General features: G+C 41.5%; 1 protein-coding gene across 7 annotated transcripts; it reads left to right on the forward strand.

The window, feature by feature from the left end:
• The first annotated feature begins 6,803 nt into the window (after positions 1-6,803).
• On the forward strand, positions 6,804-105,349 carry ADD3 (adducin 3). Of its 7 annotated transcripts, none has more exons than XM_030452981.1 (16): positions 6,804-7,018; positions 41,190-41,235; positions 78,184-78,407; positions 90,885-91,023; positions 92,493-92,644; positions 92,767-92,847; positions 93,924-94,073; positions 94,831-94,974; positions 95,063-95,161; positions 96,155-96,337; positions 97,159-97,416; positions 98,488-98,607; positions 99,894-99,983; positions 101,165-101,288; positions 102,219-102,314; positions 102,961-103,618. In XM_030452981.1, the coding sequence occupies exons 3-16, from the start codon at positions 78,213-78,215 to the stop codon at positions 103,257-103,259; spliced, it is 2,130 nt and encodes a 709-aa protein (XP_030308841.1). In that variant the 5' UTR covers positions 6,804-7,018; positions 41,190-41,235; positions 78,184-78,212; the 3' UTR covers positions 103,260-103,618. The 7 variants fall into 7 exon arrangements, with proteins under 7 accessions (XP_030308841.1, XP_030308844.1, XP_030308840.1 ...); XM_030452980.1 differs by lacking the exon at positions 6,804-7,018 and adding an exon at positions 7,286-7,395 and having other exon boundaries at positions 102,961-105,349; XM_030452982.1 differs by lacking the exon at positions 6,804-7,018 and adding an exon at positions 23,383-23,404.
• Positions 105,350-126,351: the final 21,002 nt, after the last annotated feature.

Here is a 126,351-nt window from a genome sequence, read left to right on the forward strand (position 1 = left end):
CCAGGCAGGATGTTGGATCCATAGCTGCAGTTTGGTTTGACAGAGGGCCAACTGCAACACCATCTCATCTGCTTTAATGTTGGATGAGCATTTCTGTGCCATTTTCCCAATCTATCCCGAAGAATAAAGTCCCCCCAGGTTTCTGCAGAGTGGTGGCATAAATTGCTGTCTCAATCAGTGCCATTTGCTTTCACCCAATTAATATTTTTGACATGGGATCAAAATCAGGACCCCAGTTCAGCAGCTCCACAAGTACATGGCCCAATCCAGCCTCCCTCAGGCTGTGCTTATCCTTAGCTAGGCAGATGTTGAAATAAATCACTACAGCCATGCTTAAGTCTTGAGAAGAAATATCTCAGCAGAAGGGCTGGCTCAACCAACCATACACAATGAGAAGTGTTGGAGCCAGCTAATGCGTAATCCTGTGTGTGTGTACCACAGATCTCCAACATAACTCACAGTCCTGCTTGTCAGAAGAGTGTTATTGGGACTACTGTATAGAGTATTCTCTTGGGAGACTAGCATTAGTGATCAAAGATTAGCCTTGTAGAATAAATAATCAAACCTAACTAATGTGTGAGTATGTGTGTATATATGTACATATATATTCCACATGGATTTATACAACAGGTTGCATATGCTAATGTCAGTCCATCTTAGGGGGTAGAAACGGGACATGGGGGAAAAACGGGAATTTTCCAGTGAGCCTCAGCATGGCAGAGAAGCTGTTTTCAGAGGTCATAAAAGACTTCTGCAGCCTGCTAATTATACACTTGCAAAATCTTATTATAAACAAGTAATAAGTATAGGCACATTTGTAGGTTTTGCTATTGACATTAATGTCTTTTTTGATGATTTGCAGAGCTACAGGGGGCCAGAGACTCGATTTGTACTTCACTCAAATGAAGCCTAGGTAACTTTGTGTAATGTTTGAGATCTTTCTACCATCTATCTTCAGACAATTCAAGGTCTGTTCTCTTCACAGCAGTCTGAGATGCTGCTCACATTCAAAACTCTACACAGGTAGTGTATCTGTGTACCATTTTCTTGTGTATAAGTGATGGTGGTAGAATTAAATATTACTGTTGTTAAAGGGAATTTGTGCTTTTACATCCTTCAGAGTTTCTTTATCTCTCTTAGCAGAGCAGCTGTGGCACTGAAATATGCTGTGTAGATTCACTTATCTTTCCTTTGTGGAGCCCCAGAGAGCTGAGGTACCCCAGATTAAATCACTGACTTTGCAAGTTAGAATAAATCATCAGCAGGGAAAGAGACAGACTTGGAGCTGGCTAGAACACATTTTGAAGAATAACCATGATTTGGAGGGGAAAGCAAGCAAAGGTTTTTCCCTTGCACGTTATCCACGTAACCCCTGCAACTGATTTGTCTTGAGTTTCCAGTCTCTGTTTGCACAGACCCGACCACCGGTCCCTTCCCTGCTTCCTGTCTGAGAACAAACGGAGACAGTCAGCAGAAGCAATCTCACGTCCTTTTCCATGAAAACCACTCCATGCAGTTTGTCCCACCAGGGAAATCAGTCCTTTAGACATGTGAGTAATCCACTTGCTTGATATGAATATCCCTGGGTGGATTTTGAGCGTGCTTTTGATGGCTGCAGCAGCAGGAGGACGATGCTGGTGAGTGCCTGGGAGATCAGGGATGGCACTGCTGGCCCCCTGGCTCTTTGGGGAGCCCTGGGACAGTGAGCTCCTGCTCTCCAGCTCTTGATCCAGCTGTTCCTAGCATTACACATCCCTGGGAATACACTCAGAAACTACAGATGAAGTCATTCCCATGAGTTCTGCTTAGGTATTTGGGGCCCTTGACACTGAGAGGAGCTAAAATCTTACACTCTATGAATGTGTTTTAAAGGGAAAGTAGAACTCTTTTTATAGTAGGTTAGACATTTGTTAATCTTCAACTAGTAAATGATTAACTCTTCTACAATTTGTTTATCCTTATCATTAGAGATTGCACTAACATATGTTTCTTCAATCTTCCTTGCTTCAAAAAAGGCTTTGGGAGTAACAGTTATTTGTGCAGAATCCAGAACCAAACAATTGTGAATTAATATTGTTTATGCATACCAACAAATTTGAGGCTGATTTCATCTCTGTGCTGTCCTTTTAAGTGAACCACCAAATATGAAAAGCAGCAGTTTGCCCAAAAGGCCCTGAATTTCACGTAATGCTCTAAACTTCAAAACTTTTGTCCAGGAAATTACTCTGCATGCTCCTCTGTTGGTCCAGAGTTAGAACAACAGGCACAGCATGCAAAGATGCATCAATACTGAGGGCAGGGGTGTGAATCTAGCTTTGCTTCTGCCCAGTTTGCCTTAAGATAACAAGGAAAATGTGGACGCTTGCCTCGGAGCCCAGGATAGGTAGAGAAACGCTTTTTCAGAGCTACTGAAACCAGTACTCACATTTCCCAGACTTATGACCTTGTACTCCCATACTTTCATGTTCCTCCCCCCTCCAGGCAGTTGTACTGGGCATCCCACCAGGTGTGGGGCCTGGTGCCAGTACACTCCCTGTCAGAGGTGGCAATTTAACTTAAATCCCAGTTAAGGTGCTGACAAAGGAATCCCTGCCTCGCTCTTCAACCAACATAAACCTTCTGCCTCAGACTAGATGGTGCTGAGCTGACAAACGTGGTTTCTTGATGCAAATGCATCCTCTGGATCACAGATTAGAGATGTCTTTTTAAAAATGTACTCTGAATATGAGTTTTTTGCTTCCAAAATAACTTGTATTTTGCTCATATTAGAAGAGCAGGATGTTCTTTCCTGTCCTGAAGGGATAAGGAGGAAATGAGAACTATGAGAGTTTTATATGATATGAGGGTACTATTTTTCTGGCTAATGTTTGTGAACCTTTATTTTTTTTCCCCATCCTTAGCATTTGAATCCCTGTGGGACCTCATTTTGCTTTCTACTTATGCTGATGTTACCCCAGCAAAGCTCTCTTTGATTCAGAGGAATGCCTCCATATTTACAACCTCTCCCATCCTGAGGCAGTGAGGAATCAGAAGGGATGGAACCTCCCAGAAACAGCAAATGCTGCATGTCTCAAATCCCTTTTTAAATGAGATGAAGTCACCTGAGAGATGCAAGTGGGGCAGAAAGATCCTTTCCTGTCCTCTGTGTTTGAAGGAAAGAGAGGGCTGTTTGCAGGAAATGTGAATGTAATGGACTGTACATTGTGTCCTGTTGTACTGAGGTCTGACAGGAAACACTTGGGGTTTGATTCAAGAAAAGTAAATAGTATTCCCTCATTATACTCTCATAACCCTGTTATCCTGCAGTATTTGACTACATCCCTGTCTTTAATGTATTATATATTCTCACAGATCTTTCCAGGAAGACCAGAAGGAAATCTGGCCCCAAGGGAGGTGGGGGAGGATGGGAAGAGATTGTGCAGCAAGTCCCAGCTGATGGTCTTCCTAAGTGACAGCAAACATCCAGCAGTTCTCTCCCTTTCACACCCAAAGGAACTCTGGAGCAGTTGCCTTACTGACTCCCCCCATAGTGGGTTCTTGGGTAAGAGAGCTGCAATATCAAAGTTTGGATAATATCCTCAGCAGACTCCAAGGCTTGTGAGAGCAATTCCCTTTCCACAGGGCTCCCACCTATGGCTGTGGTGAGGTCTCCCATTCACGTGTGTGGGGCCACAGGTCCTCAAGCAGGCACTGGGGAATCCCCTGGCTAAAGGATTCATCCTGCAGCATCTTGGAAATGGTTCCAGCTCTCAACATTAGAAACCGTGCTCCTCATACAGCCATCTGATCTGAAATGGTTTTGTCAGATCCAGTGCTGGTCTCTGGAAAGTCTTTCACTGCTCCAAGAGGGAAGCGTGGCACCTCCCAGGGTGAACCAGGAGTCAGGGAGATGTCTATGGGTCCATTTGTCTACAGGGAACATGCAGTACCAATCAGTGTTTGGTATTTGCATGATTACGCGCTCTTGGAGCTGCAAGATTGGAAAAAAAATCAAAACCCCACATATAATCCAGCAGAGACAGTTTGAGGACTTTATACCCTTGATTGAAAAAGGAGGCACCCAGGAAACCTTGTGCATATATATTTTTTTTTTAACTAGAGCTAAAGTAATTTGGCATGCATGTCCCCTGAGCTGTTTCCTAAACCACAGCTGCATGAGGAATTATCTAGCTCTTAGCTGAAGTAACTCCTTAAAAAAAATCCAAACATGGTAGGTCATTAAAGTGCTAATAAAAAATGTTGATGAGTCTCTGAGCAGTGCTCTGATTATCTCTCTGTGGGAATGAAGAACTCATTAACATGAGCTCCATGCCACTCCTCCTCTTTCTCAGAGTTTGGCATAAAGCAAGGAAACAAATGTTTGTGTTTGGCCAAGTTTCTAACGAGCAGCTCAGCCAGGTCCACTGATGAGACGCATGGCTCTATGAAAGGTGAAAAGGCTGCAGTACCACATAAAGTGGCAAAGTATTCCTGACAGATCGGGCCCCCCAGAAAGAAATGCTTGTAAGGCCTGCGTGTGTGGGAGTCTGTTTAAAATGTATTAACGAGAAGTGGTACAGAGAGAGTTTCATTTGGCATGGACAGACAGGGGAGCAATGGCGTAGTGAAGGTCCAAGAGTTGCAACAAAGTCAGGCATAGTCTGAGGATGTTTTGTCTGCACTCGTCCCAAACTGCTAAAAGCGTGGCATGTAGTTTACCGAATGGGTTGGGTTTCACTGATTGTGAAGTGGGGTTTTTTGTTGTTATACTTTTGGTTTTTATACTAAGCTACAGTTCTGAATCCCAAAGAAGAACAGTCCTGGCTATTGTCTGTCCTCCTTGCTCTGGATCTCTTCTCGCTGCTCCAGAGAGATGGGCCCACACAGAGCCTCTGGGATAGCAACAGGAACTGGAGCAACAGGCCAGGATCTCCCATTTACTACATCACCTGCAGGAGCTGCAGCACAGAGAGCTGCCTAACTAGAACTGGCCAGAAGCACCCGGCAGTTGTTTCGATTGGAGGAAAAAAGCCTCCAGTTTCTCCCATGAAAGAAAGTTTCTTCTTGATCCTGCTTGTAATCCACTCATGGCCTGAATCATGAGGATTTGTCATCTCCATGATCTTTCCAGAACGGAAGTGAAAATCATCCACATGCCCAGGAGAAGAGAACTTACCCTACAATAAACACAAAAGGCATCTTTACATGCCTGACAGTGTTCTGCTGGGATTAACTACTACTGCCTCTGAAATTCAAATCTTGAGGTGTGTGACCAATGTCACACAGCACCTTAACATTCAATTCAAGTTCCTGAGACATCAAGTCTGTCTCCTGCTTTTGCAGACAATGCATCATATAATGACATTAGTAAACTTCATCTCAAAAGTGGTGAAATTTTTACATTTCCAATACCTCCCTTGGAAAAGGTAGAATTGGATTGCACTAATGGTTTATAATCCTCCTTTAATTTCCATCTTGAATTGCACATGGCCAGTTCATACCCAATTGCTCTTGTGCCAGCATCATCTAAGTTGTCTGAACCAGACTGCAGAAATACCAATCCACAGGATTTTCATTGCAGAATCATCTTCACGTTTCAAACCTCACACAATGTTCATAATTTCTTTGGCCTTTTAAAGTTGAAAGTTTAATTAAATATTGATACAGCTGTATTTTTTTTCTAAAAGGAAAATACAAAAAAGAGGGGTTAAACAATGCAAAGAGAAGCCATAATAATTCCATCAAAATGGTTCTCCTAGAATAAATACACAAACCTGGAGAAAGCCAATTGCTTCTATCGTCATGGTGCCACTCTGCACATAAGTAATATATTTCTTCCTGTGACCTAAGGTAAGTTTTAAATTTCCTACAACACAGATAGTCTTGTATTATAAATCTAATAACTCATGCTGTATCACCTCATCCATTATTTCTGGCCCTGCCTAATGTTCCCATAGTGCTGTCTGGTCAGGTGGAGCCATCACAGTGCTGTGGTATAAATTTGCAGAATTCTGCACCCTGGCCCTGTGCAATAGAAATATTCTGTGGCTGAGATAATTTGGTGCCTCGCACACTTTTTTTCTCTGAGGACCTCTTTAATTCCTGAGCAGCCTTGTTTGTCTTTCTGTAAGGGACTCGCAGCTCCTATACACCTGAGGTAGTGGCAGCTGCCGAGCAGGGCTGGAGCCTCTTCAGTGACTCCATCAGAAGATGGCCCCAGGCACATGATGTCTTCACCCTGCCCTTGCTCCAACCCTCCTCATTTCACGTGATCACAGTCCCTGAGGATAAAAATGAGCAGTCCTCAGATTAAAAGGTTTCGTTCCTGAACCAGCAGGAAATTAGTTGTGTGAGTAATTTTACACCTGCAAGCAATACGGCTGATTTCAAAAGGAACTTTTAAGCTTTCCAAGCGTATTTGAGCCAACTTTCGAGTTTTAGAAATTAATTACAAATGTAATTAAAGTGCATGCGTTTTTGCGTGTAAAGGACAACTATTATCCAGAGCTTCTCTAACTTCAAATGGTTGGTCAGATGCGAGCAAACCAGCCCTGAAACCAAGAAGCCAGTAACTTTGGGTGGGGAACCGAGACAGAGACGATTTCAGCTGCAAAGCAGAAACAATTACTGAAAGGGGAAAAAAAAAAAAAAAAAAAAAAAAAAGGCGGAGGTGGAGAGAGAGAGCTTTTGCCAAAATCAGATTTGCGTTTTACGCAGGTTTTTTTAGCCAGGGCTGCTTTCTCTCCACGGATGCTGCGGGAGCTTTCTCCTCAGCAGCACCAAACCATCTGGGAAGCCTTCTGGTGCCGCCTTTCAGTCCCCAGGACAGCTTAAATCTCTCAAAATTCCATTTCAAAACAGTCTTTTGTTTGGGTTTTATTTATTTTTATTTATTTTAGTCAGCGGTTTCCACATCCCTCTCGTTTCATAACCCATCCCCCTCCCAGCTGCGCACCGCTCTCCATGGCCATGCAGAGACCAACACCGGCCGGAGGATGACTGCCCGGGGACTGACCGGCGCTGCCCGCCCGCACTGCAGGTAGAGCCGCGGGGAATCGGGACGGGGACAACAATGGAGGACGGCTGGGGGAGGAGGACGCCGGCAGTGCTACCGCCACTCATCCAACTTTGGAGGCCGGGAGGAGGGCGAGGGGGCGGCGGCGGCTTCAAACTTGGGCCGAGGGGCTGCTGGGGAATGGCGGCGTCCGAGTCCCTGATCGCTGCCAGAGAGTGATCCGGAGCGGCGGGGGCGGGATTGGGAGCGGGAGGAGGAGCCCAGGTGTCCCTTCCTGCCACATCGTGCTCCGCCTTTTTCCCCGCCTGTCCTGCCCGCCTGCTCGCTTGCCGAGGTGGTGCTGGGGTTCCGCCGGCGGCGAGGAGGGATGGATTGAAGCACAAAGGCGCGGGCCCGCTGAGGTAACGCTCCCGCCGTGTGAGGAGAGGAGGAGAGGAGGAGGGCGGGAGGAAGGGGGGATGGTGGTGGTTGGGGGTGGCGGTGTCCGTCTCCTTCCCGCCGAACGCCGCGGGTGGTAACGGCCGTTGCGGGGCTGCGGCCGAAGCGCAGCCGGGGAAAGGGGCGGGGTGGCGGGAGGCCTGACGCCTTCCCCCGGTTCCTCAGCCGCCTCACGGCTGCGAGGCGACGGCGGGGCCGCGGCTGCAGCGGGCGGAGGCGAATACGGCGACTGCGGTCGCCGTGGGGCTAAGGGGGAACTTCACCGTGGGTATACGCCAGCTCTACGGCCCGGGGGGGGGGAGATGCTGCAGGGGTGGCTGGCTGGCTACCTCGGCGCTGAGCTGGAAAAGGACGGGGCTTTAAATAAAATGCGCCTCCTCCGGGAAACTCTGCTCATCAAAATAAAACCTGGGAAGCGATTGCTGTCATTAACGGGCTGCCCTCGGTACGTTGCGAGTCCCTACGAGTCTCGAAAAACTTCTTAAAATTTATATTCTGGAGGCTTCTTCTATGTTTAATCGCGCCAAGGGCTCCACCTTTGCCGCCGGTAATGAGCGGGGAGCTCAGGAATGCAATTCCCGAGTGGAAACAGAGGCATTCCGGTCACGGCAATGCGTACCTGCCGCCCCGACCGGCATCTGCCCTTCCCGGGGCTTCGCGTGCTCGGGCCAGCGCTGGGCTGGTTCACACTCTGCGATTATTCTAATTCTGTGTTTATATTAAGCGAGGACAAAAATGCGAGATTGCTGCCTTGCAACTTCTAGGCTTCAGAAATTAGGATTCTCGTGGGCCTTTTTTTTGGGGGGGGGAGAATGGGGAGATTTGTTCCTCAGTTTAGGTGTCGCCCCCAAGACAATTTTCATCTGGCATTAAACCCCTTGTTTGGGGGCTTCAGTGCGGATTAGCACCGGGTGTTTGTCCCAGATTTCCAGTAAGAGTCTGCGATGGTCGAAGGACGCGTTTGGTATCAGGGGAGCCGTTGGTCTGGCTCTGTGGGGAGGGGTAGAACATGTCTCAAAGCTGCGGCTGCTGTAGCCTGTCCTGGAGGTGGCTGCTGCTTCTGTCCCTCAGCATCGTTCTGCTGCAGGCGGGTTGAGGCTGAATCTGCTGCTTTTCATCCCCGACTTCAGGCCCTCAGGTCTTGGAGGGGTAGCGATGCGATACCAAGCAGAGGAGAAAATGCGCGGGGTTTATGCCTCATTGTGTGTGACACAATGCGGAGGACATTAAGTGTAAAACAAATAGGTAAAACCAACTGGTAATGAATATCTGGAAAAAAAAAAAAAATTGGCAAATACAGCATTTGTGTGAGACAAGTTGTTGCTTATACTCAGTTTGTAACCAATGGAATGAAGGTGATAAATGTTTTCCTTAACCTCTAAAAAGGAGCATTGGTGTGCTTTGGGTAGCTTTAGGCTGTCTCACCTGCCTTTTGGTTCAAGTATTGGCAAATGGACTAAAAGCAGAGGTGTGGTGGACATATGGCTGTGTGTGATCGGCTGGTAGGGATATTGGTGGCTTTGAGGGGACCAGCATGAGCAGGGACAGTTCTGCATGTGGCTGCTTTGGCAGCAGATCTGCTGTGAAAGGCTCCTTTTCCCCTCCCTGCCAAGCTTTTAAGGTACATCTCTTGTCCCAGGGAGCTCTCTGGGCCTTGCCAAAGTGGCGTACAATAAAGCGGCCTGGCTGAAAGTGGCAAGTGGTGCACTCCTTGGTTTGATCTTCTTGGTGGCATCTATTACATTCATCGGGAAGAAGGTGTGAGTCTGGAGTGCCATGGACTCTTTAGCCAGTATTGGGCAATTCGTTAATGCTACTTTGAGTAAGGAGTGCATCTGCTTCTCAATGACCACAAAAATGCTATTTGTGTAGTTAATAACAATATACCATTAACTTTTGAAATATTCATATTAACTTTTTTAGTAATACGTTGTTTTTCAGAAAACCACCTGCTTTAGATTTTGCTGGGAGACGGTGAGCCTTAAGCAGGGAGAAGGATGGGCTATTTAGGGGCTGGAGTGTTTAATGACTGAGGTTAGTGCACCATGACAATGATTAAGCACGATGATGGAGCCGCTGTACCCTCTGGATGTCTCGGATTTAATGGCCTCTTGGTTAAATCAGTCATTATCCTTGACTTTTGCTTGAGGATTGAGGCAGCTGAACTTTTATTTAAGGAAATGAGGATTTTAGGGTGGGACAGTCGTGTATGCCATGATCATCTAACCCAAAGAAGATGTACCAGTGGTGACTCATGTCAGAAGGTGAGAAGGTGGACTTGAGCAGTCTGGGTGAATGAGATGTTTCACCATCAGTCAATGATGGTGTACTGCAGTCTTCTGTATACCCCGTGCAGGTTATGAAATGAGAGTTGGTTGTTTGACAAGGCTGGATGAACAGAGCTGGGTTCAGTGTAGCTTTTCTGGAACTGTCCCTGTTGCATGTGATGTTAGAGGTGACATTGCACACGGGGCTGCCTGCTTGTGCTCAGCTTGTTACGGGCCAAATGACTGGGCGTAAGATGCTATTTGCTGTGGGATCATCAGAAATTAATGCGCAAGACAAAAATGAAAAATCATTCAAGACGGCTAGATGTTACTTTGTCTCCCTCTGTAAGTTTCACAGATCAAAAACCAAAACGAAAGAAGGTTGCTGGTTTTTCCCTCGTTAAAATAATTGTTGCTAGTTTTACAGCAAAAATTCTTGCTACGTTGTGGATGGTGTTATAATGACAGTACTTTAAAAAGGCTATATTAATTTAGGGAATAACTTGTGTGACTTTGAGCTAGTGTATAAAGTTGTCTTTGCTAGTTTTTTTCCTAAACTAGATGAAATTTTTTCTTTAAAAGATGTCCTGTAACTTAGCAGCCACAGCAGCCTCTGGCTGTTATTTCTCCTGTAAATCAATTTTGCATTTTAATAGTGCTGCTCTTTCAAAAATGGATTTGGTCATTGTTTTTGGTATTATTTGGTCTGGATTATTAGTTAAGACAAACTGATTTTAATAAATTTGATTAAAGAAAGCATCTTTAGTTATGGCATGCTCTTTATCTGGACTACTAGAAGGGGGAGATGTAGTGTCAAATCATCAGTAAACTGGGAAATGTTTAACTAAGAAGTTGGTATTTTCTTCAGATTCGCTGCAAAGTTAGATAGTGAAAGAAGCCTTGTGAGCTTCAAACCTCAGTGTGAGGGTTGTGGTTCCTGGTTTGTTTTTTTTACCCTTGGATTTGCACAGTTTGGTAAATATGCTGTAAGTATCTATTTAGCCAGGATTCTGGGAGCGTATTAAATGTACTAGGTGTCTTCTAGTAGTAGTATCAATTCTGCTTGATAAGGAATGCAATCAGCTGTTACAAGTGCTCATTAGGGAAAAATAATAGCTTCATTCCTGGTTCTGCTGTCTTAAGCTCTTCTGGTCTTGGCTAGGAATAAGCTCTTTTCTTGCTTTGTATTGTTTAATGTGTTAAAATCCTAGTGACATCAAAGCAGCAGGTACCTTTCATGTGCTTTTGCAAGTTGAGGTGTAGATCAACAAAATCACAAAGCTGTGTGAAGAGCTCCAGCTTGCTCTGCCAGATGTTCACTGGTGTTCTCTTGACCCAAACAGCTAACAGCTGGGAAATCCTTTTTCCCTTGTGTGGGTCACCACCTGAAATACATCAGCAGAGCTGATGGCAGCTTAGTGCTGCTCTTGTTGGTGCTGTGCTGCCTGAACCAGCATGGTGTTTGGTGTTTGTGGCAGCTGGCATTTCAGTCTAGAGCTAAACTTTATCTGTTCTATTGGCCCAGGTAAGAGGATTCTGTTGAACTGATTTAAAAATTTGTTCTTGGTATATTCATATATACCTGTTTTCAAGGATATTTTATTTTTTTATTGTGCATGTTTTCAATTATTACACGATGCTTGGTTTGGTTTTGTTTGTTTCCTTCCCCTTTTTCCCCAGGAAACAACCATTGCATAGTTGCATATCATCCATAGCTATTACACTGAATGTGACATGGTTTAGAGGCTGGTTGGGTCTGCATCTTGTGTTTGCAGATGCACAGTGACTGCCAGTTCTGGAACGAGGGTGCTTGCCACCAAACCAAGTGTTCTTGTGCACGTTCTGGATGGTACATAGAATGCAAATTAGTGAAGTTTACTTAGTGGGTAAAGCTTGTTTTACTTGTTTTAATACAGTAAAAACAAGAAAGGAAAATATAATTTGAACTACATATTTATTCTACTCCAGATGTGGACTTTTGTTGAAAAATTGCTTTTTCGACAGCTCTAGAAATTTTTGACAGAATGTGGTGGAAGATATTAGATACTGAAGTTGTCCATGCGATTCAAATAAAAAAATTGTAGATTGTTTAAAAATTATAACTGGTTTGGTTCAGAGAGATTGCTGAAATTAACATAAGTTATTTCATATATTCCAGAATCCCAGCACTTCCTTAGAAACCTGGATGACACTTTAGTTTTTATGGATTTATATCCAAAAAACTCTGTGTTTATGAAGAGCATTGGTAAGGCCACAAAGTCAAGTATTTGAAAACTGGGTGGGTGCTTTCCAAAGAAAATATCCTGGACTATATAAATAAAAATTAAACTACAGCATTGTAAATTATACTTATGAGCCCTTGTATCAGAAAGAGTAGAAGTGTTTTGGCTCAGATGCTTCAGATCTCACAGACACTTAGCAGAGGCAACTGTCAGCATAACGTATGAAAAATTAGGTGAAATTGAAAATAAGATTTTGGGATGGAAACGGCGGATAATACTGGGCAGTGCATCCCAGCTCTGTCTAGAGCTGAATACGATGACACAAAAGTAGTGACCTCCCAAGTACCTTTGTATTTTCCTGACTCAGATATGCAACCTTTGTGCTAATGAATTGTGTAACAGTTTTCCAGGCTCCTGGTCAATGAAAAAACAGAAAAACCCCCTGCAATCTGGCTCCTCTTTTAATATACCAATTATTGCTACTACCTACAGTACTTGCTGAGCATCCTAAGCCACCAAAACCAACAAAAAACTTGGAAACATACAAACTTCTTTTGGAGATTGCACAACCTAGCAGCCTGTGGAGGGTTAGGTCGAGTATTCTCCTAGGACTGTTTTCAGCAGTATTATCTGCAGTTTCTTTGATGCAGAAACCTGGGGTGGAAGAAACTGTGTATGAAATTAATACCAGGCACTCCCATGTTAAGTAAATACAGTAGTAGCCCTTCTGATTTAGTATTGCTGACATAATAAAGGAGTAACTAGTCAGATAATCTAATAATGATAACAGATATATCTTGTGGTAGTGCCCACAACAAGCCCATCATCCCATTAGAGATCTTCATTGCATATGAATAATTGTGCTAAAAATCCGGCTAAGGAGTAATTGTCTCTGTAATGTTCACAGTTAATCTGGACAATTTCAGGCTTTCAGTGGCAGCTGTCTTTAAACGGTTGTTTCACAAAAAGTATATGCAAAGGCAAAACATTACTGGTGTTTTGTTTTGTTTTTTTTCTTTTGACCCAGCTGTCAATTGGAAGCAGAAGATGTTCATGGTCTCTATCTTATTTACTAAACTACACCTCTTGTCTCTTAAGCCAGACTGTGTATTTTCACAGCAAAGTTGTGCAATTTTCTTAGTCCTGAAATTATTGATGTTGTGAAAGAATCTGTGGGCATGTGGGGTTTTTTTTGTTTTCCCCCATTCCCATAATACTGAGTACAAATTAGAATTCTTACTGATGTGCTGATTGTTATGGACTGTCTATCCAGAGCTGTTTGTCTTTGTGTAGCTGACTTGGCATTCAAAGGACACGTGCATGTTCTGTGTTAAATGGTTTAAGAACTGGAGTGACACAGTTGGAGAGCTTGGCAGATACCTCTGCCTGTGCATGATTTGGATCAAAAAACTCCATCTTCTAAGGCAAAGCGTCCAAAGTAGATTGCTCAGTCAATTTTCATAAATATTTTTATTACAAAGATTTAATCCTGAGCAGCTGAGGAAGAAAAATGAAGTTGTGATACACGCTTTAAAATGGTTCATACAATATTTTGCAAAGCAAACTATACCTGAAGCCAGCAAAGTCCTCTTTATATGTTTGGCTTGTTCCTTGTGAACCTGATCAAAATCATGGGTCTGGTATTGAGAAAGGGAAAAAAACAAAACAAAACATAGAAAAATTTGCAAGTACTTTGCAATTTGTGGGCTTTTAAAATAAATTAAAAAAAAAACAAAACTAGAAACCAAACCTCTCCCCCTCCTTTTTCTACTGTTTTGAATTTTTTTAAAAATAGTTTCACAGCATGCAAAGAGATTGAATACATCTGTGTAGCGCTAGCCTGAGTCTACTCAAAAAAAGGTTAATTTAAACAAACAAGCAAATCCAGGTAGCTTCTTAGTTAAAACATATCAAATAACATGAAACATGTGAATTTAAGACAGCTCAATTTAACTATATATGTTGATTAAGCTGTAAAACATCAGGAGGGTTTTTTATAGGTGCCTGGATAATTTGCCCCTAGATGGTGGAAGGGCAGTGTGGGTTCCCTTTTTACATCAGATGATTTCCTGTCAGCCAAGCACTTGGGGAAAAACTGAAATACTGCTTCCTTTTTAAATGGCTGTTGCATACACTTTACACTCTTTGTGGGTTTGCTCGAGCTTAGATGTTTTTAAACTGCAGTGTCCCTAATTTTACATACCCAAAGATGACAAGTGATTAGGACATAGATTTCTAAGGCTGTTTAGTTCTTCTCACACTCCATGCCATTCAAAATGGAAATCTCTGCTGTCTGTTCAGCAGGAAATACTCTTGCCATTCCCAACTTGAGTTTTTCAAGGTATGTCAGGGCTTCTAATCAAATTGAGTGACTTTTAATGTATTGCCAGGTGGAATCCTGTGTGCTTCAGAATATTTTATGTCCAAAAGCCTCCAGCTGCTTGGATCAAGCCATCTCTTCAGCAATGGACACAAAGTGAGCAGTGGAGATTAGCTGTGATGGGATGTCTTCTATGCCTGAAAAGTCTTGTTCAGCAAGGGCAGATAACATTTCAGTCCTATGCTTTGTGAAATGATTGTTAAGACTGTCAAATCTCTCCTCTGTTGGCAAATGCATACGACATTAACTTGGGCTGAAAGGGAGGGACAGGGACACGGACACAGGAGGCAGGAGCACTCAGCTCCTCAGGCAAAGCATGCTGGAGCCTGAGCTCACCCAGTGAGTCCGAACTTTGGCTGCTTGATCTTTTTCTGTATCTGGAAAAGCAGACTGCCTGGACCATGTGTATCTGCAGAGCAACATGCATATGGACAGCCCCCTTCTAGAGCCTCAGTTGCTGTATGGCACTTGTCTCTAAGCTTTGGTCTGTGAGCTATTTCACAACAACTCACAAGACAGAATGAAATACAGTAGTCTTACTGTCCCAATACTTGTATGAGGAGATCCTGCCTCTCCACAGGAAAAATTATTGGTTTCCTTGTTGAAAAGGGTTGAAATTCTCTCCTTTGGGAGGTGGGGGTGGGGATGTAGTACAGTTTTTTTTTTTTCTTAAATCAGATTTATTGCTTCCTTTGCTCTTAATATTGGCTATTGTGTTGCGTAAGGCTCTCCTGTATGGCAATGTTAACTAAAAAGAATTAGCTAATGGTGGGAGTAAGGATAACAATGCCATTTATAACCTGGGTTAGCCTTTAACAAGAAAAACAGCTTGATGTATACCATGTAACACTGTGTCTGGCTACTATCAAACATTCTGCAAATGTATAGTAACAGGTATTGTGTGCCGTAAGTTTATCTTCCTAGTAGAAACTGATGTTGTTGCTATTCCCAAGGGATAAGTTGAATTACACTGAGGCTGAGATAACAGAGCTCTGCTTATAGTATATATACAGGCAAGATGGTTCTTCACAGAGGGGTGACCTTTGCTGTATTTTGGTTTCAGATTTCACAGGGACCTATTTCAAAGTTTTTAGATTCAGTCCACACCCTGCTGGTAGTTAGCTATAAAACTCTCTTTGAAGAAAGTTTGTTTTTTGGTTTTTTTTTTTTTTTTGTTTGTTTGTTTGTTTGTTTGTTTTTTTTTGTTTTTTAAAAGAAAGTCTGCCCCTTATTTAGTTAGATAAAGATCATTTGTTTATTCCTATTGTAATATACACTACTGCCACTGTTACTTCTCAATATAACTGATAATTCAAAGATTAAAAACTACAACATTATGGTTACAATGTGCAAATGAATAGTGTAAGTAATTCTGGTTTTATGACTCTTGTTTATTAGTTAACTTGGAGAATGTGTACTAGCATACATTTGTGCTATTATGGTTGATGTGGCATAATGCAGTGTGCTCCCTCCAAGGTTATTCCACCCTCTCTCTAAACTTTTGCTGTGCTATGCTCTCTCTCCAATAGCAATTTAAAGAAACAAATTAAAACCCTGTAATCCTATTTAAGAACCCAGTCAAATAATAAGCCTGCATGCCAGTGTTCCAATAAATGCAATCACCCATTTAATACAGTCACTCCTCTCTAGGGCTCCGATTTCTATCTGATTAAAATATTTGGGTTGTATGTTAAAACCAAGCTAAAGGGGACATCCTGCCCTTTCCTCCTGGCCCATCCTCTCAGTGTAAGCCTCTGCAGCTCAGGGTGAATTACAGCAGAGTCCTTCCTCTCCCCTGCGTGCATTTAACTCTTTAATGAGTTGAATTATCCTCAGGGAGGGCTAGGTGAGCACAGTGTGCCAGGTATCGAAGGGAGCAGTGAGAACTGTAGGGAAGGGGGAGCAGGGTGATGGGGACACTGCCAGGGATAAGCCCCGGGGTGACTGCAGCTCCTGAGTCCTTTGGTGGGGTAGCCCCGCAGAGCCCTCCCTGCCTGGGAGAAAACATGAAAATGGAAGTGAAAAGTGTTTGTGAGCTCCTGCAAAGGAGACTTGTTAGTGGGAAAGTAAGAATGAAACAGCCGTTTCTTTTAGGCTTTGAGACAGGATGTGGCAGCCACCAGGTTATGAGGTTCCTCCTACGCTCCCAGAGCTCTCCAAACCTGAGGAGAAGCAGTCATGTTCAAAGGGAGGCTCTTTGGGATAAATGCAATATTTTGGGGAAACTACACAGACTTGTAAATTGTGTTAGTTATAATAACCTTAGTGTGCTGGGCTGAGCTACTCTGTGACTGACATGGCACACACTCATGAAGCTGCCAGTGGGTGACAGTCCTGGGTGATGTGGAGGTACTGGGTGCTTGGGGTTGTTCCATGGAACACCCTTCCCTTGTCTCCAGAGGTTGCAGTATACATGCACAGTACAAAATTCACAAAAAAAATTTTCTGTTGTAAAATAAAAAGGTTTTAACTACTCAACAGTGTGTAGCATTAAATTTTTTTTACTTGTTTTGTTTTATTTGGTTGTTATGTATATGTATAAGAAATTGAGGTTAAATATTGCCACAGGAAACCTCATGGTGTCAGGTAGACCATGGTATCTAGATGTACAGGAGTGTATAGAAAAAAAATATTTGGTGAGAGGAAAGTGTGAGGTTCTGGTAATGAACTTACCTTTATGTTTAGAAGACAGCTGCATATATAAAGAAATAAGAATTACACTGAGGAATATGCATGCAAATAAGTTATTCAGCGTAGCTCTGCCTGTCTTCGAAAATGCTGTGTAACTACAACTTGCAGTCTCTTTGAAAATGGTATTGTTCTCTTCTACTTCCATCCAGGTTCTCATCAGTTAAATGATGTGTAAGCAAATATAGTGTTGCTACCAACAAATTAGGTGGAAAAATTGTTTTAGACATGTAATGCTGACTTTCCAAAATCAGAAAACTGTTTGCTGTTTAAGTTGACTGAAACTATTCCAGTTAGTTTCTGTGCAGGTGGTGAATGATACAAATTCAGAGTGAGAACAGCTGTCCTGCAGCTTGCAGTTTATTGTCTTCATGCTGGGTCTCCCTAGCTTTTTCCTGGACCTCTTTTTCCCCCCTTTTTTTTCTCTTTTCCTAAGATGCGTTGTCTCCAAAAGTTTGTATTTTCATTGTTTGATGTGATATGTAGCTCCTTAAGGAGCCTTATCAAAGTAATGCTGGCTCAGTCAGAGTAAAGATGCTTTAGTTAAATAGACTGTGGCTGTGTTATAAATAACAGCTCTGCCTCTGCCAGCCCATTGGGCGACCTGATACTGACTTCAACAGAAAGCTGCTGAAAATTACTTTGCCTGTTGTGTGTATTGCCCCTGGTGTGAACTTGTTTTCTCTTGCTAGCAAGAGAGCCTCTGAGTTTTACATGTGGTAAGCCAAATGGCTTCAGAGGGAGCTTGCTGTGCTGGGCACCTTGTAAATGCACGAGTAGGAGTAGCAGTTCTTCTGCCTCTTGCTCACATTGTCAGAACAGTGATGTCTGGGCTTGGGTGTGAACACCACCTCATCTAAGCTCAGTATTTTTGTATTTCTGAAGGAAAAATACAGTGTGTTTACTCCACCAGCCCAGTGTCTTTGTATAACTGCCATGCTTGCTTACGTGTAGGCTGTTGTTTCCTTGTAACAGTAAAGCACATGGAGGAGCTCGTTAGTAATTCCTGTGCAATTATTTCATCTCACCCCAGCCCTGGTTTGCCTCTGACTTCTGCTGCCTTTCTCAAGGCTCAGTGCAAGCACTGGTATGCTTGAACAGTCCTGTTTAATGAGAAATAGGCCATATGCAGAAAAAAAAAAGGTAAAAGCTTTTGAAAATACTATGTGTATCTGATGTTTATTCTGTTTCTTACAGTTCTTGTTCTGTGTGTTTTTTCTGTCCTTTATTTCTTCATGGCAAGGAAGACAGTATTACATTCTTGTACCAAAAAGAAAAGTATTAAGCTTACTAATAAAAAGAAGATTTATTATCAAATGTAGTTTTTCATTTTATCCACTGGAATTTTTTTTTAAACTCTAACCATGCCCAGATTACTGGCTTCATTCATATAGTTGTTGTATCAAGTTTGGATGCTTTCTTTGTTAAATTATAGCTCCTGAGGACTTTCTGTTACAGAAGATTCTCCAGTCAGGGGAAATGAGGGTGTAATAAAGAGGATCCAAGGGCTGGACATAATGATTCCATATAACTGAGACAAACAGTGCCAGGTTTGGCTGATTGTGGGTTTTCCATAACTACTTTTTTTTTTTTTTTTTTAAATTGACATTTCATTTTGCTTTAAGCAGAGTTTGAAACTGAGGCAGCTTTAGTGCCTAGAAGAATTGAACAACCGATAGCAGATGATCTGGGCGATACTTGCAATCGCAGTGTCCTATCTTGATACATTTATTCAGAATTCTGGCTTATTCAGGAAGTTCTCCTTGATTCAAATAGAGCAGTAAATTTAACAGGAGGCATCCAGATTTGCTGAAAGGACTATGTGTGAAGCCAGTACAATAGAGCTGGCTGTGCCTTCAGCTTTTGCTCAGCAAGTTGCAGTGCTGTTTCCTGGCACAGTGAGTACCTGACCTTCTTGCTGTTGCCTCTGAGTTGCTACAGCTGTCTGCTAGCTGTTGATGGTATATTTCACTTTATACTACAGTTATAAAATATTATTAATTGTAATGTGCTAGAGTGGGATATAATCATCAAAGCATACTTCAGGATGAAAGCAAATTTGCTGAGCGGTTCTATAAATAAATGACTGTGCTTCTCAGCCAGAAACACACTGTGAAGCAAGAAGGCAGAGTGGTTTTCTCACTGGTGCTCAGCACTGCTAGAAGAGGAATGAAGCTGAATCCATTTCTCACTGCCTCTGCCACGCAAGAACATTTGTCTTTCAGGGTTAGAGAGTGTGCAGTATTGTAGTTCACTGCAGATACTTCTCAACAAGAGTAGAGGAGGGGGAAAATCAGTACTAGCTTTGATATTTACAAACTAATAAGAACAACAGTGAAGCTGCTGAAGTCAAATCTGTAGCCATCTTTTTAAGGTCCTTTTTGTTCTTTTATGTTTTTATGGTTTATTTTTCACTTTATATTCGCAGTAACTTTTGTGGTTTTGTGCATCGGTGAGATTGGGTGCAACAACTGAATCTTACCCAATACACAGAAATTATTCCTCTCCCCATCTTCTTCTGTGCACACTCTTCAACATACCTTATCCACTTCTTTACTCATAGAAATCCAGGAGACTTTCCTAATGCTCTTTCTCTTATTCAGGCTCAACTATACAGGGGTAACTACTTTTCTATTTGCTACCTATATTAGAAGCTGCTTTCTCTCTGGTAAAAATGAAAACCCTTAGAGCAGCTAACCTCATGTCACTTTGGAAGATGAAAACAGGTTCCATCATAGAGCAAAAAAACCTCTATGTGAATTGAGATTAGCACTCGCAATACAGTAGCTCTGTGCATTATGGTTAAATTTTATGAACAAAGCATTTTTAGTTTTTTGGGTTTTTTTCCTATAATAATATACACTAGGTACAACAGGATTCTGCTTGATGAAAAAAGAAAGCTGGCACAAGGGGTAAAACTAGATATTGCCCCAAGGATATACTTTTGTAAATATTTCTCTGGGTTACAGCTATAGATATTACGTAAGGAAGAAAAAAAATTTGCCCTGAAGTGCTAAATTAAAACATTTGTAAAAGTAGGATTTGTCTGTCTAGAAATTTATTGCAAAGTCCACTTCTAACCAGGGGCGACATGAGTATGTATGTGTTGTAAAATCACAGTCATCTGCAGGAGCCTGTGATTTTTGACGGTTGCAGAGTTGTGTAACTTGGTGTGGAAAACATAAAAGCTGTTATTTTCAAATTATTTATTTATCCTGCAGTTGTGTGAAATTAGGTTTCCTGAGTAGTTTGAGTGTCAGTATTTAGCATAAGAGGATCTGATCTTATAGTTGTTTGTTCTTTGTGGTAAACTGAAGTAGCCAACTCCTGGCCAAAAGTGTGCAATTATACAGCTTTCTAATTTATTAATTTATTAAGGGTTCTCTCTTTAGTGTATTTGATAGGTTGGGGGGGAAGGTTATAAAACAGTAGATATGTATTGATTGTGAGACGCAGTGATTTCTTTGTAGCATCTCATGGGGAGGGAGTTTGTGCTGTACTCTGATCCACAGCTACTAAGACTCTCTTGAGCCACAGCTCTCTCTCCGGGAGGACAAACGTAACTGGGGCTTGGCTGGCTAACTAAGGTGCCCTGGTAGAGTTTGAATAGCACGCTTAGGTTATTATGCCTGCATACAAATTCTTTATACACTGAGGCCTGGATCTGTGGGTCCTCTTGGCTCCATTCAGGTAACACCCAGATAACAGTTCTCTGTTTAGTTTTCAGCTTCTTATGGAGATTGCTGTCGTATTTAAATACCCTGTCTGAATATTGTGACATTGTTGTGGTGTGAATTGTTGTTTTCTTGGGTTTCTTTTTTTTTTTTTTCCTTGGGTTTGGATATTTTTGTTGTTTTGAGTTTTTTTTCCTTTTATATAAAACTTTTTAATACAAGCTTTGTAGATGCATCAGTATGTTATCTTTCCTTAAGATATTTTTATCTCATGCTGATACAACAGATACTGGTGTTACCCTCTTCTAGGGACAGTGAAACCCTTGGTGTGAATTAGCTGGCACATAGTAAATAAATGAACGTTTTGCCAGTGATTTATTAACACATCCAGAAACCACCTTTATGTTTTGGGTTCTCAAGAAGTTCAATTTGTTTGTCTTCCTTCTTAAGAAAATAAACACATGCACACACATCCTCATTTGTTTCTATCCATAGATAGGCTTCAGAGTCAGTCAAATCAAAATATTATCAAACTGGGCTTTCTATTATTTTTGAAGAAGCCACTTTGCTAGCAAGCTTTTTGTTATAAATAGTTGGTCAGTGCAGCTTCCTAGCAGGGCTTTGCAATTTAAGCGAGGCTGTAGCAGTTGAAGCTTAGAAGTAATTTTGAGGCACCTGATAGATGGTCTGTGTGTGGGCAGAGCTGGTCCCCTGCATCACCCACCCTGACTGAAGGAGCTGGGACTGCTTGGGGGAGAGGGGCACTCCAGCAGCCTCTCTCTCTGAAATAACCTTTTCCTCGTGGAGCAGAAACAAGTGCTCTGTTCATCTCTGTGCTCTATCTGCCTTATTTATCCATCATCAAGGTTCCTCTGAACAAGCTATTTATTAGGTCTAACCACACTTGAAATCAATCTAATACCACAACTAAAAGCACTGCTGGTACAACTGTATAATTCTTTTTAATTCTGTTGAAAATTATCTTGAATTCAGATGTTATGGATGTTTAAAGTACTTGTTAAAGGTCACTTGGGCCATTCTAAATAGCTGTGAAAAAAATCTAGTAGACCAATCTTCCTGCCTTCAGAAACAAATACAGTTACACAACTGTTGATAAGAAATGGGCTGGTTGTGAAGAACATTTTGAATTGAAGTGCTGGTCACTTAATCTGACACTGTGTTTCTTATGCAAAAGTAGGACTTCTCTCTGCTTTTTTTTTTTTATTCTTCAACTTTTTCATATGACCTTTTTAATAACTTGCTTGGAAAAGATAATCTAGATTAATCAAATACCTGAGCTTTACCATGGCTACCTCACATGTAGCCATGTCCTCTGAAATAATTATTTAGTAATTTTTCAAAGGTCCAATAAAAAGATAATTTGGGGGAGTTGCTTTCTTTTCATCTGTTGATTTTAAGTGATTTAATTGATAGTTAACTAACCTAGCTTCAAGTACTTTAATTACTTCAATTAATACATTGCCAAGGCAATAATCTCAGTAACCATGAACCATTTTCAGTTTTACTAGTTAAATTTTATATGAGTGTGAATGTAGGGTGAGAGTAAAATGATTGTATGTAGAGAGAATTTTTCTGAAGCATTGGATTCTCTATTTTTACAAAAATGAACTTGTCTGATCTAGTTCAGGAATGTGCTTTTTAAGAGGATTGCTCCTAAATAAATCAATACCTGGTTATCAAATATGGTGAAAATAATCTGGGTTGGGATGAAGCAGTCAATCTGTGCTGTGTCTATCCTTTTTTTTAAGAGCTTGAATTTGAATAAAACTTTCTTGAGTTAACTTGGTGCAGGCTTTTATAAATCAGTAGGCATGAAAGAACCACTTCCTTTCTCAGACTTTACTAGTTTTGACTTTAATTTTATTTCTGTTCATATTATTGACTGATTGGAGCTTTATGAGAATTAAACTACCTTCTATGTATTAAGCAGTGCTTGAGCACAGCAGTTAAATCTTTACCATATATTTGAGTTACCTTACTGAAAGTTCTATAAAGTGCTAAGAGACTTGAAAGATTCTGTGATCAAAAACTTGGTATGCACTAGTTGATTGATATATTTATTTTTTTCTCAAAACACTAAAAAATATTGACTAAAATGTCTTGAGTATCTCCAGGCCTGCAAGCAGAGTTGTAATAACGATTTTTGTACTTTGAAAATCAAATTACAAGTCAGGTTCAGTCCTAGGTAAGCACTGTTTGTAGTAAAGAAGCTCAGTCTAAGCTTAGTTCTAACCTGCAATGTTGCCTCCTCACAGCTGACATAGCAATGAGCTGCTACTAAGCTGTGTTTCCTCAGTAACATCTTCAGCTTTCCTTTGATAAGGGAATGCTTGAATATTTTTTTTTTGTGGTATGTGTGAAAGGAGAGGGTGTGTAACTTTTTTAGCTCTGTGATACATTTTTTGATGGTTAAGAGACAGAGAAAACACAGCAAACGAGTGAATTGGTTACATGTAGAGAGAATTTTTCCTTAAACATCAGGTTCAAGATGTAGGCCACATCTGTAATCATGTTTTTAGAAATGAGTCCATATTAAATTGATTCTCTGCCAACAGCATCTGGTTGCACTTTATGTATGTATTTTCTTTCATAAAGAAAGCAAACCATGTGACATGACCCCAGTCAGATAAAAATGATTGTTTATAATACTTTGTTTATTTATATAGCACCACAAGATGAAATACGACTTCATCTGTAAAACCTCGCAGCAGATTACAAAGGTGAGCAGATGACATCTGCATTTCCAGATGGCCAGCTTGGGATACTATGCAGTGTTTAATAAGCCCTGCTTAACAGGATATAAAATTAGTAGCTGGATTGTTAATGGAATGGGGGCTGTGGTTCCAGATGCCTGCGTGTGCAGTGGCCTCCGTCCCGTAGTGGCCCCGCAGTGCCTGTGGTGGTCCTGAAGCATTGCATGGGAGCAGAAAGCTTCACAGACATGGTGCCTTTTAGGGTTGCTAGCAGACCCCTAGTACTGCTCACTGCTAGGAGTAAAATTGGGCAGCAATGGTTTGCTTTTAGTGACATAGAAATGAAATAGTTGAGCACAGATTGCTCAGTTTAATTGCAGCAGGTTGGGCTTCATCACACTATTAGAAGCAGCTTCTTCACTTAGAAGATGAGCAGTCTGTGGGGTTTGTGAAGAGGTCCAGCTTAGATTCTTCAACCTTTGGGTTTCACTTGGGAAACAGCCAGAAGATAAGAATTGGAAATACCTCGCAAACATCAGAGACATGACTTCCTGTAACAAAAAAAGGTATTGGACTGTCATGCCCTCGCAGGGAGCTGCAAGGGAGCTGCACACTGGGGTTTCTGCTGTTGTAATCCAAAACAACAGAGCTCTTCAGCACATACCAACCAAGGTATTTAAGGGTGTCAGCCATGTCTTTCCCACATCAAAGTTGGGCCACCTGCTTTCCACCAGCTGAGGAAAAAGCTGTAGATGAAGCAGTGTTTAACTGAGGATGCGTGACACTGTCCTCCTGATTTTGACATATTAAGAAGGAGCAGTTTCTATGTAGGCCAGCAGAGAGTTATTTCAGAAATAGATTCCCATGTCAAAAACTTGATGGGAGCTTCTATGTCCTGCAAGAGCTTGTGTGCCAGTGATGGACATGCTGGGGAGGAAGCAACTATCACCTACTCCAGGGTTTACTTCTTCCCTTGACAGGCTCTGATCAAGTATGTACAGGGAAAGGACATTTTGACAATTTTTAACTAGATAAAATGTCTGTGTGGTTAGCAGCCTCATCTGAAATCCAGAGTGTTCTTAATTTTTGATTTTTTAATTGATTCTTTCTACATAAGAATTGTTTAGAATAGGCAGTACTCAACAAGTAATACTTTGAGTCTGTTTCAACAGATTAGCTTGTCTGTTATAGCATATTTTTTTTATGCTGTCATGAGAATGAGAGTAGTTTAGAAGAGATTTTTGTTGCAATACCAAAACAAAACAGGAATTTAAGTACTGTGGCTATTAGACCCTTTAAAATTAGGCATCCTAATTATCAGAGCTACACACAACATAATTACTTAATGTAATTAACAGAATACGTGTTACCTTTTACTAGGCTAAAAGGTTTTTTAGCCAAGTACAGGCTTTTGCTCTGCATGATGACCCCTTAAAAGCCTTTGGAACTCTCTCCATCTGGAAGCTTGGCACTGCTCTGCAGATGTGGCTGGTGGCTGGAGAGCTGCTCTGTACCAGCAGCTTTATTAATTCCTGATGTTCATATTGATCTGTGGGTTCACAGAGAAGGGAAGAGTCTCATGTGGAAGTGGCATCGTGTGCAAGTGCCTGTTGGCCTCTCCCTGTTAGATTGGGAATGTATTTTTTAGGTCTGATATTAAGTCTTAGCAGCTCTTGTTATTTGTACATGCGCACATTTTACTGTTTCTTGGCTTTGTGTTCTGCTCTTGATGATTCATAGAGCATCAAAATGCACAGAGATCTTGTTCTCAGCACTTGGGAAGACCTCTCCAGATAACTGGGAATGCTGCTTGTTCACAGGAAGCAAGTGGGTGTCCTGGAGGAGCATTCAGTTTTCCTGAAAGTGCTCATGATTACTGAGGAACTGCTTTGCAGCTCTCTTCTCAGAAATGGGTTTTTAACTTCTTCCAAATATTATTTAATAATTAAAATATTGAGGTTGGGAGGAAGTACACTTTCCTCTAGTAAAGCTACTCAGTGCTGAAGAAGCAATGGAAAATTTGTGCTGATGGAATGGAGTCTGATTTCTCCTGGAATATGATTGGTCTCTGCAAAAAGCAAGATTTAGTAAATTGGGATTAGTATACCAATAAACTGGAATGATGAGTGACAGATTGTTCTCTTAATCTAGGGAGATTTATAGTTTGTGTGAGTATGGCAAGTCTTTGTGGGCTATCCATTAATGTAGTGTTATCAAACTACTAAATTGATTTTTTTAAAATGCATATCAAATTTATGATGGAAATGGTTTGAGTTTATACTTAACTGTATGAGAAGAAGTTGGCATGTTGGAGATGTAGATCACGGGCTGTTGCAGATGGCATTCTGAAGACACTCAGTGGAGGATGCAAGTGGGCTATGAATTTCCCTCTTCTGCCACTCTCTGGAACAAATAAACTTGATAATTACTGGAACAAAGGTGCTGCACTGATGCACACTCCTGACCTCATCCCAAGAAACATACAGCACTAGCCAACTTCTGATATAATTTGGGGAAAACATTTATTTAAATACTTACTGAAAACAGATGTCTGGGAGGTTTTTGTGGGTATGTTAAACTTTTTAATTAAAAAATAATATCCTGAACTGTAATTGTAATAGCTGATTGTTTATACCTACCAGTCCCTTGTCTCTGAGGCTTTGCTTTGATAATTTCTCCAAGGGAAGCACTTGCTGGTCAGAAAAATGGATTCAGATTGAGACCACCCAATAGTCACTGAGCAGCAGTCATGGCAATATGTATGTTTTCATTTAGTGTAAACATTTTGAACTTAATGACTTCCTGTTTCTAAGGATGAGAATAATCTTGCTTAAAAAAGGAGGAGGGGGAGTAGTAAAACAGGAAACTTGAGGATCTGACAGCTCTTTACTAGGAAACCTACTGGTTGATGCAAACTTAGGAGAAAGTTCATGAGGTGTTATGATATTATGTCTTGGAATTCTTAAGGTGTTTGTCAGGCAGTTCCAGGTACTTTCAAAGAAGTACCCAAACTTGTGTACTTTGAACAGAAGTGGATCAAGCAAGGAGGGCTTGTTGAATGGAGCAGCAAATGAGGGAGGAGTAGATGGCTGGGAAGGCAGTGAGGGGAGAATGAGGATGATGTGTTTAGTGTCTTGACTTAATAAAATGTTGCACTGAATGGGGTTTCTGTTTAAGTAGGTAACACACCTCTGTTCTCATTTCCAAACCCAATCTGAATAGGCAAATATTACTATAAAAGTAAAAAGAAAAGCTTAGCTAAAACATCAAGATTGGACTTGAATCATGAAAGCATCCAACAGCTGGACTCAAGTTGAAGATGTCAATTTTATTCTCCTTTTGTTCTCTTTTGTGACTGAATTTGATGTACAAGTTCTCAACATGGCACTGTTTTAGAAGCAGCATATGAAAGTGGCTGTTTTATTGAGTTTAGCAGTTTTAGCAAGTGGTTGCAAAAATCAATAAAGACTTACGGAAATTGACTGAGGTGCAAATACTCAGGAAATGTTACAATTCTGTAGTATGGTTTTATTTTAGGCTGGAACTTTGATTCATTCTGCTTGCTTCTGATGCATCTCATGCAGTCTCACATTGCCACTTTATGAAGCATTCTGTTTGATTAGTGCATCTCTTTTTCCCCTTTTTAAAGTAATTTTTGTTGAAGAGATCAAAGCATGTAAAATAAATGCCCTTTGCCAAAGCTGAGAACCTTTAGAAAGGTAGCAATGTAGAGATGAGGAATGGGATAAGGTTTGGTTTAACTTTGCAAGAGCTCGGAGGGGGGAATCAAACTGAGTGAGGTCTCATCCTTTCTTTCTTGAGGAAGGAGCATATAAAATGAAATAACATTGTTTTTGCACAGCAATAATTTCCATTTGAACTGCTCTAACTGGACACTTGAGTATAATTTCAACTTAAGGTTTTGAAGGAGGAAAAGCAATCCCCTTCCAAAAGGAGGATTGCTAGAAGTGTGCTGGAAAAGCCTGTGGGGAATGAGTCAGTTTAAGTTACAAATAATGTTCTGTCTCAACTGAAAACAAAACCAAAAAAACCCACCCCAAATTACAAAACCAAAAAAAACCCAACAAAACCTCAACTTGACTTCTGAAGAGGAAAGAAAGTTTATCTGGTTGTGTTCTTAAACCCTGGTAACTTTTATTTTTGAGAATGCTTAACCTGTGTTAAAGTACAATGTTCTTACTGATTTGGGATAAAATCTGTATTGTGAAATTAAATCTCTTCCCCAGTCAAAATTTAAAAAATTGCTTTTGGTGGTGACATAAATTAAACTAATTGAGCAATCTTCAGAAGCTTTCCATGGTCCAGGCAGTAAACTAAGATGGGATTTGTCTTCTGGATGTAAGTAAATTTGAGTATTCTTTGTATCTTCTGCAAACTGACTGTAACACTTACATACAGTACGTTTTAACGGTCCTCTGGGTTTTTTCTTTTCTTCTTTGGAATCACTATGGTGAGTGACAAACAACGATTGCATGAGTAAACTTTGTTCTAGTAGCTATTACAGCAAGATCTGACAGGATCTGTCTTCTGTCTCAAGTGTGGTGATCCAAGCAGGCAAAACTGTGCAGCAGTAATACTTTCATTGGACTGACCCCTAAATCTCTTCCAGAAGAGAAGATTGTTTCAGAAGTTGTGCATGTATTTTTCTGAATTTTTATTTTTCTGTAATTTCCTCATGCTTTAATATAATCACAACATGAAATTTAGTATCTTGTGTTTTACCTGCAAGAGGAAAAAGGCCTCAGAAAGCAATGCCCAGAGGGAGAAGCAGAAACTGCTGTGCTGCAGAGCACGCAGACATTCTTGTTGCAATTATACTTGAAATAGGTTTTGTCACTGGGCTGCCACTGGAATTTTTTGTTCTTTTCCAACTGATAGCCTAAATTTCTGTCTCATTCAGAGCTTCATCTCCCCTTAAAAACATTTGTCTTGAAATGTATCATAAAACATTGGGCTTTATAGCATGGGCAGCAGTTCAAGGAATTTCTCTAGTAGCAGGCATGAAGAGGATCCTGGCAGTGGTTCCTGCAGCCTGGCATGTTTGACCTGGGCATTCTCAACTACTGACTGTTCAGTTTTAGCTCTTCCTTTCATATGTCTCAATTTTTTCATGGTTTGCTTGCTGTGTAAGACAGACATAGTTTGAATTGAAGAAAATCCTCCTTGGTGAACATGTCTGAGTGCATGTTAGGGACTCTCTTCCATGGCAGCCATTAGGAAGCTGGACTCTTCCTCTCTCCAAAGTGGTTAGTGCCCTTTGTCATCAGAAATTTTTGAGTACTGCCTTCCTGTATGGACATTTTGAATACAAACCCAATAATATTTTGCTTAAATGGTAATAATGTGATAAACAGAGTAAGTTATTTCCAGTGTTTTTAGCAAAACTATGTTCTGTTATGGTTATCCATCTCTTGCAATATCTTACAGGGGACATTTTGTAAGAAAAGGCTTTGAAACTCAAAGAAGAAAATTGAAAAAAAAAAAAGTACACCCGCCTCATTGAAAACAGAATGGTATCTTAAGCATATTTTTGCCAAAGACAAGATCAAAGTTATTTGCTGTTTCCACCCTGCTGTTTACAGCTGAAACCATCATTCTGGTTTGCATTCAGAATGATGCATGTGACAGGCCATTATCTAGATTATTCAATGTGTATAATTAGACATTTACTTTCTATTCCTTTCAGAGTCTTTGTGCAGAGGGTGAAAATTTGAAGAATTAATGTTCTGTGCACTTTCATACAGTATTTGCAGAACTGATTTGGGAGGTTGTTCAGGAGAATTTATTTTGGAGCTTTTGTGCCTAAAATAGGTTCCATTGATTTATAGATGGGTATTGACTTGCAGTCTGCCATGGAATAGCACAGTGAAATAATGCCCTGGCCTGTGGTAATCTGTTCAGGATTTCAGGCCTGAGCTTTACCTCTGGGCTGCTGGCCTTCAGGAAAATACTTTGGGAAGTATTCTTAGTAGTCATGTTTCAAAGTGCATTGAGATTTTCCTTTTGAAAAGTGAACTTGTCCCTGCCCAAACCACTGCAGCATGTGTGCAGGTGGAAGAGCGTTCTCTCTGGAGCTGAAATTAGCTTCACTCAACCATCTGTACTGAAACAGGTTTAGAAAGATTTTCAGTTCATGGTGCAGTTTTTGTTGAATGTAAAGGAGAACTGGATTTATTTTGAACTGTGAATTAAAGAGAACTTTTTTCTTCAAAACCCAGAATATAAATATACACACACACATATACCCAGGTAGAAACTGTCTTCCTGTGTTGTGAGAATGATGGACAGCAAGACTTGTTTTGCCTCTTGCAGATACAAGAGATCCATGTGCAACTGCTGTTGCTAAGCAGTGGGCTGTGTGATTGGTAGGTAGAAGGAATGTTTCATTTCAAAGTTTTGGATGTGCACCTCATACTTCTGAAGCTTTAAATTCTCCAAAGAATTTTGATTATTTTGGCCTGGAGGAACCAATCTTGTGGACTTCCCTGACCTTGTTGCCCTTTGGGATTGTTGGTGTCCTGAGTGTGATTCCTGCAGAGGGGATGCAGCACTGGCTGGGGAGAGCATCTGAAGCAGCTCAGTGCCATCAGCCCCACTGGCAGAGAGCTGCCTGGGCTGTGTGTGTCCTCATGGTGTCAAAGCCCCACCTGAAAATCAGCATGTTTTACCTGGGCCCTTTTGAGTTCTTGAAAAGAAGTTTGCAGCCTCACTGGTTGAAAGTTTGTTTTCCCTCTGAAAGAGGAATCAAGAGATGTGGCCAGCCAGGTGTTTTGGGTTTTTTAAGTCATAAAGGAACTGTGACACACATGAACAAGCAGACTGTATTAAGTGCCAACTATATTATAGGTTATTTTTAGTGTCTCTTGCTGCACTGTTGTTGGGAGGAGTAGATTGGTACTGGTGGGGAGGGGGTGTGCATCCTGCTTTATGCCTCTCTGCTCTCAAATAGATGGGTGTGCCTGGCATGAGAAGTTACTGGTGAAATTGCTAGCTGAGGGTACTCAAGATTAAATTCCTTAATCAGTTTGGAGAGATTTTTGCTTCATGTGCCTTCTGCAGCTGATGCTGTGTTTGCTGCAGAAACAGAACAAACTCAGAAATCTTGTTCCATCAGATTCTGCTCTGTTACCTTAGAAACTAATTTTGTACCATAGCTGTGGACCAAGAATTGAGTCACTTGATGTTCCCTCTGTTAGCAACATGTAATATCAAATTGATGTACACTAAGCACAAATATATTGGTTTTTGCTTCTTTGCAGATTCCTCTTTTTTCTGCAGTAAATCTTCTCTAACTGATAATTTTCCAGGTCAGATGTGAATGGAGTCCATTAGGCTGAGATCACTGTTGCTTTGATTAAGCTGTGAGGAATTGGCGTTTCTAGAAGTAGAACTTATTTTTAGTAGCCTGCATGAAACATTCAGCTTGTGTCTTGAGAAAAGGAAGTTCAATTGCTTGATTATTGTCCATGTCTTCACTTTCAAAAGGAAATTTTTTTCCAAATTCTGGGGAAAATTTGAACAGCTTTAAATTACAAAGAGAGGGAAAAGAACCTCCGTGTTAGTGGAAGCATTGCTCAACTGGTAACAGATCTCCTGGGGTTTTGTTTCTGATAATAATTTGGCAATGCTTCCTTAAAGCAGAGATGTGTTGCTCCTTCACTATGCTTCAGCTGATTTTAATGGCAAACCATGCTTACTCATACTGATGATCCTTTGTGGGTTTTGGAGATGAGGAAAAAATTGGGAAGGGATAATGTTGAATCAGTCTAGAAACTCTCAACTATAAGAGCAAGGAAGCAGAATGTTTGTTTCTGTTAACATTGCAAAAGATCCTCATTTTGTAGATGAGGAAGAGGCAAATGCTGGTAAGGGAAGTGTTTCTGCCCTGGCATCGTCCCCTTCATTATTCTGGTCCAAACATTTGTGTGGCCACACAGCTTTATGCAATACTTTACTATCCATTTTATATTTGGCATTTAGCCCAGTTATTTCTGTAGTTATTTTCCACACAGGCATGTTCAATTATATTTTTAATTCACTCTTACCTCTACACAGCGTATTTCCTGCACTGATGAATTTATTGTGGTGGTGGTGGTGGTATGCAGCCTCCCACACATCTGTAATTGAAATTCTTCAACTCTTTGGTATTCTAGAAGAGCCCCTGAAGAGACAAGAAGGTACTTGATGTGACCTTTAAAAACATTACACCTTTGACATGTCACTTCTTTGAATTAAATTCAGAGGCTCAACTTGAAAATAACAGCAAATAGTTCTCTGTAAGCAATCATCCCTCTAGAAAGACATTTTTCTTCTACTACATGTTTCCTGATTTCTGTTACCATATAGTTCTGCAGTGGCATTTTTCCTTTATTGCAGGCATTAGGTCATTAAACTGAATTAACTTTTGAAATTAATCAGATGTTTGAGTCAAGCATCACAAAGCATTGGGAATCTTCAATTCCTAATTAAAAACTTAGCTGCATGTCACGCGTTGCTCATTGCATTTATTAATTTTCTCTGTAGCAAAGGGGCCAATCTGGTTTTCATTTAAACTTGATGCAGATTCCTGGAGCATGTCAAGAGGAGCAAAGTAAAGCTGCAAAATAGCTTTTAATGGTAAGCTATAGATCACTGCCTTTGATTGAAAGAGAGTCTGTCTTGAAAAAATGGGGTTATAAAATGCAGTAAAAAGAAAGCACTGTACAGCAGCTCAGATAAAACCAGATACAAGCTTGTTGGTTTTGAGAACATGGGGTTGGAAATAAAAGCAAATTCGAGGTAGTTGCTTTTCTTCTGCAGGTTGCACTTTTTTTCCAAGTCTTCTTGGGAGAGGGGTCACAGAACGGATAAGTTGATGCAAAATAGAGCAACAGAAATGCAGCAGTCCTGTGCTAGCAGTGAGCTACTGGGGGAGGGATGCCATCAAAATGGGTACAACTTCAAAAATAAGTCTTTATTCATTTGAAAATTTGTTTCTCTTCGTTGGGCTAGAGTTGATTTTATTTGCAAAACCATCACTTTTACTGTCTTCATATACACTTAGGTACAATTGCTATTGTCCTAATCCATCACACACATCCAACACAACTTTTGTTATTTGTAAGTGCTTTTCTGAAGAGGTTAAAACTGTGGGGAAAAATAGTAATTCTCTTTTTTTTTTCTTTTTTTTTTTTTTTGTGAGAAAATAACTTAGAAAATAACTGTGCAGACATGACGGGAAGATAGTAAGGGGGTTTGCTTTGTTCATGAACAAATTTAACTTTTTTCTTTTGTAAATACTTTTGTAAATACAGTCCAGATGGCTGGAAAGTACAAGATACTCCCAGGGGTTAGGGTGGAGGTTGGATGAATTAGGTTTTGTAGAAGTCAAAAGTGAACAAGTGAGATACAGTTATGTAAAAAAAAAAAAAAAAATTGAAAAATAATGTGTAGTTGGTTTTTCTTCTTTTTTCAGGTTTGAAGGCTGGATTAAGTCTTTCAAGAGAGTCATTAAGCTAAAGAATATAAAGAGGCAAAGGTTCTGTTTATAATATCAGAATGAAGTATGAAGAATACAGATAACCTATTTTCTTTCCCCAGTGGAGCTGTTTGTAAACATATAATTTCCAAATACAGCTTGTTTCAATAAGTAAGGACTTTGATATTTTGTAGTTGAGGATAAATATTTAAAGACCTGTATGTGCATTATTAATTCTGCAGCAATAGTGGCTGCATCATGAATCCAGCCAAGGCTTTATCCATAAATTAATACTGTAAGAAAACAGAACCATAAATTTGAAGTTTGTTGTGAAATGCCTCCTGATCAACTCTGATCAGACACAGAGATTCCTCATGGGAGGTTGTGCTGTCCCTTGATGCACCTTGGCTGATTGCATCAATCACTGTTGGGTCTGTGGGGACAATCCTCTCTGGTCCCTTGACTCTCCAGCTGCAGGGCTTCCTTTTATATTCTAATTTTTGGGCACAGCATAAGACAAGATGGGACAGTATCAGAAAGAGATGCAGAATGCTGGTAACTTTGCTGGAAACTTATGTTTCTGAAGTAGAGTGGAAGTAGCACCATATCTTCCTAACTAAAAGAGAAAAAGTGTACCAGTGCTTTAGATTTGATAGCTTATTAAAAAACCATAGTGTTAAAGGAGGAAAAAAAAAAAAGAAATTAGAACAGAATAAGTGGCTTCTCAGGTGGTCAAAGTATCCAGTTAGCAAACATCACTCAGTAAGAACATCTTGAATGGTCATTTTTTTAAGGACTGAAGTGCCAAAGAAAGTTTGCAAAGAAACGTACCATGAAATTAAATGTAGTGTGAGAATGTGCTAGTTCTTATTGTTACTTCATATGAAAAGGGATGGAAACATTCCCTACAAAGCTGGCCTTTCTTTTTATACTTACATTGACCTCTCTGGCTATGGCAGTACTGTTACTGCAGATGTTTAAGCGGTTTTTTAACATGAAAATCTAATGAGAATGGTGTATTGAATGGACATACCTGAGTGAGCTGGTCTCATTTCCTTCTGTGACTGATGGAGCCCCAGGGAGCAGAAGTCTTGGTCCCTGAAGTACCTTTTCCATTCTTGAAGCTTTGGTGTAGTGGGTGTTATGGGCAGAGCAGGAGGTAGATGGGCTGCACACAGCAATAAGACCTTGCTTTGATTATGAATTAGAGGTTAATGTAAAAATGTTGTCTTGTGGACATCAAATTGAGAATAAAAAGAGGGCAAGATAGATGCAGGACTATGCCCTAGTGGTAATTTAGGATATTAATGATTTATAGGAGGATAGCCAAAGCAATGCTTATGGGCAATTACGGAGAGTGCAGGTGGCAATGGGGCCAAAGATGAAGTGTTTTAAGTGCAGGGGATTGTGCTGAATGCAGAAGCAGGAGCAAAGCACAAAAGGAGGGAGCTGCATGGGCTGGAGGGTGGGAATTCTAACAGCCATTAGCAGTCCTGGCATTTTTAAATGAGTTTGTGTTGCTAAGGGTGGGATCCTGTACACCACAAGGGTAGGAGTGGTTAAAGCATAGGAGTAGATGGTTTCTGGTGAGAAGCTGGGAGCAACTTTTAAGACGTGGAGTATGACATTAGTAGGTGAAATGTGATGGCAATAATGAGATTGTGGCAAAAGCTAATGAGTTGGAGTTGACAGTGAAAGACTGGTAGAAAATGAGAGAGAGATTTCATCTCTGGGACAAGAAGGAAGTGGTAAACCTATGGTAACAAAAGGTGAGACTGGAGTCATGCCAGGCTTTCACATTTAATTTTCTCTTTTAAAAAGAATGAAAGATACTTTTTTTTTTTTCTTCCAGAAGAGATTTGAACTCTGAAGAGTCTGAATATCAAAACTGCATGTGGAGTGTGACAAAAGAGTAGGGGGATACAAATTCAGGGACATTAAATAGCACTTTGAAAATGCTAGATGGGGTTTTTTCTCAATTAGACAAAACTTAGACATAGTTTTAAAATTATTTTGCTTAAATGTAGTGTATGTAGCTTTGATATATGCTTTTTTATTATTTGTAATAAAGGCTAAAGAAGCACTGGTCATCTCCTGTGGAGAGGCTTTTTTGAAGCCACAGTTAGCATTTGTATTTTGTTTGGCTTTACTTCACCTGAAATTTTTTTGCATTCTTGCTGTGAAACAAGTAATTAGAGTAGGTACCAGACAGCAGCAGTGTTCTTTACAGCACTAAATTACTGAGCATTGAGTCTTTAGTAGTGAGATTTACCAGATGACAAAGGTAAAGTGTGAATTAGCCTCTTCATTTTCATATGTATTTAGTTCAGCCAGAATTCATAATTAAAACTTTTCAGATATTATTGAATAGCTATGGTTTGTAATTGTTTTCTAAAATCAGTTTTTGCTTCTGATTGTAGTGCCAATTTAACTTGAGTGTGAATGCTACATAGACTTTGCCCAGTAGTTTCTTGCCATTCTGAACATGCGTCTTGGTGGAGTGACTGTAGGAAAAAATAGAAATGAACTGTGTGTTTTAATGAAAACCAGCAAATCTTTTCTCCTGTAGCTTGATATTGCTGTGTTCTAATTGTGGAAGTATGTGGTGTGCTCTAGCTACTGCCTTGCTGTACTTTCTATAAAGTTTGGGTAGTTCTCTAACATCCTCAGTAAGATTGATCTGGAAAGCTTTTGGTGCATGTTTTTGTCTAGGATGCTGAGAGTAATAAAAAAAAGATAGTATGAGTAGTTTTCTTGTCTCAGCACAGATTTTGACATAGCAGCAGACGTGCATTTTTGGTTATCTAGTTAAGATAACAAATGGAAAAATAATTTTAGCTGTACTATTTGTAATTAAAACAAGCTGGTTCTTTGTATAATTTATGTTTAGATCTTCAGCATCATCTAGAAAGGAGGGGAGGGTTCATGTATTTGTAACTTCAGAAAAGTTGAATTTGCCAAGACCAAGAGTGTGCTGTGACGAAAGGTCAGCACTTTCAGAGTGCTGTGTGCATTTCTTTGAAAGAGAAGATCAAGAGATGCAATAGTTCAAATAAAGGCTGGCTTGAAATTTTTATCTTCCTGTTTGGTAACTCCTGATAAATGGTTTTATATGTGAAAGTTTTATGGGAGCCTTGCAGTAGCTATTTTATCATTTATCATCTTAGAAGATTGAAGTACTGTAAAGTTGCATTTTGTTTATGATGGTGACCCTTTCTTCCTCCCGAGTGCATTGGGATGAGTTTGCTGTCAAAGCCCTGTGGACCCTTTTTGTCTGCATGTGGGAGGGACATCAGAGTGCATCCCATTCTCCTTTTTTGAAGTACATTGAGGATTTTTCCATATTCACTCATAAACAGGGAATTCCAAAATTTGTAATTGTGAGAGTGGTTTCCTTGATTATTTGGGTCATAATCCCCTCTCTGATAGATCATAGAATCATAGAATTAGCTGGGTTGGAAGGGACCTCAGAGATCATCTAGTCCAACCCTTGACCCACCGGAGCAGTTGCTAGACCATGGCACTGAGTGCCACATCCAGTCTTTTTTTAAATGTCTCCAGGGACGGAGAATCTACCACCTCACCGGGCAGTCCATTCCATAGCCTAATCACCCTCTCCGTGAAGAAATTCTTTCTAATATCTAACTTAAACCTCCCCTGGCACAACTTAAGACTGTGTCCTCTTGTCTTGTTGAAGGTCGTCTGTGAAAAGAGTCCAGTTCCCACCTCGCTACAGCCTCCTTTCAGGTAGTTGTAGACAGCAATGAGGTCTCCCCTGAGCCTCCTCTTCTTCAGGCTGAACAGCCCCAGCTCTCTCAGCCTCTCCTCATAGGATCTGTGCTCGAGTCCCTTCACCAGCCTGGTTGCCCTCCTTTGGACCTGTTCCAGGACCTCTACATCCTTCTTAAACTGAGGGGCCCAGAACTGGACACAGTACTCGAGGTGTAGCCTAACCAGTGCTGAGTACAGGGGAAGAATCACCTCCCTGGACCTGCTGGTGACGCTGTTTCTGATACAGGCCAGGATGTCATTGGCCTTCTTGGCCACCTGGGCACACTGCTGGCTCATGTTCAGTTTCTTGTCAATGTAGACTCCCAGGTCCCTTTCTGCCTGGCTGCTCTCCAGCCACTCTGTCCCCAGCCTGTAGCGCTGCATGGGGTTGTTGTGGCCAAAGTGCAGGACCCGGCACTTGGCCTTGTTGAACCTCATCCCGTTGGAATCGGCCCAGCTCTCTAGTCTGTCCAGGTCCCTCTGCAGAGCCCTCCTGCCTTCGAGTTGGTCCACACTTCCTCCCAGCTTGGTGTCATCTGCGAATTTGCTGATGATGGACTCAATCCCTTTGTCTAAGTCGTCGATAAAGATATTAAACAGAACTGGGCCCAATACTGATCCCTGGGGGACACCACTAGTGACCGGCCGCCAACTGGAAATACCCTCCCACACAAGCAGCTTTTAACTTCTCTATCTGAATTTAAGACATTTGTTTGTCTTCTCTGCCATCCAAAATCCTTGGCTTGTGGCATACTAACTCCATAAAGCTTTGTCTTTCATGGATTTTGTTTGGTTGGTTTTTTCCTACTAAAAACAACTTGGTCTGCTTTGTAGCACATTTCAGTTTTGCTCTGGTTTTATGACTTGTTCCCCTTCCCTTCCTTGAGCAATGGAGAGAATTAAGTACAGTTGTAACCCTGATTAAAATCTTTGCTTTACTGAGTTGCAAATTTGCAGTGACAGATATTTGCCAGGGTGCTGATGATTGGCACCTTTTTAGCATTCCTGTTGCCTTCCTGAATACTGATGGTATTCTTCGCTTTGTACCCTTGCTTATATTAATTTCATCTCTATGTCTTCATAATGTGAAATTTGGAACAGGGTGTAAATTGCTGTCTCTATGATCAAGTGACTTGCTAATTAGCTGTCAAGCAAATTATTTCCCTTTTGTAAGGCTTGTCTTGCCTTTCCCTGAGGGTGTCTCTGATACTTGGGGTCTCCTTGTGCAGGGTCTGAAGGCTGAGACCATGAGTACCCAGTGTGCCATTGCCTCACCGGTATGCAGACATCTCCAGCTGCATTTTGGGGGTCTCATACTGTCAGTCAGCATTGTTCAAATAATATTCCCAAATGGAGAAGTGATGAATGATGGGACTAACATGGGGGATATTGTGTAAGGTACAAGGGGTTTACTACTGGTAGTATTGCTTTTTCTTCCACTTAGCAAGATGAGTAACCAAGCAAATTTTTGTGCTGGAGCTCCTCACTGGCATTTGCTTCTCCTACTGTCTGGGAATACTGCAGGGCTGGGTCTTGTTACTGGTGTACTGAGTTAGGGCTGGGGTTAGGGATCTGCTTCTGGTTGGGGATGCAAACAGTATTTTGGGAAAATTCAACAAATAAATAGAAATCCCAGTAAAAAAAAGTAAATTTTGGATAGGCAAAGGTGCTTGGTAATTAACCATAAGTCTTCTCTCTCTCTCTCTAACCCTCAGGAAATGTGTTCTTGTAAAGCCTCTTGGATGCTGAGTTTTAGTGAAGATATCTTGTGACCCTGTTGTGACACTTCTGTATCCTGTTATATCATCTATTTTGTATGCTGAGCGCTGAGAGCAGAAAAGATGGAAACATGGTTATATTGTCGGTTGTTTCCAATGAAAAAATCTCTGTTTGGTGGAACTGTTTGCATTCCTGTGGTCAGTGGTATAAGGAAATACCGTGTTATGAAAAATTCCCAATTGTTTCCTTAAGGACTTTCTGAGTTGCACAATCTTTTGATGGTTTTGTTTGCTAAAAAAAGAAATTAGTTGCCAGCTCTTCAGTTTGGAGCTAAAAATTCTCTTAAATATTTACTAGGGCTTTGCTTTTTATACTCAAGGTTTAGATTAAAACCAGAGGTGTATTTTCCTAATATACACTGAGCAGCCATTTTAATACCAGTAGTTGAAGTTTATATTTTCATTCCAGGAGGTGTTTCCTTCAGATATCTGATCAGATCCTGGATTCATTGTGGTTACTCAGTTTCTGGATGCAGCCCTCAAATATTGCATCTCTGAGTGGGGGAGAGTTAGCTCTGAAATAACTAAGTGGCTTGCACTTTAATTCTCAAGAAGAGAAATGCTGTCTCTGACACATAAATCCTTTTGTGCTACCAGCTGAAGTTTAATTTGTACTTGTATTTTCAGTATCTTGTTAGGATTTGTGTGACATGTTTGACTTCTGACATTTGTATTAATTCAGATGTACTCCAAAAATTTTTTTAAGCTACTCATATTCAGTATCTGTCTTTCTGCTGTCATCTCTTGTTCACATCCAGATCTCTTCCTCAGTTACTCTTCCAAGAATATCTTTCAGTTATTATTTTCCCTGATTTGAGAGATGGCTTTAGGTTGTTTCTTTACTGGGTGATTTTTATTCTGTTTCAGACTTTCATTTTCCCATTCTTGGTACATGAAAATAACTTCTGATCTCTGAGTAGTCTTGCAGTGCCCTGTGGAGGCTGTGGCTGCTGCCCTGCAGGATGGGAGCTCTTCTTGGGAGTGACGGCAACGCTTAAAATAACGTATCGGGAACTCGCGTAGAAATAGCATTCCCTTATCTCCAGCAGTGTGAAGTGGATGAAAAATAAACTGTGCTCGTGCCAAGAATAAACAGTCACGTTGAAGTGTTTAAATTCCTGATGCTGTGGAGGGCTCCTGCTCTAGCACCACTTCGATGCCAACACACTTCCTCCTCTTTCCCCAGTCGCTGCCATCACTTTGTGTGCTCTTCCAGGGAGCGCTTGGCAGGACAACAGAATAACCGAATATGCCTGAGACCCCCACAGAGCACCTGACCAGAGCCAATTCTGTCCCCTGAATCTGTATTCCTATCATGTCTAGAAGGAGATGAAATGATTTTGTGGGTGCTTGCATGTAGTAATATTGAGTAGAAGTACATTTACATTGTTCATTCCTAAATATGAACTTGCTGAAAACAATGCCATATTTATGTCAACCTTTATTTTTCAAGTGAGCAAGGAACTGGCTTTCTGTAATGAAGTAATTTGGGGAAAAATAAACAATTTGAGAACACATGCAATAGCATCTTACTTGAACCATGGTTCTCTCTTGGACATGTTTGGGGTTTTTGTTTGTTTCTTTGTTTTTGTTTGCTTGCTTTGGGGTTTTTTGTGGGTTTTTTTGTTTTTGTGTTTTTTTTCTTCAGAGTGTCTTGTGACAATTACTTACAGTAATTTTATCTAATTCTACTGCCCTTCTTTTTGTGCATGCTGTGTTTTAAACAGTCAGTTCTTTACATTATTTAGCTCTATGGCTTTCAGCAGTGGTCTTGAGTGATGATGGGGAATGGGACAGCTAGCCTGCTGCAATGTTGCAACTGGTGAAATATTTGTAGCACCATATACCAGAAGTCCTAAACGATAGTGCTTGGGGGTACTTTACTGAAGTCATAAAAGAGTAAAAAGAAAAAGCTGATGCTTGAAACCATGGTGATGTTACAGCCTGATGAGTAAAAATGGGTTCACAGGTTGGTGAGAAGTACTGCCTGTGCCTGGTGGTAGGCTGAGCACAGTGATTTTTTCACAATGCATAAAGTGCAATGTATAGAGCTCAGAAAATGTAGCCTATGTGTTGTATGCACGTATGAAATCCAGGAGTCTGGACCCTTTCCCACAGGAAAAAACCTGCTTTTCTGTGCAGGAGTGGTTGAGGGAAAAGGGAAGACTATGGGAATAGATTTGTTAGGTTTGATTGAAGATAAATTGTGCTTAAAGATGAAGACAAAAGATGATAGAAGCAAAGAATTACTGTTTTATTTACTCGTTTTACTTTCATGTTAGAAGATAAAGGCAAGAGGAAAACCCGTAGCTGCTCGGTGGTGGGAAAGGGTCAGAGCAAGGCGGTTGTTTCCTGATGAACTTTGCACTCTGGCAGTTGTCAGCCTTCAGAGCCCTTTTGTTTTCCCTCCCAGCTCCCCAGCCCAGCCCGGCAGCCAAGAACCGCTCTGGATTCAGCTGCTGCTGGGCTGGAGGGGCAGCTCTGGGCTGCAGCAGGGAGGCTGCTTGGCTTTCTGGTTTGTAACCTGGTGTCCACCAGGCAAAGTGGGCACGTTCCTAAAGAGGTGCTCTTAAATGAGACTTCTCTTTGAGGTTTTTTTGTTTGCTTGTTTTTTTACTATGAAAAATTTTTAAATGATGGTGAAATGTAAATGATAAAATCTAATTTGATGAAATCTTCTGAAGAAGAGTTCAAAAAAGTAAATGCTGTGTTAATGCTTTCATAAGTTTTAAGTGTAGAGTATATGCACCTACCAGGAGTCAATAATCTTCCTTCTGTTTTACAGGTCAACTACATTACTAGAGCAAAGGAGAGTTGTGGAAAAACTCAAGGTACCTAAAGCATTTTACTGTCTGAATTCTTGACTGTGTTCTTGCTCCTTATTTAGTATAATGACTTTAGAGGAGGAGTGTCCTTTTTCCGACACTTCGTACTACTATGTCTTACAGGTGTTACTGTTGGCATAGCTAGCATATATAGTGTTGTGGTCTTTATTTTTATAATAACAAGCAGCAGACATTCTTGCAGCACATTCTTTTGGAGATTTTGGTGCCTAATCTCTTATATGAAGCTTTTTTTCTTTTTTCTGACCAGTGTTTTCTCCATCTCCTGAGTCCTTGATTAAAATAAGACAGTGTTACATCTTGCATTCCCATGACTGTTATGTAAATAAAAAGACTATATTAAAATAATCCTGCTGCTAACACCTGACTATTTTTTTTTTTGAGTTGGAGACATTTTCTCTTTGCTATGAAATGTTGCAGCTGCAACACTGTGAGGCAGAAGAAAGGATGGAGTCAAAACTTTCATCGCTTTATCAAATTGTATATCAAATGGCTTTTATTAATAAAAGTTTACTGTATACATCTGCATGCTTCAAACTGAATAGTGCTGAGCTGCCATCTTCCACCAAGAATATATTAAGTTGTGACTTGTTAAGATGTAGTGAACTCTGGAGCTTTCTGCCCTGTGATGCTTCGGGTGAGTAAAATGCAAGTTGTTTTCCTGTAAACTTGGGCAAATGTTTGCTGTGCATGGAGCCCCAGCGTGGCTACATTCCTTTTGGTGCTGCACTGGCCTTTCTTTCCTGCAGGCTCCTGGTAAGATTAGAAGCTGGCAAACAGCATAAAAAAGAATTCATGTGTGGCTGGAAAAAAGATGCAAGGGAGTTGCAGACTTTTATCTGGCATCTCCCATGCTGAAGGAGAGGTTTCTATCTCTTTGCTCAATTCAGACAAGAGATTTTACTCCAGACGTCTTTTTGCCCCTCACTGTGCAAAACCTGTCAGATCCTTTTTCTGACACTTTCTCCCCTGTCAGTCCCTCAAAAACTTCAAAAGAGATTTTTCCCTATTGCAAAAGGAACCAGACATGGCTTTTCTTGCTTACCCTGCATTTGCTGCATTGATAAGTAACATGTGGCTGACCGAACTCCAGACCTTCCCAGTCATTCAGAAAACACTGTGAACTTTTAAGTTTAAAAAAACCTATAGGGTTGTTCTTCTTTCTTTGCAATTGCTTTTTTGTATAACGCATTCCAAGAGTTTTGATTCTCTTCTGTCTGAAGCAGTCAGAATTCACTACTGTCTTTCTAACTCGTATTGAAAATAAATGTCAAACTTTTAAAACTTTTCCATAGGGAAAGTGTTTCTCTATTCACAATCTGTGTCACACTGTTTAAGCTGTAACTTTTTTCTTTAATGCCTTTGGATCACCACTGTTTAGAACATTTATTTCAGGATCACCCTAGGAGAAAGAAAAATATTGTTTTTAAAACTTGTGACTCAGTAAGAGAAGCCTGGAATCAAACTCCACTGTCTTGTGTAATTGTTTAAACCTGCTACAAATTTTGGCGAAGGTGTGAGCTGAGAGGTCTTTTCCATAAAATGTAGCTGAGGCTTCATCTTCAAAGACAGGGTATGCCTGAGGACAGCCTCTGGTCCTTTAATAAGAGTAGAGCTCACTTGAAAGACAAGGCTGCAGATGAAGAAGAATGTAACCTGAGGGTTTATGAGCTTATTGAATAACTGCAATCCAATGCATTGCATTTGCACAGTCAAATGGCTGCCTTTTTGTTTCCTGCTCTTAGGAACAGTCTAAAAGCAAATGGTACAAATATATGGTCTGATGGAAGATTAATCTAAACCTGTCTTCAGATTTATTACTTGAATTTATTATTTCTTAAGAAAGTATAATAAAACCCCTAAGCTCTCTCTCCCTGAAATACAGAAGGACTGGCAACATTGCCCTAAACCATTCAAACTGGTTAAATAAAATTTAGTGCTGGCTCTGAGCTGCTGGGCAAGATGAGCTTTCTTCAGCTTCTGTTGTGCCACATGGTTTGTATGGGGTTTGTCAAGGGCTCAGACCTTAAACTGCTAAAATATTTAAGGGACCTGTTAGGGCCATTTTCTGAAACTATCTCACAGAATGTAAGATTCAGCAAGTTCGTAAAGCTAATTTTATTTTTTAATGCTTTTTTAAATGCCCTTCTCTGATACGAAGCACATTTCTATGCCCCAGTTAGCACTGCACATTTTGCTAGAAATTAGACTTTTATAACCTCTTCCACACAGTACTGAGCAAGAGGTCAAGGCAGGTCAGAGTAAGACAATTACCGAAGTATTTTTGCATGTTTACCAATGTAGAGCATTTGCATGTTGACCAAAATTTTTGTCTTAACCCCATTAACCCATCCTTAGTGTCCAACTTCCCCTAGTGCACACACACAGTCTGGGGCAGCATTATCTGTTTTGTAGATGACTTGTAGCAAGTCATCTGGCAAAAGTCATGTTTCTAACCAGGCTGCTGTAGCTTTGGTGCATTTGAACCCCTGGGCTTTCTAAGCCTAGAGAGGGGCTCAGTGTTGTTTGTGTGACTGTTTTAAGCATACTTTTGAGTGCTCTTTCTTTTTTTCCCCTCAGTGTACCTTTCAACATGTCTGTCCGCATTTTCCTACCGGTGCTCATCCTTACAGTCAACAAGGAGAAACTGGGAGAAACAGTGGCTCAAGATCCATTTAGTTAGGCACACCCCTTTCTAGATCTGAGCAAAGGAAATTGTATAGGAAATGTTTACTCCTGGCTATGTAACATTTCATGCAAACCTGGAAAGATTATATTCTGTCTTAGGTCAGTTAGCAGCCCAAACAGACACATACTAACGTGTTGTAGGGATCTGGGAACCTCCTGTTAAAAGTGACTTTCTTGTCCCCTCTGAGCCCCATAGTCAAGGTGAACTTTCTTAGTTTCGTCAATTTTGTTTTGTTTTTTTTAATTAGGGACATTTAAGTTGCCTAGGTAGGGATTCTTTAAATGTCAGTAACTTTAGATAATCCTGATGAAGCAGAATATGTGATACGAGTGCCTGTTTTCAGTAAATATTTGTAAAAACAAATTGGTAACAAAACCAAAGTGGCTCATGCCCACTTCATAAAATCATGTAGTCTGATACCCTGTTCTCTACAGTGAATCAGTTTGAAGCTTATTTGCTCCTAGCATGAAGCTTTAATGCAAAAAAATCTGAGTCCTTGACTTAAATCTTCTCACTCAGTATTTTGTAGTTGCAGATGGTAATATTTGTTTAGACTGTATCTGCGCTCTGCGTTTTTTCCATTCAGATTGGAAAAATAGAATTACATTTGTATTTTTTCTGGAGTTCTTGATTTGTTCAACTTCTGATTTCCTGTTGAGGTGAACAAACTTGCTGGAACTCAGTTCTTGTTTGCTTGGCTGCTCTCAGCTCTGTCCTGGATGGGATGTGACAAGGGTACTGTGTCTCTTTTATCTCTCCAGCTTTCCCTGCTGGTGGTAGTACTCATGCTGAACTGTGAGCTGCTTCATCAAAAGCACTGGAGCTCTGCCCAGATGCTCATAAACAAATGGAATACAATGCAGGGTGCATATCATGCAAGCTAAAGCAATCAGAGAGAATATAAAATAAAAAGACAAAATGACATCCTGTTCAGTGTTTCTACAGTTGTTGCCTTTGTCCTGGTAAAGCAGTTGCTTCATGTGTAGCTCCTGTTTCTTTATTATATGTGTGAAAGGGTTGTGTGGTTGATGGTTGTGTTTTGATTTTAATGATTATTTTAAAAACTTTCAATTTTGAACATACATTGTCATTTCAAAATAGAGCCTGGTTCTCAGCATCAAGACCCAAACCCAAAGTCTCTCTGGCATGATCAACCTGAGCACTTCCACTGCTTCTCTCAGTGAATTGTAAAGCTGTAGGAGGAAAGCTTAGTAGTAAAGGATGTGAAAGCTTTTAAAGTAAAACAGGAAGACATGACCCTAGGATACTTTCAGAATTGTTGCTACTTCTATGATCCATAGTAGTAAGGAAGGCTTATCCAATTTTATGCAGCTTTTAAAAATGTTAGTAGGGCGCTTGAGGCAAAGATCATGCTTCCTCAGAGGTGCTGCTGTTCCTGGGGTTTGTGCAGAATTTCTGTAGGTATTACTTCTGTTCTGGATTTAGGAAAAAAAGACATTCAGGCTTTCCTAGCCAGTGTATCTCTTGAAGTGATTCTTTTCATTATGTTAAAACCTGAATTGTTGATTCTGCACCCCCTAGCCCCCTTTTTTCTCCACAAGCGCTTGGAAGGTGTTGAAGAATGTAGGATTGCTCTTTGCCATTTTCCCTTTCCCTTTGCAAATCTCCTATCTTGGAAGCAGTTTGCTGGCAGCAGAAGAGTTTCTATATCTCATTCCCTGTCAAATTCCTCGTTCAATGTGATAAAGCAGTTTCATGCAAGGCAGGAGGAGGAAGAGGACATTTATGTGAAGAGAAGCACTGGAGCTCTGGAGTTCACTGAACAAAAAGCTTGCCATTTTGCAGTGAACACAAGCAAACTGTTACAAGTTAGTTGTACAGATTGTGTTCTCAAATGCTTTAATTATGAATTAATGAAGAACAGCTCTGGAAAAAAAAAAAGAGTTGATATAATTGTTCAGTTGCTTGTGACATGGTGATCAGATTTTCAGCTCATTCTGTGTGATGCTGGAATTAAAGCTGAAAATGTGGATTCAAATTGCAGACTGGCATATTTTAAATCAATAAGCTTATAACAACAAGAGAACAAATCTAGCTTGAAATTAAAAATTGTTTCCAAATGCAAAATCATTCTATTTTGCTGTCATTGTAACTATTAACAAAATGGGCTTAAATTTGTCACTCTATTTCTACCACATTGCATTTAATTTTTTTAATTGCTCTTCTCCTTGGGAGTAAGTCTGTGCTTGATGGTTTAAAAATGTTGAACCTTGTGAGCATTAAAAAATGTAACTAGTTGTGTATCAGCTTATTACTGTGACTTTACAGTGGAAGTTTTTGACGTTTTATCCAACTTCGTATGGTTTGGCTTATAAGCTGAGTGGAGTGAATGAAGAATAACTGTTTTAAAAAATGTTTTAAAATTGAATTTTTCCCGAAGTTGTTTTAAGCCTCAAAACTCTCTTCAACTCAATACTGATCTAGTGATTTCAACAACAGCCTGTGTTTTTAGGATTTTTTTCCCCTTCACTTACTGAACTCTATTGAGTAATTATGACCTCTTTAGCAAATGTTGATATTTAAAGTCAGTTTAATAAACATACAGCATTTTGTTTCCCCTCTTCTGAAGCTGGATTTACTTCTTGACAGTTCAGTTGTAATAACATGAGGGTTTTCTCTTCTGCTAACAGCTGGTGACTCCTCATAAAAAAGAATCTTTTAAATATGGAACTAATTTTAAGGTTTGGATTAGTAGTGTACCTTGGCATGTTGGGTTAAAAAAGTCAGGTTATTTGCAGCTGATGCTCTCTTAATTCTGTTCCTACGAAAGGGCTTATGCTGTTAACTGAGACTTTCCAACACTACAGTCTCCACTGGTTATCAGCATGGAGTGTTAGGAAATGTGATTTATGTTGTGTCACCTTTAGGCTGAGGAGAGTCTTGGTGGAGGGGGGAATTGTATCATCCATGCAGATCCAAAGTCTTCATGCTCTGCATTTGGGAATGTTCTCAGAGGTGAACAGTTCCTGTTGTAGCCTGGCATCTACACCTCAGCACAGAGGTAGCTGTAGGGTTTCATGCCAAATGGTTCTGTTTGAAGTTTGTGTAACTGGAGTAACCTATATTTTTGTAAGTTCCATTTATCCCTCTTTCTGGATTAACAGTGGTGCAGCTACACAAATCAGTGACTGATAATTGCAGAATCAGTCTGTTTATTCTCTGCTAACCATCTTTAATGGTAAGGATAGCAACAAATCATTTATACTCGACATTAGCTGTAACTTAAGATTGAGGTAATTCCTTTAATAGGCTAAAGCAGTCAAGACCCCAAAACTGCAATTTAACAAAATAAAAACCATTCATTGCATTCTCCACAATCTTTGTATGTTCCTTAAATGGAGAAAAAAATAGTTATGAAATACATGGTATTATAAAACAAAACTCAAACGAGTTTTGATCTTGTTTATAATAGATGAAACAAATTGCCTTGATGTTTGTAGCACTAACCTGCTACCATTAGGGTGCAGAAGCAGGCAGCCTCTTAAAGGCTTTCAAAGGAGGATATTCTGTTCTTCTCCCTCTACTCTCATCTCCTGAGACCCCCCTGGAATATTGCATCCACTTCTGGAGCCCCTGTTACAGGAGGGACATGGATGTACTGGAGTGTGTCCAGAAAAGGGCCATGAGGATGATCAGAGGGCTGGAGCATTCTCCTATGAAGACAGACAGAGAGTTGGGGTTATTCAGTCTGGAGCGGAGAAGGCTCCAAGGAGACCTTATTGTAGCCTTCCAGTATCTGAAGGGGCTACAAGAAAGCTGAGGGGAGACATTTTAGGATGTCAGATACAGGGGGCATGGTTTCAAACTGGAGACTGGTAGATTTAGAATGGATGTTAGGAAGAAGCTGTTCACCATGAGGGTGGTGTGATACTGGCACAGGTTGCCCAGAGAGGTGGTGGATGCCCCATGCCTGGAAGTTTTTAAGGCCAGGCTGGGCAGGGCTCTGAGCAACTTTATCTTGTGGGAGGTGTCCCTGCCCATGTCAGGGTGGTTGGAACTGGATCATTTTTAATGTCCCTTCCAATTCTGAAAATTCTATGATTCTATGATATTGTTGTCTAGCCTGTGGAAGGCAGTGTCTTAAGGAAGCATCAATGTCTCTCTCAGTAGGTTGGGATCTGGGAAAGCAAAGCTGGCTTTTACCTAGCTCCCAATAAGAAGAAGCTTGAACTGTGGTTATGTTTGTATGGTTGAACTGAAAGATCACTGGTAGCATCTGAGCCAGGGAACTGAACACTGCTGTTCCCACTGCTGTTGCCTTTGATAGACATAAAAGTGAGAGTGCTTGTTATAAGGAAATTGAAGTCTGCAAGTAGCAAAGTGACTCTTCAGAGGATGAAATAAAAGTTGGATAAAATAAATGGCACCTATCAAATACCTCCAAATTTTTGGTGTTGTTGCTACTTTTTATTTTTAGGAGGCAGGATATTTTTATGGCAGAGTTAGGACATATTTAGAAACAAGGAGACATCTTTTTAAAGTCTCATTTATGTCCAAAGAAAATGGGAAAAAAAACAAACAAAAAAACCCCTCCTGCAAATTAAATTTTAAAGTATAATAAGTCTGGCCAAAAGATATTCTGAGAAACAATTTGCTAAAGATATAAGAGCCTACAATAAATCATGTAAGTTGAATCATTTCAAGTGCATCAGAAATGGACATCCTGCCAGACAGACTGGGGAGCTGATAGATGAATAGGTCTCAGAGAAGAAAAGGCACAGAATCACAGCTAATTCTTTTGTATCCAAGTAGACTTTCCTCACAGGTAGTGTATTGACAATTAGTCTCAAATTGAAATATTGGTAGGTGACATCTTTAAAACCTAAAAAAAAAAAAAAAAAAAAAAAAAAAAAAAAAAGTAGCATATTATCAGGAGTAGTTAATATTTGCCCAACAGCTCTTAAGGTAACTTAGATGTGACAACACTGATCTGGTAACTCTGATCTGTTACCCAGGATGAGAGGCAGGAAAATAAGTAAATACTATTTCAAGATATTAAAAGTATTTCAGAAATAGACAGGGTACAGACCAGCAGGTCTGTGCAGACAGGTTGGTATGTATGATTAGAAACAAATAAAACCCACAGAACTGGTAGACATTATAGGCATGGATTTTTTTATCTCCTGCTTTGAGAAAAGTGGTTGCATACATTCCAAATAGGTGGTCTTTAACCTCATGGTGGACATGGTGGATCTCTTTCTTCCCCTTCAGCTTGCAGCGTTGAAATGGAAATAAATGGAACTGAATTGAAATGAAAAATGCAAAAAATCCAATTAGTTTTTCTGTAGTCATATGACTTTGTGAAGAATATAGTTAATAACCAGAAACAGCATACTACACCATAGTGTAACTTTTTGATAAATTGGGTGAATGTTAATAATCAAATAATAAGAAGCATTTACTGAAATTAGCTGTATTGTGACAAGCATGCTGAATGATATGTATGTAGTCAAAGTCTGTTACTGCTGACATAAATTGTTTAAGTGTGAATGTTTAGTTTTGTTCAGGTTCTGACCACAAGCTGTAGGAAGGGCTTAGTTTGTGGTAGATGTGGCAGGGGTGGTAAGGAGACTCCTGAAGTCTGCTAAGTCTGAATTTTCTCCTGTCATCAGACTAAATGCATGCAGCTTTTTATGCATTGCTGGTGCAAACTGTGATCCAAATATTTGCATTGTGGTGATACACGACTTGATAAGAGGATACAAAATTAATAAGGTATAGTGTCTTCTTGGCATCAGATACAAAAACTTGGGAAGAACAATTCTTCCTCTTTAAGGTGTCTTAACTTTGTGCCTGGATCAAATACATTTGATGTAGCCGGAAAGGAGTCTCTTGTCCGGAGTCGATGCGTTGATACGGTGATATAGACTCAGGTGTGATCTGAATCTATTGCCCACAGTGCGGAACTAGCAAAGATGTTCTGCTGCTAAGGAAGCAACCAGTCACTCTCTCAGCTAGCTCTAGAATGAGCTGCCTCAGTGGGTGTGAGCCTCACTATTTATTGGCCCCATGGTCTTGCACGTGCTCCATAGGGGCCCTACCCTGACTGGGCACAGGTGGAGTTGATAGCGGCTCACACCCACTTCCTGATGATCAGAGGCACCTGGTCGCTCTGTTCCACTACAATTTTAGAATCACATCATGGAATCATAAAATGGGTTGGAAGGGACCTTAAAGATCATCAAGATCCAACCCCTCTGCATGGGCAGGGACATCTCCCACCAGACCATGTTGCTCAAGGCCCCATCCAACCTGACCCTGAACACTTCCAGGGAGGGGGCAGCCACAGCTTCCCTGGGCAATCTATTCCAGTTTCTTCTTACCCTCATGGTAAGTAATTTTTTCTTAGTATCTACCCTAGGTCTACCTTCTTTCAGTTTAAAACCATTACGCCTTGCCCCATCACTCCCCTCACTGGTGCAAAGCCCCACCCCAGCTTTCCTGCAGGTCCCCTTCATGTACTGGGAGGCTGCTATGAGGTCTCCCCAGAGCCTTCTCTTCTCCAGGCTGAGTAGTCCCAACTCTCAGCCTGTCTTCAGAGCAGAGGTGCTCCAGCCCTTGGATCATCTTTGTGGACCTGAGCTCTCTCTGGCAGGTTTTTTTTTCCTGTTCTGGGGGCTCCAAACCTGCACGCAGTACTCCAGGTGAGGTCTCACAAGAGCAGAGTAGAGAGGGGCAGAATCCCCTCCCTTGCCCTGCTGGCTAGGCTTCTTTTGATACAGCCTAGTTTCTTCATTTAAAAAAAAATGCATTGGAATGAAGCATCAGATTTTTTTCCTTAACAGTTCATCATAAGTTTATGAATTTATGAACCAAAGGAGCAAATGGGCATTTTAAGAGGAGGAGGGGGAAAAAAGTGAAATGCTTGTTTCAGTGGTGTCTCCCTTGAAGGAGTTAAGAGTTGTAAGGATTTTTTGCAGCTACTTATCCTAAGGAAGAAATTTCATTTCACCAAATGTATGTAAAGTTGCTGATGACATGTGGACATTTAATTATTTATAAAATCTAAATTATTTCTAAAAATTATAAGAAATAGGGGGAAAAAGAAAAGAAGTACTAGTGCTGAACGGTGTTAATGTTTTATTTATTTGTTTGTTTTTAATACCTTAGTGAGGGTTAAAGAGCTTTGAAATGAAACAGATTTACTAGACCATCCAAAAGAAACTCTCTTGCATCTGTCAGTTTTGTGCCAAGGAATCATAAAATGAGGAAATGATACCAAAGAGGTCATGCTACTCACATAGAAACAGTTTCCTTGACCTCATTTCTCTTTTAGGCTTTGGGGAGATACATTGTAGATAAATTTATGCTCTTCTCTTTAAAGCATAAAATACCAAGTTTGCTCTGTTTTTCTTTTCCCCTTATTGTGTCATATGTAAGAAGGTGTATGTTTGGAGTTTCTGATAAGCTTGCATTGTTTAGAAAAGTATTAAAAAACCCTTTCATCCTCAACATGAATGCCATGAATGTTGCCTCAGAAGTTCTATCTGTGGTACACAGAAGTGAGTTTAAATTAACTTATACCAAATAGATTTCAGATCAGTTGGAAATTCTGTATTGGAGTGAGTGTAGCAAGATATTTCAAGTGGTCTGATGGGTGCAAAAGGTTTGTTGTAGCTTTAACTCAATTTTCAGCATGGACTGTTAAAGGTTTTCTACTAAATTTATGCTAAAGTAGTGCTTTGCTTATTTACACGTCATGCTTACACTGAAATGTCAAGATTTAAGTACTATGCTGAGGTCCCGAAGTGTGAGTTGCATAATGCATTTGGCTCAGTTTTCTTTCTTGACAGTAATAATAAAATATAGAAGACAGTCTTTGAGATGTATATTAGCTTCAAGCATTTTCTGGGAGCAGGTGAGAAAGCATTACTGTGGCTTTAAAAATTGTTTATGGAAATCATAAGACACCCTTCCCTCTTAAACTCCTTTGCGTTATGGTAGTCTCCATGGATGTATGCTTTTCTGATCAAGTAAATTTGTATTTTGATCACAAACCAAATGAAATTTAAATCTTCTACATTTCCCCATCCCTCACTTTTCCTACTGCTCTCTGCATTTTGTCCTTTTTAAAAAAAATTTCTTAAGGAATCAGAGCTTTATTTTCACTTAATATTTGTTATGTTAGCAGCTCCTGCACTTGGTATCCTGAAATCTTTTTTGTGCCTGGTGACATTTTCTCACAGCATATTTTAGTCTGTATTCACACTACTGCTGCCAGACCTTTTTGTTTGCATGGTACTGCTTAGGTACTCATTTTACATGACATTGTATCATAGTACAGAAAATCAGTGTGTAATATGGCTTGTTGACCAGAGCAATGTAAAAGACCCCTTGTCAAACCTTCCCTGGTTAGTATAGATGATCCTTGAGGTCCCTTCCAATGTGGCAATTCTATGATTCTATGTTGCTTCAGAAGTTAGTAAGATAGATAGAAAAAGCCCATGCCCAAAGGCAGTACCGACCATGCTATATGAATGGCAAGAATTTAATGAGTAGACTCTAGTTTTTAAATCCAGTCTTAGCCTTCTTCTCCCCCTCCCCTTGGTATTTAAAATTGCTAACTGATCTCTTTTTACGTGTTTCCTTGCTCTAGCATGTAGCTTGCTAGCGTCTTGGTGCAGCATGTGTCCTGCATAACTTGGCTTGTCTGCAATATGGCTGTCTACTTGTGAATTATGTGCCTCTGTTGCAATCACTCTTAAGTCTGCACTGCAGCCAATGAAGTCTTGAAAATTTAATCTAGACTCACTCTCTCTCACTAGAGAGAGACTTTAATTAGACAATGAATTCAAATGTTATGTAAGCATCTAAAGTTAGGTAAAAAGAATCACGCTGTAGGACCTGATGAATTCATGAGCTTAAATGCTGAACCTGAAGATGTTAAGTTTCATTAGTTCACACATAATATGAATGATAAATGAAAACTATTACTTTAGGACTTAAGAATTTTCCTTTCGGACTGGGAAAGTGTCCCAGTTTGACAGAAATTTTAGGCATTGTGTAACTTTGTTCCTGATTCAAATTCTCGAGAGGAAAGCTTAAATGACCCCAAGTGACTCACAAATTATTTAATGATACACTATGAAACATGGTAATCCACAGACTGAACTCCTCTTGCAAGTTCAGATGGGTGCTACTTACCCTTAACAGTATCAGTATTTCTAAGCACTATCAAGCACCTTCCTCACTTCAGTAATTATTTCTAAATTTGTGATCCATATATGATCATTCATGTGGACACTTTCTCAGCACAAGTAAATTCAACATGCTCTCATTATGGGTGAATGTGACAGCTAGGGACCCTGTAATCTTACTTTGCATTTTAGTGTTGAATTCTTTGCTGTGTAGCAAACCTGAGAGCTGTGCACCACTTCAAATCTCACTACTACTCACCTATGAGTCTGGTTTGTAGTACACAGGCATGGAGCCCTTCCACCAGCTGAATTTTAGCCTCAGTCATTTAGATTTATTATCTCCAGCTTGAAGCATTATGCTCAAATTAAATGCTAAATCATTCAGAGCAGAACAATCGTGATATTTATTTCTGGGGCACATCTTCTGTGGTTTTAAGTGATAAAGTAGACCTGGATAGGTTTGCTGCACAAGGAAGAATTTTTGCTTTTGGAGGAGGAACAGTAGAAAAAGACTTGTCTGTTGTTTGGTTAGCCAGTTGGCATCCATGCACCTACAAGATTCACTTGAACAATTGCTACTTGGAACAGCCAAGTTTTACTGATGCACTGAAATTTACTCTGTTGTTACTTAACATCTGTCTGCATTTTCACAGCCTTCTACCAAAATATTACTGAAAACTGAGCCTGAGAAACAATTTTGAAATCAATAGCTATTAATTCAATACCTATTCTAATAACTGTGGGTGAAGTGAGAGTCATTTCCAAGCTACATAATTTCTTGAGGAACTCCTGCAGCACTGTCACCATCCCTTAGCTTGCTGAACTATATTAGATTTTGAGGTAGGTCTTGTAAAGTCTTTAATCCCTCTGGGGTTTTTAAATTTAAAAATTCACATTATTTTACTGTCTAAATATAATTTTTCCTGGCATGGCCCAATCTTTAGGATAAATAATGCATTAAGTAATGTGTAAGTAAGACCTAGTTATTTGTATTGCAGCAGGTAATGTGAAAAGAACTTTGAGTCCTGGAGAACTGGCCTGTGTGCCTTGGAGGTCATAGGCATGCTCTTGCTTCCACCTTCCTCCCCCAGTGCCTTCCCCAATGTAAAACTGGATTGATCACATACTGAAACTTTCTGTGTATGTTTCTAATATATGAGAAAGTTGGGTTTTGCTGTGGCAAACAGTAAGCAATATTAAGAATTATCCCCCAATGGATTTGCCTGATGTTGAACAGCTAAAAGGGAAATTATGGGAAGAACAATCAGTGCTGTTCTTGCGTTCAAGAAGCAGTGGAAGCATTCCTGTGAAAACACAGTGAGATTTCTTGCAGTCTGAAATGTGCTATACTTCTGATTTAAGAAAAAAAAAAAAAGTGCTGCTTCTATTTACTTACTATTGACTCACTGGATCCAAGGGAGTAACAAGAGAAGATATTTTAAATTATTTGTACAAATTCATACTTTCCAGCCAACCACAGCATTTGAATTTACTTTCATTGGGAAATTGTAAATTGATTGAAAGACCTCTAGTTTTATGTTTCTCAGTGATAATAATGTGTGCTTGTTTAGGTGTTTTCAGAGATTATTCCAACCTCCCTGAAGTGTAGGTCTAAATATTAGACATCCAAAGTTAAAAAGGTATTTAAATATTTCATCAGTCTTGCTTGGTACTAGAATATTGTTCTCATTTTTTTTTCATTACTGTATGAACACTATCACCATTTTTTTCCTGCAGAATGTTGTTCTTTCTGCACATATTGTTATACCAGTCTACAGTTTTAGCAAACCAAATTTATTCAGCAAAATACACAAGACGGTACTTTGGTAAGCTCTTTTTGTAAAGAAAATAACCCTTCAGTAGTTAGTTCTTACTTCAGATACTGGTCTTGAAAATTGTCAGGTGCAAATATTTTCTTATTAGTGTTTTTTTTCTGAATGCTTGTGCAGTTTGAGAGGTTGCACCTGATTGAGGAATCCAGCAAACCAAAAGGTCACTTGCTGTTACCAAAGATCAAAGGAGCTCTTTTTAACTGGTGGTGTTGGAGCTGAAGAAAAAAGTCCAGTAATACATATTAGGAGAGTCTTGCTGTGTGGCTTTTACCCAGGAAAAAAGGAATCCATATGGATAATTTGGTATTTTTAAACAAAGGGTGACCTGGCTTATGGGAGGAAAAAATTACATGATGTTTCTGTTATTTAAATATGCTAGAGGAAAAAGACGAGATGTGTGTGTAGCCTGGTGAGTTTATTCCAGAGGGGGATGAAATTTCCAGCTGCTTGGTGGATCAGGATTTGTCAATGTTACCCATAGCACCTGTCTTTTTTATGTTGTCTCTTTCCTGAAATCCCAAAGGTGGCATGAGGGATTATATTTATAGGAAAAACTCTGTACTGAATTCTGTCCTGAGTTCTGGAGTTTGGAGCTGCAGGTGCTGGAAAGGTTACTTACGGATAAGAAATAATTACCAATGTGTAGTAATTACTTACCAATAAGTTGTACTTGAGAACAGGTGGAGCCAAATCTCCAACAACTTCATTGTGAAAGCAACTGAAAGTTGCCAACTTTCGGTGCCCCCAGATCTATCAGTTTGGCACCAGCCAATGTACAAACATTTTGGCAGAGCTGCTATGGGCTGATGGGTTTCTGCCAGTGACAGTCGCGTCCATCCTGTGTGCCAAGCCCAGCTTTGCCAGCAGCTCCCCCTCCCTGTCTCCCCCCCTCCTGCCACCCTCGTCCCCTCAGATAACTTCAGCCTCCTAACACAGATGCAGTGGTCTGGATTTCATTTCTTCTTCTGCAGCTCTGTGCATTCCTAACACGTTACCAGCAGCCCCCGCCTCCCGGAGCTCCGGGTCAACTTCCAGTGGCAAAAGCTCTGAGAGGAAACAGGACGGTTCCTCCATGCACAAACAGCTGGGCAGTTGTGGATGGAATTAATTGCTGATATACATTGGCTGTGTTTTTCTTCTCTTGTCATTTCCTCTGCAGCTGTGAAGGGCAAGGTTTTCAGCCTTGGAAAACAGCACAGACCTCAGCAGTAGTGATGCAAAAGTACTGAAATATCTACGCTTGTTACGAGTTGCATACAAAATAAAACTTCTGCTAAGCTGGAGCAGCCAGCACTGGTGATGTTGGTATTCAAATTCCAGCTGCACCTTCCAAAAGTAATTTCTGTCCAAAAGTGATTTCTGACTTTGGATTTCCAGCTTAAAAAAAAAAATTATAAAAAATCATCTGTTAAAGGGAGTTTTGGCTTTCTGAAATACTGTTTTCTGAAGATTGGACTCTGAGGTTGAGTGTTGAAAGTAATCCATTCTGAAATAGTTCTCTTCCATCTCTAGTCTTGGGGCTATTACATCAAATGGACTGATGCTGCTTTAGTCAAATGTGAAACAGTCAAGTTGCTGAAAGTCATGTTCCTGGCCAGCAGTTAGGGGAAATTTATCACGAGGTTGGAAAATGCTCATGTTATCACCAGGGCTGCATGTCTGCCTCGAGGCTTTACCCAACTATAACAATGCCATAACAAATCACCCATCACAAATCAAAAAATACTGTCAAAAGTAGATTCTGAGCAATACTGATGTCAGAAGCTGCAGCATGCTGGGTTTAGCTGTAAAATAAATGGAAAAATGTGTAGTATCTATTGTTGGACATATTTTGTTGGCTTCCACCCTGTAAGTCCCACGGATATTTTCCCCCTTGTTTATTAAACTGTTTTCAATGCACTTGTTTTATGGAATGTTATGCCTGCCCCTACCACCTGACTCAGGCTGCCAGGCAATTTACTCAGGGGAACATCCCTAAGCTCTCATGCCAAAGCAACTAAAGCTATCCTAGGGATTTTACTGATACATAGTAACTGCTTATTGTGTATTTGTAAAGAGTCTAGTATCTAGAATAGATTGCTAATTAGATGCCAGAGTAAGTTTTTGTTGTTCTAAGACCTGGTCCTAATAACTTAATTTATTAAGTTGTACAAATATGCTGAAAATGTCCCCACCAGCTTGTGTTGTGCAATTACTTCTACCACAAGATGAGTATTTCAAAGGTCCCACTGAAACCAGGGCCATTATTTGTGGTAACGAATACTGTGCAAAGTGAAGAAGGGTTGACAGACCATGATCTTAAAGGAAAAACAAAATAATTTCATAACTCTTGAAAGGAGCCAGACTTTCAGTCCCAGTGTCTGTATCAGCCAGACTCTTGCAGAGACTATTGCAGAGGTCCATGTGACTATACTACTTACACATAGAAAGGAGTGCATCCTAGTTTGGCCTTCCATCCAAGGGATATCCACTGCAAGCTTGCAGCTATGATGGCTAAAAGCATGCAAGGAGGCACCAAACCAAGCCTGGCTCATGTGGCATGCAGGAAGATCAGCTCTAGTAACTCAATTGTAAATCTGAGCTCAGTGTCAAGTGTGCTCAAAATGTGGCTCTCACTTCAAAGAATGAAGGCAGCCTCTTTCAAAAGCTTCTAGTTTTTATAGCTATACAAAAGTTAACTCTTGCATAAGTCATGTTGTACAGCTGGATATTTGTATGTGTGTGTATATATATATATCTTCATACTTTGTTATAAATATAGTACACATGTATTTATACAGGCACCCTGTCCTGTGTATGTCACACTAAGTACTTTCTTGGCAGGTAACAGAAGTTATGGAAACAATTAAAATTCCTGTAAAACACTGGATTACTTATTTATGTAGAAGAGTGTGTGGTGTTTGAAGAGGAAAAAAGGCAGATCTGTACTTTAAAACCAAAGTGTAAAAACATTTTGGAGTGTTTTTACCAGAAGGTCTTTTTGTCTCTTTTTGTTTTGACAGGAAGGTCTGAATATCAATAATATAGGTCTATGTTTTGTACTCTGGTGTATCTTGTTAGTAAACATTTACAAAATTATGGGGTTTTGTGGCCAGTAACCAACTATGTCCATTTCAAGGCATGGGGCAGTGTATGAGAACAGTGCTCTTAGCTGCCCTGTAGTGCAAGAACTTGTTAAAATTGCTTTCTGCTCTGGCTTCATGTTAGTCCCTTATTCACTTTGATCTAGTGCCTGTCTGACTGAGAGATTAAAAGTGGCAAAAGGCACAACCAGTATTTAAGAAGTGATATAGTAGCTGAGCAATTTAATTTCAGCTAACAGCGAATATCTTGATCCGGAGAATCTGCAGCTGCATTTTCCTGTGGGTTACGTGACATGTTGGTGCCAAGATTTGCTTTGCAAACTCGTGAATGGGTTCAAGTTTGTCCATCTTCTAGCTGTGTTTTTTTTTCTCCACCCTTTTCTCATGAATAGACTTGAAAAATACTTATGACAAGATTTCTCTGGACTCGCCACATCTGATGGTATCTTTTTCAACTGTGATCTTTGTATATATGAACTTCTAAAACAATTGGGAGGTGTGGTGCAATGTGCTTCCTTGGAGGGAGGGACACTGTTAGTAAAGATTGCTAATTCTCTGAGAAGAGTCAACCACACAAAATGCTAATGCCATAGCTGGGAGGAGTCTCTGACTTTGGATCTTAACTCCCTTTGGGCTGTGCTGATGACTTGGAGCCAGGGAAGTTTTTGGTCAGTTGTAGTGAAACACTGAGATGATTTTAATTTTCCTGACAACTACATATCTCGATATATTAATAAGTTCAGGGTTCTAATAAACTACCTGACTTGCTACATGAAGTAATTGCATGCAATTAACAAGTATTTCAGATTGTTCTGCATGTGACTTAAAAGCTCAGTTGACCAATCAAAGATGATTTGGCAGTACTAAAGCTCGAGACATCGTTGCATGAACTTTGTGTAAGAGTGGGTTCATTCAATAAAAAATGAAAGGAGCATTTAAAGAGCCTTTTATTCCTGTCATAAAGATGCTTTGTGCTGTTGTCATTGTGTATTTGAGAGAACGGTTGGGGATGGATGCTGCAGAAAGTTGTCTCGTATTTTGATTGTCTTTTCTTTGAGACTTCTGTGATTTTTATCTTCAGTGCTCTGACATGACTGGTGAGTTACAGCTTCTGGTTTGAAAGGGGATTTCCAGTGTAGTCAGTATCTGTGTAACCCATAAATCAGTTACTGCGGTTGCCTCAGTTCTGTATATTGCAGGGTTTTTTAAGAATGTGATCTGATGTTGCTTCTCCTTCAGCCAAGGGAGAATGCCAGCCTCAGTAAGGTTGGGCTCAGAGTTTTGAGTAGTAAATGCCTGCAGCCAAAGTGAGTGCAACCCTATCGGGGCTCCTCTGGCTCTGCTGCAATGATTTGCTGTACTTTGCTGGCTTTTGTGGGTTTAATTTTAACTCCGTGAAATAAAATTAATCAAATCTGCTTGGCTTTGTTTTGTGGTTGGGTTTGGGTTTTTGGGTTTGCTTTTTGTTTATTTAGCAGCGGAGCACTAATAGGTAGGTAATCTTGACTGTATTTGGAAGACACATTTCAGCAGGTGCTCTGCAGTGCAGCACAGCACCAGTCACACAAATCCAGCAGTCACTGCACTGCCGTATCTCAGTTTATTGTGTCATAGTAGCTCAGCTTCTGTGAATATGTGTGCTGGTGGAGTTTTATCACATGTGTGAGTAGTAGCATACTAGAGTCTCCTCTATCAGTTGTTACAGTGGGAGATAATAGAAGTCTGTTCTCATTTAAAGCTATAGCAAAATGTATTAAGAAGTCTTCATTAATGTATATTATAGTAGCATAGGACATTGTAGATTACATCATATAAATTTGTTATGATAAACATGATCAACTATTTTAAAATTGTCTATGAAATGCAAGTTTCTGTTGTTGGGGAAAAAATAAAAATAAAGCAAAGCCCCCACAAGTTTTAAAAAATACATAAATTTGAACTGGGGAGAAAAGATGAAAAAAAACCTCTGACTTTTAGTAGGTTAGTCATGCTTTGAACATCTGGAATTAAAGCTTTCCTTAAACATAGCTTTAAGTTATGCAGTATTAATCCCAAAGTTTTGTGAGGGCATGCAGAGTTTAGCCTAGGAGTCAGATATTCAGTGCTGGCATTAGTTTTTTGCATTGTTTCCACATTCTGGCACTCCATTCCATTTCCTCGCCTCATTGAGCACTGATAGGGACATAAAGTGACATAACTAGATTTTTCTGACTGGTGCAAGGGAAGCAGCCTGAAAGATAAACTTTAACCTGTCATCCTGTCAACAAATTTGCATTGTTACAGAAGTAAGAATTTAAATGCTGTGGAGTCAATAATAGTATGCGGGGACAATGTATTAAGATTAAAAAAAAAGAAAAAGTAGATATTTGAAGTTGGGCAATTTGGATTTTTTTGTTTTGTTGGTGGCTTTTGCTTTTTTTCCCAGGCTAAAAATAGGAGATAAACATCCAGGTCTTTGATTTGCTCTTTCATAATTCTGGCATAAGAAAAGTTCTGAGTATTTTTGCTCACCTAGAGCGTGGAATTCTAAACCTGCAACAAAAGTTGAACATATTAATAGGAAAATTATGAAAGAATTGGGTCTGTCAGTGTAGTTCTTGGGTATCTAACTTCTCTCAGCAGTCCATCCTGTGTCCTAGGCATGCCAGAGTTCAGTTATGCAACCTTGGGAAATTTTTCTTGTGCTGAATGCACTCTTCTCTTTATTAAGGCTAATGGGAGTCATGTGTTTGTGTCGGTGGGAGAGCAGACCCTTACAAATCTTTCTGGTATATTTGGTGGAAACAGAGCTCACGTTCATTATTGCTACGTTCTGGGCAGTTGGATGGCTCATTAGCAGGACATTAATGATGTTCAGTGCTTTGCTTTACTGGCCATGAGGATGTGGTGAAAATATAAAACGAGTGACTTCTCAATCTGCTGATTTCCTGTATTGCTGGATTAATTTCTCTCCGTTGTGTCCTTTCTCCCATCATTACCTGTAACCTGGGGGATGTGATGCTCTCGGGCCACTGAGCCCATTCGTCGGTCCCCTCTCACTGGGAACTTGACTGCACCTCGGTAGCAACCTTTCCAGTCCTTCTACAAATTTAAGACGAGGAACATAAACACCGATCAGAGAGGAGCCAGGTTTTAGCCGTGGGGCTTCCAGCATAGCATTTTTACAGTGCTCTCTGCGTGGGGAGGGCAGTGAACAGGGTCGTGCAGAGACCCAGGGGGGGGCGATGGTGCAGGAGCCGCTTCAGGGCTTAGCTGAGCAGATGTTCTGCGAACCTCATGCGAACAAAAACCAAACCCGACATCTCCTCCCTGCCGAGCCGAGCCCTCGGCCAAGGTCCTGCGAGGCTCGGTGGGAATTTGCTTCCCCTCAGGAAGCTCCGGCTTTGGGGTGGTTTATCTCGCTGGGAGAGAACAATAGGCTATTAGAGCCTGAGGACATGCGTTGTGCGGGGCTGGATGCCCGCAGATTCGGGATGCTGGGAGTGAGGGGAGGGTGGCCATGAGGGAGCGCGGTGGGCAACTCCCCCTGTGGAAGGGACAGAAACAGTGTTGGCGAAGTAGAAGCCTTTGGTTGGTTTGTTTCTTGTTTTCTTTTTTTTTATTATTTATTTATTTATTTATTTATTCTTCCTGATACAAAATCTGTCTTCATTCTTCAGCTTTTAAGACAAAACTGTGGCGTCACTGATTTGTTTGTTGTCGTAGTGGGTGGAGGAGTGGCTGGAAACGGCTGAATTGCAGGTGAAGTGTCTTGCTGCAAGCAAAATGTGCTGGCCTCCCCAGTTTTACGTGGAACAGGACAGGGAGGCTTCCATGTCTACATGGGAGTCCACAGACATGATTTTATCTTGAATGTAGCCTTGGAGTCGGTCTCCCTTTCCAAGGCTGTGCACATCTGTAAGCAGTTAGATAAATTATGCCATTGATATCTCAGAAATTAGTGTCAATCTTGCTGTACCAGGGATTTGTTGTAAAGATAGAGGGGGATACTTTAATGTACAAATAAGGGATGCCTCAACATTGTGTGCCTATAGCTTAAAGGTGCACTTTAATTAGACCCATTTTTATATCAATGCAGGTAAAATACATAGAGCTGCAGAGTGGGCATACATTTTGAGTCAGATAAGACAACATTCAAATGGTTGCCCGTAGCTCCTCCTTTGTAGAACAGCCACAAGTTTCTTAGTCTCTCAGCTTTCACTTGCATACATATCCACAACAAACCTACCCTCCTGAGTTCTGTTTGAGTAGAATTTTCCTGTCTCTGTGGCTGGAGGAGAAGCCCATCCTATATGTAAATTGTACATCAGTTTATCTTTCCATGATGAGAAACAACAAGATGCCATGCTCTTCTGGACTGGCATATCTATCACATGTTAAGAATTTTATGTATATTTTTTCAATGTGTTTTTATCAAAATGTGTAATAATGAAGAATTGCGGCATTCCCTTTCTGGGTAGCTGTCTAGAGCATCCTGACTGGAAGCCTGCAGGAAGCCTCCCAGCCAAGTGCTTCTGCTCTGCAGCTCTTGGGTTGTATCTGAAGGTCCAGTACCAGAGATTTTGTCATCAGTTTGACAGAGGGACAAAACAGACTATCTGTGCAGGGATAGACATTTTAAATGTTAAGATATGCAAATCTCTCTTTTCTTTTCTTATTTTTTATTTTCAAAAAAACAAACAAAAAAGCCCAGGCAGTGGCAGCAGCTGTGCCATGTGAGTGAGTGTGTCATGAGCCTGCTGGGCAGGGCATAGTGAAGGGCATTATTCTGCTGGGAGGTTGGCACTGGCCAGGGCCCTCCAGAGTAGCCACAAAGGATTTTCTGTTCAACATCTAATGCAACAAGAACATTCATATATCTGCAGAGGGTTTCCATGGAAACCATGTAAACTGTGATGCTAGCAGACAGAGGCAAAGGTTATAATGTTTAGAGGCCCTATTTTATTCTCTTTAAATGTTTCAGAGCAGCTGTATTTCTTAAATGATACTTTGAACCTGTGTAATGGTTTGTTCATTTTGGGGGGGCTTTTTTTTGGTTTTCTTTTGTTTTTTCTTTTTGACCCACCATTTTTCATGCTTGTAGTGAGGAGGTCAGATGAGCTGTAAGAATAACAATGAAAATGTGGTTTTATGTTGTGGTGGGGTTTTTGTTGTTTTGTTTTTTGTTGGTTGGTTGATTGTTTTGGGTTTCTTATTGTTGGGTTTTGTTTGTTTTTCTCCCCTGCATAGAATCACTCAGATGTCATAATTTCAATCCATTTATCTTTTTGTTAGTGATAATGATGCAATAGGAAATAGAAAAACAGAGCATGAAGGAAAAATTTCAAGCTATTCTATCCATACTAGTACAATTCCGAAGTCTGACTCCTTCAGGTCATCATTCACTAACACTTGTTGGAAATTTTATATGCTTGTCTCCTCCTTGTATAGAGCCCTATGTTATTTATAGATACCAGTTTTAACATTCTTTGGCTTTTACTATGCTTTTAGAGTTCGTTTTTTTCTTAAATTTATACTAGAGTTTTAAATTTCCAAACATTTTTATTACTTTTTTCATGACTGAAGAAGCACAGCCACTACTTGGTATTAAAGGAAAGAGAAGTATTGGCTCTTCCATATGGATAGTTTGACTATCCATGTTTGCAGAATTGTGTTTCTTCATAGGTTCAGCTTCATTATCATGACAGGGTTTTTAAAATGACTGAACACGTTTCTGGGCTCATGCTGCATGTCAGCAAGAGGTCCAGGTACCTACTTGTTGTTCACCTGCTGCTCTGAGATCTGGTGTCATCACACTCTGTGGGTATTCACTCCTGCCACATAACTTTTCAACTTATTGGTTACTTTAAGCCAAATTTGTTACCAAGGTAAAAAATAATCCTCTTAAGCCTTACAAATGTTGATGTTGATATCGATATTGATTTTGATGCTGAAGTTTAACAGAGTGCCAGTGATCACAGTACAAGAATGGGGGGAAAAGAAAGTGCAGTATAAGCGTACACAGTTAATTGAACTTATGATCAAGTTATTTAAATACTCAATTTTAAACTGTTTTCTACTTTGAAAAAAGTACAATAATCTTCAAGGTTCCCATCTAATATAGACAAGTAACCTGGGCATGCCCATAAACTGCTGTACCTTAGCACGAGGGGCCAGGAAGGGACCAATTTTTTGTTTACTTATTTAATTTTTTCTCTCCCATGTTTTGTTATTTAGATATTGGATATATTATTGTCAAAAGCTTTGTATCCAGTGCCTCATTAATGTGACACTTAAAAATAACTTCAAAAATATAAACAAATTGGAATGGCTCCATCATTTTAGTCTTTTAGAAATGACTACTCTTTTAGTTCAATATCACCCAATTACAAAACACCTTTGACTGTAACATGAAGATGAACATAGGCTATACATAACAAAAACCTGTCTTCAGGTTTCATATAGCATCATAGGATAATTGCACTCTGTTAGGGATAGGGGTTGTGTACCAGGTAGGAGTTTTTCATCAGGAACTCCAGCTTAATGAATTTGAAGACAGAAGTCTTAGGAAGAAGTCTGTCTAGCATGCAACTTTCTGTGCTTTTTGTTACTCCTTTGTAGTACCAATTTTGATCCATTTTGATAATTTATCACAAAGAGAGAACATAATACTGATGAGGCCAGCAGAAATCAGAATTCCATAGCAATTTGCCAGAGAATTAAAAAGTACAAAACAGAAAAAACCCACACAGCAACCCACAAATAACACCTTAAATGCTTGTTCCAGTGCATACTGGAAATGTCACTCAATAATTAAGATTTTTAAAATAGAAATCAAGCTATCTCCCTGCCCAAAATAATGCAATAAATTAGTGAGTACAGTACATCTTAAAAACAAATCTAAATACTACTGAACTTTAAATGCCACATCCACTGAAAGCCCTCTAGAAAGATTTGAGACCAGATTCCTGAGACCACATTTGTCCTGCAAATTCCTTTCTTCCTCTTTGGAAAATGAGTTAAAAAAAATATTTCTGTTCATCTGTGTCCCCAGTGTGGCTGATGCACAGCTCTGGCTGCTCTGCAGCATTCCAGCACGTCTGTGGAAGCTGTCACCAGTGAGCCTTTGGCAGGCATCTAATCACCTATTATTCAGCAGGTTATTAATCAAGCCTTGTGGTATTTTTTGGCATGTTCTTATATTAATACAAAGATTTTGAATGTCTTCCTCAGTCGTTAGTTTTTCACAGACTTTAAAAAGCAAAACAAAACAAAACCTGCTACCCAATACATAAGTGAATAAGATAACTGAAAGCTTTAGGAAAGATGTGATATATTTTTATGCCTGAAGCAGATGTAATCTATACAACCTCAGACTGGGATGATTTCTGTGAGGTATTCAAATATTCAAAAATAAATATCACCAAAGCTCAGAACAAAATGTAATTTTACTGCAATTGTTAATTGTTTTTTAAATTGGTTGCTGGTGATTCATAATGATATAATTAAGTGAAAAAATTACCCCAACATCTCTCTGCACTCAGACTCTGAATTCCAGCCCATGGGTAACGTGTCTGATACTTGCTTTTAGTATAAACATAAGTGGATTTAGCTGCAGACAGGCAAATACCATTTTCAGGCCAGGTTTACAAACAGGCTTTGGCAATTCAAATAAGACAACTTATATGTTATTTTATAAATTGTCATAATACCTTGTATTGAAATAGTTTTATCTAAGAAACAGATCCATCTAATAGATTTGTTGGCTTCAGTCTTGAAATTATAAACAAAAAACCCAGTAGAAGTTAAAATTGGAAAAAATGTTTGTGGAAGGCCTGGAGGGCATCTTGCATGCTGAATGTGTGATTGATTGAAGGCTGCGTGTGCCTTCACCACTGTAACTGAGGTCTTCACAACTGGATTTCAGAGTCACTGGTGCTGCAGTTCATTCAAGGATTTGATTTGTTTCTTCTCTAAGAGGAACAGCAAAGCAGCTTTTATTCACTTGAATGGCAATACTCTAGTACAAAACAAGTGTCTCCTAAAGCTCTCTATGGTGGATGCTGTGTATTTGTGCTTCCTTGGCTGCTAGGAAATTATGTTCCTGGTACACTGGGCCAACTCCTCTTTGGACATGGAAATCTGACACTTTTATTCAGGCTTCATGAAACTACTTAGGATGGTTCAAATCTTGAGAAGTGTTCAGTGTGAGGCTGGGTTTACATTCTAGAAACCATTGCAGATGTTTGCAAGTCCTCAGCATTTTGCTGAGCCACCAGGATGCATCCATGCTCTGTAATACTGGTGTAGTTTGTTGTGGAGTGTCTTTGTGTTTCACGCAGACTTCCAGAGCTTACAAGTGATGATAGAGAAGAATTATGAGATGAAAGTAGGTAATATTGCTTGCTTACACTAAAAAATAGCGGTAATATAATAGTGAAATATTTATATATTCTCCTTTTTTTTTTTTTCTACTGGACTTAATGCTACCTCACCATGCCCCTCACAGTGTGTTGTACCAAAGCTCTTATTAGTAAATCTTCAGCACTTGACATGGAGATGCTGCCATTGCTCTGGGCACATCTGCTTCTCTGTTCAGTGCTGTGGGTAAGTCCAAAATGACCCTCTGACTTCACACTGCTTTGCTTGAAAGTCACTGGAGTATTTTTCCATTCCTGAAGGTGCAGAAGACCTTTGACTCTCTAAATTAAATTTCTTTTTCTAGTACCATGAGCAAGAAGTTGCAGAGACAAATGCAGGTCAAACGCAGGCTGAGTCAATTGAGATTAATGTACATATGTATATAGGTTAAACTTGGACTGCAAGGGAAACTTTTTGTGTTTACTAGTTAGGTAGCTGGTGGGGGTTTGTTAAATTATTTTCAAGCAAGTTGAAGACAATATTAGCACTGTGGGTAAACAAAGAAAAAATGTCACTGTACCATTCTAAATCCCAGGGATTTCCCTTGCAGGTATAGTTAAAGCAATGTGCTTTGAACACAGCTAAGTAAGAAGCTGCCTTTTAAACTTCCAAGAAGTTCCATATGGCCCTTCTCTGCTTCATACTTTCCTCTTCCCTCCTACCCCAAATTGCTTTTAATCCTGTATCCAGTTTAGGCCCTAGGTGCATGGGGAGGTGTGAGGCATAGCTTAGGAGATGGCATTTGGAGCTGAAACAGGGGAGCTGGGAGGACCATGGTCAACTCAAGCCAGCCAGGAAAACATTAAAACTGTAACATAAGGTGTCTTAATTTAAGTCCTCTAGAGATGATAATTTTGTATGTATGGGGCACATGGCCATACTCTTAGACAAATTCTGCATGTTTCTTAACTTTTTTCATGTTATGTTTAACATACATTTATATTTATATTTGTGAATGGACCAAGGAGGGGGAAAAGTGTCCCATATTCTAAAGCCAAGCTATTTTCAGTGGTGGAGAAATAAGTAGTATTCTTTGGAGACTGAATGAGGGGAGGAAAAGACTTTGTCAGCATCATTTGGTAACAGTGATTTAGAGGTTAGTGACCTCGCTTGCCTTGCACTTCCACTGATCCCAACAATTACTAATTTGAAATTACAATTAAAAAACTTGAGACAGCTGTAAGATACCCACTATGCTAGTTCTTCATATGTGGCAGTCAGTACATGCAGTTTTGTGGTTTTATCTAAAACATGCTTAGGTTTTGACTATAGCTACCATACATCAGCTTTTTTTGAAGTGCTGTTTAATGTTAGAATGTATGTACAGGTCAGCAAAATATTAAAATTCCTTTTTTGAGAAGCTAGCCAATTAAACACACCAATACCAGCTTGACTGTGTCAAAATATTGTGAATTTTGCTATTGCTCTTTTCTTAAAATTTATAGTAGAGTGATTCAGAGATCCCAAGATGAACTGAGGGGGAAACGTTCAGGGTGTGGTGCCTAATATAAATAAAGATACAATATGTTCTGAAGACTTTATGATTGAAGGCCTGGAGCAATTTCATCTTTTCTTCATGTCTCCAGTTACAAATGTCCCCTCTGTGGTTAGCTATTGGCTGGATTTCCCATTCCTCACTTAGGAGCTATGGAGGGCGTTGAGCTGCAATTCTGTATGGTCAGTGTGTGGCAGTGGTCTGAAGTGGGGTCTGCACTGAGAGCTTTGTGGTGGTAAAGGTCAGGATTTGATGTGAAGAGGAGGAACTCCAGGGGGTTGGGCTATAAAAAGGTCTGGCTGCCTGCTGCCATACACAGGATCGGTTGTTCGTGTAAACATTTGTAAAATCCAGCAGCAGATGCCTGGTGTCAGTCATTTGTGCTGCCCATCATTGTAGCCTCTGACCCTCCAGCAAAACCCAAGAGGTAGCTGCTTTGACCATGGCATTTCTCAGGATAATCAAGCTCCCATAAATCAGGAAGGCTTTTGACGTGCACTGGGATCAATCAGTTTTCTGTGCTATTTAATGTCACATGTTGTACCAGTGACCATGGGGGCTCTTACAGATTGCAGTAGCCATGGTCCTTTTCAGGTTGGTGTAAATCAATGAGATTTTTTTTTTTTTAATATTTATGTAACAAATTTGGTTCTTCTGCTCATTAACTCTGTGTAGGTCTTCATAGAAGAAGAAATTGTCTTCCCTGTGCATCTTTGCAGTTCAGAGGAAGCCCCAGTGCTGCTCTCAAGGCAGTGGTGCTGCTGCCATCCCTCATTGGGCTGGCTGGCTCCTCTGCCTGAGCTCTTCTCCACTCAGGTCCTTCATCTTTCTCCTAAATGCTCTAAGGGAATAATACACCTTCAGAAACCTGGCAACTGGAAGACCAGTTCATGCTGCTGTGATCCTCACCAAATCCTCTGTTGCAGTGGGAGGGGGGTTTCTGTGAACAGCAGGTGAGTTTTTACCCTGGAGCAAAGTGGGGGAAGTAACTTAATTTCCCTTGCTGTCATTCAGTGCATCTGGGCTTTGTGTGAGAGCAACTTTTTGTATATGCCGTAGGGAGAGATTTTCTTTTCCTTGGCAGCTCCTGTAAGTCTCCTTAGCTCTCTGCTACAGAGAGGACAGCAGGCTTGCCTTTGGATAGCAGCAGGTTATTTAAGCTCAGTGTTCAGATATTTTTGAGTATCCTCTGTGTGAAATTTTAATTTAATGCTGCTATAGAAAAACAGCTTAAACTAACAGAAACTTAATAAAGCTCTTTTTTGTTGTGCTTTTGTTTTTTGAACTTCAGTATAACATAAAAGACAAAAGAAAAACAGGAAAAGTGGGTGTGAGATAGGACTGACACATTTGTCAAGCTTAGCAAGTACAGGGGCTATTTACAGTTTACCAAGCAATTTTAATTTATTAGCTGTTCTGGTGCTTTTAAGTGATTTAAAGAGGTGATTTTTTTTTTAATTGCTTTAGGAATAGTTGCTGTCCATGGGCTCCATGCCATTCCACTGCTCACCCTGTGTACTCAAACACGAGTGACAATTGCTGACACTATTGTTTCAAAACATACGCATATATTTACACATCCAAATAAAACTTACATATGAGGAAATTATAACTCAGTTTTAAAACTGTTTCTGGTAAATCGCTGTGAATCAGGTACTTGTTAAATATAACAAATAAAACGAGGAAATATAATTACTGCAACAAAAAATTTTCTTATAAAGGAACAAGTTTAGGAAAAGGAAAAAAAAACAATGTCATATCTGTGGGTGACTGACCTTTTCTTAAAGTGAATGTATAGTGACACAAGCTATAATGTTTTTTTAAAACTACAGATCAATAGTTCACATTTGCTTCCATCACACTCATATAGATAAATGCTGTGGCAAACTGTGGTCTGCAGAAAGAGAGGATTTTTAGTGAATTACAAAGATATGACATTAATCCCCCTTTTTGGCTCTGACATCTCAGTACTTTTTTGTTTCTCACAGTGCAGCCACACCCTTGCCTGGCTGATTCAGGAGTACCCATGTGCATCACTTCACCCCCAAACTCTGAATTCTTCCTCTGTTACTTCTCTGTAACCACTTTGCTTTTGTAATTGGATTTGTTCTAACTGGAATGGTTTGTATAAAGAACAATATAACCTCAAAATGATGTTCTTGTCTGCACAACATTAACAATTTGCTAGTACAACAAGAAAATGTCATTCTATGGAGTGAAGCAAAGCTGCTCACTGCTCGAGGCTCACACAATACAGGGATGGAAACAGCCCAGTTACACACAGTCTTTCCTCAGCACAGGAGGTTCAGTCCTGGGCAAAATGGGCCTTGGATCTGAATGAGGGGTTGTCCATTTGAGACAGCTTTTGTCTTCTGTTGTCCTGTCACAGGATAATGGCAGCTGGGTAATTAGCTGATCAAGGATTCTCTCCAACATTAAAAACTGTCACACATCAGTGAAAGAACACCAAAATGTGAATGATTAAAGCAGTTTGGATCTACAGGGTTAAGCATACAAGTTAATTTGTGAGACTTAACACATGCAAATAGCATTTATAGCCATGTCTTGCAGCATATTGGATACATAAACCCATTTTTCTAGGCTTGGGTTTTTTTTTCCCCCACTGCTTGTGCTGCCAAATGTTGGCAGGCTGGCCTGCAAATGTGAACTTTCAGACAGCATCTGCTGCAGGAGGGGTGCATTATGAGGAGCCTTGCTTAAGAGAGAAGTCACATTTTCAGCTAAAGGTAAAGGTATAGCCCTTGTGTTTTGGGTGGCTGAGATAACCCACTTCTTTACCTCGCTTTTTGATACTAAAGAGTAGCTGGCTCGGTTCCAGTTCACACTGGGAAAAGTGTGAGTTGCACAGCTTGAATATTTATGGTGACTTTCATACTGCACTATGTAACTGGGCAAAAATAATGCTTTAGATTTAAAACAAACACAAAAACAAGGTTCAAGTACACTCCGGTTCTTATTTCTTAGCAAAAATATATACTGTAGCCACATAGACTCTTTAATGTGGTGTCTGAAAGGAGATGATGATTATATCATTAGCTTATTATGTTTTAAGCAGAATGACATATTAGGCAGGCAGTGCTGGATTAGAATATTGGATTTGGAACCAGTTTGGGCTGTGGTGTGACAAATTGTTTATTGCCTTCATTGCTACTGGAAGGAGTGGTATTAGACACCCCCATATCATCACCGCCTCTGTTTCAGAACAAACATTTGTGTAGATATGCAGTTAACTGGCTGGGGGAAATGATGCAACTGAAAATAAATCCATTTTTAAAAACCCAAAGTTAACAAACAAGACAAAACAAACAACAACCAACCAAACAAACAAAAAAACCCCAACAAAACAACAAGAACAAACCAAACAAAAATACCACCAAAAAAAAAATCCCCCAAAACACCAACAAAAAAACTTTCCACCAAACAAAATCTTAAACTCAGCCAAGGAGTGGTTTAACCTGCCCATTCTACCCTCTGACCTTACAAATATCAACTGGCGTCAGTCTGAACAGGTGATACAGGGAGAAAGACTGAATGGCTGGGAAGGTTGAGAGAAGGTACACAGCACCTGCAGGATGGACAGGGGATCAGACCCAGCCAGCATGGGTTTAGGAAGGGCAGGTCCTGTCTGACCAACCTGATCTCCTTTTATGATCAGGTGACCCGCCTGGTGGATGAGGGGAAGGCTGTGGATGTGGTCTATCTGGACTTCAGCAAGGCCTTCGACACCGTCTCCCACAGCATCCTCCTGAGAAAGCTGGCTGCCCACAGCTTGGACAAGCGTACTCTGCACTGGGTTAGGAACTGGCTGGAGGGCCGGGCCCAGAGAGTGGTGCTGAATGGGGCTGCTTCCAGTTGGCGGCCGGTCACCAGCGGTGTCCCCCAGGGATCAGTGCTGGGCCCAGTCCTGTTCAATATCTTCATTGATGACTTGGATGAGGGGATTGAGTCCATCATCAGCAAGTTTGCCGATGACACCAAGCTGGGGAGAAGTGTTGATCAGCTGGAAGGCAGGAGGGCTCTGCAGAGGGACCTGGACAGACTGGAGAGATGGGCTGACTCCAATGGGATGAGCTTCAACAAGGCCAAGTGCCGGGTCCTCCACTTTGGCCACAACAACCCTATGCAGCGCTACAAGCTGGGGACAGAGTGGTTGGAGAGCAGCCAGGCAGAAAGGGACCTGGGAGTCTGGATTGACAGGAAGCTGAACATGAGCCAGCAGTGTGCCCAGGTGGCCAAGAAGGCCAATGGCATCCTGGCATGTATCAGAAACAGCGTCACCAGCAGGTCCAAGGAGGTGATTCTGCCCCTATACTCAGCCCTGGTAAGGCCACACCTTGAGTACTGTGTTCAGTTTTGGGCCCCTCAGTTCAAGAAGGATATTGAGGTCCTTGAACAGGTCCAAAGGAGGGCAACCAAGCTGGTGAAGGGACTCGAACACAGATCCTATGAGGAGAGGCTGAGGGAGCTGGGGCTGTTCAGCCTGAGGAAGAGGAGGCTCAGGGGAGACCTCATTGCTCTCTACAACTACCTGAAAGGAGGATGGAGCCAGGCAGGGGTTGGTCTCTTTTCCCAGGCAACTCTCAATAAGACAAGAGGGCATGGTCTTAAATTGTGCCGGGGGAAGTTCAGATTGGATATTAGAAAGAATTTTTTCACGGAAAGGGTGATCAGACATTGGAACGGACTGCCTGGGGAGGTGGTGGACTCTTCGTCCCTGGAGACATTTAAAAAGCGACTTGATATGGCACTCAGTGCCATGGTCTAGTGACTGTGGCGGTAGCTGATCAAGGGTTGGACTCGATGATCTCTGAGGTCCCTTCCAACCCAGCCTATTCTATGATTCTATGATTCTATGATAAGGTCTGATGGCTTTAATTTTTAATGCAAATACTACTCTGTGTCAATTTAAGGGTGCAGTTTGAATTTAGTGCTAGCATACAGCATCACTTTGTATTAGTAAAATCAGTTAATATAATTTTCAAAAAAAAGCTACCTATCTAGTGTGGTAGAAGTATTTTCAGTTCCACAAATTGCATCTAGAAACTCTTAATGTCTGAACAGACATCTTACTCATCTGGGTGTAAGATGAGACTTATAAATGAAACCCAGACCTGTTGTTAAAACAAAAAATATCTGTCAACACTTTGTCAGGTATTTATGGTATTTATGTCAGCTATTTATTTATTTATCTAGAACAGATGTGGTTACTCAAATTTTGGTAAGGACATATAATTATAAGGGAGAGGATGGACAGTTGACTTTCTAATTGCGGAGGCCTGCATTGGTGACCCTTGTCCGAGTTCAAATTCTCCTATGTATTTCCCTGACCCTCTTAACAGTTCCCTCCTATTCCTTAAGTGTGTTTCTTTCTGCCAACCTAGTTATGTAGCTGACAGTGCTGGCTAATGCCAACCAAGGCTTTGACTCAGACTGGAACCTGCCTGTTTCACAGGGAGGCTGGAACTGAGATCCAGAGACACCCGCTTTGCTTCCAGCAAGTCTCCTGGCAGACAAGATATTGGAGTGGGGGAAGAAAGAGCAGACTGTTCCTTAAAAACAAGGAGGTGAGAAATAGCAAGAGCAGAATAGCACAATGTGTCCCTTAAGAAAGAAAGGCTCAGGTGCAGATGTAGCTGGAGTACTGAGACCTGAGGTCAGCTGTGCCTGGCCAGATGCTACTGCTTTGCAGTGCTGGAAACTCTCAAGCAGGTGAATTGTGCTATATAGAGAAAACAGGGATGTCTGAAACCAGCCATAAAAATCAGCATAAAAGGTAGGCTAATGTTTTGTTGCTAGGTGATCTAATGATTTCATCCTCTTTATGTTGCTCTGTCTTTCTCTTATGGTGGTATTTATTTTTATATACGTTTTGTATACTATGAAACATATGTATATATCAAGTCAGTGCTTTCTGGGGTGTTATTTGGCATGATAAATTTTTATTGCGTACAGTCTCCTGCTCTTTTTTTTTCCCTTCAGTATGCTTTGTTTCTCTGACCTCATTATTATTTTTGAGCTGCTTTTTGTGATGTGACTTTGAAAAAGTTATTTCAACAAAAGCATCACAGTATGTTACTTAGACTTCCTAAAGCATCACATGGGAATGCTCATCTGAACTTAATGTTGCAGACTAAAATCAACAGTCCCAAGTTCCTGGAATAAATTAGAAGATTTTGTTAAATAAAACTTATTTCTAAGTGAAGAGATGTATATCCTCCTGACAAAGGTGGAATGCTCTACTTTCTCCCTGTATCCCAGTTACAAAATACAGAACAGAATGTGGAGGCCAAACCCATAAGCTATATAAAGCATCAAAGCAGGGGAGGACATGACCTGTTTTCTTTTCTGGCTGTAGCAGAGTTCAGTTCAGCATGAACCAGGAGGACATAACCAGATAGGGGAAGCAAAAAGTTACCCTGTAGCAAAAGCATTCAGGCTTCTTTGTTTCTCAGGCCACTATGATTATTTTCAGCAGAGATAGGGAATCTGTTTTAAAGAAACTTTTGCATGCTGACTTGCTCTTCTTAGTTTCTTTTACCCTGTTGGAGTAGCTGAGACATAGATGGGAAAACTTTTCTTTATACTTTGAATCTTTTTGTCATGACTGCATATGCATGTTAAGCTAAAACATGGGCTAAAATGTGTGTCTCAGCTGGGCAAATGATGGCTCTCACCAGGACAAAATCAAATCCTCATTTAGGTTTGATTTCTCTGTGTATGTTTGTCCTTTCTGACTAGTCTAGATACAGAGTCTCGTTGCTATAAGGGTGTATGGTCTCTCATTTCAACCTATGTCTCCAGTTCTGGAACCACTTAACCAGTGTAACAGCCATGAGAAACGTTAGCTGGTACCACTCAGCAGGGTGATCACTCGCTGTAATTCATGAACATCAGCGAAAGGGGTGTAAGCCAAAAGCAGCCTTGCAGCAAAGCTGATTTTTCTTTTAGGCAAAAGAATCTCACCAAAACCTGGTGAGGGGGAGAGAATCCTCCATCACAATCCATAGCTTTTGTGGTCTGGATTTTTTGTGAGTACTTCTGTGTTGTTGGCAGTCCTGTGCTGAGAAGGAGGTACAGATTTCTAGATCCCTAAAAGCTAGGCACATTTTTAACAAGTGTCCCTTGAGGGAATAAATAATAAAAGAATGGTTGATTTGTTTGAAAATTTTCCAGCTGAACAGTAGGGGTTATATGAGAGTCAGCCTGGACCCAACAGAGCAGGCATTGAACCAGACCTAATAAGAACAACTGGACCCAATACCCATATTATGTTCAGTAATGGAGGTTTTTTTGTAGTACAAGGACTTTAATGTTGTAATATTAATTGCTAGAGGTATCAAACCAGTCTGAAAGGAAAGAGGAAAAATTGAAGTACAAAGCAATTAGAAAAGTCTCTTTTGTGGATTTTAAGTTTTGCCAGCCACATTTCTGTCTTTTTACTGATGAATGGGTTTTTTCTGTCTCTGTAAGAATGAATTGTAAAGTAACAGACTTGAACTAATTATGTCCTGTAAACCTATAATAATAATAACAACAAAGTTTTTTGAAGTTCAGACGTGTGTATTTGGGTCCAGCCAACCAAGTGGACCAGCAGGTGAGAAAGTTTGCTGCTCAGGGTTAAGAGCATTCAGGAGCATTTTAGGAAAACCAATTGGATAAGGCAACTCATGGGAGGAATAAAAAGAAGAAAAGAAAGAGTTGCACCTGGTCAATAATTCAAGCAAGGTTCTTGCCATCTGCTTTTCTAGTCTGCTTTCTGTTACCAGCTGGTGCTGGAAGGTGTCTGTTCTGACCCAGATGGAGGTATTCACCCTGGTGCAGGTGGAGAACCATGTAGGTTGAGGGGTCTGGTCTCAAGCTCTTCATACCTTGTGGCATTTGGAGAGCAAGCTTCTGGGTTATGATGCTTTTTTCTATTGCTGCTTAAACTCTGCTATTTCAGGAAAAGGCAGAGAAAGGGAGTTGTAGTACCTGGTTACATTTATAAGGGTATATCCTCTAAGCTGAACAGAGGGGAAGCTGAAATCAAATTTCCAAATGCTGTCCCAAGACATTTATCATTCTTCTTCAATGCTTCCAGCTTGAAAAAACAAGAGTTCATTCTTTAGAGAAACCTTAAGCTTCTTATACACTTCTACTCGATTCTTGCCAAACCCCCACTTCCCTGATGCAAGCCCTGGCATCCTTCTCCCCAGCATCCCCAAATGAATCACATGGAGCAGGCTTCCTGGTTGTCAGCCAGAAAATACTGAATGAACTCCCTGACATTTTGTGATTCTGTGAACTCAGACTTCACCTGAACAGTGAATACAAAACCCACCAATATGCCTCCGCTGCCTCCATAATGAAGCCATCAGAGTTCACAGAGCTTGCCTCTAGATTGTGAAATGTATGTCCCAGAATGTGGGATGTTCATCCACAATGCCAGGTACCTCCCTGGAAGCTCTGTGTGTGCAGCTGGATAATGTTGTATCCCTGAATGCATTTTCTCCCTCAAAAAAACCCCCCCAAAAAATTGTAAAGAACAAAACCAATTCCAACTTGCAGTGATTCTTTTCAGAATAATTTTAGTATTTGTATTTTGTATCAATCCCAAATTTGATTATAATCTGTAATACACAAGGAAATCAAATATGTGGTTTTCTTGTACCTTATCTTCTAATGCTTTCCCAGCTCTGTGGGTGAAAATCCATCTGGTTTCCTCTCTGGGGTTTCATATTTGGTAGCAGGGCTGCCATGTCCCAGGATTTCATCCTTGCACTCTTCCTTGCAGCGTGCCAGCATGGCTTTGTGGGCATCAGTGTGGGAAACTGGCTGAAAATCAATTTGTCTCCTTGTGCCAGCCTGGTTCCTGGCGTGGCTGCGAGCGTAGGGTGCAGCACAAGGACTGAAAGGTTTCCTCTGGGGCAGGAGGAGGGCTTGGGCTGCTGAAGCTTGTGTGAGCAGGGCTTCCTGGTGTTTCATCTAGCAAATACCCAGGGCTGTATTTGGAGGAGTTCACTGTCCACAGAATGCCTCAAAGAGCAGTTGCACCCACCCAAATGAGGGATGGGTGAACTGTGGTAGAGAGCAAGGGCAAGGACAGTTGAAACTGCTGATACCACCATGTGAACCCATGCTGTTTAGTACTGCTCGACAACTCTCATTCCTTGATGGTTTGCTTTTGTTCCTCTGAATTTACATGCTAACTATATTTGCAAATGTTATATTAAATATATTGCTGAATGTCCATATTTGCATGTTAAAATGCATTTTCATTATCCACTATCTTGCCCTACGAATCTTGATTCTCTTTGTTCTTCAAACCTGAGAAAATGTCCTTCCTCAGTACCCGTTTGAGGAACAGTGTTTCTGAGTGTGCTACTGAGCCTGATTCTTTGTATGAAAATTCAGGTGTCTGCTTATCTGTTCTTGATCCAGTTCAGGTTGTGTTTACAAATGCTTATCAGTTTTTTTAAAATAAAGCTTTAAGCCAAGACATGAAAGTTTCTACCAAGACATGAAAATTTGTGTTTTTCTCTAATGTAACGAGCTTCATTTTTTTCTAATGCAATTCAGTGAGAATCTTTGTGTACAGTTGCACACAGGAGGAGGAAAGCTAAACACAGCTATTTGCTGTGGGTGCAGCCACAATCCTGCACAAACCAACATACGACCTCTTCTTTGCAGTTCCTTCAGTGCCTTTAAGTGTGTCCTGAAAGTGCAGCCACCATCCATAGCTCTGCCAAGATCCCCTGGCAGCCTTCAAGCAGCTTGGTGCCTCATCTTTAAGCTGAGGTTATAAGATGCTTCAGAAATGCTGTAATTGAGCAATGTCTTCCTATGAGTTGGGAGATGAGCTCTGAGTGTATGTTGAACAGAGGCCCAGCCTTGTGGATCTGTTTGGATGAATGTATCAGGAAGGAGAGCTGTATAAAAACTATAGCAGGGTGATGAGTATAATGTAAAATGATACAGGAAAGTTTGTCATAAAAAACATATTTCGGGCATTTTGAATCTCGTAATTCTTAATAGTATGCTGCTCGGTTGTTATTTTAACTTTATTAGAGATGTTTATGCAGTATCAGAGTCCACATTGATGGTTTCTTAAACACTTCTCTATAATGTTTTATTAGCTTTCTCATTATGTCAATTATTTACTTGTTCTCCTTTCACTTCAGATGTTTTTTTGCAGAGATGAAAAAGAGCATTACTTGTGTCCCGACTCAGCAGTTCTATTCAATGTTAATGATTCTTCCCTCTTTTGTATTTGTTCCAGGTGAAGCCCACCCTCCACAGTGTTGAAGCATGAGTTCTGATGCCAGTCAGGTGGTGATCACTACTCCTCCCCCGGCCACCATGCCTCACAAGGAGCGGTACTTTGATCGCATCAACGAGAATGACCCAGAGTATCTCCGGGAGAGAAACATGTCCCCTGACCTGAGGCAGGATTTCAATATGATGGAACAAAGGAAGAGGGTCACTCAGATACTGCAGAGCCCTGTGAGTGGTTATTATGGGGGGGTGAGAATGAAAGAGTGCTGGTTTCAGAGATTCCTGATTAACTTTTGGAGACTTAAGAAAAGACATCTACATCGCAGCTGGCTAGAGTAACTCTGCACCATCTTCTAAGAAAGGTCACTGAACAGACTGTCCTGCATTTTCTATGCATAGTTTTTTGTCTGTGAACAAGCAGCCCGTATTGTGTTGGTTTTGCTCCTGATTGTTTTATGGTGTTATGCGTCATCACAGTATTACAAAAAGGTCTGCCTGGCTGTGGGGTGCTTGGTTAAAATCTAAGGGCATGGAAGAGAATGAAGGAGTCACCAGTCAAATTAGAAACAAATTAGGCATTAGACAGTGTTCTGCTTTCTGGGTTTGAATATTAACGTATCATTTACATCAGGTGTAGCAAGACAAACCTCTTTTAGGGTATGGCGCTTCAAGGTCCAACCAGGTGTTCCAGCAAAGACTCACGAACAGTGCTCTGAGCCTATAGCCCACAAGGTTGACTAGCCTGGATCGGTGCTGTTGCTCTAAGAGCGACTGATCTCTCTGCTGGCTAGCTCAGGAGTGAGCCCCGCCTGTCTCTCAGGACTCACCTTTTATTGGCCCCCAGTCCTGCTCATGCGCAGTGGGGGCCCACCCTAATTGGGCACAGGTGGGCTTGACACAAGCTCATGCTCACTCCCTGGCAATTAGTGGCACCTGGTTGCCTCGTTACACTACAATCAGGGATGCTTTAATGAATATTTTCTATGAGGCAACATTTTTCTAAGAGCTAGCCTATGTGTTCTTTTCATGTCCTTGGGGGTGGTCATACCCATACTTGGCCATATTAGCATTCATCTACCAATTGTGTAAGTTTGGTACTTGTGTAGGCCACATATAAAAATATTAAATCTATTGAACCACTCTCATATTAGGTTTAACTTATATTTTAATACATGCATTCGATGGGTTTAACCTGATGAATACACTGGAAAGGAACCAGTACTGTTACTTCAGTATTTTAAAGCCATAAGGAATGAATAAGGAATGTGGGAGGTTGAGCCCTTGGGGGTGTCAGTGTAATGGGAGCAGTGAGGATAACAGGACTGGGAAGGGGTTAAGCAGCTTTGCAGATCCTTCTCTCCTCAGTTCCTCTGTAAGTTGGGGTGCTTCTTCTATGATTTTGTAATTTTTTTGAAGCTTTTTTGAATCTCATCTTATGTAATAAGATTGCAAACAGCTGTTAGTAATCACCCTATTATAGTCATCCATGAATAACAGGATTGTTTGCTAAAGTGTTGTTGTGGAGTGCCTCTTGGATCCCTGTGTTGCTCTGAGTATAATACGAACCTGTTGACTAAAGAATTTATTACTTTCAAGTCAATCTGTGCAAGCTTGGTTTTGCAGCCAAGCTTTTTTAAACAGAATATCCTCTCAGGAGGTATTGCATAATGCTTTAACGATGATAATTTTAGGTTAAACACTTGATTGTAAAATATGATCAGGGTCTGCTCCCTTCCTGTTAAAATATTCACATTATGAATAGCCAATACTCATAGCAAAGACTAGATCTTTAGCCTAACAGGTAAAAATAGGTTACAGAGACCTTGTTTGGCTTTGTATGTGTATTTTTCTTTGGTGATGACAGTATTGAATCCGATGAGTATAATCATTTCCTTAGCATTTTAGGGCATCTTTTGCCAACTCTGTCAAACACAACAGATGTCCCTTTGCCTCAGTCTCTATTATTTTAATAGATAGTCTCTATTATTTTAATTATATTTAATAGATTCAGATTTTAGAAAGGGGACAGCCCCTGAGTCTAGAAAACTGGTTTAACAGGTGGCTGGAGGATAAAGAGCTGCTGGGCTGTTCTTAGTGTCCTGCTGCAAGAGAAGCTGAGCATAGCACTTTCTGGAAAGCAACTGTCTGGAGCTGCCAATAAGTTGCAAGTTTTTGTTGTGGAAGGGAATGATTGTCCAAATAAGCCAAGAGCCTGTGGCCTGCTTGCCTCTTGGCATCTGCCAGGGAAAAAATGGGGATGTGGGAGTTGTGTGTGACCAGACACAAAGAGGAGGTGTCTGAGCTACTAGTTCCCCTCACTTAAGTATCTCCTTTTATTACCTCTTTTCCTGAAATAGAAAATTTAAAGGAACCCTGCTATGATTTCTTGTGTGAGGAAATAAAAACATTTTTAATACAGTGCCTGTGATTTCATGCCCCTCAGGCTAATTTCATAACTGATTTGAGGATAGAAATTGCTTTATTTCTTCCAGGTTCCAGCTGTAATTTACCATAGTGTTTGTGAGAATCAGGACTGAAAATAATTCCTTTGTGTCTTCCTTAGTATAATATTTGTCATAAAAGGACCAGAAAGCATTTTTCCTGTTACCAGTCTGTGTAACACAGGTTCAGGGTTGGATTAATGGTTCTTGTATGTAGTGATTTTTGTTACATTGCATTAGAAGTCTGCATAGAGTTTGTTGCTTCTCTGGTTTATTCCATTCAAGGAGAAGGAAATAATTTGAAGGTGTTTTGGAAGAAGAAGAAGAGAGATTATCAGACATTTTAAAGAAGAACTTACTTGCTGGTAAATCTTCACCCAATCTTAGATATATACATTCAGAGCAGAGAAATAGTCATTGAGTCATCTTCTGGCAAGTATTAGTAAATATATGTGTAGAGGTATTTGTAGGAAAGATAATGCCCTGTTTTGAAATACACAAAGATGTATGGGACTCAAGGTGAACTTGTTTGAACACGCACTTTCTCTGAGCAAAGAATTAAGGTATAAAACTAAAGGCTTGATCACTATCATATACTAGAAAGCTTAGGTACTGATCTAGTCTGTTTCAATAGTAAGATTTTTTTTCTTTCAAGTAGGAAAATCTAAATCCTTTAGCAGGAAAATAGACTAGAGAAAATATATTGTGCAGTATTTGTTATTGTAATGGCTACTGTCCTGACCAGACACCTTCAGACATCAAACTGCTGCATCTGTCTAATGAGCTGTTTGATGCACATATTGATGTGCAATCTGACTACTCCCCTCTGATGTGCAATTTCCCTTTCCTAAATTAAATTATTCAAAAGCTACTGAAAAGATATTCCCATTACCTCTAATATTTGCTAATGTCTTAGGGTCTGTTCATAATAAGTTATAAACAAATTATAGGAGTTTTATGACCACTGCTCATTAAAATGTCCTGACTTTCTCAGTGAATTCTCAGACATGTTTGCATAATAATCCGTGTAACCCATGAGCATCCAAAACCATGGAGAATCTGGCAGGTTCTGTGTCTGTTAGAAAGGTGGAAAAAATTTAAGATCATGTGGGTCTGTGCAGGTGGATAGTATGCAGAAGTATTGCTGTCCAATTTATAAGATAAAAGTTCATTTCAGTAATGTCTGCAGGTTTACAGTTTCAGGTACTATGACATAATTTTAAAAGGAAAGGCACTCCATTTATGCAGTGGAATAATTTTATTGCTTTACATTGGCAACACGATGCCATTCTGCCACAGGTTGCCCAGAGAGATGGTGGAAACCCCATCCCTGGAAGCTTTTAAGACCAGGCTGGACAGGGCTCTGAGCAACCTGATCTGGTGGGAGGTGTCCCTGCCCATGGCCAGGGTGGTTGGAACTGGGTGATCTTAAAGGTCCCTTCCAACCCTGAAAATTCTATGATTGGGTCTGTAATGCTTGACCAATAAACTATGCAAAATGTGAAAAGACTGGTTTTTTAATTTTTGGTTTTCCAAGTTAACTCTAAAATGAAAAATAATTTTTCCTTTTTATGTTCTAAGCAATCATATATTGCTTGTCACACAGAGTAACCACCTCTTTCAATGGCTAAACATTTGTTTGCTGTATCATCAAAAAAACTTGTTTCAGTTACAGTACACAAGTCCTCCTGTCCTCATTTCTTTCTGGCATTTCTCTGGTGCCCTCACCATGGCAACTGAAAGCTTCAAAAACTTTTTTTTTTTTTTTTTATAAAAAATAAGGAAGGGTTGCACAGTTTGCAGTGTTTGAAGACTGAGCAATCAGTTCAGCATTGAGAAGCTGCATGAGCTGTGCAGCAGGGACGAGCTCCCCACAGCCCTCCTGGAGCATCAGGGAAGGTGTGGGGTGTTCCTGCAGGGAGCAGTGCCAGTGAAGTGAGACCATGGGTAACAATTATCTAACCAGCAGGAAAGCTAACTACAGGCTTTAGCTAACAGAACTGTGTGTGTAACCTGCAGAAAATTAGGATCACTTCTTAAACTGCACTGGGGAATACCTTGCATCTACTTTATATCACTATTTGCAGAAGAGCTATGGAACAGAATGGAAATGCAAGAGGGTGTGTTTATATATTTAAGTTATACATAAGATGCACTGTTGCATGAAATGTTTTTCAGTGGTTTACAGACACAAGAAGTTGGAGTAATCAAATTTGTATACATACAAAATGGTGAGTTGAACAGCTACATATACAGAAATAAAAATGCCTGGTTAGTGGAATTTAAATGCATGATTTATGTTTGAATTTACCTGTCAAAATTTCACATGGCTGGTCAAGACCCATTGAACATGCCATGCCACTTTTACATAAAAAAGCAGTTTCTTGGAGCTTCTTTCTTTTTAAGATAAGCAGCTTACTGGCAGGATCTCATCATACTTTACTTTGGTTGCAGGTTGGATAAAGAGAGCACCTCTTGATTTATCAGGGCTCCCAGTGCTATTCGGACTCAGTACTGCCATTACATGTGAGAGCAGTAGTTTAAGTCTAGCCATCCAGATTGCAAAATATGTTTGTTTTTTTTTATGCTGAGGTTAAAAATTACTTCTCCCTGGGCTTCCCTCCCTCCCTGCCTTGTAGATGCATACACACCCCTGCCTCCCGTGCTGGCTTGTCTCACCCAAAAAAGTGGGGAGGTAAGTCCTGCTTAGCAACTCCTCTCTTCAGAGGAGTGCCTTACCATGCAGGATGCAAGAAGATTTTTCTCCTTAAAACCAAGTAAATCCACCTACATTTGAGTTTGTTAGTTTTTTTCTGCCTAGGTTATTTTCAAAACATCAGGACGGAGATGAAGGATGGTTTGATTTGTTTTCCCCCCAGCTTTTGCAGTTGTCTAGATTACTTTATTTTGTATCAAGTGAACACACAGTATTTTTTGCAACACAACTCGCTTTTGGGACAGTTTATATTCTTAACATATCAAAGTCCTTTCGGTTCCTCACATGTTGCAGCTTCCCCTGCTTCTTCCCCACAAGTTCTAAAGCCTTTCAGATCCTTCAGGAGTCACCCTTTGGCCAGGAAAGGCTCTCAACCTTATACATCCCCAGGGGACCTCTTTGCTGGGAAATGAGGATCACAACTTGGTACATTGATTAAACAGGCCACAAAATGTCCCTTGAAGATCCCCCCTGAGCTATGACAATATCTTTCTGAGCCCAGGGCAGAGCAGGGTGGGGGCAGGCACGTTCAGCATTTTAAGTGAGGGGGAATTTGTGCTCAAGGTGTCTTAAATCAAGGCCATCCACTAGATCTGTATGAGAGGCCAGGAAATCCCACTGCCTAACTTCCATTTCTATAGCTGCAACACTGCAGGGTCAGTCGTATACCTGAAGTTCAATTGTGAGTTTTCTGTTCTTTCCTGGTTCCTTACTTTATCTTTCACTCCTTTATTACTTCCATATTGCTGCTTTCTACTCACCTTGAACCTTGGTTTTCATGAGATACAAATGTTTCCAAAGATTGAGATACAAGTTTCCAAACAGAATTTTTTTGTTTCCCAGGGTATTTCTAGTCTTCCTGCTGGTTGATAACTACTTGGTTTGGGCTTTTGCTGTCATGGGGGGTGTCTGCCTACTGTACTTTTGGCACCACATTCTTTAGTTACTCAAATCTTAAACATTCAGATCCATACTTCTTTGCTCCCACCCTCCCAACTCTTGTTTACTGGGAAAAAACGCAGTTAATTATGCTGGTAACTGTGTAAGACCCTTGATAAGCTGAAATTTTATTTCTTCTGGCTTTTTAAATTTCAGCTGTAGTCCATCTAGTAAGATGCATAGCATGGCTTTGCTCCACAAGAAGGCACAAGGGAAGGATCCAGACCTTCCATTCTTGGCAGTGGTTGAGTGAGACAGCTGGAGCCTGGGTGTGCTGAAGATGGGCTTTGCAAAGGAGTTCAGTGCTTCAGGTTTTGCTTTAATCATAGGGTATTTGTAGACTGCTTATCACAGGAGTAAACACACCACTTCAGCTCACTGAGGAATGTGCACCAGGTTAGAGGAGCTGGAAAAACCAGCACAGACTGAGCCCAGGATGGGGCTGATTTGCTATTGATTGAGTCACTGAGTCCAGCCCAGGTTCTCACCCGCTTCCATGCAACTGAAGAGATTATTATAACTTTACCTACTTCCTCGTATTTATTACTGAGCCTGTTCCTTTTTATCTTAATACAGAAGCCCTGTCTTTTTCTGGGTGTGTGTGTTTTGTTTTGTTTTGCTTTCATCACTTTGACAAACACTTTTTGGACTCTTATCTTCCCCACACCAGCCTGAACTCACTGGCGGTTTTTTTGTGGCCAGCTCCACCCTTTTCCACTTAGGGCACCAGTTGTTTGTATCTGAACTCCAGTCCTGAACCAGCCTGTTACAAAGCTTGATCTGCTCTTTCAGTGAAGGTTTTCCTCTCCACGGGCAGCTGCCTTCACAGCACAGGAGTTCAAATTAACGTCTCTTCGCTCTTGAGAGAACAAAATACCAGTTAAGTTTTGAAATTTTTCTTCAGTGGTGGTGATTTGGCTTAGAGACTCTCTGTAGGCACATTTATAATTTGATAATAATAAGATAATAGTTGAATACTAAGTTGAATTAGACCCTTTTTATAAATAGATTTAAACCGAGCACATGCATTCTTCTCTTCAAGGTTTGTGATGGTGTGGAACACTTGTAGATGGGCAACCTGTCTTTGTTTTCTCTATTTACAAGGAAAATTTTTTCTTATTTTATTGCTACTTCTTTGAGTGGGTAAGGACTGCATGGAGAAATCAAAGGTCTACAAAAAAGGAACAGCACAGATAGTCAAAATAATTATGAGCCTGAATATTTCTTAACATCCTCAGAGAGCTGCCTGCCAAGGTGAAGAGATTTATACTAAAATTTTCTAGCAACATTGTTTCTCTGTGATATGTATAGATGTGTATACATGCAAAATAGGTTATTCTAGCAAGTTGGTTATTCTAGTTTTTCTGCTTATGCTGACTGAAAAATACCAGTTGTCAACAGGTACATGCAAATGTTGATTTGATTCTTAAAAGCAACAGTTTACACTGTCAGCTCAGACTTAGATTCTCCTAAAAGACAATGGGAGTGACTGAGTCAGAACTCTGGCTTCTAACTTCACTCTTGAGTTTCAGAGAGTCCTTGCAGGTCTAAATTGAAAGATTTTTGCATCTAAACTGCTTGAGTTTATAATGTGTACTTTGAAGAGGATTGCAAACATTTCTGGTGAAATTTTATGATATTAGAAAGACCTTGACCTAATCATGCAACTAATGACTCTGTCAAGAAAAGCTGTATCTGTACCATCCAAGGCTGCTTAATTTGCTGTAATGGAGCTGGCTGGAGTTTCAAGAAATAAAATGTTTAGAAACATGGGAGTTTTAGAGAAAATCTGAGCTGCCCTATATGTTTTTCCTTATGAGATGTGAGGAAATTCCTGTCTTGGTGCAAGGCAGTGGATGCAAGTTCAGCAGGTGGATGAGGTGGGCACAGAGCATCCTGGCATTGCCAGCTTGGGGCAGCCAGGTCAGGACTTGGCAGCCTTGGGTGTGCAGAGTATGCTTGGCGCATGGTGTCCATGCAAAACTATGTTTTCCTCTGGTGTAACTTAGTGTAGTTCAGCTCATTGCAGTTTTGAAGAGCACAGCCTCAGCTGTCAGCAGTGGGAAGGGGAGTTTGCAGCCTGCTGTGCACTGAAGTCAGACTATTTGCTTGGGGGGCTGTCTGCTGCCAGGTGAATAGGAGCTGTGCTCAGCATCCTCCTAGTTGTGCATCTTCTCTGAAGCATTGCTTTCCCTCCTTTCCAATAGCTGTCACAGGCTCAGTTTTTGTACTGTGGGCTGTTTCCCACGTAAACATTCAGTGGGATGCATGGAGTGCTCTTCCAGCACAAACAAGTGGGGATGCTGGAGCTTGGCTAGGCAGCAGAGCTCACTGAAGATGGAAGGGAGATTGTGCAAACAGAAAAGAATTCTCAGCTATGGCAGGGTGAGTTATCCAGGTTGCAGCTTTGCCACAGCCCTGGTGCAGGCACAGGAAGAGTGGCTGAGTCTGGAAGTGGTGCAGCTGAGCTGACAGGGCAGCTGTATTGCCAGCAGCCATGGGGTGCTGTGCTTCTCACTTTCTTACTATGTGCCCCGTTGTAAAAAGGCACTGATTTTATTGCATCATATCTAAAATTTTAGTGTTTAAAACAAACCAACCAAATAAACCTAAGTATACCCAAAGAGCTATTTAAATTCCAGAGTTGACACTCTTCTTTATTGAGCAATGCTGAGCATACAGATGAATAAAATAATTTTTCATTTATCTGACAGTACAGTTTTTCCTTTGTCAGCATTTTCCTGTTGAATGCTGCATCATTGCTAGTGGCCATTCTGATTGAAAAATATTTGCTTTGTGCTAGAGAGGAGTATTTATCATCTTTTTGAAGACATCTCTCTCAAGCATGATCTTTACTTGTGGGCAATTGCAGTGTAATGCTATCTATATATTAAGTCTCATGAATTCAAGAAAAACCAAACTACCTGGTCTCTGGGTTGCAGATAGGTTTTCAGAAGTGGATTCCTGCTGCTGAATGGGTCAGGTCCCAAAACTGCATCCTGGCACAGGAGTGGTTTAACTGGAATCGGTGTTGTACAGTGAAAACTCCAATAAATGAAGCCGTTTAATGGCTAGTATTTAAGGTAAATTGTTGTCCAGAAGTGATGCTGTTTGTATGAGCCCTTTGGAAATTAGAAAAAGAGTATGGTTGTGTTAGCACATGAGGAATGGTTATCTAAGGGCATACAGATCCAAGTTTTAAAGGTTGGTAGCAGTGAATGAAAGGTATTGGAATATTCATTTCTGAGTCATGTGCATGACGCACTGAGAGCTGCAACCTGCTACCCAGACATTGGTGTGCAGCACTGCACACCCAGGCATTGGTGTATGGATAAATTCCATACTTTTCACACTTCATCCATATCTTGACCTCTGGCTTACAGTTCATCCCAGACTTCCACATTTGCTGCTTGTCCTGGCTCTTACCTTGTTCTACTGTTAACACTGTAGAGCAAAATCAAGTTCAGAAGAATGAAAATATCATCAAGAAGTAAACTAAAATATATTTCTGACAAAAATTGCCTGAAATACATTACACTACATTTTTTTCTGTTTAGAATAACTTTACTCACACAGGTTTAAAAAAAAGTCTGAATATGACTAATAAGAGCTTACTGTGAATGTTTTTGCAGATTCTTTTTATAGTCCTTGTTGAATTGAAGTGAGAGTGATTTAATATTATACAGATAACTGTTTTTCTCCATCTCCTCCCAAGCAAATACTTCCATAAATTTTGTGAATTATGCCTTTTCTGCATGGTCCCCAGGAGACTACAGATGTGCTGCTTCCTTATATTCATATTGTAAACAACAGTGAAAGAGCATTTCTGCCTTGCAGAGTGTGAAATGGCAGAGCTTTCTTGAAGCAGCCTCTGTCAGGAATATTTGAGAAGTAATCACCTATCTTGGAATGACAGAATTTGAAAATAAGTGTTAGTATAGATTGTTGATAAAATATATTGGGTGGTTGTCTCTGCAGTCTTAATAGGTCACAGTAACAGAAGAAGGAGGTACCATAAAGCCATAATTTCCTAGTGAGCCATTAGGAGGAAAGAAGCTGGTGCTGGGATGGCTGGTGCTTGAAAGTCTGTTCTACATGTTGGTGGTTTTGTTTGGATTTTTTGGTTTGGTTTTTGTTCTTTTGAGAAGGGAGGAAGGCTTCCATATTGTCAAGAGTATGATGTGCAAAGGGCCATGGAATTACTGCTGTTGATATTTTACGTTTCTTGTTCTCTCAAGCAAGTTGGTGGAATATAAAGGTTGGACCTTGGCACCTTTTTCTATGCACTGTGAGCTGTTTCACCACCAAAATGCTTTCTTCTAGTTATGTGAAATATCTCTGTGTCTAATGCAGTGGAGTTGTATAAATCATGTGCATCTGAGTTTCATTCAGAGCCACTTTGTCATGAGAGATGCTTAGATTTGTGTACTAACTGACCACAGGGATTTAAGTTATAATGGGTGATGCTAAATCATTCATTTGCTGGTTTTTCTGATAGTGGCTTTCTGTGTATCCTCCATGTTAGCCTGAGGTTCAGCAGTGCATTAAACAGTCAGTGCTGCACGTGAATTTTCACTGAGAGTTATGCTTTGAGTATGTGAGAAATATGTATTCACTGTCCTGGGCTCTGCAAATGAGGCTCTGGGCCCCTTGGAATCAATGTTCCAGATTGTTGGAAACATCTGACCTCGACCTGCCCACTGCTTTTCTGTGGAAATCATGTCAGGGCCTTGCTGCACCTTAAAGGCATCTTTTGGGGGTTAGTGAATCAACTATTCTGAAACACTTGGATTTACAGTAATTACCTGCCCAAGAAAATCTTGTCAGATAAATAACAATTGTCATCTCAACTGAGTATGACTAGCATGCAAAAGAGGGAGTTTTCTCCAACCACTTGCTGCTATCCACAAAGTCTTATTTGCCTTTCTGAAAATTACCACCCCACACAAATACCCCCCATCAGTTTCCCTTACAACTCAGAGCTGATGCACTTTCCACACCTCCACTTCTTTTCTCTCAATCCCAATTATGTTCCTCTTCTCACTCAGTTCCTTGTTCCTCCTTTCTTTTTGGCCATCTACTCCCTTCCTCTCCTCCATAGATCTTACCTACAGCAGCTACTAAAGAGAAAAATCTGTCTGCCTTCACGCTAGCAAGAGGCTGTTGGGCTGTTTGGGGGATGCTGTGTGCATAGTCTGGTCTCCCCCTAAGAGATCACTGTGTAATCAGTCCACATGAATTTTTAAAGGCTTAGGTGGGGAAATGTGGCAAAACTCAGGCACACACAGTCCTGACAGAATTACTCCAAGGAAAAGCATGGATGTCTGAAAACCTGGAAATTAAAGTGTAGTTATGGGTGCTCTGCTGCCCAACTGAGAGGCTGTATCAAGGTAGAGTCTTGAAGATGTTTTTTGAGGGCACTTGTTGGTTTTTGAGCACTTGTTCTTTAGTGTCCAAACTTGTTGATAAACAGACTATGCCATGAGAATGCTGGATTTTACCCAACAAGGTGGGTGTTTTGCAGGACTGAGTTAAAATTCAGTGAAGAAATTACATTTGCCTTACAAAACTATTCTCTTTTTTAACTGGGAGCAAGTACTCTGCTACGGAAGGCAAACTGAAAGGAGCAACTGCATGCAGGGAATAGCCTGGCGTTATAAATGAAGTCAGCTGTGTGGTAAACACACCAAATGTCTTTCTGGAATGAACCAGCAAGAGCATTTGCAATACACCTCAGCTCATGTTGTGTGCAACTTTGAGTACTGCTGCTTCAGACAAAAGCTTGGAAGGTGCTGCCAAGAAATACAGAGCAGGTTAAAAAATACAACCTATAAGGCAAGTTTGAAGGAACAGAATTTACCTAGTCTAGAAATGTCAAGACTGAAGTAGTCCTAGAACAGGCATTTATTGTGGTTAGTGGTTAATCTGTCTACCATCTAGAAGGAACAGGCTTTGTCTGCAGTGCATAATATATTAAATTTGATACTATGGAAACCTTTTTCATTATATATTCGGCAAGCGTTTATCTCTTGGGGTTGCAAACATTTTCCACAGACAAAGAGGGAAGGGTTTTTCCCCTTGGGAGAAGGAAAGAAGTAGAGAGAAGATGACATCCTGGCCTTCCTTCTAGTTTTCACATGTCTGTGAAACTACTCGAATATGGATGAGCTCCAGTTTTCCAGTTGTTTATAACTTTATCAAATTTGGATGGATTTTCAGAGGGATTACAGAGTTAAAAAATATCTAGCACTAAAAGCAACACATCCTGATCAAATTTCAAGTAATTCTTCCAACATATGGAGTATTCTTTAATTCTTGATAATTTTTTTTTTAACATTTACAAAAATACGTTTTATTTTGTCTTTTTCTGGGCAAATGTTAGCCCTCTGTGACCAAATTCCTTCCTCCTGTCCCCCAAATTGCCAATGCTTAGCATACAAAGTTTAGGACAGAGGACTGAAGTTTGGCAAAGTTATAAGCAGCTTAAAACAAGGTCTAAGGGGAAGTGTCATGTAACATTAAGAACAGGCAAAGCTACCAGCCCCACCTATAATAATCTTATTTCTATCAAAGCCAGGTTTCCTTGATGATTCTCAAATGTTTCTACAGGCATTTCGAGAAGATTTGGAATGCCTTATTCAGGAACAGATGAAGAAGGGCAATAACCCCACTGGACTGCTTGCATTACAGCAGATTGCTGAATACATTACAGCAAGCTCTTTTGCAGGTTTTTCCTCAGCTTCACTCAGTAAGTGAATTATATATATAATCACACTTTTTTTTTCTTCCTTTTTTATTATCACCATGGTGTAGCAGTGCTGGGGTCTCCTCTGTCTTTGAATAAAAGTTTTGTCAGAGTTTGCTTCAGCAGTGAAGTCGTACAGTCATACAGGCTTTAACTTTCCTTTTTCCTCTCAAATTCTTTGATTTGTATAATGATAATCCAAAATGTTTCACACTCAGTTTCTAGAATTTGCTGATAAATGCTTAGCTGAGCTAGAGAACAAAATGTTGTGATCCATTACTATTAGCAGTTTACCATGAGGATAAACTGAGAAGTGAAAAGCATTTAGGTTATTTTTTTACTCTTGCATAGAAATTTTTCTTAAGAAAAAAAAAGGAAAGTGGAGAATAGCCTAGCAAACTGAATCATTACACAAACAGCTCCCACAGTTAAAACCAGATTGTAGTATGCACTATGTTTATAAAGATGTCATTAGGATCTTCCATTTAGCACCCAAGACCCAAGTTCTTTCCAAGTTACAGATTAAATTAATTTAATATCTGTGAGTGGACATCAAATGGGAACTTACAAGCCTGAAATACAGTGGTAGCTGTCAGCATTCAGCATCTTTTGAGAGAAAATCTTTTTTTGGGAAAAATGCCTCTTGAGGGTTCATTTAACACAACAAGGGAAAGAGAGCAACAGGAGAGTCCAAATAATCTCATCTCCATATTTCTGGCTGATTGGTGACACTGTGGGTCCAACTGTTGTCTCTGCTGTGTTTGCCCAGGGACTGACAGAGTGATTAATCTCAAAGTACGTACTCTTTTTGTTGAAAAACAGGGTGATTTTAATCTTTTTGCCACTTTCACTGTAAGCAAGGGCAGTAGCTATCAAAGGGATATCATGTTCATGAAAGGGAGAAGGATGTGCTTCTCTAGTCAAAAGTCAAAAAGTTAAATTGATCTTTGTGATCTGTTTGTTAAGAGGTGATCTCTTCTGTCCAAAAGTGTAACTAATCCTAATTTCTTCATTAGGACCAAATTAAAGTGCTTAGACTGAGATACCTCTTCAAATTAGTTATACTGGTGTCAGAAGCCCAGCAGAAACGTGTTCTCCTGTATTTTTCAAAGTAATGTGTAAAAATACTTCATTAGTGGCAAATGTATTAAAGCTCAGTTCCAGTCCTATATAGGGTTTTTAATCAGAAGAGAGAGGTCAAAATCCAAGTGGCACCTCAAAGGAAATCTGTTTTATCTCTCTCATGTTTGAAGAGATGAAGACTTAAACTGGGGGTATGGTTCCTATTGTTTTAAAGTTACAGTGGTTCCAGTAAAGACATTAGAAAACCCAGCTATGCAGTTCCAGTTTAATAATTGCTGGTACTGCTATGCTAACAACTTGCATGCACCATTTCTGGGACATGATGGCATAGCTAGAAATTATTTAGTTCTCCAACTGACTGTCATAACTTTTTTTAATCTGTTTTTCAGGCCATGGAATCATTACACCCATCAATGATCTACCTGGGATAGATACTTCCTCATTTGTTAAGGGGGAAAAACTTACTCGTTGCAAGTTAGCCAGTTTATATAGATTGGCTGACTTATTTGGGTGGGCACATTTGCCAAATGCCTATATCACAGTAAGTATTTTGAAGAATAAAAGCTTTTATTCGGAATGTTACCTATTCATAAAATTAATTTTCTCCATTAATAATATAAACTCATAAATAGATCAATAATCTGTTTTCTTCCTTCTTTGCAGGTAAGAGTAAGCAAAGAACATGACCATATTCTAATCATTCCACGAGGTCTGTCCTTTTCTGAAGCTTCAGCTTCTAACTTGGTACGTGATTCACCTGCTGTAGTAACCAGCAAGGCCCACCCTGTATTCTAAAAGACTTTTGTGGCTGCTAAAGTGGACTTCTAAGCTATAATCATGCTGTTACTTGTTTTCAAATGTTTACCCCCCAGATGAGAAGGTGATTAACTGTTTATATACTAACATTCTTTGTCCTCAGCGTTTCTTTTTGGGATTAGCTTTGCTTTCAGCTGCCTTGTATTCAGCTTCAATGTGAAGCAGCAGAGTTTTGTTTTCTGGTCTGATAAAGCTCATTGAATATCCTCACTGTGGCAGAAATCTTTTATAACCTGACAATATGGCAATACATATGAAATTACTCTGTAGGAGTAGCATTAATAGAATCAGCTCTTATCTTTATAACTGGGAAAAAAAGCTTGAATAATTGTCCCTAGGCCCAACCAAAGGATCTGTCTTCCATTACAGGTTGGCTTTCAGGCAATGGTAGCTGCTAAATCCCACATCTTTTGTTGCAGAACTTGCCATATGTTGTTCATGTCAGTGTATGTCTGTAAAGAAACTGCCTCCAAGTGGAAGGGGTAGCAGACAGAGTCTGATAGAATTGCACCACCAAACACAGGGAAAAAATACAAACTTGAGAACTGGACCTCATATGGCCCTGCTGTTCTTTTTGTGGTTGGCCCTGGAATTACTGTTTCAATGTTCCATTGAAATCGAAAATTCCCTATGCATTTAATTTTCCTTTTGGAAATTTCTCAGAGGCTGAATTTTCTTCATATTTAAAATGTAGGAAATGTTAAAAACATTTATTTTTAAAAGTCAGAAACAAGGGAAGATCAGCTAGACCATGAGGAATATACATTGTATCGGGGTCTTAGCTTTATTTCTTCTATGGATGGACTTCCAAAAACTATCAAGGTCTTGGGCAGCAGGAAGATTTATTGAAACAGATTCATGGCTTCTCTCCTACTTTTTTTCATGCCCTGAGCCCTAACCATGGGGTGGAAATTTGGTACCAAGTAAGAAAAAGAGGGTTGTTTGTAGGTAATGGCAATTGTTGCAAGCTTTTTTAATAATATTCCTTTGTTTGTCTTTTCCAGGTTAAGGTAAACATCCTAGGAGATGTAGTTGACCAGGGAAGTACAACTTTAAGTATTGACAATGCAGGATTCAGCCCACACGTGGCCATCTACTCCACACGCCCTGATGTCAGATGTGTAATACACATACATACACCTGCAACAGCAGCTGTAAGTCTTCCTTCTACCATAAGGAGTAAAATAAAAATGGTTTACCTTATGAACATAGATCACCTATCTGAATCTCTGCTCACAGCAGTTTTATTTTTAATGTTGACTATGCAGAAGAAAGGTATAAAGCTATTGAATAAGCAGAGAAAGAGGGCTGGGTCACCACAATGAAATGGAAAGGAATAAACTGATGTTTAGATACTCTTGTACTCAGGAGGCTGTAAAATATGTAGTTTTCACAGGGTTCATTTATAGCACCTTAGGCCATACAGCATGCTGTATATATCACAGTCTTCATTATGCAGCTCCATGTTTAAATGGTTTAATTAGTAGTTATGTTCAGTTTGAACATATTAAAAATATGTTAAAGTCATAGTTAAAGTCATGTTAAAAATGGCCTGTATAGGAATGATAAAAATATAAGAAGACTTGAAATAATTTGTTCGACATAGAGAAATTTATCTTATTTTTATATAAATGCATATATATACATTCCTTGACTACAGATAAAAAAATTAATGGAAAACTTCTTTTGTACTAGCTTTTTGACCTTATAAGTGTGGGAAAGAGGGAAAACCCATGAAGTAGGCTTACTCTGAGAATTAAACATGGATACTATTCACAAACATTAACTTAGAGTTTGTCTCTCTTCTAGCAAAGATACAAATTACATCCTGCTAAGGCTAGGGTTGTTGAAATGTGTGTTTTAAGAGTTTCATTTTTTCCTGACCATCACTTCTTCATTTTCTTGAAAAAGGTTTCATCTATGAAGTGTGGCATCCTTCCCATATCACAAGAGGCTCTGATTCTGGGTGATGTTGCTTATTACAACTATCAGGGCTCTCTTGATGAACAGGAAGAGAGAATTCAGCTTCAGAAAGTTCTTGGACCCAGTTGCAAGGTATTCAGCCTCCTTCATGCTCTTCATAAATAATTTTCGTGTACTGTGACAGTTTCTACCATTTAACATCAGTGTCTTCATTTACTAGGTATTGGTCTTGAGAAACCATGGTGTGGTAGCACTGGGAGAGACACTGGAAGAGGCATTCCACTATATTTTCAATGTGCAACTGGCCTGTGAAACACAGGTGAGAAGGAATTTATCTGTGTTTAATTTCAAACCCTTACGCTGCTGACTTACAGATTACATCCCAGATGGGAAGATAAAGAAAATAGTTGGGGTTGTGGAATCCAGTAATCATATGCCAGGTTGAAGTCAGAGAAATTGTAACAAGCAAGAAAACAGAAGGAATAGCACAAACACTGTATTGCTCATCCCAGAATAAGTGTTGGTGTTGTTACTCTCTGAAAGGTACAGGTTTTGTTCCATGCTTTGGAGAGAGCTTCCTGCAGGGAATCTGTCAGGTAATAGATTTGGTGGTTCTGGCTATATATGGAAGTATGACTTAAAATCTCCCAACATCCAGCTCCTTTATCAAAGCTGAATGTTGTGATAAGGAAAGAAACTTCTCCCTATAATCACAAACATTTGTAAAACCAAATAAACAAAAGGCCTATGGAGCCAAGGGAGAGTAGTAGTTATTTGAGAATAACTTGAGTCCTAACATCAGTTGTTTCTGTTTTGTCTAAATTTAGTGACCTCGTTAGGCATCTAGGTGTCATCTATAACCTGTGGAGAGAGAAAGTGTCCTCATCTTCTGCAACTCTGAAACCCCATCCCCTGAAACTTTGTCACTTTGCTCTTACTTGTTCCCCAGTGATCCACTCCCTTCCCTTCCTCCCTTGCCCTACCATTCATTTTTAATTCAATTACTCATTTATTTTGCAATGGATATAAAAATGAAAATTTTTTCTAGTCTCATGATACAGAAAGACCATGTTAAGGTGCTCTGAAAGCTAGTGTTTGAGTCTATTCCTTTTAAAGTGTGATTATTAGCAGATTTTTATTATCCTCTCCATAAGAATCACTTGCTATATATTAATACATTTCTGCACAGTGGAAAGTTGGCCTGAGAAGCAGCTGCAGCAAGTGTTCAAGTGTGTTTCAGTGATCTGGTGAATTCAGAAAAGCAGAGAATCCAAAAGTTTTTCCACAAATGAAATATTCCTGATGTCTCTAGGTTCATGCATTAGCTGGAGCAGGTGGAATAGACAATCTCCTACTGCTGGATCTGCAGAAGTTCAAGCCTTCCACACACGCTGTGGCAGCAAGTGGAGGAGGTGGAGTTAATATGGCTTCACAACAAAAATGGAAAGTTGGGGAGCAAGAATTTGAAGCGCTCATGCGGATGCTGGACAACCTGGTGAGAGCACATTGGCAGTGTTGTCTGTGTAGATTCTGCAAGTTTCTGAGTGTTGGATTAGTTTCTGTAAAGCAAATTATTTTTCCTGGTTTCTTTGTGAGTTTGAAAATGATGATGGAATAACTTCTGTAGCATATGCAATCTCTTCTGCTTGGTTTAGTTTTCATTATGTCAGTGTGTCTGACAGTCTCAGTAAGAATTTATAATATTTCAAACTTATAATATTTCAAATTTGTCCAACTCATCTCACAAACAAACTTGTTCTTTATAGTTGCTTAGTAGTAAAAAAATGTACTTTATTTTCCACCCAATAAATAGACATCGCAGATTCCTTCTGTATTTTGTTATTAGCCCTAATATTAGGAAATAAGGTGATAACTTATTATTTGTTTGAAATGTCTGCTTCACTGAACTATGAATTCTGGAATGGCCTTCAGTAAAAATAGAGTGAGGAATGGAGGAGTGTCATGAAACAGGACGTGCTGTTGTGCAAGACACCAGTGTCCTCATGAACACTACCTAGGTCATGACCTGAGGAGGGGGTCATTGGGTGGTCACATGTCAGAAAGGTGGGAGGAGGATGAAGTGTGAGGGAGGTCCTGTCCAGCTGCTCCTATACTGTACTGGGTCTCTTGGATGTTCACAATATGAACACATGATGGACAACACCACTGGCCTGTTCTCTGAAATGCTCAGTGGAATAGTCTAATACATATTCAGCAGTGCAAAACTTCCAGGACTTCTTTGTATATCTTTTTTTTAATTTCTTATTTTATTTTATTTTATTTAAACATTTTTTTCTTATTTTTCCTCCTGCATAGGGATACAGAACTGGCTATGCCTATAGGCAACCTTTAGTCAGGGAAAAACCCAGACACAAGAGTGACGTTGAGATCCCAGCCACTGTGACTGCATTTTCCTTTGAAGATGACACAGTTCCACTTTCCCCCCTGAAATTCCTGGCCCAGAGGCAACAGAGGGAAAAGACAAGATGGCTGAACTCTCCAAACACATACTTGAAAGTTAATGTGCCTGAGGAGTCCTTGAATGGAGAAGCCAGTCCTAGGACTAAGATTACGGTAGGTAGATACTTTAAGCAGTCACTTTGTTTTTGCACTACTTGAAAGTAAATTGTGCATGTTTTATCTCAGGAAGTCTTTAGCATGATTAGCAAATAAGCCTATCAAGCAAATAAGTTGATCAAACAAAAAGTAGACTTTGGGGAGAGTTAATGACATTAGTATTAAGAGCCCCCTTTTTTGGGAAAGCCAGAATTAGTGCTTTGGGAAAGTAACAGTTTTAATAAAATGTAACAATTATTTCCCCTTTGTTACAAACTCTTCTGATTCCTGAAATAGAAAAGAGTTTTGCTATGGTATTTTTTGTGGTATTAATTATCCACCAAACATAGGAAGGTTTTAAATCACCTATGGGTGGTTCTCTTCTTTCGTGAGGGAGACATGAGCTCTATTTCTGAGCTCTTCTCTCAGCCTCAGCTGCCTCTTTCCTGTCTGTAAACCTGCTGAAAACAGATTTTGAAAAGTCTGTTCGTGCTGCTACTGCTAACGATGATCAAGAGTTCCTCCTCCAGCTCACCAATATGCTTCCACTATGTTTCCAGCTTGGAGAGAGGTGGCTCTCATGCATGGGACTCTGAATCGTATTACCTGCTATCAGACTACAACTGTGAAAGCATCAGCTCCTCCTGCTGGCAGAATAGCGAGTTTCTAAAGCTGGGGAGAAGCACCCTCAGCTTTCAAAGGAAAAAAACTACAGACAAAATGTGGAGTTAGTAGAGGTGGTAACATGAGCAAGGGCTCTTGAGCTGGTGGATCTATATGTCAGTTACCGGGAAGCATGATCCTCACTAAATAGAACTTCAGCAGTACACAGTACTGCATTTTTCAGGAAAGTATTTCAGTGTTTACAAAAAGTAATCTTGATGATACGTGTTCAAGGCAACTTAAATCCACTTGGACAAACATTACAATTTGTAAGAAGTTGAGATTATTCTGTGGGTGTCATGTGGAACTGAAAATAAAATCAGAAAGTCCTTTCTTTATATCTCTTATTTAAAAATAAGGCACCAATGAGAACGTTTCCTCCCATTCATTCTGGGGCTTTTAGCTTCTTTTCTTTTTTTCTTTAAGTGGATGAAAGCTGATGACTCCTCCAAGGCTAGTGGAGGAACACCAATCAAAATTGAAGATCCAAACCAGTTTGTTCCTCTAAACACAAACCCAAGTGAAGTGCTGGAAAAGCGAAATAAGGTAAAAGGAGTGTAATGAAGAAAATTGCAACATTTCCCGATAAGATGATACATTAAAGTAATGATTCAAGACAGCAGTAAAATTAATATTTTCAAGTATTCTGATTTTTACTAAGAAGTTTATCACATTGTATGTGATATGTATTTAAATACATGATGTACATGAAGTCTGTAGACACATATACAATATATATAAATTTTGAATGCAATATTTTGATGAAGGGTGAGTATTAACTCTGGAAATTAAAGACTGGAAATGGTAGTCCCTGCTATTTAGCTTTATATTTAATTGACATTTAGGTGTCAACATGAACCCAATTGCTGTGCTTCATCTACAGCATGATTCAGTCTCAAGTGGTAACCTCACTCTGTTCTGCATGAATTCCCTAGCACTTCTTAAGCTGAAGTTTCTGTGGTCTGGGCCTCTTCCTATTTTTTTTTTTAAAGAAGAAAATGAGATATTATTGTTGGACCTCTGTAAACACAAATATCTTATTGCTTTTCCCTTCCAACACACACAACGCTGGCTGACTGACCAAATACTCCACCCTAGCCATAACTCTATGAACAGACACTTTCCACTTGATTACATATTACATATTTTTTTCTTTCTTGGAAAGCATTATATCACTATCCATGGGGACTGAACTGGAGTCAGAAGGAGCAACTCCCTTCCTTAGAACTGGGAAGGCACCCTCTAATCATCTAGAGATTAATAATTCAAGTCCCAGACAATGATTTTTAATTTCATGCATGTCACTGTCTCATTAGATAGTTTATTGCTATTTTTCTGCCGTAGAATTTGTTTTATATGATCTGTATTTGCATTTATATGTGATCTGTCATCTCTTAAGCACTGCCAGTGTAAAGCTAGGGCTATTGGCTTGGAGACAAATATGAGATGATCACGGAAGGAAAAACTTTACCAACCTTTGTGATCACAGAGACCTCTGCAATAGCTTAACATGAGTCATTTACTTTGGAGGGATGGAGTGGACAAGTTCAGAGACTGACTATTCCTTGGAGTTTATTTGTAAATGCTGTCTTGCATGAAGTGCAGGAGCTGGGGCTAGGGAGGATATTTGGGAATATTAAAAGAGCTGAGGAACATACGCAGTGCATTTAGAGGTGGATCTTAATTTTTAGGTGCAGCAGCATAGAGCTTGACCTTCCAGTCATTTACTGCTGCTGTGCTACTGGCTTTGCAAAGCTGATGAGCATAGTATCTGTTGAGGGGAAATACCTGTTTCTTAAAAAAAAAAAATCAGCTATGTTTTCTCTGTATAGATAAGGGAGCAAAACCGATACGACCTGAAGACAGCAGGACCCCAGTCTCAGCTGCTTGCTGGGATTGTTGTGGATAAAAAGCCCAGTCCAGTGAGTAGCACAAAATTAATGGATTTACAGATATTTGGGTTGTTTGGCTGCCTGTCTTTAAAACTGATTCTTTTAATGACAGATTTTGGATATGTGTTACGGTTTATTCATGTTTAAAATGCTAGTTTCAAATGGAGAGGTGAATGATAAGTTTGCTTGCCATTAAAGTTAATGAATTAGGTCCCCTGTCTAAGAGCATTTAAGCTAAAGATTGGTGGAATGGTGCCAAAAACAATCTTTTCATTGTTCTGAACTGCTGATAAAGGAGATGATTGAGCCCCTGAAATAACTGAATTTAAAGGGTGGAGTGGGACGGTGTAGAGAACAGCTTTCATTAGAAACAGACATCTTATTGGGAAGGTCTCCAGCTTACCTGTCCACACTCATTTTTTCTTGAATTGAATATACTTATTTTGAAACAGTGCGGATATCACTGATGAGGTTATCTAACAAACTGTGATGGTCTGTAATTTGAATTCTGTAGTTCTAACAGTTTCCAACCATCTGTGGTTTAGTAACTCTATTTCCTCCTTTTGGTTTCCAATATTCATCTGAAGTAACAGTGAATTTGCATATTTATTTCAGGCAAAAAGAATATTTTCCAAATTAATTTTCTTCCAACATGAGAATAATTTTAATTGTGCCTCTGTAAGACTCATCTCAGAAGAGTTCTTCTAGTTAGACTCCTAAACTGGATCATGAATACAGTTACTTTCTTAAAAAAAATTCCTAGTGCTTGGGGCATTTGCAGAAAATATGGGAAACCTTATTTTTTAATCCCTGTTTTTAAAGGACTTTACTTTTCTGAACAATGTACTAGTCCCTGAAATGTAAGCTGTTCAGACAGATCTCTACTCTGAGGCTGTCCCACTTGATAAAAAAAACAAGCAAACAAATAAAGCCAAAAACCCCGATAACCAAAACACACAAACAAAAAAACCCTCAAGAAATGATTGTGCTGCTGCCAGGGGGTAGTGATTTCCATCTCACTAGTCAGTATTCATTACTATGTGAATTCCTATTAAATGGGGTAATTTCTCTCAGGATATATCTCAGTTTCTCTTCTCTACTCCTTGGCAATCTGGTGTCACCAAATGCTGGGAACAAAAAAAGAGGCGCTGACTATGTATAAAGCTTCTGGTTTTTTTGACTGTTAAATTTTGTGGTTTTCTCTTTCCAAGCCAATGCAATTTGAGGATGATGAACATGCACCACCAGCACCACCCAACCCCTTCAGTCATCTCACAGAAAAGGAACTGGAAGAGTACAAGAAAACAGTAGAGCGCAAGCAGCAAGGGTTGGAAGGTCAGTGATGTATTTTTAAAGGTTGGGAGTTATATTTTTATGATGAGTTCATTTTCAGTTTGAAAATACCTACTGTAAAAATGTATACATGCTAATTATTAGCATATGCTGCTGCCAGGTACTTTGGAACTAATCATTCCTTGAGATGGTAGAGTTTTTCTTTAAATATTGTGGGATTTTTTTTTTTTTTTGGCTAGTGCTAAAATTACAGCAATGAAAGTTTTGCAAACAAATGGGGTTGAAAAAAATGCACTTTAACATAATGACTGTTTTGTCAGAATCATAGAATAACGGGTTGGAAGAGCCCATGAATGTCAGCTCGGTTCCAATTCACTACTAAAAGTTGATGTGAAAGTTAGATCAAGTTGCTTAGGTGGGTACTCAGTTGAGCAAAAGTTTAATGAGACATTTGGTCTGGGATTCTTTATCTTTCCTCTGTTGTGCAAAGCTCATCTACTTTCTCTGTTTACATCATCTTCCAATAGTGCTATCCCATAGGAAATTACTAATTCAGTGTTGTCATGTTGTTTGTTTTTTTGGTAACAATAACATTTACTACACATTCTTCTTCACTAATATTGTGTAATAAAATAATTTTTCTGTATATCACATGCAGGGCATAGCACAATGGCTTACTGGAACAGCAAATGGTGAATTACAGCTGGATAAAGCCATGGGGCATGCTACTTAGAATGCAACCCTGCCACTCTTTTTAATGCTTTCTATTACAGAACTAAGATATAATGATTGCTAGCAGATATAATGTGCAAATTATAATTTTGTAGAATTTAACCATGTATTGTGGCTTCTTGGTGTTGTCAGCATGAGCAACACAATATTAACAGAGCTGTAAACCATGTTGTGCTAGCTCTGACATTCTTGCTTGATTTTTACCTTTGCACTGCTACTAATCCAAATCTTGTCCTGCAGATGCTGAACAGGAATTATTCTCAGATGACGCTTCATCTGTCTCACAAATTCAGTCACAAACTCTATCCCCGCAAAATGTCCCAGAAAAATTAGAAGGTATTCCATGCCATTTCTGTACAATCAGTGGCTCTGATAACCTGAGTCATCCACTCTTCTGCTGGATGCTTAAACTTGCATGAAGTCAACTGAGCCAAAAAGAGTCCTCTTTTACCAAACCTGGGTGGGACTCCATCTTTTTCCCAATCTTTCCTAATGCGTAATTCTCACAAACAGGACACAGTGCAGGACATAACTGAAACTTAGATAATAATAAAGTGGAGGAAATATCTATTACGTTTTTGTTTTACTGCAAGCGTTAGGGGTTTTTTTCTGGAGACTTTTCCAACAGTCTAAGAAGGCTTTTGAAACCTATGGAATGGCTCCATTTTCATAAATTAGTCTCTTGCAGTAAAGTGTAATTTTGAGGATGCTTGAAACTGTACATTTACATGCCATATAGGCTGTATTTGTATATACTGTATGAAGCTTAAGCTGTATATGTACCTGGCAGAGATAAGATTAGCTTTTTCAGTGTATTTTCCTTTAATGACATTTTTACAGTACTGTCTGCTTATAACAAGGGGAAAGAAACCCACGTCTTAGCACTTTGGGATTAATTTTTTGGATCACAGACTTCAATACTGTTGGGGTTTTTTTGCATGACAACATGCATAAGTAATTGCAAAATTGTCTGTTCTTTCAGAAGATCATGAAGATCTTTACACACAGAATGCTAACCTAATATCTGTGGAGTTGCCAGTTGTGGTGGTGAATGGCAAGGAAGATGCACATAATGTGGAAGAAGATCTCACCAAGAGGGTCAGTCAGTTAACCACGAGTACTATGGAGAGTGTAGAGATTACAATTAAAAGCTCTGAAAAGATAGAAGAGACCCTTTCCCCTGAAGGGTCACCTTCCAAATCCCCTTCAAAGAAGAAGAAGAAATTCCGCACCCCATCGTTCCTGAAAAAGAGTAAAAAGAAGGAGAAAGTGGAAGTGTAAGTGCAGTTCTGTGGTCATTGCACATTTTTAAACATTTAAGTTGACCATTAACAGCGTAGTGTTAGGGGTGTGCAGTAACTGGACTTTTAACCTAAACAAAAAGGAACTGGAAGCCGTTTTGCTTTAAAAAAACCAAATAAACAGACAAAAAAACCAACAAACAAACTGTCATATTAATTGAAAATTAATTCATCTCACTTAACTGTGTCCAAAATTGCTATGAGGGTTGGAAACATTCATTAGTTTCATGTAGAACTACACTGGCAGGTGCTCAATTACCACCATAGCAAGATCAAATACCATCACAGTATGCAGCAGCAAGTTCTGCTTGGAGTATTTTGCAGACCTTGAAATTTTCATTACAGTTAAAGTCTTTATTAAAGTTACTGTTGAGTGATCATGTGACTTTTTAAAACTGCTGTCTCATTTGGTGACCAGATCATACATTTTTTGTATTGTGATTTTGATCATGTAATTTATGTTTCTGTACCCCTGTTTGAGTGGGTGCATATTAACAGCACACCTTTAAATCTTTTTTAAGATTAGATCATATAGAATTATTATACACTGGCACATAATATTAGGGGTAAAACTGTGTAAGAGAAAGTTTATTTGGAATTATACAAAATGTCTAAGGAATTCCATTCTTCAATAACTTTTTTGCCAAATATTTCATTTTAGTGAAATATAATTTTTGAAGACTTCTTTTTTATTCTATCAGTTGGGGAGGGAACCCTTATTTTTCAAGAAAGGGGATTTTATACACGGAACATTGATAATTTAGTTTAACTGGCAAAACAAAAAGGAGATTTTATATGTTCAAATGTTTGTATACCACTCAGTATAAAGGTATTATAAGCATGTGAACCAAGCATTTAATAGTAGAGTGTATTTAAGAATGCTTGGTTTAGAGTATACTTAAATATAATTCAGGAATCCAGGGACCTAAAAAGCAAAGGGTAAAAGCGTATGAAATTGAACTGGATTCATGTTTTAAAATTACTTGTGAGGTTTTTTTTTCTTTCATGATATTGCTAATTAATGAAGAAAAATAATCTCGTAACATAACCAAATGAAGGAAACAAAACTGTTAAAAGGGAAAGTGAAATAGTAAGAAAATAGGAGGAGACAAAGAAAGTAAAAGCTTGGTGATTATTTTTTTTAAATATATGATATGGATTGTGGGATATTTTTAGTAAGTCAGCAAAGTGATTTTTCATAAAATTCCATATTAGATGTTCTACATAATTTGTATGGATTCATACAGAGTGCAACACTTTGGTTTTTTCTTTGCTTTCATTTGAATCGTAAAAGGGTCTCATGAGTCTGTGTTGTCCTTTGGATGAACCCAGAGGAAATCAGAGCCTAGTGCCATGGGTAAGGGTGGTGCTGCCACTTTACTCATTTTTGCTGATATTGTCATTTTAGTACTTTTACTGTATTGTAAATACAAACAAAACATAGAAATTAACATAGGGTTTTCTTCGCTGTGTCAGATTGTCTGTAAATCAGTCATCACAATAGGAAGTACATTTTAAAGATCCATGTGATTCCCAAATTGCCAGTTGAAATATTATACAATATATAATTGTTAAATATGGCTGGAGAGTGGTTTGGCATGCAAAAATGTTGATTATAGCATGTTTGGGGGCTGGTTAGCTTTGACTGTGTAAGTGTGATAATGCGATGTTGGAATGGATCCTGGAAACAATTTTCTAGCTCTCACTAAATACTGGAATCAGTGTTTTTAATCATAGTGAAAACTTTCAGTTGCTTACTTTGTTTTTTATGTTCTACATTGTTTGTGTTGTATTACAACATATGTAGAAACAGTAACCTGTGAACTACGCTTTTCATAACTTTTTTAAAAATATATCTGAATGAATGCAATGTGCATAAATATTTTTTAAAATGCAACCGTGAACTATTTGCACCTTTTGCTAATGCCTCTATTTACTTGCTTTGGCATAAAGAATGAGCCAGCCAACTCTTGTGTCCTGTGGAAAATATATAAATGTTATCTGAAATTGCTCATAGATGTAATGCTAATTAATGTTAAATCACAAATAAACAGTATTTTAAATAGATAGGTTTTGTTTAGCAGCCTTATGTTCATATAGTGCTCTTTTATCTCTCTCGCTTGTAGAAAAGATGCTTTGATTATGCACATAATTTCTCAAGAATTTATTCTGAAGATGGCTTCTTGCTTTTGCTACTTCTGAAAGCTATGCAAGAGTCTGATTTTACCAGAGAACAGTTTTTTTGTCTCTCAGATCCTGGAGATGGAAGAGGAAGATCCTGTTGTAAAGTGTTGCTGCGTTATCAGGCAGTTGTTTGCATCCCAGTTGAGTTTGTGCTACAGGATGTCCTCTCCCAGGGGATCTTTCCCCATCTTCTTGGTCTGTGTCTTCTGCTCTGCAGTATGACAGCATGAGACAGAGGACTCAAGTGGTTTAAGTGCTGTGTAAGTACTGAGCAAGGAAATTATAATTTTTTAATTTTTTTTTCTAATGAAAACATAGGGCTTTTTTGTAGGGAAGACTTTTATTGCAAAGTTATTTGAAGACATCTGTGTCGTGCCCTGCCAGCAAATGGTATGCCTCTGAGTCTCTGAAGTGTTATGTTTTTATAGCTATATCAACTCCATGAGATATCTTTAAGGACTTCAACAAATGTTTATTTTCATTGTCCTTCCACAAATCAGCCTTTTGTTTCTGTTTACAGGAAAGTCAAAATCCAGCCCTCTAAGTCTGGTGACAGTTTCATGAACTCAGTCCCTGTGTGGGAGGATAATTTTGGTTCAGCATTTCAAATAAATCTTAACCAAGATTCCAGTAACTTTCGTACTATCATTTGTCTCCAGGAGCATCTAGAGTCCGCTTAGTGCTGCTCTAATATGAAAGAGAACACTATATGCACATGGAGGGGCTTACACTGTAAGGCTAAGTGCATCTATAGTTCTCTTCTTTGGCAATCTCTTTATTCCCAAGAGTGGATGAACCACAACAGACCCTACCTTTTCATTTAGATCTTATTCTTTCATGGTGTTGCAAGAAGAATCTGAGACTATGCAAGCCTGGAAATAAAGTAGATGTTCATAACAGGGATAACATATATTAAGGCTTATCTCTTGGGACATTGAGCTTCAAAGGGGATCTTTGACACAATAGGGAATAATTAATTATTACCATTAGGATGCTTAACCTAAGAAAGAGTGATATAGAGAAGAAGCCATAAGGAATACATCCAAGCTACCACCCAAGAACCTTACAAAGAAGAAAACAACAACAAACAAGCCACTTCTGTCTTTGTGGCCATCTGAAAATCTGTGTTGTGGTCCAGGTGATCGCTTGTTGAATTCCTTCACAGACTCTTACCTGTTCTGGACATGATTGTTATCTAGAAAAAGAGATTTTTTTAATTTCCAAAAACTGCATAGCAAGGTATACTTTAGATCAGGCTTTAGATGCTGTGAGGAGACAGGGTGATGTCATGGTAAAGGCTGTGGGAGGACATTTTGACCAATATTTTCCTCCCTTTCTGGTTTAGCTCATAGCGTAGATTGTTGTTTTCTCATGCTCAGTCGTTGAGGATTTTTTTATTTTCTGCGTGTCCAGTTTGAGTTTTCAGTGTTTCAGCCTGTGGAAACTTCCCAAATATGATGTAATGCAAAGTAGCCAAGGACAGGGAGAAAGGGCCACTGTGTCCCAGACTGGGCACACGAGTCTGATATAAAAATGTGACATGAGCACTGATATTCTTCCTCTCCCCTCCTGCAAATTGGCAGGAAAATGCATCCCCTAGCCCACGGGATCCAGGCTGTTCAATGAGGTGGAGGACTCATTGAAAAACACTAATTAGAGAGTGCCTGGTGATGTGTGTGCAGGCAGCTGGGGCACAAGCAGCCTGTCTGAGGACATCACCTTGTGCACAGCTGGGAGGGTGTTCAGTGGTGAAGGGTGCTTCTGACATTTATCTGTCACAGAGCCTGTAAAAATTCCTATTTTTAGAGACTTGCAGATTGGCTCAACTTGCACAGACCCTTAGAGGAGCAGTAGAAAGCATATCCTCAGTATAAAGGTTGCTCAGCCCTTTGCAGAATTTCTAATCTCAGTTGCAAAGCCAGCAGCAATTTAGGTTTTTAAGAGAAAAGATCTGCCAGAATGTCATGTGGAGAAACTTGAGTATTTCTACTCGTTCTTCAGCCTCGTTCTTCAGAAGTTTTTGATTCTATTAGCTTTGCGTTTTATGCATTCAGCCAGGACGTGCAAACACATCCAAGCAGTTGTCACTTGGACCAGCACACAGCATGGCAAGTTTCAATCAAGTTTGATCAACTGGTAAGTGAACAAAACTGGCAAAAAGCTGGATGATGAGGACTGAAGGGCAAACCTGCACCCAGCTTATGCCTTCAGCCCTGTTTGTGCAGCCCAACTCTGGTATTGCCCATGTAGGTTTTTAATTCTCTAAACAGAGCACTACCTCAGCAGTTGTGGGAGCTACATAGGGGAATTATGCTGAGCCAGGGGGAGGAAATATTTCCTTGGATGAGTTCTTGAAGTCCCTTTATGACTGACTGCACCGTTCTTCATTCTGTGTCTGCGGGGAGCAATGCAAATTGGAGAGTTCACACTCTGAAGTTGTGGTTGGGAGTCCCAGAGTCAAACACAGCCTTTGAGAGGTGAAAATCCAAGCGGCCTTTAGATGGCATCAGACCTTCACGTTTGCTGCTGCCTTTCCCTGCATTTGGAAAGGCACTAACAAAGAGCTTTCAAAGAAAGTATTTTGGAGATTTTGAGGGCTTTATTCCAGTTCCAGGGCAGCCAGATGAAAGCAGACATCTGGCTGTCAGAGTCATTTTCTTTATTGATTCATTTAAAAATCCAGCACTGGAGCAGGCTGTGTCTGGGAGACAAGACTCCTCCACTCCCCTCAGTCCTTTTGCAACTAGCTAAGAATGTTGTTTGGGTTTTTTTTGTTTGGGTTTTTAGCTTGTAAATTCACTCCGTTGAGCAGAAGAGTATCCTTATGTTCAATGTTTTCTCTCTAGGAGCCTTATCCACTGGCCAGAGGGATCTCTGTGTTTCTGGATGCTTGGTGCAGAAGTGCCAGAAGACCCCAGTGGGAGGTGTGGAGGGAGGACAGGACTGAGAAGCCACAGAGGGTCAGGACAGAGCTTTGCTGATCTCCCCCTTGGGTGAGCTGTGGGTGCATGAATGGAGAAACGGAAACCACAGCAGCTGCGTCTCGCGGAACCTCCACATTGTAGGAAGGTATTTAAAAATACTAGAAAAACCTCCTGCTTTGGAAGTTCAACAGTTTGGAGTACTAAATTGCCATCTCTCTTTAAAGGAGACTGCCCACCCATTTGTGTCTGCTTGCTCTTCAGCAGATAAATTCTGCCAAAGGCACCCTTGGCATCTTGCTCTACACTGAGCTTCATGTTGTTGGAGGCTGAGGGCAGGGTCTCAGGAAGTATCACTCCATGCTCACCTTCCTCTTGGGCTTTTCTCCAGGTGTCCTCCCTTTGTCTGTATGGGAAACATACTGGGAAAGTTGGGCATTCATTCTGCTTTGCTTTTTTTTCTGTATTAGTCAAACCTGGTAAGTGAAAGACTTGACTGTGTTGTTAACTGCTGAGGATGGAAAATCACAGAGAGGGAAAGCAAGGGATAGTGGTGGATATAGATACATTATTATATTTTCAAATATATATTATAGATCTATAATACAGTCATTGTGTTACCTACTTTTATTCCTCTCATATATGGTAGGCAAAAGGACTCTTTCAGTCTCCAAAAGGGAAAAATACACGTTTGGCTTTTTGAGAGTGGAAGGTGTTGTCTGTGTGTTTCTTATTTAGGATCTGCCTGTGCATGAGGCACATGAAGGAAAAATGATGGCTGGAAGCACTTGCAGCATGTGTTTCGCAGAACTTGCTTTTCAGTCTGTCTTGCCTGACTTTTCTAATTTCTCTTTCCTATCCCTGGTCAACATTTGAACTGGATTGAACTTGGGGAAAGAAAACCAAAGGCTTTGGCTCACAAGAAACAGATGTTTTACCCTTTCACTCTTTGGGGGTGACATCAGTGCATCTCTATCATGCAGATTCTCAGCTTGAAGCTTTAAAATCAAGCTGTGCCATGGGCTGAAGAAGGAAAATACAGATTTTTATCCCAGCAGAGCCCCAGATGATGTTTCATACAGGGTCTGACCATGCGACAAGGTAAGTGCCCAGGGTCACTGTCACAGCCTGTGATGCTGTGACCTGGAGCTGGTGCACACCTGCCAGGTCAGTGGGCAGAGGCAGCAGGGAGGTGAAGGCTCCATTCACCACCCCCGTGTCTGCATCTCCTGCTCTCTCCTGGTGAAGCTCTGGCCAGTGTAGGGAGCATTGCTCAGGGGTCTAGCCCAGGTGAGTAGAGACTCAGCCCCTCTTGGCATTACATCTGTTTGGCCACCCCAGATGGGAGCCAAGCCCACCCTGATGCCCACCCTGCTCCACCAGCTGTGCTGAGTTGGGTGGCAGGGGATACACGTTGGCTCTGATGGAGTGATGGGAACTGGGGCCAAATCCTGGTGCCTGGCCTGGTGGGGGCCCCAACACCAATGCTGTGGGGCTGCTCTCTGCTGTTTGATGCCTCCTTTTTCCTCCTGTCCTCTTCAACCAAAGACATGAAGTGAAAAACTTTTCTTTTTCAGTTGTGTGAGAATGGCTGCACAGCAACACTGCAAAAAGGGGTGGTGGTGGTGAGATCAATCAGGGACTGAATTGGTGCTGTCGTACACACAAAAGGTTCCCACCACACTTGTGCAGGGCTGGTGCTTCCTCTGCAAGTGTCTCCTCAGACTGTGCTTCATTTTCTCATCGTTAGGATACTGCCAGAGTTTCTGCAGGGGGGGGTTGTGAACCCAATGCCAGTGTTACTGTCCATGGCTGGCACTCAGTACTGGACCTTGAACATTCCTTGCCAGCCCAGGGTGTTTGCACCATGAGTGCTGAGTGCTGAGCTCTGCTCTCACTGTGTGCTGAAGCTATTCCTTCAGGCTCATTTTTTAACTCTTGCATTTAAATTTTGCCAGGGAGATGGCAGTGGTGGGCACTGAGCGACATTTCACTGAACTTCCTGGGGAGACTTTGTTTTGGAGGACTTTGGGACCAGGGAAGTGGATGTGTTGGTTTTGGGTGTTCTCCAGGGATGAGCACCTCCCCTGGAAGTACTACTGTTAGTTGTGGGCTGCTACGGCCACACAGGGAAGGGGATGTCCCCTCCTGGCTTTGTGTCCTTGTGTCCCCACGTTTGGAGGGAGTGTTCATGTCAATCCCAGGTGGCATCGTGGAGGCAAGGGGACAGTGACTGGCGTGAGAGATTTCATCCCAGCTGTGTCAGAGCTTCCTGGCCCTTCACTGGCCAGAGGAGTCAGGTGCTGCTGAAGGTCATTCCCAAGGCTCCATGTCACTCCAGGGGGAGATACCCAGTAGTCAGCAGTGCTGAAGGATCCTGCACCTTTCTGCCTCACCAGCTTCAGTGTCCTAACTTCCAGGCCCTTTTCCTTTTGCATTGGCAGCAGTAGCTTGGTGTGACCCCATGTCTCTGCGCCCTGCTATAGCTTTTGCAGATTTCTAATTTGCAAATGTTATTTTCAAAAACTAAACTTTGTGCTCCAGGTCGTCAAGACAGCAAGTAGCTAAGCTCTGTCAGGAATAACTGAAATGCTCTGGGGTGGTGGCACTGCCCTGGGCACAGCTCTGCCTGATGCCCGGCAGATGCTGGCAGCTGGTGCTGGGTTTGATCTTTGGCACGTCAGCTGCTGGCTGCTCTCTGACCTCCTTGCCAGGCAGGGCACTCATCCCTCTCCTCCCAAAGGTACAGAAAGTTCAAACACTGCCTAAAATGAGGTGCTTGAATTAACAGCCTGATTTTTCTCCAAGGGCTGAGCGTGCAGAAGAGCAGGATGCTCGCTCAGCCCTGGGTTTCATGCATCAAAGACAAAATAACGCCTCTGGGGGTTTGCTTTGCAGAGGGCTCAGCACCAGGGGGCTGAGCTGCAGAGGGAGAAAAGCAGCCCCCAAAACCCAGCAGCATGGCAATGGGCTGTTCCACCTGAGAACCCTGTGGGGATTGAGTTTCCAAGTGAACATCCCGGCAGTGGAGCCCTTTCCCTCTTCTCCGTGCCCCCGCGGACATGGGGAAGGGGAGTCTGCTGGGATGAGTGGTTTTCTGTGTCCAGGGTGTTGAGGGCAGCTAATTAACCCTTAATGAACGTGCCTTAGTGTTAAGGGTCTCTGAGTGTCAGGGGTGGTGCAGGGACCTGCCCCTGCATGTCTCACAAGCTGGTGCTGGATGCAGTGACATTAGGGCTTCAAGTCCCGATGGCCACATGGTGGGATAAAGCAGCTGGTGGGATGTCACCTCCTTCGTTTTCCCTCTGTCCTGACAGCTGAATAACAGATGGTCTACAGGCTTTCAAAACTCCGTTAAAGTTGTGTAAGCTCAGCCTGGGCCTTCCTGTGAGGTAGCTTGCTTTTAAAATACTTCTTATAAATCTTAGCTCTGACCCGAGGTGGTAGAGTGGCCTAGTCTTGCCATGGCACCATTGCCTGTGTGTTGGTGGCCATCAGGGTGCTGCTCCATGTCTGCCTGCAGGCTCCTGGGGTGTGAAAGCCTGCTCCCTTGGACAGCAAAGCCCAAACATCAAACTTGAGTAAAAAATTGCAGCCAGAGACGTGAGAAAACTGGAAAATAAATGCATTTAATACATTCAGTTGCAAATGCAATGGCATGGTGTGTCCCCCTCAGCCAGACCTCGCACTAAAAACCTTCAGCCTGAAGCCCAGAAGGGTGATGAAATGGAGGGTGTTTTCCATCCTGCTCCTTGTATACCAGCTGCCAGGGTATGGGATGGAGGTGGGAAGGTGGTGGCAGCTTGTGAGCCTTTATCAGGCTTGGTTATCTGGCAGCATCTCATGGCTCTGCAGCACGAGCGACCCATGCAGAGCCATCTGTGGGCAAAACAAGAGCCTGGAAGGGTGGGGTGGGTTAACACAGCTCAGACTCTGCTCTGCCCCCTCTGTGTGGGGGGTGTGGATGGGTACCTGGGCAGGTGCTGCCCTGGGGCCTCAGAGGTGCTCCAAAGGCCCCAGTCCTTCCCGAGTTACATCTTTGTTGGGTGCCAAAAATTCCTGACAGGAGATGGTGTGAACATACTGCAGCAGCTGCAGTTTGTATACGGTGCTTTGCCCTTGGGTGTCAGACATTTCCAGCCCTGATTGTTCTGCAGGTGGATGGACAAGATGAAAGAGCTGGCTGTCAAATCCACTCAGCAGAAAGGGAATGTGGGGCAATAGCTCCCTACCAATTTCTTATTCCAGTGGCTTTAAACATCCTTCCTTCTCTAGTGGGCAGCAGCAAAATGTTGTCAGTACTTAACTCCTTCCATCTGGCTACAGAGCTCTCTCAAACACCAATGCCTATTATTACATATATTAAGTATATTTGTATATACGTATTACATATGCTAATTATACCTACAGAGGCATTAAATAATTTACCTCGCCTGGCTTCATTTTTATTTTAAAGTTAGTAAGAGTCAACATTCAACCAGCATTAGGAACATGTATAAATAATTAGAGTTTATTTAGATTTATTCAACAGTGTTTATGTCTAATAAGCAATCACATCCACTTAAGCATTGATCTCCTGTGTGTCACCTACATGTGACTGTTCACCTTCAGCTGGAGCAGCTGGTTCTTCCTGGATTTATTTAATGAGACCAACTGCATGAGACCTGGAAGAGGCAGATCAGGGAGATTTTGCTCTGCCACGGTTCGGGTTATGGGGGAATATTTGGGTATCGGAGTAATTTTCTTATAACCAGATGTTTTGGGCTGATTTGGGTGAAATGCCTGTGGCACCAGCCATTCACTGGGGGCCACTGAGTCTTTCACAAACACTTCAAGGCCTAACAGTGTCCCATCCCCTTGTTTACACTGAGCTTTGTGCAGACAGGGGGAACAAGGGAGAATAGAATATTCTTGATGATTTTCTTACACTGGGCATTTCAGGCTTAACTGCTAAGGTACACACATGAAAGTCTTTGCTTTTCCTTTCAGCCTCTTCCTCCAATTTAACCTTTGTGGGTGCTGGTGTGACCCCCATGATGTGAACACCATCGTGTGCTGCACAGGGCATCCAATGTGTCTGGAGCGATCAGTATGTTTTACAGCATCTTTACCTGTGTGAAAATAATCTTGTCTGAGCCTTCAAGGTTTGGAGGGTTCCTGTGAGCAGGCCAAAGGCTCCTGTGGAGCAGGCAGGGCTCCCAGCTGGCACCTCTGTTCCCTGAGGCTGGATGTGGTGCTGGTTCACTTCCCATCCACCAAGGTTTGGTGCTTGCCATCTGGACTGGCTGCCTACATCTCCTGGGCTTCTTTTAAAATATGGCACGTGATGTGCAGGGAGGTAAAGGGCCCCTTGGCCAGGAGCACAGCAAAAGCTGCCCCAGCAGCACTACCAAACCTCTGCCCACTCCTGCCTCTGCTCCTGCCCTGGGGAAACAACACCAGGGTGCAACTCACCACTGTGTCACCTCTGCACAAGAGAAAAAACATGAGCAATGAGGATGTGCAGTAAGTCACAAACAGCTCCCAGACAGTTGATGGGGAGGAGTGAGGTTTGCTGTGGCATTGCCTGCTCTGAAATGTGCTCAGGCTGCAGCTCTCTGGGAATGGGGGGACCTACCCAAACCCACCTGCCAATAGGCTCTCCCATCCAGGGAGGAAACAAACACTGAGGGTGCTGTGCAGCTCTTCACCAACACCAATGCAGAGCTTTTAGCATGGTGAACCTTGGGGAAAGCTGGCAAGCAGCCTGTGCCCATCCACCCAGGGTCCAGCTCTGGACAGGCTGCCCCTGGCAGTGGAACCACATCCCAGAGACCCCCCGAGGCCCCGGGCTGAGCACTTCCCAGCAAACCTGTCCCACCAAGCTGACTCCTTTTCCACTTCTGGGTGGGATACAGAACACCCACCCCATTGTTCAGGGCCGTCCTCTAGAAGTTTATAAATAAACCCCATTTCCCTGCTGGCTTTGTGCTTTTCCATTTTGACGCACCCTCGATTTCCTCCTGTTCCAGAGTTTTAAACAAACAGCCCCTTCTCCTCCTTGTTGTTTGTTTGCTTCCTCTCAGCTTGTGTCCAATGGGCAGCTGTGGCATGCCCTGTGCTGGGGTGCAGCCTGGGTGCTGGTGCCAGGATGCCGGGCACCAGGATGGGGTTATCTGACAGTTTCCTATAAATTACCCCACAGTCTAGGGCTGGGTGTTAATGTGCAACTTGGTGACAAAGCAGACAGTTTTGCCCCTTGCATGTGGCATGTTAGTGACAGGAGGAGGATACTGAGCAGTCCAGGGATGGGATGTTGGAGCCTGGTGCCATCCCAAACAAACCTTGGCTCAGCAGGACAAGGCAGAGCAATTGGACTCGTGCAGACCCACACATGAAGTGGGTGAGCCACAGGTGTCACAGCTGCACAGGCAGCATCAAGCACCCACCATCCTAAAAATATTCAGGGTATCCAAGACCAGGTGTTTCTGTAATAATTTTTAATTATAATACTTGATATTATAATGTGTCATACTAGTATTTGCATGTTTTAAAGCTCATTGTGTGCTGGAAGTTTGCAGTCCTTTTACAACCACTCTGACTTACAGCAAGGTTTGTGTAAAGATTGAAGGAATGGTTAAATTTATCCATGATAACTGCCCTTCTCTCCATACCTATACTGGGCATTGCCCATTTCTGTCTTTTTAATAATACATGGCTGTCATAAACGCGGGTCTATGCCCTGGGCCTGGACAAGGAAGGGCGTGTTTTGCTTTTTCGGTGATCACATTGGGAGAGCAGGCTAATTTTTAACTCTCTCCTTCTCATTTATTTATAGCATCAGGGTGAAATCTCCCTGCCTTGGCCAGAGCCTGGAGTGTAAGGGGAGCCTGGGAGGGCAGAATGCTCTGAGCATCACGGTGCTGCACAGCAGGGGTGAGAAGTTATGGCTGTGGGATGAAGCTTGCCTTTTTTTGTTCTCTTTTTTATCTGCTTCTGCTGAATAAATACCAAGAAACACCCACACTGGTGTTATGGAAGCCCTTCCACCTCCTAAGTTAGAGACCTGTGGGGTTTTTCATTTCTATCTGGGTGGTTCCCAAGCAAGAGTGAAGTTGCCATCTCCCATGTATGTGCTCATACTACTAAGGTTAAAAAAACAGCAAAGAAATCTTAAAGTATCTATACACCCAGGAAAAGGAAAAGAAAGCGCAAGGCCAGGGATGCGCTGAGCTGGAACAACACGTGTCCAGCCCCTGAGTTGGCACCGGGCAGCCCAGCCCTGGTGACACCGTGGGCATTTATGGCTTCACCTCGGCTCACCGCAGTGCCAGCGGATGTCTCCTGGTATTTGATATTTTCCTTCTTCCTCGGGACAGCCGAGTAGCATCCCGCCCACGTCTGGAGCCAACAGCTTTAAAGGGGACCAGAACCGAGAGGGCGAAGTTTCCCCACTCCGCTTCCTCTGTGTGCAAGCCGGGTTTATCTGCGGGTTTGTTTGCCCAGCGCCGGCAAATGACAACACCCTGTCTGGCCCTGCCTCTGCCTCCTGCCTCTTCCTCCTGCCCCTGCCCTCTTGCCTCCTGCCCCTGCCTCTTCCTCCTGCCTCCTGTCACTACCCCTATCCCCACTCCTGCCCCTCCCCCTACCCCTGCCTCCTGCCTCTTCCCTTTGCACCTGCCTTCTGTCTTTGCCTGGCCAGGGAGAGGCAATTAAAGACCAACCCAACGAGTATTGCAGCCAACGTGACCGGGGAGGAACAGCTGCAATCTGCGTGGCAGCTGGGAGAGACTGGTGGAAAACATTAACTTTTTTTATTGCTGCCTTTGCTCTGCCCCGCGCAGTGTCTGGCGGGGGAAACCCGAGCCGGGTGGGGATGGGATGGGCAGGCAGCGGGCAGGGACGGTGCCCGCATCCCCCGAGTTGTCACTGGTTTGGCTTCAGCACAAGCCGCCAGTGAGGGCCATCTCGTGCAGTGGCAGATGGGCTCAGTGGTGGCCACAAAACTCTGCTTTTGCCCTGCAGCCCCCACCTCTGCCTGCGTGGGGCTGCTCTGGCAGCCCTGGGGCTGTTCCTGCTGGCAGCAACGCCGGTGGCCAAGTCCTGTACATCCAAGGTGGGATTTAGGCTGCACATCATCCCATCAACCCTGGGCTTCTATTGCACCGTCCTTCTTAAGCAGCCCCGTGGCCTATCTTCTGGCACTGATCCTGTGCTGGTGCTGTCCCACCACCAGCCTCCTATGCTGTCCCCAGGTAGGATTTGCTGTCCCCATCCTCCTTCACCTGCCATGATCTGCAGCATGCTCACACCTCCCTCCCTCAGCCTCCAAAACTGAATCACACCTCCTGTTTTGAAGACAACAAATCCTGTTACTAATCCCAGGCACTCCAATAAATCCTTTTTTCTCCACTCCCTGGAGGCTGGGAGTGCTCTGAGGGATGGGGCTGTCTCCCTATGAGCTTGGAGTGTTTCCTTAGTGTTAGAGAAATACAGGTAGGTTTGAACCAGGATCTCCTGCAGATGCTGAGAACATTTCTGTGTGGATCTAGAGGGGTGCCTTTGCAAACAGCATCTCTGAGCACACTGAAGTGATGCTCATGGTCTGACAACTGGGGAAACCTGGCACTGGAGTCTCTTGGAAGCCAGATTAAAATTGTCTGGTGTGGACCAAGTTATTTTCCACTGGGTTCAGCAGTTTGACACAGAGGGGCAGATCATTCATATTCCTCTCTGTCACTGGATTTCTGGGAGGAAACACCCACAGGCTTGTGGGGTGTTTTGTGAGCCCTGAATGAAGGGTGGCCATGGCAATGCCCAGGAAGGGAAACACCCAACACAGGACAAACAAGTCAGTAACACAGAGTGTTCGCATGTTCCTGCTGAAGGTACTGCCTGTCCGGCCCTGCCAGGAACCCACAGTCACTCATCCTGGTCCCACATGTTGGGCTGGGGTCAGCCTGGGCATTGCAAGGCATTTGGTTTGGTTTTCCTCTGCAAGCAGTTTGCTTTTTGGGGGATTCTACGACATCTGAGGTCCTGGAAGAAACAGCAGAGGCCTGGGGAGGATGGGGGAAGGGTTAAAGGTGTGATGAACAGAGCACACTGTTTTTTTCCTTTACAACCAGGGATTTTTCTAAGCCAAGCACCACAACAGCTCCATTCTCTTCTTCAGACACATATCTGGCAGCAGCTCCATGGGAGAGGTTGTTAGTGGAGCAAGAGCAAGTGAGGATCAGTGCATGAGCTGCAAGATGGGTAACCCTGAGCTGGCCCCAGGGGGCGGAGGGGCTGGGGATATCCCCTCGCTACCCAAGCATGGAGATCAGCAGTGGATGTAGTGGGTGGCAGACATGGGGGCTTCAGCTGATGGGCAAGAAATCAGAAGCCTCCTGCATGGAGTGGGTGGCACAGCAGGAGCTGAGATGTGGTGACTTTCCAGCAGTGCTGGGGCAGTGGTCAGACGTGCCTGGGGTAAAGGTTGAGGTGCCGGGAGGGATGAGCCAGGGAGGATGCAGCAATCTGCAGGGAGTGGGGAAGCCCCTGGCAAATGCTGAGGAGAGAGAATACCCTTTAAGCTGCAGATAACATTGGCACATGAACAAATGGGTATTAAGTGGCGGGGGCTGCCGGGAGGTTGTGAAACTTGCGATGGGGATTATGTGACGTGGCTGCTCAGAATAGCAGGAGTTGGACTAAATGACCCAGCAGATCCCCTCGGGTTTCACCCTTCCCTTACAGCACCAGGGGCTTTGAGCAGCAGCAGGGCCAGTCTGTCTGTATTTTAATATGATATCAAGTGAGTAAAGATGAGCAAAACTGCATCCAAACACTGCTGTGCTTTGGCTGTTCATGGGATGTGCCAGGAAACCCTCCTGCATCAGCTCCTGGGGTCAAACCCTGCCTGCCAGTGCCCCACAAAGGCACAATGAGCCATGGCACAGGCCATGGAGGTTTTGGAGGGAGATGCTGCTGAAAAATGAAGGAAATCATTGGGAAACTGTAATTACACTGTCAGACTTGTGAGTTGTCCCTCCATGGGCTGCTCCCACAACAACCCAGCAGAGCCCGTGGCTGATGGCACCAGATGCTCCCAAGGTTCCTCCCAAAGCTGAGCTCCTCTCAAAAGCACAGGTACCTCTGAGCCATGTGTTCCCTGTCCCATCCACATGCCACTCTCTGTCATCTCTGGCAATAGGGACAGGAGCCTTCTGTCCCAGTCCCCCCAGAAACCACCTCAGCAGCCTGTGCTCATCAGGCTTCTCCAGCCTTTCCATGAGCACTGACCTCTCTGCTGGCTGCAAGAGAGCAGTGATGCCAGGTGTGGGTTTGACCCCTTTAGCACACACTTTTTCCTAAAATTTAATTTATTTTTTTTAATTAAGCCTTTACCTACCCTTCATTCAGAGTAACCACAGAGCCCCTTTGAAGGGCAGGTGGTAATTTTTCACCATTATTTTGTTGCTGCCATTACTGGAGTCAAGTGCCCTGATGGATTTCCTCTTGTCAACACCAGACCCAGCTATTGTGAAACTCAATTCAGCAGCAAAATGAAGGAAATTAACTCGTCCATGCATGTGCCAGGATCTCCTCTTCATCACATGCTCCATCATCCTGTGGGAGAATGGCTTTGAAACCACAAAGCAGCTGACTTTCTCTTCCTAGAGACTTTACTTTCTGCAGCCAGCTCAATGAGACCCAGGAGGATCAAGGTGAAAAATGAGGCACCTGAACAGCTAAAATCAGGCAAGGTCTGGGAGCCACAGCTTCATACCTTGGGAACCCCATCCTCAGCTAATGCATCAGAACACAGGGGGATCAGGAGGTTATCTGCTATGGAATCAGTAAAAAGACCATCTGGAGCCAGGGAGAAAAGGTATTCGAAAGCAAGAAGAGACTGATACTACCACCCATTGGGAGGTGTGTGTCCTTTTTTCCATGATTTTCCCTCAGTGCATTCTGCAGGGCTTGTCCTAACATCCCCTCAGCCCCAGCCTGGAAAGCACAAATCTCAGCCATGTGTTCAATGCCACAGATACCAGGTTTAACATAAAAACCCCAAATCTGAGGCATGGAATTATGCACACTGCAAATATTACACATTCTTCCTGCCTGGAGCAGTGTCAAACAACTTTCTCTTCATCCTCTAGCCTAGACTCAAGGCTCAGTTGATGTATTCCTAGGAGTGGTGTAAGATTTTCAGTTCAGCAGCTGAAGGACTGGCTCCTGCATTTGGCCCATGTCTCTATGGACATACTCTCAGGTCTTTCACCACATCCATCCTCCCACCCACCATGGCAGATCCCATCCACCCCAGATCCACTGACAATGTTCAGCAGTGAATCCACCCACCAAGAGATGTAGTTTTTTTCTGCTGGCACAAGGCAATTTTACACCACGTGTGCTTTCCCTTAACAGTGGGCAAGAAAAAAAAAAGTCTTTATTGTTTTTATATCACTATAGTGTAGAAATTACTGTGAAGGGCCACGAACAATGGCAAAGAACCAAGAAGAGCTTGTACAAGCTCACAGCCTCTGAGACAGAAAAGTTACAATTGCAAAGATGGAGAGTGGGGAGGGCAATATGAAGGCTAGGAGTGGGGGAATAAAAAAAAAAATATTATTCTAAAAGAGAAATCATAGCTCAGGTTTGCTCAATGAATAGCAGAGGAGATAGGGAGGCACCAGACAGGTAAGTTTGTCAGGGGGGATTTCAAAGGAAATGAAGTAACAGCTATAGAGGTACTAGAAGGATGAAATTGCAAACAACAGCAGTGTAAATGGATTTGGGCAAAACTGTACAGCTGGGCCAGGCAGGAGGGAACATCAGCACCATTTCTAGCTTAGTTATTTCCAGCACATACACAAAAAAAGAGCATCAAATGACATCCTTCAAAGGCCATGTGGGCAAGTAGAAGGTCATTGGAATGATGGCTTCATGCTGGATGCATCCCACCACTTGGGTCTGGCCAAGTGAGGCCTGGGCTCTGACAGCATCTCCAAAAGATACGCAAACATTCACCTGTCTGAAAGCAGAGAGTGTGACCCTGCTGCAAATGTGGGTCCCATCTCAGGTGGCAGCCAAGGGGCTAGTAGGAGATCCACCTGGTAGCCACTGCTGGGGAGAGTGAGGTTGGTTAATTACTGACTAGTGAGGGATGCTCAGGACCAGGGATACTCACAGGCCACTCAAACACTGCCCACAAAATTTCCTGGCTGATTCCTTGCAAAATCTGTGTGTTGAGTTGGAAATTGACATCAATAAGTTTGAAATAAATCAGATGAATATCATAGAGGAAACAAAAATAGCAATGTTCCTCTTCTGCCCTTCCTCTTGAAAATGAGGGTGGGTGATTGATGGCCCATGAAGTTTATATGTGCTTTGAAACAGTAGAAAAAAGAGTCTTATTGGAATGTGAAGAAATAATCTTCTTCAAACCTCTCCAAGTTTCTTGTGGGTTTTTTTTTTTCTTTCCATTTTTCTTCAATAAAATGGAAATATTTGATCAGTGACACTGGATTCTTCCCTTTAAGCAAGCCACCAACATAAACAGTATCATCAGGAAGGAGGGAGTGCTGGGAGATGTTGAGAGCCAGACAGGTTCCCAAGACCTGGAGAAATGCTGGTGCCCTGATGGACCATTGCAGCTGCACCCGGGGTCTTGGGAAATGCTTTATGGATGTGCTGTGGGCACAGGGGGGATGGAGCCTGGCAAGAAAGCCCCACGCTGGCAACCACCTCTTCCCTGACTTCCTAAAGCCCAAATCCATTGGCAGTCTGACCCTCAGGCTATCTTTGTCTGTTCTTCTTTGGGCTTGTGATGATGAGGACTTTCAGTGGTGGCCTTAGCAAAATCATGAATTGTCTCCAACAAAGTTGGGGAACTGAAAATATGAAACACAAGATTTCAGCAGCTTCTGTGCTGGCAGATTTCTGCACCTCAATGAACTCACGCCCAAGTACTTAGGTGAGGAGTGGGGCCTCACCTGCTCTGGCCATCAGGTTGGGATCACTTGCCTGACCACAAACAGTGATGCTCATACCACATCTTCCTGGGTAGAGCACAAGCTCTGCAAAGCAAACCCTGACATCCTGAGTCACTGACTCCAAGGGGATGCTTTTTTTGTAAGCCAGATTACAAATGAAAAAATCAGTGCCTGGATATTTGGAAGCAGAGAGGCTGGTGTCAGAGCAGGGAAAGACATGCTGAAAACCAAAATACTGTTCCTGTATTCATGCTTCTCAGCACGGATGGAGGCTTTCTGCTTCCCTGCTGCAACTCACAACGTTCCACTGAAGCTGAGGCTGTGGAAAGGTCTCAGCCCATACAGAGCAGCTACTGGGGCACTGCTGGGTATCCCACATGGGCACCCAAAGGGGCTGTGAAAACCAACAGTGCCCACCAGCACTACTGGAATAACCATCCTGGCAGCAGCAGCAGCTTGTTGCCTTGGTCCTGAGCTCATGAATTTCCTGGGACCAACAGTAAAGTCAGACCTTTAGGAGTCATCCAGGATCCATCAAAGCTGCTTTGCCTCCAGGGTACAAATGCTCCAGAGCAGCTCTAGTTCACCACAACAACTGTATCCCTAAAAAAAAAAAAAAAAAAAAAAAAAAAAAGGAGAGAGAGACAATAGGCCTCCAAACAATTTTTTAATATCTTGATATCCCTCTTGTGCAGTGAGAAACACCTGCCCTTGGCAGACGTGCAGCACAGTTATTGCTTAGAAAACAGGTTTGCCCTTCCAAAAAGGGCAGCAGCAGACTTTTCAAGGCAGGTGAAATTATATGAAAGGATTGTGATGGGATTAGCCAGAAGAGAGAGAGAGCAGGTGCCTCCTGGAAACCCACGGTTGTTCCATCCCCCCACCTTTTCAAACCCTCTCTGAGCCCTGCCAGGTCTGTCCATGGGGTGATGTGCACTGGTGCTGCTGCTGGAACAAGCCGTACAGGTAACACCTGCAGTGTGGGGAAATAACTGCTGTGAGTGCCTGGTACCACCAGAACAATGTCAAAATGCACCCACTAAAGAGGACTTATAATTGGTGTTCAGAGAAATAATTTTTCCACTGTTTTTCAGCCCGAAAAGGGAATGGGGGACAGAGCAGAGTGGGCTGTGCACCTCAGCCTTATGAGGAAAGGTTGAGAGATCTGGGAGTCTTCAGCCTGGAGGAGAAAAGGCTGAGGGGAGACCTTGGTAAAGTCTACAAGTATCTAAAGGGTGGGTGCAAGGAAGACGGAGCCAGACTCTTCTCCATAGTTCCCAGTGACAGGATGAGATGCAACAGGCATGAGCTGGAACACAAGTTCCATCTAAACATAGGAAAAAAACTTCTTTACTATGAGGGTGACAAGACACTGGAACAGGCTGTCAAGGGAGGCTGTGGAGTTCCCTTCTCTGGGGGGGATGCAGTCCTGTGTAATGTGCTCCTGTGACCCTGCATGAGTGGGAGAGTTGGACTGCATGATCTCCAGAGGTCCCTTCCAGCTCTGACAATTCTGGGCTTCTGTGATGTGCACTCCCCAACCCCTGGGATTCTTGTAGCACCCCTTGCCACTGGGCAGCTTTACACCTAAGCCCACCCCTACCTGTGTTAAGGCACTTTTTACCTCTTACCTGGTCCAACCCCAGAATGACAAGGTGGATATTTTTCCCACTTCCACAAATGTGAATTTGGCAGCAGCACTGTCGGTACCTGATCCCCACACCCCCTCTCTGTGCCCCCCTCCCTGTGCCATGCTGTGCCCAGGGCAGCATGAGGCCACGGGCTGCTGATAAAAGGTCCAGGGATCTCCCACGTGGTGAGCGATGCTTTGGCAACCTGCCTGGGCAGTGGGGCTGGGCTGGTGGCTCACCCCAGCTCCCTCCTGGAAAGGGATGCACTTGGTCCCTCCAATTCTGCCCAAGAAGCAGCTCTGCCACCTCCTTGCGGAGAAAAACATTGACAGAAAAATTTCAGGGTGAAACTCAAAGGTTAAAAAAAGTACAAGAGAAGGCAAATAAAGAGAGCACACTGGCTGTGTTTAGGAGGCTGCCAGGGATGAGGGTGCTGGACCATGGCTGCTGGATGTTCAGAGCTGGTGAGACTGCAAAGCTTCCTCCCTAATCACTCCTCCTGTGTTGCCTCTCTGATCTGCCCTTGTGTTCTCCCCTGCCCACCCATTTTTTTGCAATGTACACCCACCCAAACCAAATCCCCTTGAAAATCCTGCCTTTGGACCATTCCCTTGGAAACGCTAGTATCTCCTTACCCCAATTCCCTAACAAACACCATAACGCTCTGCTATCCCAGGATCAGACAGGAAAGGCTCCTGCACCTACTGGCACCACCTATGGACAAGAGCATGAGCTGTGCCTTGCCCTGGGCTGAACTTCATGTGGACAAGGACCTTTACCCATGGGAAGAGACAAGGTGCAGCCTCTGAGACTTCTCTGAAGAGCCAACCATGCATGGATTCCCAGGATTCAGATGGGAGCTGTGATCTGGGGCTGCTACAGCAAAGCATGAGGACAGCCAGGCCAATTCAGCATCCTGCCACTGGCAGAAAAGGATGGACAACCACAAAAAAAAATGTTAGAAGAAACAGAGGAAGCATCAGAGGGTCTGGGGCATGGTCCTCTCCCAGAAAAGGGTTCTGGGGCTGGTCTGGGCCTCAAAGCTGGGCCAGAGCTACAATAGTTATTGGGACTGTCTCAGGCATCCTGCAGCCTGGCCAGCCGTGGCAGAACTACTTGAACCCTTCCAGGGCAAGATGTTAGAAGAGACTTTTAATTTTAATGTGCAAGTACTTTAAAGAAAAGAATCTCAGAATGAAGCTACGTGGAAAGGGAATCAAAATTATGATTATTTTGGCTTCCAACCCTGGGGATGTCCCTTTGGGGGACATCAGCCCAGGTTCACACAAAGTATTTTAAAAATCCCAGGAAAAGGGTTGCACCAGTGCACAAAGAGGATGTAGGGTGCAGCAGTTAGGAGGATGCTGTCATCAGGCACAGGATCTACTGTATGAACTCCAGATGACCACACACATCCTCATTTCCTTCTGGGAGAGGGGCAGAGATCTTTAAGTCATGTGATTTTTAAGCAATCTGATACTGACTCTGCTGCCTTTGATGTGTTTTCAGCAATGGCTTCTTGCACTTTAAGTTAAGGTCACAGAAAGCCAACTTTGGGTTGGTGATGAGGCAGAAGGTTGTCCTCAGTGCTGCACTGAGCTGGGCACCAGTGGTACCCAGCAGAGTCATAGCCTCCAGCTTCTAATCGCACAGACACCAAAGCCAGACACTTTCTGGGCATGTTAGCTGGGCCACACTTGTAAAGTGGGACTCCTGTCTTATCCCAAGATACATTCTGAACGTATATCCCAAGTACATTCTGAATTCTTAGCTTGCCTGTACAGATGTTATGGCTCACCATAGCTCCCACCTCCACCCCCTGCTCTGGTCAGCCCTTGCTCTTCCAGTCAAAATCCTGTCCTTGTGGATGTCCAGATGCCTCTGGGTGCTGAGCAGGGCCCAGCCCAGCAGCAGTGTGCTCTCCCGCTCCACTCCTGCTCTCCACACCAGGCTCTCACTTCTGCCTTCCCCACTCTTCTCCAGGCCACATCCAAATCCAGATGATGCTCCACACCCTCTGGCTTCCTATTTTTCCAGGGACTTCCCATCTCTGGCCATGGCAGACCCTGACTGTGCCACCCAACATTTCAGGTGGCAGCAGGGGCACTCTGCCAAACACAGTGATGGGACAAATTGTCCTATCTTTGATGTGGCAGCAGCCATGTGGTGCTGCCAGCGCAGAGGTGCCATGCAGCCACGGGGGCTGAGCTGCCCAGAGAGCCAGCCTGGGACTGTGGCCGATGAAATCCTGAAGCCATGCTTACCAAAAATAGCCTGCCAGCCCCCAGCGATTGGGAGCCAGAGGGACTTCATTGCACACACTGACGTCTGGGGCATCATCCCGCCTCAGATGATTCAGGTTCCCATGACGCTGCAGGCTACAGGTACCAATTAATACTTACTAATCGGGAATCTTTTAAACGCCATCACAAGTTCTCTTCTCGCCTTACCTCCAGCCAGTGCTGCGAGGCTGGTGACCCGGTGAGACCTGCAGAGCCCCATGGCAGCCAGGTATGAGCAGGTCCCCACGCCCGGGCACATCTCTGGGGTGATGTTTTGCCCCGGCCGCTCCCTCAGGGCTCCTCGGTGGATCCAGACCAACCTAACCGGCCGGGTAGGAGCAGGGTTTCACACTGCCGGAGCAACAACATAGCTCGGGCGTTGCTGCTGCGGGTGGAAACAGAGCCGGGAGGGTTTCAGAGGGTACCTGCTGCCAGCTCAGTGCCACCAGGGTCCCCTCCTGCTACCCCCTCCCCTCAAAACTCACGGACTCGAGGTTGCAGATGGGAACTCGGCCGAGGCAGGTCCCGCCCTCTTTCCCCACTCACCTGGCTGTAAAAAAAAAAGAGAGAAAAATAAGGATATTCCCCAGCCGTGCTGTGCCCGGCCCTGACCCCAGGTCTGTGGGGCGGGACACAGAGGGTAGGAGTGAGGGGGGTGCATCCCCTGCCTGCTCTCCAGCTTTGATTTTCTTCGGGAAAAAAAATAAATCATTGGTTAATTAATTGCGGAGTCTGAACCCAGGGAGGGCTTTCCAGGGGGCACTGCTCAAAAAAGGAGGAGAGATCCGCCATCAAACCGCTGGTACCGAGGGGGTCCGCTGGAGTTAGGGGCTGTGCCTGTAGTGCTGGCCCGCATGGCCCCCAGGGCTGGGTGCAGCAGAGGTCCCCAGCCCGTCTGTCACCCTGGGCCTCTGAGCAAGGAAAGTCCCTCGGGCAGTGACAAGAGGTGACACGAGGTGACAAGGGCCACGGCAGGCCAGGCTGTGCTGCTGTGTCCTGGGTTCGAGTGCAGCGAAGCCTACACGGGCACCGCCTGCGCCGTGGCACTGTCCCTGGTGTGCGGTGCCACTGTCCCTGGGGTGCGGTGCC

This window comes from Calypte anna, chromosome 6 (genome assembly GCF_003957555.1).
Source record: "Calypte anna isolate BGI_N300 chromosome 6, bCalAnn1_v1.p, whole genome shotgun sequence".
Classification (NCBI taxonomy): domain Eukaryota; kingdom Metazoa; phylum Chordata; class Aves; order Apodiformes; family Trochilidae; genus Calypte; species Calypte anna.

What these genes read in the sequence shown, in the direction of transcription:
- ADD3 (XM_030452981.1), top strand. Translation starts at nt 78,213, where the DNA reads ATGAGTTCTGATGCCAGTCAGGTGGTGATCACTACTCCTCCCCCGGCC. An exon ending in TTCTTGGACCCAGTTGCAAG is followed by an intron (nt 94,975 to 95,062) that starts GTATTCAGCCTC and finishes TTCATTTACTAG; the next exon opens with GTATTGGTCTTGAGAAACCA. An exon ending in CAAGCAGCAAGGGTTGGAAG is followed by an intron (nt 101,289 to 102,218) that starts GTCAGTGATGTA and finishes CTTGTCCTGCAG; the next exon opens with ATGCTGAACAGGAATTATTC.